Genomic DNA, 142,078 nt, shown 5'->3' with positions numbered 1-142,078 from the left:
CCATAAACAGGATACCAGGCCATTTTTTCCAAGGGCCATTATTGGCTCTATAAAATCAATATTAGTTCCTTAAAGCTGTTTGATCATATCTGAATTGATGCATTTTATTCTCAAATATGACATTGCAGTGAAAGTCTCAGTAATATAACCAATGTTTCCAATTATACCTGTTACAAGGAGAACAGATTCTTACTGAGCTTAAGGAAATAAATATACTGTCATAAAGAATATTTGCTAAGTTTCCCAATTCTGGAGGGATCAGGCAGGGAGAAAAAGTCAGTGTTTCATCTTTGTTTACAGAGACATACTTTACCAAATTGCTGTAAGTCATAGTTAACATAAGAAAAAAGAGAAAAAACTCTCCTTAAATCTGGAAAAAAACAGAACATTAAAGAACCAGTAATATTTCAAAGAAAAAGTCATAAAAAATTATAATCATCCTCTCAGTTCCTTCAGTCTCATTCTAATTTTTGTTTTGCTTGAATTCAGTTTTTCCTTTAGTTCTAGAAATTCGTAGCCAGTTCAGTCTTATGATCTTAAAGTTATCAGAAACCTATCTTTGTCAAAGTCCTTTCCATGAATTTCCTTGAGGAGGAAGCACTTTTGCAAGAGCACTTTTGCAAAAGCATCAGAGTAAAACAGTAATTCTGTGTAAATGGCAAAGGTGTATAAATGACCATGGTTAAAGATCTGAGGAGAGGAGTACCTGGGTGGCTCAGTCAGTTAAGTATCTGCCCCAGGGTCCTGGGATCAAGCCCCACATTGGGCTCCCAGCACAGTGGGGAGGCTGCTTGTCTTTCTCCCTCTGTCCCTCTCCCTGATCATGCTCATGCTCCCTTGACAAAATGCCTCATTACATCCCTCTTACCAAACCTGTCTTACTTTCTTTGCATACAGGGTTGTTTCCCTTACTATTTCTCCTATTTTTTTTTTGAGATTTTTTGATTTTTAGATAATCTCTACACCCAATGCAGGGCTTGAACTCATGACCCCAAGATCAAGAGTCTCACGAACCACCAACTGCACCAGTCAGACACCCCTATTTCTCATAGTTTTAATGTCAATTATCGGAATCGTTAACCCTTAGAAATTGTTACCCCTTAGTAAAAACTAAGACGCAAATTGTTATACTAGCGTTCTTTAGACTGGCAAATTTATAAATACATTTCATAATTTCTGGAAGCATACACTTTTTTTATAGTACAATTTTCCAATGTAGTACAAACACATCCAAACATCTTTTAGCTTCTCTATAATAAGAAGCAAAATGTAGATAAACCCATGTTCAGTAATCAATATTTCAAGATTTTATCTTACTTGGAAACGATCTAGATATTCAATGAATTTCTATCACTTAACTTAGTAAAACTCTAATGGTGGAAGTTATCAAATGATTTTGGAAGGTCTGGGTTTTTTGCTTTGTTCTTTTTTTAAATATTTATTTATTTATTTGGGAGAGAGAGGTAACTCAAGCAGGAGGGCAGAGGGGGAGGGAAAGAATCTCAGGCAGGACTCTATACTGAGCCCAGTTCATGGCTCAACCTCACGACCTGAGCTGAAACCAATTGTTGGACACTCAGCCAACTATGCCAGGTGCCCCTGATTTGGGAAGGTATTTTTAAGGATACACAGCATAAAACATAATGATGGCTGAAAAGTTCACCTAAAAGTTCTTATTCCAATTACATCTATCTAAGTCACTGGTTCCCAACAATTATGCTTAGACTACCCACAAGAACTTTCTGAGATGTTAGATGGAGTTAGCCATCATCCCAAGCTGTTTTTCTTGCTGACAAATTTTGTAACAGAGATAACATGAAATTTTTTTTTAAGATTTTATTTATTTATTTGACAGAGAGAAAGAGCACAAGAGCAGGAACACAAGCAGGGGGAATGGGAGAGGGAAAGCACGCTTCCCGTTGAGCAGGGAGCCTGATGTGGGGCTCTATCCCAGGACCCTGCGATCATGACCTGAGCCAAAGGCAGACACTTAACGACTAAGCCACCCAGGTGCCTCAAATTTTTTTGACTAGTAAACCCAGGTAGAATAAAAGTTGTATGTCTGGATTATATTTAATACTGAGATTGTGAAGACATGTCTATTTTTTTTTAAAGCTTTATTTATTTATGGGGTGCCTGGGTGGCTCAGTCATTAAGCATCTGCCTTCGGCCCTGGTCCGGATCCCAGAGTCCTGGGATGGAGCCCCGTATCAGACTCTCTGCTCAGCCGGAAGCCTGCTTCTCCCTCTCCCACTCCCCCTGGTTGTGTTCCTCTTTCGCTGTATCTCTCTCTGTCAAATAAAGAAAATCTTTAAAAAAAAAAAAAAAAGATTTATTTATTTATTTGAGAAAGAGAGAGCACATGATCAAGGAGAGGGGCAGAAGGAGAAGGAGAGAGACATGCTCAAGCAGACTCCCTGCGTAGCCTGGAGCGGGATCCCGGACCCTGAGATATGACCTGGGCTAGAATGAATAGTTGGCCACTCGAACTGACTGAGCCACCCAGGCACCCCTGAGGACACGTCTGTTTTAATTAAACCAATCAACTTGTTGTTGTTGTTTTTAAGATTTTATGTATTTATGTTCAGTCCCTGAACAGTATTTTTAGGCTCGCCTAGGAGAAATTCTGGTCATCTGTTTATTCCGTGAGGGGGTTTTCCTCGGGGAGCCATCTGGCTTGTCTGTTAACTACAGTATTATCACAGGTAGAAAAAACACCCCTTAGCTGCTAAGCAAGGTCCGTGTGAGTGGGGTTGCAAATGGCCAATGATCTTTCTAACTCTTCTCTAAATTTGGTAGGATATTCTGGAAGCGGAGGTAAAAGGATGCTATCCTTTAAAGTTCTGCTATGTGTCTCTGTAATAATTCTTTGTGGTGGGGCACCTGGGTGGCTCAGTGGGTTAAAGCCTCTGCCTTCAGCTCAGGTCAAGATCTCAGGGTCCTGGGATCGAGCCCCGAATCAGGCTCTCTGCCCAGCAGGGAGTCTGCTTCCACCTCCCTCTCTCTGCCTGCCTCTCTGCCTACCTCTCTGCCTACTTGTGATCTCTGTCAAAAAAATAAAATAAAATATTTTTTAAAAGAAGAATTCTTTATGGTCAGGATCCAGGATATTCCCACAAAAGACACTGCATAGGAAGACCTGAGGCAGGCACAGCCTGATTACAAAGCCCTGGAGAGTAGGAGGACTTGTAAGAAACATCGAAGTGAGCCCTGCCCCACCCCCAACGGTTCTTCTGCAAAATTCACTTCTTGGTCCTTAGCATTTACATAAGTAACCAGTTCCCTGGGCCTGGAGATCAAGTCAGGACACTCTCCGCAAATCTCAAAGGAAAAGGGGAAGCTGGAATGGGAAGGCGGGGCAGGATTTTGAGAAGGGGAATTTACCTTGAATGTGGGCTTTAATTTTTGTTCTAAGTCTAATTTCTGTACTTTCATCTTGCTACGGGAGTCCCTGAGGCTAGAAGTTATATTCCTTTGTGTCCCTTTTTTAATTGTTTTTTTCCATAGGTATCAATAAGACAATTGTTAGATGAGAGCGCTTCTAAATTTCCTCTTTTAAATACAGCCTGTTCAGAGGATGTGTTATTTGGCCATTGACAAGTAAGGATTTTATATTAATCTCAATAGTGACTCACACCAATTAAATCTTTTTACGGTTTAGCCATGGATGCAAGAAGTATTCCAAAACAGGGTGCTGAGTATACAGTCCTCAGAAGATCCGGAAAGTTTGCTCCCATAATTAGCCTAAGAAAGCCAAGACCTTCAATGTCACAAGCAGTAAGAATAGTGGCTCTGGTCTCCTGTGAGAACGTGAGACACCTCCAGTCACAGACCTGCCATCTGGGACTCTTCATCACCATCACCAACAAGAGTCCCTTACGGACCAGAACCCCTTAAGACAAACTCCCCTGAGAGTTGGCTCAGTCAGACAAAGACAGGGCTGTTTTTTGGACCTGGAACCTACTAGGCTATATGCCAATGCGTGCCAGTACATGCCTCTTCCAGTGAGAATATTCTCCCTGGTCATAAAGCCAAGCTCTCAAGACATGGGATGGGTCGAAAGGAAAAAGCTCATATGGGCTATGATTCTCCTTCTCATGACAAAGGACACAAAGGACAGAGACCAAAGGAAAACAATGACTATCTCCGTAAACCAGAGAGTACTCATAACAAATCTTTACCAGAGTCACCATACTCAAGGAACTACTTCACACAAACATTTTCTCCGCTAATCTGAATTTAGAAAAAGGAAAGAGGACTCTCTCCACGCTTGCTTCCACTGGATTCTACAGGTGGAGCTCCAGGAGACTGTGATCTGGTAAGAATTCTTACCTTCTGCGGCTCTCTCAGCGGCAGCCTCCCTGGAGGAAGCTGTGTCCAGCCGGCAAATGTCCCTTTGCAGGTCACCAAACTGTCAGGGGGTGCTGGAGGGAGGTTTTTTCCTTCTTTCTTTCTAGGTTCTTTGGCTGCTCTAATACTTCAGTTGACATAAAAACAGATTAATAAGAGAAAAAGAAAAATTGTTATTTTATTTAAAAAAATAAATTTATTTATTTATGTACGGGGGGGGGGCCCATAAAAATATGAGACCCAGAGGCAGTCAGGCAATGGAGGCTCACATGCCATCCTGAGCTGAGGAAAGAGATGGGGCTGGGGCTTCAAAGGGGAGGAGGGCAATTTGCAGGAAGATGAGAAGAGCAGATGTTTCCTAGGCAGATGTTGGCCCTACCATGTGGGTCTTTCAGATTAAAAAAAAAAAAAAAAGTTATCTCTGGTAATAACTCTCTTTCTGGGCCAGGCTCCCCATCTAAATTCTTTGACAATTAAGGGAGAGGTAAAAGTTTTTCTTGAGTCTGCTGAGACTTGATTGCCATCAGCTCAAAATAATCTTCATGCCAAACTGGCACATTTTGGGGTGGCATATTCTGTTCCCCTTCACCTAAAAAAGGTACAGAAATTGCTATCTTCAACTCATTTCCTCTTATAGTCAGACCTGGTTGTAATTCCAAGTTTTATAAAGTAGCCATGTAGCCATTTGGAAGATTCTGGAACAAAGGGCAGTGTGCTAATCAGTGGGGAGTTCTGTATCTGCCAGCCTATTTTTTTTTTCATCATAACAACTGGACTTTTACACCAGGAACTTTTCTAAGGCCTTTCAATGTATAAACTCATTTAATTCACCAACCCTATGAGAGTTATTACTGTTATTCCCATTCATGAGAGGAAAATGAGCACAAAGAAAGTGATTTGTCCAGACACACAGCCAATGAGGGGAGAGCCCAGGCAGTTGAAATGCCATACAAAGTACAGTAGTTCTGACACTGAGGCTGGACTTCAAGGCACTGGCTCCCATCACAGATATACACACCTTCCGCTCAAGAGTCTTGTGACTTATAGCCACACAAGGAGTATCGTTCAGCCATGAAAAGGAATGGGGATATGGGTACATGCTACAACCTTAGAGAACTTAAAAAAATTATGCTAAATGAAAGAAGCCAGACACAAGAGCACACATTTTGGATTCTGTTTATATGAAATGTCCATAATAGGTAAATCTGTAGAAACAGAAAGCAGATTAGTGGTGGGGCTGGCAGAAGGGGCAGATGATGAGTGAGTGCTAATGAGTCTAGGGTCTCTTTTGGGGTGATGAAGTGCTCTGAAATTTGTGTGGATGATCGCTCAACTTTGTGAATATATTTTTTTTTTTTTAAAGATTTTATTTATTTATTTGACAGACAGAGATGACAAGCAGTCAGAGAGGCAGGCAGAGAGAGAGGTGGGAAGCAGGCTCCCCGCCGAGCAGAGAGCCCGATGTGGGGCTCGATCCCAGGACCCTGGGACCATGACCTGAGCTGAAAGCAGAGGCTTTAACCCACTGAGCCACCCAGGCGCCCCTCAACTTTGTGAATATATTTTAAAACTACTGAATTACATCACTTTAAATTTTTTTTTTATTAAGTAAACTCTACAACCAATGTGGGGCTCAAACTCATGACCCTAAGATCAAGAGTTGCATGCTCTACTGACTGAGCATGCTGTACTGACTGAGTTATATATTTTAAAGGGGTAAATTTTACGGTATGTTATATGTAAAAAACAAAACAAAATGCCGGTCTAATGAGAAGAATATTTAACAATTTAGTAAAGCAAAGCTGGAGAAGAGTAGTAGAATACACCACCCCAAATATGCCACATTGGCATAAGGATTATTTTGAGTGGAAGGCAATTAAGAAGAAACAGATACCAAAAAAACTCTCTGCCCTCCTCTTATTTGCCTAAAAGCAAGACATAAGTTTACAGAGGTGTCCCCACTCCCCTCTCTACCAGGAAGGACAGAAGTTAGTCACCAGAGAAAACTCCAGACCCTTATCAGCCTGGAGATGGCACCAGAGGAGCCTAAGTAACAAAACTTGTCTACCGTTCCTTCCCTAGTATACATTCCTTCTCACAATTTGCCTCCCTAGAAACTCAAAAGTCCTTTTCCTTTGTCTTGTCACTTCTCTAAAAATGTATTGTTCTTTTGTTAATATGCTATAATAAGCCCAAGTTCTAACCACTCCTTTGAGTTACTCATCACTGGGTGCTTCCTTGTGTATGTGTGATGCACTTTTTAATAAACTTGTTTGGGGCGCCTGGGTGGCTCAGTCGTTAAGTGTCTGCCTTCAGCTCAGGATCATGATCCTGGGGCCCTGGGATTGAGCCCTGCCTTGGCTCCCTGCTCAGCAGGAAGCCTGGTTCTCCCTCTCCCCCTCTGCCTGCTTGTGTTCCCTTTCTTGCTGTCTCTCTCTATCAAATAAATAAATAAAATATTTAATAAACTTGTTTATGTTTCTCTGGGTAATCTGTCTTTGTAGTCTAATTACAGGGCTCCTGTCAGAGAAATTATTGTGGACAGAGAAAAAACAGTTTTTCTTCTCCTATACTCCTACAGAAATCCCCATAGTCTGGCTTTTTTCTGTGTCTCAGCTCCTATCTCTCCCATCCCTTAGCTCCCATGACCAGCCTTTGTGGACGTATTCAGTTGTTGGGGTTTAATATGTCTCTTCCCTGTTCAGAGACTAAGAGAAGGCTAGGCCCAGCCAAGGCATCACTGCATCCCAGAAGCCCTCCTGTCTTATGCCTAAGGCAGGGCCATTGCCACCTTGTGTAGCACACACCTACACTCACCACCGTGGTCATTTGCTCAGTGTCAGGCATCCTCAGTAGACTTTAGGCTCCATGAAAGCAGGGATGGGTTGTTTTGTTCGCCATTCTACCTCCTGCCACCAGGACTGAAACAGAGGAGGCACCTACAAATCCACTGAGCGCAGAACACACGGTCCAGACACAGAGAACACTGTGGCTTTCCAAAAGCCCTGCTGCTCTGAAAGGGCAGGACTCCTTCCCCTGCAAGGTCCCAACTGATCTCAAGTCCCATCTTTCTAGCCCTTTCAAAGATATACCTTACATGGGTCCATTTCACATAAGCCCTTTTATTATTTACTCAGATAATACATGTGTCTGATGCATCAACCAAGCACCTAACTTGTTTCTGTAGTGAATTTTAAAACTTCTTGATCAGGGGGTACCTGGGTACCTCAGTGGGTTAAGCCTCTCCCTTTGGCTTGGGTCATGATCCCAGGGTCCTGGGATCAAGCGCATTGGGCTCCCTGCTGAGCAGGGAGCCTGCTTCCCCCTCTCTCTCTGCCTGCCTCTCTGCCTATTTGTGATCTTCTCTGTCAAATAAATAAATAAAATCTTAAGAAAAAAAGAACTTCTTGATAAAAAAAGTTTTGAGCAGTCTTTCTTTTTTTTTTAATTCCATTTATTCATTTGACAGAGAGAGAGATCACAAGTAGGCAGAGAGGCAGGCAGAGAGAGAGGGGGAAGCAGGCTCCCCACTGAGCAGACAGCCGGATGGGGGGCTTGATCCCAGGACCCTGAGACCAGGACCTGAGCTAAAGGCAGAGGCTTAACTCACTGAGCCACCAGGCGCCCCTGAGCAGTCTTTTTTTTTTTTTTTTTTTTTTTTTTATCATAATAAAAGTGCTCTTTACTACGCCGCCACCCACCTCCTTTCTGATAAGCATCAGGTTGTTTTCTATAATCAAGAATCTCTCTTTCCTATAATCTATAATCTATTTCTTGGTTTGTCTCTCTTTCTCTCTCTTTTTTTTTTGCTTGTCTGTTTTATTTCTGAAATTCCACATGAGTGAAATCGTATGGTGTTTGTCCCTCTCTAATGGACTTATTTTGCTTAGCAATATACTCTCTAGCTCCATCCATTTCATTGCAATTGGCAAGATTGCGTTCTTTTTTATGGCTAAATAATATCCCATTGTATATATATACCACATCTTCTTTATCCATTTATCTATTGATGGACACCTAGGCTGCTACCATAGTTTGGCTACTGAATTAATGCTGCAATAAACATAGGGGTGCACATATTCATTTGATTAGTGTTTTTGTATTTTGGGAGTAAATACTCACTGTGTGACCACTGGATCATAGGGTAGTTCCATTTTTAATTTTTTCAGGACCCTCCATGCTGTTCTCCACAATGGCTGGACCAATTTGCATTCCCACCAATAGCACAAGAGGGTTCCTTTATCTCCACATTCTTACCAACACTTGCTTCTGAGCAGTCATGGATGTTTAGGGCAGTACTGAGTACAAGGCTGTGATCAGCAGGGAACTATATTAATATTTTCTCAAAGACAACCAGCTAGTTAATTCTGACACTTCCTTGACACAGAACAGTAACCAAACACAGTTGCTATCACTTATTTATTGAGCACCTACTATGGTCTGGGCACTTTACAAATATCATCTCCAATCATCCCCCCAAACTCTGCCAGGACATATTCTTATCCACATTGTATATATGAAAACGCAGAATCAGGAGATAAGTAACTTGGCAAAGTCACAAACTAGTATTAAGTATTTTCTTTTACAAGATGTAAGGAAAGGCATTTATCTAGAAAGTTTTCAGTCACTGGAACTTTTTTATTTTCTATGAACATTTCAAAATGCTTATTAGGAATCTGTGATTCAATAAAGAGAGAGACCAAGAAGACAGGGTATTTCTGTGTGTGAGACCTAAAATCATATTCTGGTTCCATTTCCTTCTTTTTCCACTTCTAAAATTAAAAGAGCATAGGGTTTCCTCATTCTAGTGAAGTAATAGTGAATAAAAGTAAATGACTTACACCACACAGTTTAAAAAGAAACCAAATTCACATTGCAATAGAAGAAACTAATTAAAGGTTAGTGTGCTTTAGACCAGTAAACTAAAGATGGGATAAGACGAATTTTGACAAACAGGTGAATCCTTTAAGGATTAATGGGAACGATCTGGCTGCCTAGCCCTCACCTGCTCAGTACAGACAATCTTTCACCAAGCAAGAGAAGTACCTACCATTTAACAGCTGGGTGTTGGGATCTCTGTATCGTTAAAATTTTCAAGACATAAAAAGACTTAACAGATCCCATGGAAGCTGAGGACTTGGGGACTGAGGCTGCAAGGCAGATGCCTCAATTTGGATGAGGCATCTCTGCTTTGCTATTAATTGGGGGACTTGTCCCCAACTTCTGGCCCTAAATCTCAGCAGCTTCATCTGTAATGAGTTACACTGGTTCTGCCTTGTCTTCAACTGACCTAACTCTATTCAGTGAAAATATCTTCCTCAAAGGCCCAAATACGCTTGGGATATTAAGGCAATTATGACCTGAAAAATGGCTACAGTAGGAACAAAAGGGAGGAATAAGGGGGCTCTTCCTCCCGACTCCCAGAAATGACCACGAGTCATGCGAATTCTCCAAGATCACTAGAGGACAACATTCTAGAGTTGGGGGTGCTCTTCATGCATCACCAGTGCCGTCTCCTGGACCTCAGAGGACCGATGTGCCCCACAGACAACCAGGACATTCCCGGGCTCCCTCTGAGCCTCTGAACCTTTTCTATTTGCCAGACCACAGCTCTGTTATTCAAGATGCCATAGGCTGAATGTAACTTAAACCAAACTTATTTTTAAAATTTTATTTATTTGAGAGCGAGCAAGCATGGGATGGTAGGTGGGAAGCGGAGAGGGAGAAGCAGACTCCCCGCTTACCAGGGAGCCCCAAGGGGGCTTGATCCCAGGACAGCAGGATCAGGACCTGAGCAGAAGGCAGCCGCTTAACCAACTGAGCCACCCAGCTGCCCCTGAACCAAACTTAAGGCAGAGAAAAAAAACTGGCAGGAACCAGGCCAGTTTAATATTAAATAGTGGTTGCTTTAGAAGGTCGGTTTACTACTTTTCCTATTTTCCTTTAAGTACTTTTGTGTACTTAACCTCTCTGTGCTTATTTCTCCATCTGTACCTGGTTAGGAAAATTAGAGCACTTAAAACAGGGTCTGGCATTTAACTACTCAGTGAATGCCCAGCGATTATGACTCCTTTCGAAACTTTCTACTAAGAACACGCGTTATTTGTTTTATGAAAAATACTTTCTAAAGTTGTATTGATTACTGTTTTTAACACCCCTTAACAGAAAAAAATTTACCTTTTCTGCATCAGTGTTCTCACTCCTTCCCCAAACCCACATTCCCAATTGGAAGTATCAAGTTTGCAAACTATTAAAGTAATTTGCGGAGGTGTCTGTCTTTTCTTTTTTTATATCACATTCCAAAACTTTATGAAGCGCTACTTGGTCAGCTCCCGCGCTCAGGTGCGCGGACCGAGGAAAGAATTTGTGGAAAGAAGGCCTCGGACTTTACCGGCCACCACTCGCTTCCACCGCACCCAGCCCCGCAATCACGGAGCGCGAGGGAAAATGGAGGCGCCCGGCCTCCCCCGCAGAGGCCGCGAGCTCTACGCCTGCGCCGTGTGCGCCCGCTCGGCCCCACCTCGGCTCGCTGGGCTGTTGCGACCGTTGAGGGAGGGCGAGGGGAGGGGAAGGAGCGCAGCACAACGCCCCACCAGGCGTCGGAGCGCGCTGTTCCGGTGAGCCCGGCTCCGGCCCCGACAGTCCGCCCCAGGCCGCTCCGGACCAGTAGCCGCTCCGAGGATGTCGGCCGCGCTCCGTGCTTTCCCTCCAGCCCTTTGTGTCCCGGCGCGCGTCGGAGGGAACGCGGGAACGCGCGCCGTGCCGTGCGCCTGCGCAAGGAGGCGGGACGGCGCGCCCTGTCGGGTGTCGGGAGTGGGCGCTGCTCCTGGTCGCCCAGTCCCGCCCCGCCCCTAACCGCCATTTCATGCTCGGGCGCGCAGGGTCTCCGCATGATGGACGCCCGGAAGCCGGGACAACAAAGGCCCCAGCGCAGGGGCTGCTCGGCCTGCTGATCTTTCCGCTGCTCGCGAGGCGAAGATGGCGCCCAGACGCTGAAACTGTGCCCGAGTGTGGGGAGAAATGGGCTCTTCTATCTCATCCGAGCATTCGAGTGGGCGCGCGAGCTGGCCCCCGGCGAGGGGGGCGGGGCGGCATGCATGGCCTCGTATGTGCACAACCCTGGGGTGTGCATCTTGCCACGTGTGCGCAATCTCGGGCTAGTGCGCACGTCCCAGGATGCCCAAATTTGTGTGTGCACCATCTGACGTGCACGAACCGGTGGATTTCCACGTGTCTTCTGTGTGCTGCATCTCGAGGATGCTTCCACCGAGTATGCACACAATTGTTTTTGCTCCGACTGGCTGCCTTCACAGGTCCGTGTATGTACGGACTCGGGTTTACACGAACCCAAGATGTGCACAGGTGCGTGGATTCATGAACCTGGTGTATGCAGCAAACTGTTTGCCCTGGGCTGTGTGCAGACCCACGAGTGCAAGCTCAGTCTCCTGCATTCTGGAGCAGCCGTGGAAATGATCACGTTTCTGGCCTGTTTTGGATTCTTTTAACTTTGCTGAGTTTTTACATGCAAAGCGTAACCACCTGCCTACTACTACTCTGCTATTCTTTTTTTTTTTTTTAAGATTTTATTTATTTATTTGACAGAGATCACTAATAGGCAGAGAGAAGAAGGGAAGCAGGCTCCCTGCTGAACAGAGAGCCCGATGTGGGGCTCGATCGGAGGACCCTGGGATCATGACCTGAGCTGAAGGCAGAGGCTTTAACCCACTGAGCCACCCAGGCGCCACTGAAATTAATTTTTTTTTATTCTGCCACCCAAAAGATACTTACTGAGCATATGCTGTGTTAGGCTTATGTTAAAGCTAGGGGAGCAAAATATACTACCCCAAAATATGCCTCTTTAGCATACTGTTTATTTTAGGCAGGTTATTTTTCGGAAACAGCAGACAAAGGTCAAGTTATGAAAGCTGAGTAGAAGTTACCCTTTTGTAAGAGACATTTACATTTATAAGGGAAATATCCATTTGTAAGGGTGTCTCCCTCACTGTTCCAGGAAGAAGAGGATGGCTTTAATCTCTGGAGACTCTTATCAATGGAGAAGACAACAGTTTAAATCTACACAATAAGTTTACACCTGTTTACTGTGCTTTGCTGGTAAACTCCCATAATTGGCTCCCTACCCCCACCATCTTTTGTCTTTAACGGAAAGTGGTTTTTAAGGTGATGGCTTTGGCCATTTGGGATACTTAGTTACTTTTGTTTATTTTTGTCCGTTTTTCTCTTGTTAATCTGCCTTGTATCAGTTTAATTATTAGACCAGCCAAAGAACCTAGAAGGGAAGAAGGGAAAACTTCACCACCCCTGCAGCAGCCAGATAGTTTCTGCACCTTGGAGCTTATAGACCCAAATTGCTGGATACCAGGGTCCAAGAGCAAATATCTTCTTCACACTTGAAATGATGCTGAAAGTCTATGCAGTGTGGATTACAGTCTGATGGGTTGTCCCTGTACATCCTGAATTAAAAATCTAGGGAGGGGATGCCTGGATGGCTCTGTTGGTAGAGTGGGAGAGTCTTGATCTCTGGGTTGTGGGTTTGAACCCCATGTTGGGTGTATAGATTACTTAAAAATAAGGGAGCTGTGGAAGTGAGAACTGGACACAACCACCCGCCCACAGCCAGTGACCTTGTCAAACGCAGCCTTGCTCTCCCACATTCGTTCTACAGTTGTCCTGGTTCTGGACACGGTCCACAGCCCTTACTACTGTGGGTGGAGAGAGCTGAGCCCATGATGGGGGAACCAGGCACTTCATTAGGAAAGAACCAGTAGGGACCTTCCTCACAAGGGGGGCTGTGGGCAGGGAGAAGTTCCCACTTGCCCTTACGGATGGGGGCGATCCTGTGGAGCCCTCTTGGCTGCCACTTCCAGGGAGCCCTGCCTGCCTGGGAGGCGGGGCCTTGGGGATAAATGGCCGTTGTACCAGTGTCACTAAGGCAAGGTTGACAAACCACTGCTTTAATCCACCTGCAGGGCCGCAGGCTGGAACCTCCTAGGAAACCAAGCCTGAGATCTGATCTCTGTCAAATCTGTGTAACGTAGAAGTAGGTGAGGTGGTCCCACCCCCTCTCCAGCTGAACAGGCAGGTTGTTCTGGATTACTGTTCTGCATGTCACACTTTTCCCAAAGCCAAGGATCTGGGTGATACCATTCTCCCTCAATAACCCTTTCTTGGAGAATGCTCCAGACTCCAGCTCCCCAGCCTCCAAGCCTTTGAGCAGAGGGCCAGCTGCCCCCTCTGAATGCCTGCTGGGCGTGGAGTCTGTCCCCAGGAAACACCTGGTGGGGAATTTCTTTAGCTCCCAAGAGTAAACCACAGAGACCTAGAAGGCACCACCCTTGGGCGTCTTCTTAATTCAAGGGTGACATTAAAGAGAGGAGGGGGTCCCTGGGGAAATGAGACCGTTTGCAGAAGAATAAATGCTGCCTTGTACCGGCCAGCTTCCTGCAGAGGTCTGTGGGCTTGTTGGGGACTGGGCCTCTGTAAGTAATTTAATGGAAAACTCCAGAAGGGACGCAGTCCTTGTGAGCCTGACGTCGCCTGCCAGCAGGCCGGCTATAAAATGTTTCTTCTCTAAGGAGTGACTGGGAGTCAGGATGCCACGGTCACCATGCAGAGGCATAAGACATTGCTCTGGACTCCGGGAGAGGGACAGTTGGCCTGAGTGTGCCAACTTCGAAAGGGCAGGAGGGACCATCCCTCCAAGCCGCCCCGCGCGGCGCAGGTCACAGACTCCAGGGTCTGAGATGCAAAGCCAGGGTCCCCGTGGCCCCAGACGTGTCCGGCTAGTCCCCCGTGCTTCTCCGCCTCCACCGCCGCCTCCCGCCGCTAGGCAGCCGGGTCCCTGTCGTTGGCCGGGCGCTGGGGCGGGAGAAGGCTTCCGGCCGGTTCCACCCAGCCAGGCAGGGCGACCCCTCAGGCCGCCCCCCGCACTCCCCGCCCCGACTGTCCCCCCCGACTGCCCCCCCCCGCTCCTCTCCCCTGCCCGAGGGCGGCTCCTCCCGGCAGCGCCCGCCCCTGCCTGCCCCGTCCAGGCGACGGGCGGGGAGGCAGGGAGGGAGACGGGAGCGAGCGCCCAGGAGCAAACATTTCCTTATGTGGTGGCTCCGCGGGGCCGGGGCGGCGCCCGGGGGGCTGCTGGGGACTGCGGACACGCTCCGGGCCTCGTGGCCACCCTGGCACGGCGCAGCGGCCGGGACCTGGGTCTCATCTGCCGGACGAGACCAAGAGGGAAGGCCCCCTGCCCTGTTTGTCCCCCGGAGCGTGTTCCTCCTTCCCCGAGAAGGAAGTGATCCCACTGCCTGTGGGTCAGACCCTCTGTCTCCCCGACTTCCCTGTGTTTGTGGGAAAGCGGCCCTGAGATATGACCTTCAGGCCGAGACCAGTCAGGTCTGAAGGGGCCACGGGTGGGCTGCCTGGTTCCCTGGTCCGGGCCACCCCGCCCCCCAGGCCCCTCCCTGGCCCATCCGCACAATGCAGCACCCTCATTTGCCTTGGGAGCTATATTTGGCCATGGAGGGATAACAGGGTGACTCATGGGAGGGATAGCCCCGGGGTTGGAAGTGGATGAGCTCCAGAAATGTCGCTGCTTTCCTTTCCATTCTGAGGGGGTTTCAGGCTCCAGCCCTCCAAGAGAGAGCTTGGCATCCAAACTGGGGGGCCACAGGTTGCCTTCCTGCTGTAAGGGCAGGTCTCCAGAGCCTGATTAGTGCGCCCTGGGCTCTGACACACCCCCACTCCGGCTTGGAAAGTGTCTGCTCCGACCCCCCCCCCCCCCCCAACTGTCCTGCATTCTCAGGCCAGCATCCCTGCCCCTTACAGCCTTGGAGCAAACTTTAATACTGGATAGGGAGGGTTTCCTATGGGATATTTTTTTAAGTGGGGCTTTTAGCAAGAAGTTTGCCACTCTAGTGACTCTCTAATTGGACTAATTTCAGAGAGTGTAATTTGAGGCTGCATCTGAGAGAGAATCCTGGTCTGGGAGGCCTGGTCTGGGAAGTTACCAGCTTCCCCGTGACTCCCATCCCTCTGCCTGCAGTCCCTAGATTCCTGGCTCCCTGGGGTCTGTCCCTGAGTCATGGGGCACTCATGCCCAAGCTGCCTTCCCAAAGCCCTGCTCTTACTACCCAACACCAGAAAATGATTTCCAGCCTTGAAGTCCCCCACAGCTCCAGCCCACATGTCCATCCTTGTTATGAAGGATTCAAGACCCTGGTCAGAAAACCACTTTCCTATACGATATAAGGTTCCAGAACCTGAAGTAAAGAATCCTGTCAGGGCTGCCTGGCTGGCTTGGTTGGTAGAGTGTGAAACTCTTGATCTCAGAGTTGTAAGTTTGAGTCCCACGTTGGGTGTAGAGATTACCAAAAAATAAAATCTTAAGGAAAAAAATAAATAATAATGATATATATAAATAATAATAATAAAAAAATATAATGAATCCTGTAAGAGGACAATGGTCGTCCTTGCCCCGTGTGCTGAAACAGTACCTCAGTGGATAGACTGTTCAGTTTTGAGACTCTCTTTTCACACTGGGGAGAGGCCCCAAAGCATCTGGAGAAGGGAGGTGGGGACACGGACACTCAAAAGCAGGAGACGCTCTATAATCCATACACTGATAAAATGGCCAAATCATCCAGTAAGAGGGAATCTTAGTGTTTGTCTCTGTCACTGCAATGACCTAAAATTACCTATTTATTTGTCAGAGAGAGCACAAGCAGGGGGAGCGGCAGGCAGAGGGGGAAGCAGGCTCCCCGCTGAGTAGGGAGCCCCGATGATGCAGGACTCTATCCCAGGACCTGAGATCATGACCTGGATCCAGGGCAGACACTTAACTGACTGAGCCACCCAGGTGTTCCAGTGTGTTCTGTCTTATATGGAGTTGAAATCTGCCTTCTTTCATGTCCGTCTCCATGGTCCTTGTCTATCTGTCCATGTGTTCTGTGAGGGCAGGGTCCCAGGCTCCCAGGACTGTAGCGGGTGTTCAGTGAGTGTGTCCTCGGAATGAATGATGAAATAACACTGAATGCTCAGCAAAGTGTTATCCACTCTGGGATAAGCCACACCAGTTTCTCCCATCATTGCATATATGACATTGTTTCTTCATCCTTCCCAGCCAGCTGCACACCCAGGTTGCAATGTTTCTTCTCCTTCTTCTTCTTCTTTTTAATCAGTTGACTACTTTTTTTTTTTAAGATTTTATTTATTTATTTGATAGATCACAAGTAGGCAGAAAGGCAGGCAGAGAGACGGGGAGGAAGCAGGCTCCCTGCTGAGCAGAGAGCCCAATATGGGGCTCCATCCCAGGACCCTGGGATCATGACCTGAGCCGAAGGCAGAGGCTTTAACCCACTGAGCCACCCAGGTACACCTGCAGTGTTTCTTCTAAGCAGTGGTGTGCTCTGTACTACCTGACCCTGGGAGGCCTTATTGTCCGTGCCTCCTGCAGCTGCCTTGCTCTCAAAGGCTGGTACTTTGTGCAGCACAGATGGAACTTTATTTTTTTTCTCAGATTTATTTTATTTTAGAAAGCGAGAGAGCTTGTGCTTGTGAGCGTGAGCGTGAGGGGCAGAGGAGAAGGAAAGAAAATCTCAAGCAGACTCCATGCTGAGTGCAGAGCCCAATGCAGGGCTTGATCCCACGACCCTAAGATCACAACCCGAGCTGAAACCAAGAGTCTGGTGCTTAACCGACTGTGCCACCCAGGCGCCCAGACGGGTGGCACTTTAACTATCACCATTTTAGCAAAGGGGAGGGCTCCTTGCTGCATATGACAACAGTGTCATGCCCTGAGATGGGCCCTTGGTGCCAACTGGCATCTCAGGAGACTGGGCTGGGCAATGACCAGCCTGAGTCCTCCTTGGTGATACCTCCTTATGGGGCCAAGACCCTGACTGTGGGCAAAGAAGATGCCAGAATATGCCCTTTGCTCATCAAGCAAAATCTGACTTTGGGGCTCTCGCCAAGAACCCCAAGCTGAGACCAGTTATTGGCAGGTCCCTGACCATGGCTGTCAGAGCCCCAGAAGGCCCCAGAGCTCCCAGATTCTGTGGCTCAGCTTTGCTGTCCCACAAAGCTGCCTGGATGCAGGGTAGCTATGAACACATGGCTGTGGGTTAATCTGTGTTTGCTGGCTGACCCCTGTATGGCCTGGAGGCAGGGAGCCATCGTAGGCAGTGTCCATACTTTGGACACCGGTGCCTCCCCATCCCCAGTGTGGGCCCGGGGCAGACTCCCATCTTTTGCCATCAATTTGTAGATCTGATGAGGGGTGGTGGGAGGAGGCTCTGGCCCTGAGGCTGCCTCTGGGGGACTGGGAGTTGACCTGGGATCAGGCCTGGCCTCAGTTGCTGACCCAAGGCGGGTAGAAGGTGAAGCCCACCAAGTTCCCCCAGGAAGGACCAGGGGCCTCTGCCCAGGGAAATCTTCCTCCCCTGGAGAGACTCTATGCAACACAGAGTGACCAGCAGGCATCACTCCAGGGGGTCATGTGCCAGGCTGGTGGGGGGAGGGGCAAGAGTTGGGGAGGATCCTTGTTCCCTCTCTATCCCACCGCAGGATTCTTATGACAGAGAGGAAACCCCAGAAACCAACAGGGTCAGGATGGGGCCCCTGAAAGGAAGACAGAATTCCCCGGAGTCTGAGAAGGAAAGAAAGTAGGGGTGCCTGGGTGGCTCAGTGGGTTAAGCTTCTGTCTTCGGATCAGGTCATGATCTCGGGGGTCCTGGGATCGAGCCCCATATCTGGCTCTCTGCTCAGCAGGGAGCCTGCTTTCCCCCTCTCTCTGCCTGCCTCTCTGCCTACTTGTGATCTCTGTCTGTCAAATAAATAAACAAAGTCTTAAAAAAAAAAAAAAAAAGAAAGTACGGGAGAGCCCTGTGGGGTGATGACTCTCCTGGACCTTGAGTGCGACAGGCTCTCCACTCTGTCCTGGTGAGGGGCAGTAGGGCACTGGCTAGGCCTAGCTCTGGGGGGACACCAGCTTGGCCTCCCCTAATTTGCAGGGCACTGGGGTGGCCAGGTGTGCCAAGGAAAGCAGGACCCACACCCAGACCCCACCCTCACAGTCCCTGCCTTCCACCAGCTCCAGCACACACTTTCCCCACCGTGTAGGCTCCGAGTGGGAGCAAGTGCTTCCCTCGCTGCTCCCTGCCCCAGGCCTGAGACAGTCTGAGACAGCCTCCTGAATCCCCCACGGTCTGTCTAAGGGTCTGTGGCAGGTTGCAAGGGTAGGAAAAGAGCCCTGGGTGGGTTCTCAGGGGCAGGGGTAAGGTCCTGCTCTGACCCCAACTGGCTGCTTGACCTCCGGCCAGTTACTCTGCTCATTGGCCCTTGGTCCTCAGACCCCAGATGTGCAGAGAGTAAACCCTATGAGCAGGTGGGAAGGTGGGAAGAAGCAGGGAGGAGAAGGTCAAGGCCAGAGTCTGGTGTGAAATGCAAATAAGAACTCAATATGTAAATCAGTTAACATTTGTTCCTTCTTCAGGCAAGGTCCAGTGAGACTCCCGGATGCTCCCCAGCGTGCCTGTGGCCGAACCTCTGGGTGTTGTCACAGAGGGGAGTAGGCTGGGCACATGTGGGGGCACAGTAAGTGGCATTCACGTGCTGGGAGCCAGCCTTCCTTGGGCTGAGCCCAGGGCCCCTGGTCCCAGGTCCAATGAAAGGCGCAGGATTCTGCTCCTCTGTGGTCACTTGTCCCACAGACTATTGGTGCCATGGACCCTCCTCCAGGCCCACGGGGGAATGTCTTTCAGTCTGGGGCTGAGTTGGTCCTGTGGGTCTGGTGGCAGATACGGCAAAGACCTCTGAGGAGCTGACTGGCCACCTACCGTGATTGGGACAGCTGTGGCTTTGGCCAGGCATCTCTGGAGGTCGGGGGCCCTGAGGCTCTTTCTTGCATGAAATACCTTGCAATCAGAGGGTGCTGAGCTTGGGATCCTGCCTCAAAGGATGGGAGGTACTCAAATGATGCTGAGCAGGGAGACACCAGTGCTGGGGGGAGGGGTGGCTGTTTTCCCCCGGGGGGTTGCTGGCCAGCCGGCAGCTGGGCCACTGGGGCCCTGGGGAGACCCAGATGTTGTCTCTTTTCAGCTAGCTGCTTCCCAAAGTAGGAGGGGGGCATGGGGGAGGCCACAAGGAGGAGCCGAGGGGCCCCCAGGGTTTACTAAGGAGCAGTCAGGGAGGGGGGGCCATCTGTTCCCCAGGTTGCAGGGTTCCACCAGGAGGGGCTTCCCAGCACCAGCTGACAGGGCCGCCCTCCAGGGCTCACTCCCCAGAAGCAGGCTCCAGGCTCTAGGTCCTGGTGGGGGAGCTGAGTAGGTAGAGGGAGAGATGGGACTTTGGTGGGGAGGGGGACAAGAGGCCAGGAAAAGAGGGTCAGTCCCCAAGGGAAGATGGGAGGGTCTAACCCCTCTCCCCAGGTCCCTCTCCCCGCCTCCTGCCAGAGGGCACCAAAAAGGCCTCAGACCTAGACCACCTGGAAATGTCAAAGCCCTTTCAGGCCCTGGACAAGGACAGAGGGTCCCTATTTTACTGCAGCTCTTGTTTTTCACCAAAATCAATGAGTCTCCATTTTTGAGGGTCCTTGGAGTCCCCCTGAAGAGCTGGATGAGAGCCTCAGGAAGGAGGCATAGGAGAGGGTTTCTGGACCTGGGAGACTGTCTCTGAGCACTGTCCCCCTAGGGCTCTCACCACCCCAGCCCTGAGCTAGCTGGAAAGCCCCACTCCCTCCCCCAACCCTTGGCTCTCTCTTCCTACTATCCCAGTCCCAAAGCAAGGACAGCCCCTCCTGCAGGGCATCCCACTTCCTTCCTCTGTCACCTGCAAACAGCTCACATTCCCCTCCCCAGAGAGGAAGCAGAGGTGACTGGGAGCTGATCTGCTGCCTCCTGCCCTCCCCCAGCCCTGGTTCTGGGCACCTCACTCCACATTCATTCTGTTCGCAGCAGCATTGGCGCCTTCATCAACACGGAAGCTCCCAAGTCCCTCCAAGTTACTCCAAAGGCCCTGAGCCCGCCGCCTCCTCGGCTCCCTTTCCTCCCAGCCACCCTCTTGTAAGAAATGTCCACATCCGGCTGCACTTCCGCCTCCCTTCCTCATTCCTCAGCCCATAGCCACCCTGAAACCACAAGGGGTGTCTCCGCAGTGCCATGTCTGGTTCTCCGTCTTCTTTCCTTTGCTCCCACCCTCACCTCTCTCCCCTTCCAGTCCTGCTGGCAGGTGCCTCCTCTAGCCTGGGTCTCAGTGCTGGAATTCTCCTTCCAGAAGAGACAGAGGGAGGGGAGGACAGGCTGCGGAGGAGGGCACTGGCACCAGACGCCCTGGGTTCAAAGAGGCCTTACTGCTCAAGGCCAAGGTCAAAGTCTCTCACCCTCTGTGCCTCAGCTTCCTCAGCTGGCAAGTGGGGAGGACAACGTGGAAGTGACCTCCCAGGTCCTGTGAGGATCTGGAAGCACATGCCCTCCCTTAGTGCGGGCTGTCCAGGGTGGGAAAACCAGGGAGAAGGTTCACAGAGGGCTTCTAAGGGCTTCAGGCAGTTTGGCTGATTTGAGAGACAGACAGGCGCGCGCGCACACACACAGAGGCATTTCTCTTCCTCAGCATAGGGTGGGAAAATTTTGAGGGGCTCAGTCATTCACCCAGAATTCCCTGTTTTGGCTACTGCTGCCTCCGCTCCCAGCACACCCAGCTCTGGGCATCTCTACTTAGAACCCAGAAGCCCCTGGGGCAGAAGGGCTGGAGCCTGGCAGTAGATGGGTTAACTCCTGGCCTAGCTCCTGGAAGAGATGCTTCTCAGGGCATGGGACACCCCCCCTCCACTCTCCCAGGCTGTCCCTGTCCCCGCCAGCAGCCGGCATCCCTCCCCTTTTCACACATCCCCCTCCACTCCCTCTTTTCCCAGAGTGACAGAGGGCTCCCCCAGGTGGCCACACGTGCCAAGGCTAGAAGCTGGGGCGACTGCAAGGACTCGCTTCAGACATTGTGCCCATTTAGCCCCACAAATACAACCGCATGGTCAGACCAGGTGTTCCAATTTGAGGGTGGGAAAACGAGGTCACCCGCCTGTGTGTTCCTGTCCACACGGAACAAGCAGTGTGTGGGTCTAGGTATTCCTAGCCAGCCTGTGGCAGTGGCTTGCTGTCATTCTGAACATTCTTGGAGGACTGTCTGCAGGGCCCAGCCCAGCCCTCTGCCTTGGGCCGCCAGTCTCAGGACGGGGAGACATGGAGAGCACAGCAGAGCACAGAGGCCTTGCTGGAACCCCAGAACATAGCAGCACCAGGAATCACCCCCATTTATCACCTGCCTTCTGCGTGCCTGTCCCCATGCCCCGGCTTGCCATTCTTTTCATTGACTTCTCACAACAACCTAGGAAATAAATAGGCACTATTATTACCAATGAGCAGATGAGGAGTCTGGGGCCCAGTGAAGGTAAATCCCTTGTCTAAAATGACCCAGCCAGGTCCTACCTGACTCTGAACTCAGACATGTCTGACTCCAATTCCTTGCTCTTATGCAAGCCTGCCTATGCACAGGAATACAATCTGGCAAAATAACTAGGAGAGACACAGGCATACCGTGAGATGCTCATGAGTGCGGATGTGCATGTCGGGAGCACACACAGCCCGAGCTCTCGACAGAAGCAAGTGGAACTGTGACAGTCCGGTCTCACAAGTACGGTGACTGCAGATGTGTGAGACAGAGGGAGAAGCAAACCCACTCCCCTCCAAGGTGCACACACAGGCCCAGAGTGGCCCAGTACCTGGGGATGTGTGCAAGAAGACTCAGACTCTGGGGACTGATCTTTCGAGAACAGGAGACCTGGACACCACGGAGGTCACTAAGATCCAGAAAGTTCCATTGACAGGCTACAGTCTGCCTCAGCTCCCTGGCAGGCTGAGGCTCTGTGTCCTCAGCCCAGACAGGGTCCGGAGCTAGCCACACACAAAAGCAAGGGACATATATTTGACCGTGGGCTTGGCCACTTCCCCCCCACCCCCCCACATACACACACATCTTCTGGAAACAGACTGCTGCTGCCCTGTAGAGACACAGTTGAACTCTTGGCCTCTGGGGTACATAGTCCAGCTCACACTGACAAATACACAGAATTCTCAGAGGGAAGAGGAAGAAAGGTCGAGCTGGCCAGGGAGCTGAAAACCCCTGGGGCCTGAGCCCTGGGATTAACGTGGGTTAGAGTCTCTCCTCAGGCGGCCTCTCCCCACCTTCCCAGGCCTTGAAACCGTCTTCCACCCTCCCATTTGAAAGGTTGGGCCGAGGCATGCAATGTCCAGGGCGGCCACAAGGGGGCGCGGGAGCACTGAATAATCCCTTCAATCCAGCCTTCTCCGGAGCCCTTCTTCCCTGATTCCTAAATATGTAATAAGCACCCATCCTCTGCCAGGTAAGAGGACCCGGGCGAGGGGAGAGGGGAGAGGAAAGGTGGTTAGGGCAAGGGAAGAGGCACTCACCTATGCTTCTGTGGGACTGGAGGTTCGAGGGCAAAGATTTGGCTGAAGGGGCGGGGTCAGAAATAACTGCTAGAATGTACTGAGCACCAGCTGTGCTCCAAGCTCGTCTAGATTTGTGCCTTAGCTCCTGTAATCCATAACTATGCAAACTTGGTTTTCCCATCGTTCTACTTTCATTGTGGGTATTGTGGGTGCAGTATGGCAGGCATGCTAGTCATTTCATAGAGTTGCTGTAAGGGAAACACATCCCCATTTTACAGATGGGGAAACCAAGGCACAGTTAACAAGGAATGGCCTCGGGGGTGCCTGGGTAGCTCAGTCAGTTAAGCGTGGACTCTAGATCTCACCTCAGGTCTGGATCTTAGGGTGGTGAGTTCAAGTCCCAGCATTGGACTCTATGCTGGGTGTGGAGCCTACTTAATTCAAAACAGAACAAAACAAGGAATGGCCTCAGGGTTCAATCATGAGCAGGCTGGTTCCAGAGTGTGGGCTTACCCACTTATTAGACCCCTTGTAGTTCCAATCAGGGAGTCCTAGGGGCAGTGGGGAGCCACAAGAGAATTTTAGTAGTGAAGGAATAAGACTTAGTTCGTTTTTTGTGCTGGCCGTGGGGAGGGGGGCAGCCTGGGGTCAGGGTGACACTGGTCAGGTGGAGGCTATCACCGCGGTCCCAGCTGCGACTAGGATGGCAGTGGAGGGGTGGAAAGAAGACAGAGAAGACAGATTTGAGAGACATTAAGGAAGCAGCCTGGAGGGTCTTAGTGACCAATTTCATGCCAGAGCTGGGGGGTGGGGTGGGTAGAAAGCAGATGGGGATGGGGAAGCAGAGTTGGGAGAGGGTAGGAGTATGTGGGGCACCTGAAGGGAGAAATATGTAGGCCCCTGGCCTGACCTCTGGTCTTGATCTGGGAGAGGGCTCCATGCCCTCAGACCTGAACATTAAAAAGAGCCACCCCCAGATTCCTCTGCCCCATCTTTCCTGGAGAGCCTGGGGATGTGTGAGGCCAGGAATCCTAAACTCTGGCCCCCTTCTGTCCAGGGTCTAGGGGACTCTGGGCTCCACGGGGATGGCACTGTGCTGTTCTCTGCCATCCAACTTGGCACATTGGCCCTTGCCCACAGGGCAGGACCAGGGAGTCTCACCCACCCTCTCTGGCTGCCTGTTGGCCAGCACGGGACCAGATGCAAACATCCCCTCCTCTCCCACACACACTTTGAGGCTTCAGGCTCACAAAGCTCTGTCTTCTGCAGGATCTCATTTAATCCTCACAACAGCCTGGGAGTAGATCCTTATTACCATGGCTGTGCAGCTGCGGGAGCCACCTTGGAGGTAAGGGGCTCGCTCTGGGTCACATAGCTTGTGCCTGGACCAGCCCTCTGCCAGGACTTTGGCCGCAAACTGTCTCGTCTCCCGCCCACTCCACTCCCAGCACCACTGGCTCTTGGTGGCCATCTTGGGGACACGGAGGTCCCTACACCCCGCAGCTTAGGCTTCCATGCACAGCCCAGAATGGGGCAGAGATGGGGGCATGGTTTGGAGTCCGGGAAGACCAGGGTCTGGCATCAGTCCCAGCTAAGGAAACCATGAAAGGAGGGGAACTAGGTGGGTGGGGGAGAGCTTCCCAAAGGGTGGGGGTGGAGTGGGACGTGTCTAGGCAGGCAAGTGGGGACAAAGAGGCTGCCAGGTGTGCCGCCAGCCCCAGCCGCCAGCCTAGATTCAAAGCGGGACTGAGGCTATGATTGGTGGCCCGGGTCCCTCGCCCCGCCCCTTCTCTCTCACCTCCCAGGCAGCTAAGAAAGAGGAATGGGGTTGAGAAGGCCCCTTATCCTGTAAGTCCTTAAGCACGAAGCGTGGCCTGGCTGGCAGTGAACTCAATTAACTACCTCTCCTACCCCAAACCCTGCCAGGACGCTGTCTGGCATTCTGGCGCCGCCATCAGCCCCAGTGACTCCCTGCGCTGCCAGGTTTTGAGTAGCCCGGGCCTCAGGTCATCCAACCACCCCTCTCCTGGGGCGTCCTCCAGCCCGCGCCCTCCTCCACTCCTTTTACCCCTCGCCAGTCCTCTCTGAGCAGTGTCCTGTTCTCTGACCCCTCTCCCAGTCCAGCCACGAAGCCCGGCCCGGCTCCTGCAAGAGGTGGCTTCCTGGGCCCTACCCCATTTCCACGTGGGCAACCGGGCCCTCCAGTACCCGGGAACCTTGCCCTCCGGGCCTCCCCAGCGGGGCTCAGGCTAGGGCCCCCACCCTGCCGGGGCCCTCGGGAGCCCGCGCGCATCTGGGCGGGGGCGGGGCTGGGGGCAGCGAGGTGCACAGGTTGTCTGGCTCCGCCGAGTTCCAGTCGAGGGAGGCTGGGCGGGAATCCGACTCCGGCCTGCGTCCCGCCCCCCGCGCAGATGGCGGGGGCGCGGGCGGGTCCGCGGCGGCGGAACCGGGCTCCGGTTTCGGTCGCGAGGGGCGGGGCGGGCGCGAGGGGCCCGCTGCGGTCGCGGCCAATCAGCGCCCGACCGGGCCTCTCCCCCGCGCCCCCAGCCACCAATCGCGGCCCGGCCTGGTCGCCCCCGCCCCGCCGCGTCCTTTGTTCCCGCTCTCCCTGGTGGTACTCCCTGGCGGTACCCCCCGGCGCGGCCCCCGCCGCCGGGCTCCAGGCCTCCAACCCTGCGACTTCCGGCCTGCGCGGACCCGGCCGTGTGCCGGTGTCCGTGTACTCGGTGTGTGCGCGCGCGCGTGTGCAGGGCCCGCCACTGGCGGGCACAGGCCTGCGGGTGGTCTTGAACGCTCGTGTGTCCGCAGCTGCCCCAGGGGCCCCAGAGGGCCTAACCAAAGTCCCAGTAAAGCTCTTTGGAGAGGCTGAACTTTGGCCGCGGTTGGGAGCTAAGAGTGAGCATGGGGATCCCGGCAGTGGTCCCGCCCGGACTGCACCTTTCCTTACAGGCCCTGGTTTTCCTCACACTCTCGCGATTCCCTGCTTGCTGCCTCAGATACATCCACCTGATGAACTCGAATTATCTTGGGGGTTGCTTTCTCTTTGGCGCCTGGGGGAGTCGCAGGTGCCTCTGGTGTCTCCCACTCACCCAGCATGTGGTCCCCTCTGGTCTGGGTTTGTGGCATCCGCAGCAGTGAGGCTCAGAGGGACCCAGACTCAGTAACCCCGACGCCTGGCAGAGCTCAGTGCTCCGTGCATGTCCACTCGAGGGACAGCAACAAGCTGTCGTCCCAAATACTTCCAGTCACACACCACCTTCAGGCCTCATCTTGGTTCCACTTGAGATTGAGGCTTGTCAGTTCAGGCTTGTTACAAGGACTAAAACAGCTAAAATCTTTGAAGAACAGAGTGCCTGGTAAGGAGCCACCACACCCACTCAGGTCACCCGCAGCCCCTGCCAGACCATGGACTTGCCCTCTCAGAGCCCTTGCCACTTACAACTTCCCAGATCAGGTGGGTACTTCACCTCCCCACCGCAGTGCCCTCCCTGGATCTCCGAGTCTTCTGTTCAGGACTCCATCCTCAATTCCCTTCTCCCCTATTCCATTTCTGTGAGCTCCTCCACCCCTGCACCTCCACCTGCCCTAGGACAGTCTCCTGGCTCCCCAGAAACCTCCACCTGGGTATCCTTCTAGCATCTCAAACCCAATTTGTCTCAAACTCAAACTCCTCCTGCCACACCTGCTCCTGTATCTGTATCACCATTGCCCATCCCTCTTGCCCACCATCTTACTGTGACCAAGCCTGGGCTTCCAGGTCTAGCTGCCTTGCTGCCCTAGGGCCGGCGCCTTGGCCCACACCCTTCTACTTTTTACCTGTTCTCCTAATCAGCCTCCTTGTTCTCTGCCTCCACAGTCTCCAGGCCTTGCTGCTTGCCAAGATACTTCTCCCATTGTCCTTAGCATCTAGTCCCAATTCCTAGTGATAACTGAAAGAGCCCTGCCATCTGGCTCTGTCTGCCTTCCTATCTCAGCCTCAGGCACACAGAATTAGCTCAGCTGAAGCCCTTGACACAGGTTAGAAGGTTGGGAATGGGCCTGTATTCCCAGGGTGCCAGGCAGTAGGATGATCAGAGAAACAGCTAAGGCTGAGAGGTGAACTGGCTCAGCAAACAGGCTCTGCAAACAGACTCTACAAACAGGCTCTGCAGACAGGCACACCTGGGTCTGGGTCTTGGCTCTGCACTTGCCCACTGTGTGACTTTGCTCTGCTTCTTATCCTCATTGGCTCTCATGTCATGTCTCAAATGGGTTTAATATTGCATCTTGGAAGGGATAGAGGAGAACTTAGGACCCAGGGCCAAGACTGGCCAGGGGCTGCCTCCTCTCTCAGGTACTCCCCAGACCCTCGGCATCTAGATCACCTGGAAGGAAAGGCAGGGCCTGAGATGGAAAAGCCATTTGAGAGGCATTAGGGAGGAGGGAAGGGGCAGGGGGGAGGGGTGGCTGACAAAAGAGACCAGCTGCTGTTTGCACACAAACCCCAAGTTGATAATGAGTGGAGGGGAGGGGGGTGGGGCGGGGAAATGTCTTGGCAGGAGCCTCTGCCAGCTGAAGAGTCTGCCCAGAATCATGGTGCCCCTCCCTCCACCACCCCCCACTCTGGGCCTTCACCACTCACACCCAGCTGTACATCTGCTCCTAGGACCACAGCAGGGGAAGGCAAGAAGGACCCGGACTTGGTGATCTGGCCCCTTCATCCCAAGTCTCAAATCCTCCCCCTCAGGCCACACATATCCTGAGAGCAGTCCCAGGGAAGCCCACAGGAAGGGCCAGAGCCTAATGGAGCCCAAGGGCATCCGAGGACTTGGAGCAGGCCCAGACTTCCAGTCTCTGAGTGCGCGGTCATAGGGAAGGCCCTTGGAGAAGCCCTGAGCACCTGGAACTCAGGAGAAGAGAGGAGCCTCCCAGATGTGGTGCCCGGAGGAGTCCTTTACTCCTGGGGCCTACCCCTCACGTGGAGGGGTGGGGGTGGAGGGGAGAGGCTCAGGGGCTCCCATCAGCCCTTGGCCCCCAGGAAAGCCAGGAAGGGCCCCTGGGTGACCCATCAGACAGGATGCCGATAAACAAGGAAGACTAGCCAGGACCCTGGGTGTCAGGAGTGGGAACTGCCACTTCCCTTTGGTCACCCATGCCTACACGGTTGTGGAAGAGCTTCCTCTCTTGTGGCCCCAGGGCCCTGTTGTAGTTATGCCCATCCCCTGCCCCGCTCCCAGGGTCAGGCTGGCCTGTTGGCATCTTCTCTGGGCAAAGAGTCGCCCATGCCCGTGGCCGCTTCTGCCATGTGGGCTGTGGGTGCAGCGACAGGAGCCAGGAGCGTGTGCTCCTGATGCTGCTGTGTGCTAGCCTAGCAACGGCTCCCAGGGGCAGACAGAGGCAGCGCCGGGAGGGGATGGCAGCTCTCAAGCACCCCCCCCCCCCCAAGGACTGCTGCCTCCTCTTTTCCCTCGATGCTCCAGCTCCCCGCCAACACCTGCTCCCGGAGAAGGTCAGCTTCCACAACCTCACGTCTCCAGCCTGGAGCTTCTGTGGGCCAGAGCCTAGGTAGCCTGGGGCTGAGCTTTGCAGGGAGCAGTGCAGAGGACACCTTCACAAGCCCCGGGCCAGAGAATGCTGGTGGCACGGAGGACTTCACTCTCTTCTCAGCAGCTCACCTCTCTCTCTCTCTCTCTCTTTCTCTTGGCCAGAAAGGGATTGTGTGCAGTGAGAGGGAAGAGATAGCAGGCCAAGGAGGCAGGAGAGCTGGGCAAAGGCTTGGAGAACAGAACAATAGGGCCACAGGAGGTTTACAATGAGGAGGAATCGTGGGGCGGGGTGACAGAGGGGCCTTGAACGCCAAGATGACAGGAGATTATCTGGAATCTGTCAGAGCCACAGAAGATGCTGAACAAGGAACCAGGTGGACAGGACAGGGGAGAGCCCACAGCCACACACCAGTGAGCGGTGGCCGGGTGTGTTTGGATGCCCGTAGCATGGATAACATCAGGAGGTTGGGGTCAGACAGGTCAGGGTTCCAGTCCCACCTGCAGTCTCTCTGGGCCTCAGCTCCCTCAGCTGTAATTTGGGGGCAACATGAGACCTCCTTGTGGGTTGGTTGGGAGGGTTGGACGATGGGATGCACACAGGAACTCTCTGGAAAGGGCACTAGAGTCACCAGTGGGGAAAAACAGTGGTTGGATTGGGGGCTCTGGTTCCACGTGGTCAGAGGAGCTCCCTGGCGCTCACTTCCCTTCCTGGGGTGTGTGGGGGGGAGAAGCAGTGTAGACAGTGAGAATGCTGGTGGGCTCCAGCGGACCCTGCACAGTGATGGCATTGGGGCCAGAGTCCAGACACCCTGGATATGTCCCTGAGCCCGAGCTCAGCCTGAGCAGGCATGTGGGTTGGCAAGAATGAGGGCTGTTGGAGGGCGGTGGCCTGCAGGGACCCCAGCTGGAGGGTCTTCTGGGATCCTGTATAAGGTCTGGATACCCCAGAGGAAAAGGCACAGTGGGGCCAAGAAGCCAGCACCCCACAAGGTTCTTGACATTGAAGGGAGGCTTGCCATCAAAAGGCCACTGGAGTTTAGAAAAAGTAAAGTGGCGCTTCTCCCGTAGGCAGGCATGGTGTCAAGCCCAAACGAGTGTGTGTTCAGGGAAATGTTCCCTGCTTGATCTCACCAGAAGCAGACCAACCTCAGCAGGGGCCTTCTACCGCCCCGGGCCCTCAGGGTGGAGAATGCCCACTTAAGACCCTGAGACTGGGCCCAGGAGGCCGGCCTGGTGCCACCCTGAGAAGGGACGGGGCTGGCTGGGGCCCAAGGCCTTACCCAGCCTACCCTCCCGGGCCCAGGCCACAGAGGAGGCATTGATGGCAAAAAGAGGCGCCCAGAGGCCACTGCAGCTGGCGCGGTGTGGGCATCACTGGGCCTTGCAGGGGGAGCAGCGTGACCTCTGCGGCGCCCAGGCCTCCACGGGGTGCAGCGTCTGAGCGGCTGTGGTCTGTGTGGGTGTCCTGCACATCCTAGTCCGGAGAACTTTCTCTGCAGCCACTGCTCTGACCCAGTGCCTGCGCAACCCCCAGAAGGAAAACCCCAGGCCTTCCTTCCCAGGCAGGGGCTGGAGGCAGAGGGCTCCCCCTCCACCCTCAAGCCCCACAGTATCTCTGGCCTGGCCAGACTTCTTCAGGGACACCTGACCCCCGACCCCTGACCCACACAGCCAGCAGAATCGGTGTACCTGGGCCTGGCCTCCTCTCTGGCCTGGCTTTTCTCCACTGGACCCCCAGTGAACCTTTTCTCTGTCTACTGTACCCTTACTTCCCTCTCTGATTCTCTGCTCTCTGTGCCGCAAAAACCTCTGCTCTGGCTTGCCTCCTTCAGAGAGCATTCCGGGATTGCTCCAGGCTGAGTTAGACCCTCACTGGCCTAAACCTCTGCCATGGTTGTCATCTTATTTATCAGGCTAGGGTACAACTGTTCACATGCAAAACTCCTTAGGGATGGAGCTTGGCTCAAGATCGTCCTCTCTTTCTCCCCCATAGGCACAGAATAAACATCAGAGTGGCCAGTGGCCAGCTCTGCCCCTCCCCGCCTCCTACTGATGCCTGCATGAGCTGTTGGTCCCAGGGACCACCTGACCGGGGTGTTTTCAGCCCAACGGACTGAAACACTGAAACGGCTGCCAGCCAAAGCCCAGCTCCATTCACACCCCACACACCCGGGGCCCAGGTGGACATGTGCGTTTACAGACACATGTGCACACAGACACACACACTCAGACACACAAGTCTGATGTGCACACATACCAACAGACACTGGGATAGGCGCTCTCACAGATGCAGATATGCACACGCATGCGTCCCAGGCACCCAAAGCCACACTCACAGCCACGTACAGACACTCGCACCCGCAGGTGGCACACTCAGCCAGGCCCAGGGTTCAGGAGAAGGAGCTGCAAATCCCTGCGGTGGCAGCCATCTGCTTCCTCCTGGAGCCACCAGGCCAGCAGAGGGCGCTCGAGCCCCCCTTCCCTCCGGGCCCAGCCGCCTTGGGAAGGGGGAGCATGTGGTCACCACGCTTCCTCCCAGGCCAGGTCCCCTTTGTTCCCCAGCCCCGGAGGAGGCCACTGCGCCTGGGGAATGCTTTGCCGCAGAGTCCTCGGGGCCCTGCTTGGTCTCGCTCCTCATGGCCCTGGAGATGAGCTGGGGGGCTGTGGAGCACAGTGCAGGGATGATAGCCACCATAAGAGGGGAGAGCTAGTTTATGATCCAGGCTGGTAGGCAGGACCATGTGGCCCCTGGGGGCCTCATAGGCCCGCAGCCCTTCCCCTCTCCTCACTATCTGTCCAAGAGTCTTCCTAACACGTTGTCTCCTGGGAGGGGGACCCTGACCACTGAAATGGAGGCTAGGACCCCAAAAGTGAGCCCTTCAATCCTCCCCTTTCACCAGTGCTCAGCTCTTCTGGCCCCAACAAGCACACTGGTGAGGACTTTGACTCTGGAAGGACAGAAGCTTTCGGTCTTACCAACCCCCAACCCTGAAACCAAGAGTTCTGGAGCTGTGCAAAGTGGGGGTTATACCTGGGAGTCACTGAAGACCTCCCTCTGTTGCCCACAAGTTACAGGTCTTGGGCCTGTGATCTATGCCTCAGTTTTCGCATCTGTAAAATGGGCATCCTCAGCAGTCCCTGCCTTGCCCATTTTACAGATGCGAAAACTGAGGGCAGACAAGGTAGCACATGTGGACCCCTGGTTTGAGGCTGGGTACCTGGTATGTGGAAGCTGGGTGTCACCCCTGCTGTGATTACTGTGTGCTTAGCCCTTCCTGGCAGAGCCCTTGAGACAGTGTTTGGACCCCAGCCGAAAGCCATGCCCTAGGTGCTCACGAAACCTGGAGGGACAAACACCATAGGGGTCAGCCTGAGAATGCCACGCCTACATCATCAGCAAACAGCCTGCGTCAGGGAGAGCCTGGCAAGATGCCAGGCCTTGTTTTCCAAGTGGTTTGTTTCTCGGGGCCTTGAATGTCTATTCCTGGTGGGGCCGAGCTTGCAACCTGGCCTTGTGCCTTGGCTGAACGAGGTTCCTCTTCCTCCTTTTCCCAGGACAGAAGGATGAGGCTGGCCCTCCCTGTCCCTCCCTCCAACCCGATTCTCAGCTGTCACCATCATTAGGCTCTTTGGAGCTCAGGAGGGGGAGTCTGTGCCTCGTCTTCGGACCCCCAGACACAGGCTGGTCCAGGATGCGGGGCTTGCCATCGTTAGGGGTGTTGCTGTCCCTCCTGAAGGCAGGTGGGGAACCCTGGTCAAGCCTGCATCAGGGGTGGGTTCTCCTGTCCCCTGCAGCCCAGCCTCTGGCTTAGTGGTCAGCCGTGCATGGGGCTCAGCAGGGCCCAGGCGGGCTGCTCTTAACCTTAGCGGCCCGGCCTCACTCCAAGTGAATTAGCTAGTCCTCCGGGAGCGAGTGCTGAGGCCTGTAGGCTCCTGGCCCTGGCCATGATTCATTCACCACAGCCTCACCCCCACCAGAGGCCAGCGGTGTCCCTGCCCCCAGATCACTGGCCTGGCTGGCGGCCGGGCAATGGGAGACTGGTGCCCAGAGCATCCCTGGCCGCCCAGCCATCTGCCCCTATCATCCTTTTAATCAGGCTGCTCCCTGTTCCCTCGGGTTGCGCTGGCCTCCATCCGGCCACCCCTCCCTCATGCAGGCCTGGTGGCCCTGGACCCATGCCCAGCCCTGCTTCCGCCAACCTGGCCGCTGTGCCAGACCTGTGCCAGGCTCTGTCTCCCGTTCCCTTCATCCCCTGGGCCCCTTGAGTGACCCAAGGGAGGCTCCCTCATCCTCTTTCCCTCTTGCTCTCTGCCTTCCTGCCCCCCTCAACTGAAGCCCTGGGATTCACTTAACCAGTCTTGATGAAAAACAGAGGCTCTGCCCATGCGTAAGAAGTTGCCAGCGATGGCCTGGGTCTGTGCCCTGCCAGCCTCAGGCAGGGTCTTGGCTTTAGGACTAACCTGAATGACAAAGAAGCCCCGAGGAGCCCCCACCCCCACCCCCACCCCCCTGATGCCTCACCACCTCACATTCTCATTTACTCAATGGGAGACAGGTGTTCAGAAACAGGTGTGGATGAATGAATGAATGAATGCCCTTCCCCACAGCAAATAACCCCTTCTCTTCATCAGTGCGTGTGACTCACATCTTCTCAGATCTCTGGCTTGAACACTGTCCTCTTGCCCCTACAGAGTGGAAAGCACCTCCGTTTCGCCACCAGAAGACCTGAATTCCAGTGCTGGCCTATTGTCTCTGAGCTGTGTGATGGAATTTTTGACCAACAGGTCCTCATGATCACATGTGGCTGACCCTCCCCAGCCCCCCACCCCCAGGCTGGCTTTGAGCCTTAGAGGTGTTTTACCTTGTGCAAGGAAAATGGAGCATGGAGATACCACCCAAATGGCAGCCTCGAGAGGACTCTGCTCAAAGTGCTCTTCCTGGGGGGCCTCTCGGGCACATATGTGTGCCATTTGCCCTGTATTGTTCTATAATCCTTGATGGTTGCTCTGTAATTGCTCTCACATGGTTTCTTCATAATAAATAGCATCTGCAGAGAAGTTCACGGTTTACAAACTGTAACTTGTTCCTCATTCCCTTCCTACCTTTACAAAAAGAAACTTAGAGGCTCAGAGAAGTTCATCGATTTCTCTAAGACCTCACAGGAAGGGGGAGGCAGAGCTCAGCTCTCCCAGCCTAGGGACCCTGCTGGTCCCTCACCCACTGCATCCCCGGTTCCAAGCAGTTGGGGGAGGCCCAGGTTAAGAGCTCTGCAGGAGGCAGGGAGGTTACCTGGGGTCTGATGGCTGATGGGGCAGGTGGGCACTTCCGAGGCAAGCTGGGCGCATGGGTGTGGGCTCAGGCTTGTGTGCTCGTCTGTGTAAGCCAGTGTTCACGTCGAGACAAGGTGATCCCCGAAGGGGGCTCTTGGAGCCATCATGGCTCACAGGGTGGGATTTAGGACCAGGTTATTCCCATAATCGCTTTATCTTTTCATTTTATTGATTTATTGATTTATTATTATTATTATTTATTTTTAAGTAGGCTCCATGCCCAACAGGGGCCTTGAACTCATGACCCCAAGATCAAGGGAGGCATGTTCTACTGAGCCAGCCAGGTGCCCCCTCCCCTTCTGTTTTTTAGGCTTAGGTGACACAGAAACTTCTAGAAGAAGAGTTCAGATGCAATGCCTCCATTGGAACTGAAGTTCTGTTATCACCCAGATCAGCTGCATTATTAGCTGTTTGTTTGATTTGCTTATTTGGTTTAGTGAGACGTGAGGGAGGACATGGTCCTGTCCCAGGGGTGCAGTGAGGTGAGGATGAGAGATGGAGACTGTGCAGCAAGGAGCTGCAGAGGGTCCGCTCCACCGCTCTGCCCTGGGAAAGTACATGAGGCTCTGGGGGTCATCAGCAGGGAAGTTCTGGGTTCATCTGGAGCAGCGCTGCTCAGCATCTTTGTCTTTTTTTTTTTTTTTAAGATTTTTATTTATTTATTTGTGGGGGAGAGAGAGAGAGAGAGAGAGAGCGCACTTGAGGACCTGAGTAGGGGACCGAGGCAGAGGGAAAAGCAGGCTCTTCTCTGAGCAGGGAGCCTGGTGGGGCTCAATCCCAGGACCCTGAGATCATGACCTGAGCCAAAGGCAGACATTTAACCAACCGAGCCACCCAGGCGTTCCTGCTCATCATCTTTGAAGCCCCAGCTCAGAGGATGCTTCCTCTGGGAAGCCCTCTGTAACTGCTCAGGCAGAGCTCATCCACTCTCTCCTCTGGTTCCCCCTGCTCTGGCCCTGGGACCTTCCTAACTGTGCCTGCCTCCCCTACTGGGTGGTGAGCAGGGCCGGGAGCCTGGGGGTGTGTGTGTGTGTGCGTGCGCGCATGTGTCTGTGTTGGGAAGGTTAGAAAGGTTAGAAAAATATAGAAAATTACAAAGGAGAATGAAGCAAACACCCATGCACCTGCAGGGACTGGCTTGGTGCCCCAGCCCCTCGAGGGGAAGGAGGCTTCCATGACCGATGCCATGCCAGGCACACGCCCAGGTCTGCACATGCATGAATACACACGTGTGGCCCGTGCTCATGAGACATGTCGCCTGACATAGATCTGGGGTATGTGTTCATACAACGCATGTGCATACCCATGATCTGGAAAGGGGCTTGTCCCAGAGAAGAGCGAGGCTGGGCCAAGGCTGGGTGTGGCTGCTGCATGCCTGCCATGTGCCGGGCGGCTGAGGATGTCCAGGCCAGCTGCCACTCCCTCTCCATGCTCTGTCTCAATAGGCGAGGCGAGCTCCCTCATCTACCCAGAGCCCACACAGGAGCCGGCAGGGTTGGGGCTTCCTGACCCCGTTTCCGGGGTTTCAGCCTGCAACACTTGGCTCTTTCCCAGCCTTTCCTGCTGAGTCCTCTGCCAGACGGGTCCCCTGACCTCCAGCTACAAGGAGGTAGCAGGTGGTCCTGTCTCCTGGATGACTTACACATGGGTGTGGCCGCCGTGAGCAGATCGAGATTGAGGTGCCCCCCAGGGAGGGGACCAGAGGGCAGGGATCAGTGCCTTCAGGGCAAAGCTGGGTGACCTGAGAGCTGATCCCGCTAACCACACCGCCACAGTTTCTCAAAAGACATCAGCCAGTGGGGCGCTTGGGTGACTCAGTGGGTTAAAGCCTCTGCCTTCGGCTCAGGTCATGATCCCAGGGTCCTGGGATCGAGCCCTGCATCGGGCTTTCTGCTCAGCAGCTTCTCTGCCTACTTGTGATCTGTCAAATAAATAAATAAAATCTTAAAAAAAAAAAAAAGACATCAGCCAGGAGAAGAGAAATTGCCGTCAAGTAATAACAATAAAAGTTATCAATATGGTCTAAGTCACGGGTTGCTCTGTCATTGAGATGGGAGCAAAAGGACTGGTGCCCAGTGTCCTGGAAAAGCTCAGATGCCCCTGTATTCTGCAGAGAGGTTCAGCTCTCTCCACCTTGACCCCAGCTCAGCCCCCAGCCCATGTCGGCCCATCGGAGCTTTAGGTGCTCGGCTGGACTCAGAGGCTCCAAGCCTCTGAGGGCAGCTGGGGTTGAAAAGAGGGTCCTTTCCGCATTTTACTGGGGATCTATGAACCCCTCCTGGGGGTCTTGGGCTTTCCCCAGGGAGTCCATTCAGGGAGTGCATTTTACTGGGGATCTATGGACCCCTCCTGGGGCTTTCCCCAGGGAGTCCATTCAGGGAGTGAGGGGGTGCTGGGCTGGGCAGCACTCTTCCCAGCCCACCTTTGGGTTCTCTGAGGGACCAACCCAGGCCCAACCGTGGAATGCTGATGGTCCCAGGAAATGGACAGGGAGGCTGCATTCTGAGCTCCTGTGGCTCGGTTCTGGGAGTATTTGGGGCCACACCTCCTTCAGGCTGAGAAGCATAGTAGCACTTGGAGAGCCAAATCTGAATTATTTGTGTAAATGCCATGAGGAGGGTCATGGAGAGGCTGGTTTTTCAATCTATCTATCTTTCTTTCTTTCTTCCTTTTAAGATTTTATTTATTTATTTGAGAGAGAGGCAGTGAGAGAGAGTATGAGAGGGGAGAGGGTCAGAGGGAGAAACAGACTCCCCTTGGAGCTTGGAGCCCGATGTGGGACTCGATCCCAGGACTCTGGGACCATGACCTGAGCCGAAAGCAGTTGCTTAACCAACTGAGCCACCCAGGTGCCCTTCACTCATCCTTAATAACATGCTGAACTTGACCATCTCTTGGAAAGTCCCCCTAGAGGACAAGAGATGGTAACAGGAAACGGAAGGAGGGGTGGAAGTGAAGAGTCAGGGAGGGGCAGAATCACCAAGCCACATTGGCGTAGGGATGCTGGGAAGGGCTGGGAAGGAGCCAGCACAGGGGCAAAGGGAGGCCAGTGCTAGGCAGCTGGGGCAGATCTGGACAACGTTTCTCTACCCCATCAGCACCCTCTGGGGGCCTCCATTTCTTCTTCTATAAAACGGGCACCTACCAGGATGGGGGCAAGGCCTACATGGCATAACCTGTGAGAAAGTGCTTCGGGTATAAAGGGCTCCAGCTGTTTAATTAATTATCACTTTAATTCAGGCCTCAGTTCTAAAGTTTATTGAACTACCTAAAGACCAACAGAAAAGGAATCATGGAAGAAGTTAGGCTATGGGAAAGAGAGTAGCAAAGATGAAGAAGCCAGGGGTATGGTTACTTCCATCAACCTTAGGGAATGTTGTGGAACTCAGAAGTGCCGTCGAGTTGGGTGCTGACCTTTCCGCAGTACAGACAGAGAGGGAAATGTGATTCGGTATAAGACAAGGAGGGTCTGTAACGATAGAATGAAACACACTATTCAGGAGAAGTTTAGGAGGTTGTTACTGATTACCATTTTACAGCTAAGAAAACCGAGAATTGTTGACCCACACTGAGCCACAGAGGTAGGTGGGGAACCCTGATCCAATGAGCTCTTACCTCCACAGGGGGACAGAAAGGGGAGACCTGGAGTTTACACTCCTAACCATCAGGCCACACTGTCCTGCTATGTCCTGCTGGTGCTGAGGCCAGAGAGAAGTCTGTCCTGTGGGTCGCTATAAAAAACATTGTACACAGTGTTGTAGTTCCAGAGCCCAGTGTCAGGCCATGGTGAGCAGTAGCCTGGAGAAATGTTCAAGACAGATGTTACCCATTTTCTGCTGATGCCATGAAGAAACTCAGTGGAACAGCCTAGAAACACTTAGTTTTTAGCAGGCTGATTTTCTGGTGAGCCCTTGGCAGCAAACACTTGCAACCCCACCCCCACCAGATCTCCAGGTCACCCCAGAAAAAGTCTTGCCCCACAACCAGAAATCACTGATCTGGGGAGGACTTCTCTGCAATTCCTACAACCTGAGAGGCACCAGCTGGGAGATGAGAGCCTCAGTTGGTGAAAATAAATCCCTTACCGATCAAGAGAGGAAACCCCAAGATCCTGTCCCTGACATTTGAGGAGGAGGGCTGGGCAGAGGCTGATGGTGGGAGGGGTGCTGAGGACCAGCAACTTTTCCCTCGGAGCCATGGGGCTGCACATGCCCCTAGTGCTCTGGAGCCTGGCCTGGTTCCAAATCCCAGCTCTGCCACTTCCTTTGGGCCGCCCCTGCCTGCTCCATTCCTCGGTTTCCCCTTTCACAAGGTGGGTTAACCACAAGCCTCACACTACTGAATAAGTTATCATGTCTAGAACTCAGAACACTGTCTGGCCCAGAGTTTGTTCAGGGAAGCAGGAGCTGTCGTTCTCATGGGACCTCTCTCCTCTCGCACCTCCGATGTGCTGGGGCTGTGACTATGGTCCCTTGCTGTGCCCCCAAAGGGGCAGGGCTTTGAGGCTCCAGCCGTGTAACGAAGTGAAAGGGCACACTTGGAATGCCTCTGTTCGGTGGGGGCAAGCCAGGTTTCCAAAGAGCCCCCCTGGCCGGTGCCCCTCCTGCTGTGCTTTCTCCTTCACACTCTCGCCTGGCTGGATTACACGCTGGAGCTGCCAAGTGTCTCACTCCTGCTCTCGGCCTCACATCTTACCCTGACTTCAGGCTCCTGCCAAGCCCCACTTGCCCCAGGATATACCCCCTAACCATGGTGGTGTGCCCTGGTCTCCTGAGTTTTCAGAGCTGGTGTCAGCCGGCTCCAGTCATTTAGTGAGAAGGAGGGTGAGTGGGTGGCACGGAGCCCTGGCAGCCAGGGCCAAGGGGGCTCTGTTCCTGGCCAGGGGCCACTCTGCTGGCAAATCAGCCTCCCGTTCTGGGTCCCAGTGCCTCCATCTGTAGAATGAGGCTCTTTTCCATCCTCTCCATCTGGGGGGTGGGGTGGGGTGCTTGCCATCACTGCTTGAAGTGTGTTCAATTTTTCTCTTCTCCTCTGGCATGGAGCAGGTGTCAGCATCCTGGGATGGGGGCTCAGTGGAATGTTGGGCCCAATTCCATTTCATTCAGAGCAACTGAACGGTCATTTCTTGAGGAAGTAGAACTGGATATACAAGGCCCAGGTCCACGCTGAGTTGGGGCCCGACATGATTGCCCTGCCACCGCCAGCTCATGGCATGGGACAGGAGCTGGGTGCTTAGGTGACTGGCTAGGTTCAGAGGTCCCCTCTCATTTTAGCTCAGGTCATGGGCTAGTGTCAGTCAAGCCTAGGAGCCCATCCCTGTGATTCTTGCGCTCCTAACTCCTACTGGTGGCTCCAGAGGAAGAGGCTGGGACTGCAGAAAAGCAGGCATGGAGAAGCCCCACGGCTGCTGAACGGCTGTTGACCACAGCCGTCCGTGTGGCTGAGAGCTCTGAGAAACCAGAAACCAGGGTTCTTGGTTAAGGATGTTTCTTAATGCTTGTCCCTCCCCGCTTTGAGAGCTGCTTCATTTCATGTAGTTTCACTTTTTCACATTAATCATTAATTTCTAATTTCCCTCTTATTTATTTCTGCAGGTATTCAGAACACATTTTACTTTCTATCAGGAATGTCCCTGAATCCAAATTCAGCCTTTATAGTAGTGGTGACTTCTGAAGAACATTCTGGAATACGGGTACTCATCCTGAAAATCTTGATTGAGGTAGGCCTCCAACGGATCACATATAGGCCCAAGACTGATTACCACCAAGGTGAGAAATACTTTGGGGGTCTCAAAACCACGTCTTGGCCAAGGACTTTGCAATTCAGAGTGCTGTGGCCCTGTGAACAGCCCGGGAGCAGGGACAAGCGGCCATGCTGTTTTCTTCCTGGGAGCTGGGCCATGTTCTCTCAGTCTAGCAACGGGGAAGACTGAGACCTTGCCAGGAGCCAAGTGTACCGGTAGGTGTCTGGCTGATGCTTTTGAGGTAAACAGTCTTAAAGTGCCTCAGTGGCAAGAGATGGCAGAACCTGGGGAAAGCTGCCGCTCAGAGCCAGTGAACCGTCATAGTGCAAGCAAGGCCCAGCCCCAACATGGCAGTCAAGAACATGCTGTAGCTGGGGAAAGTGTTGAGGTGGCTCTCGGTTTGCGTGTGTGAACTCTTTCCTCTCCGACTTTCTTTCTTTTTTTCTTTCTTTCTTCGAGAGGGAGTGTGAGAGTGCAAGAGTGGGGGTGGGGCAGAGGGAGAGGGAGAGAGGGAATCTGAAGCAGGCTCCATGCTCATTGTGGAGCATGATGCAGGGCTGGATCTCAAGACACTGAGATCATGAACTGAGCCAAAATCAAGAGCCGGTTGCTTAACCATCTGAGCCACCTGGGGGCCCCTCCTCTCAGGCTTTAAATGTGTGAGGAGCTCGCAGTTGCCTGGAAAAGGGACTGCCACCATCCCTTCTCTGGGGAAGTTTGGGTTTTGGGGTAAAGCTTCATCCTGCTTTGAGATTTTCCTACAGAATTGTCCAAGGGAGATCCTCATTTTTCCTCCCCTGTGAGACTCGCAGAAATCTTCTTGGGGGAGACAGTACTTTTGAAAGGAGCCTAAGAAATATCCCCCTGTTTTAGAGAGCCTGGCTCCCACCTGGATCTAGAAACAGATTCCCCTGCTCACAACTGTCACTGTGTAGCAGCCCTCCCGGCACGTGGCAGCTGAGAGCCCTCCTGGGAGGGTGTGGGAGGTCCTGATCCCCGCACTGCCAGCTTCCTCTGTGATCTTTGCTAAGCCCCTCAATCCTTCTGCTCTGCCATGTGCAAGCCAAATGCTCCCAGAGTCACCCTGGGTTGCCTGTGGCAAAGACAAGCAGACTCTAAGAGGGGAGGCTGTTTTTGGATCAAAGGCCACAGGACCCTTCTTGGCGGTGTTTTATAGATTTCTTCAGAAATGGAATTCTTCCCAGCTTGTGAAGAAGGATTGGACCGGGGTGACCAACGTGTCCCAGGGCACCTGGGGGTTTCCTGGTTGTAGCACCGAGAGTTCTATGTCCTGTAGCAACTGGGACAACTAGTCACCCTGTCTGTATTCCCCTTTGGTGTGAGGGAGTGAGCAAATTCTGGCTGGGGGTGTGTCCTCTGTATTTTACACCTTCTCCCCTCGCAATAGGACTGAAGGTGGCTTCTCTGCTGGGGTGAAGGAAAGACCGATTTGAGGTTGACAGAGAAGAGGAAAGCAGACACTTCAGGAAATTAAAGAGCCTGCCTCTCCCCACTTCAACCTTACCTGGCCTGGGGCTCTGGCCTCGCAGGGGGCACCCAGACCCTCATCCAGGGTCCACTGGAGGTTCCCGTCTTGCTAGGTTCCCGTGTGGGGCCAGGTGGCAAGAAGGGACAGGTGTGGAGCTGCCCAGTTCAGGGTCTCCTCATGGCACATAGAGGTATTTAAACTTTCCTTGGCTGCTCCGCCCCCACAGGACTTCATGGGCAGGGCGACCGATGTGTGCCTACGCACGTGCTCCACCCCCCACCCCACCAGCACCTTCCTCTGCCAGTGGGATGCTGGGCCCACATGCTTACACACGGTAACCAGAGCTTAAGCAAAACACCCATGGAGCCCACGGAGCTTGAGGTCTGCAGACAGGCGCACACACACATGGATGGATGTGGGGAAGCGGGGCCGGGAAACGGCAGGAGGGGGCAGAAGGTTCTAGAAACACCACAGGGTGCACATGCACAGGGGGTCCAGCATTGGCACCATGGCACGAGCATGCTCAGGGGGCAGCGGTGGGCATGGACACGGCACACACTCCTCCCCTATCCGGGGTCCAGCATTGGCACCATGGCACGAGCATGCTCAGGGGGCAGCGGTGGGCATGGACACGGCACACACTCCTCCCCTATCCGGTCTCCAACCGGAGCTCTGGTTTGGCATAAGTTTGGGGCCAGGCCCCAAACGTCAGGAGATGTCCCCCAACCCTTTCCCTGCCTGGCAGGAGCATCTTGGGGCTGCCAGACCTGTGCTGGTAGCAGGGCCTTCTGGCACAGCTCCCTGGGAGAACGGGCAGGCCCAGACGTGCTGCACAAGGGAGAAGGCGTGGGGGTGGGGAGGGGGCTCTTACACAATCCCATCCGGGCTGGGCAAGGCGGGAGGGTTGAAAGGCCCCTGGCAGCTCCCCAGCCCCTTATGCCCGGGCAAGGAAACCACAGCCTGAAATGCCTGGGTTTCTGAAGGGCGGGAAGGCGAGATTTTTTGAGGCCTGCTCCACTCAGGCTGCTTCCCAGACTCTGTCATTCCTCTGAGGCCACAAGGGCTGCCAAGCATGTCGGGCACCGAATCATAGGCTTCCAGAAACTCAGCGAGGCTGGTGCCCTTATTTCCCACTGAATATGGGAAGAGTTTGCTGAAGACATTGTTCCTTTGCCCAGAGACCCGCATACACTGAAACTAACCCACGGAGGTACAGAGAGCAGTTGGAAAATGGGGTCCCGAGAACACCAATGGTGTTCCTGGATGTGCCACACACGGTTTCAAGCACTTTCTGAATATTAACCAGTTCAGTGCCCACGCTAATCCCGGAAGGTGGGCCCTGTCATTGTCATCTCCATTCTTTAGAGGTGAGGGAGTAACTTGCCCAGGTCGACACGGCTAGTGTGTGGCATGACTGGTCTATGAATCCAAGCAGCTTTAACAGCAATTATATCCTTTTTGGTCTTTTGGGAATCAAGCAGAATTGTGAGACAACCAATTAGGGATATGTTGGAAATGGCTTAGGAGCACGTGTTGCAAACTTCAGTGCCTACAGGGCCTGGTAGGTGACATAAATGTGTGACTCAGGCCTGGTGGGGAGAGGCCTGTGGTCCCAGCTGGAGAATGGGTCAGCAAGCCAGAGGTGTCCTCATACAAATTCCCTAAATTGAAACTTGCCTGGAGGCCATTTGCCACCACAACCCTCAACCCCACCCCTCCCTTCTTAGAGCAGCTCTAACATAAGCCTACTGCACCGCACCTCCACCTGCACCAGGAAATGTGGCCTAATGGAGCATACCAGCTTGTCTTGGGGGGTTTGAAAGGACACAGAAGCAGGAAAGGACAGAGATGCATTGGGTGAGTGGAAGTGACAGAGGACAGGAAGAACAGCCCATTTAGAAACAGCAAAGATGATAGGAGTTGCCTGTTCCTTGAGGGAGGAGACTCTTGATAGCCTGAAGAACTCTATCCCCTATGAGCCCAAGGAGATCCAAGGAGGCCCCTTCTGCTCCAAGACTCATTTAACAAAACAGAGTCCTCCATTTTAGGATTTTAGCCCCAGCCTGGTAACTGATTCACTTGGTTACTTCAAGTTCCCTGCAATAATCCCTTGGTCGGCTTCTTGGACTTGTTACAAGTAAAGGGTTATCATATTAGAGGTTGAACGTACTAATTTGCTGATTTTCAATTGGTTTTGACCTACAAAAACATCAGTTTCATATGATTCAACCCTATAATTGTCCTGTCTACCTTGCAAGGTGCAGGGGATAAATGAAAATGTTTGAAGGATGAGCCAAAGATTCACTGCCGTACACACAGCAGACATCCAGTAATCGCTTGGTGAATGTAAATACTGGTTCCTGAATCAGGTGGGGATGAGCAGTCCTTACCACGTCTAGCAAAGCTAACTGCTTGGGGACAGGGTCAGGCAAAGCAGTTCTTCGAGGGAAATTCACGTTCACCCAGCTCCTCCCGGATGCTGGCTCCTGTGCTAGCCCTCTCCCCACACACCCCCACCCACGCCTGAGCCAGAATCCGGGTCATGTTCAGTTTTCAGTTTGGACACAGAGACGACCGCCCAAAGCCACCATCCAGGGAGGGAAGAAGCCCCAATCGCTTAGATGTTGCAAAGACCAAGCTCTCGGGAGCATCCGGGTTTTGCGGACTGAACAATCCCTTCTAGGGTAACGAGAGATTAATGGATGCATGGCAGGTAGAAGGCGCTGTCCTGCCTCATTTACCACGCCGCCCAATCCCTCCACTTCTCGGAAAGCTATGGCACAAAGGAGGGGTCACGGCGGCAGCGGCCAACGAGCCCTCTCCCGCTTTGGGTCGAAAGGAGGCCCCAAGTTTGTGCCGCAATAAAGGCAACTGGCCCGGGGAGGGAGGGGACCGAACAAAGAGTTGGGACGCGTGGTCCGGGGACACCACTGTGGGTGCCTCAGATTGGCGCGCGCCCATCCTGGGGAAAATCCCACTTCCAGCCATGGGGGTACCTGGGGGCACGACTGAGACCGGCGGCCGCCCCCTCCGCCACCGCCGCAGCGTAACCGGGACGGGATCGCGATCGCCAAGCAACAGGAGGTGGCGCGGCTCTCCCGCCCTGTTCCACACCTGTCCTACGTTTCTTCCGGCCACAGGACATGGAGCCCGGGCTTTTCTCTTCCCAGAGGACAAGCCGCTCGGGAAAGCCCCAACGGCCAGAGAGAAACATGTGAACCAGGATGCGGGCCTGACGCGTGCGGGCCAGGGGAAATAGGGAGGGGGCCCAGACCCAGGTGGCGTCCCGGCACTCCGCGCCTCCCCCAGGCCGGGCACTGGAGTCCGGGGCCAGAGGAGGCAGCCGGGCGAGCGCGTGGTAAGCTCAGAAAAGGGAGTCTCGCGGTGCGCGGTGAGAACGGGGTCAGCGAGCCCCTGACCTAAGAGAACCAAGAAGGGCGCCGCAATCCCTCCTCCTGTTCCTCGCTTGAACCTCTACGGGACTTGGTATACGACCCTCCTCCACGATTTCATACTCCGGGTTTTCTCCACTCCCAGATCCGCGGCCCCAAGAGACAGACAGTGGAACCTGCCAATGGCAGGACGCAAAGCGTCAACTTTGTGTTCGCCCGCCACTCTCAGCCAGTGCGCGCCCGTTTCTCCGGAGTCCCGCCTTCCGTGTCGGGCGCCCCCTTCTGGCCACACAGGGATGAACGCTATCTGTCGCCATGTTGAGTGCGGCACATTTATTTTCTTTCTGGAACATTTTCCCACCTATTCTAATCCTTCTTCCCACACAGCTACTTTCTAAGTTCGACAGACAAGTGCGGTAGCGATAAGGAGCCTTTAACCTGTGGTCTTCAGGTCGTTTGCGTGATCGGATCGCCACGTCACGCCACGCTTGCTGAGCCCAACGCCATCTTGAGTGTGGCGACTTGATGGTTCCCTTCTCAGGGCTCCGCATGGTCCCCTAAATGGCGTCCCAAACTTCAAGGAGTCCCCAAGGACTAAACCAACTGGTCTAAGGGGGCGATTATTTACCCCAGTAAACTCTCAGTGTATAAGTTCATGTGCCCCTCGCAGTCCATTAAGTGGGGTGAGAGAAAAGATAGACTAGATGGCTGGGCCGTGGAAGGCCCTAAAGCTGTCGCGACAGCAGCGGCCAGTCGGGGTAGGCGCCGTCCAAACCCCTGGAGTGCAGAGACTGCTGTGTGGTGCGACGCCCAAGGGGCTGTCCCTTTCGAAGGCAGGAGCTAACACCGGCCCACGAGTCCCCTCGAAGCATGAATCTCAGAGTGTGTGTGCGCTTGACACCGAGCCCGGTTGTCGGCTGGCTCATGCGGCCAACGCTGGGGCTCGTGGTGGACAACGGGGTCACCTCTTCAAAGACCCGGCGCACTTGGGGCCGGGCAGAGGGTGTGGACGAGGTACAGACGGGGCGGACCAGGAGCGCGGGTCTCGGCCTCGCGCCCTCATTGCTCGTCGCAGGGCTTCCACCCACTTGCACTGGGACAATTCTCGGTCGAAGGTGCCCCGGCGCGGTGGGCGGGCACCTCCTCGGGCACTGCACAGGGCACCGCCCCGGGCAAGCGCAGCCCAGCACCCGGCCTCCCCTCCCCCTCGCTGGCAGCCGTCGTGCGCGCCCGGCCACCGCCTCCTCATCCCTCCCCCTCCTTCCGAGCAGCAGCGGGGAGGGGAGGACTGGGGGCTGGGCGGGCGGCTTTGCCGCGCTTTGGCTTTCTGCGTCAGCAGCCCCAGCAAAACAGCGGCGGGAGCGCGCGCCTAGAGCGCGCTCGTGCGCCCCTCCCCCGCGGCGCCGGCGCCGCCGAGACCCGGCAAACTAGAGCCCTGAATGACAGTGCGGTCGGCGACTGCGCAGCGCGGGACGCACCAAGGCGCTGCCGCTTTAAGCACGCTTGCCCATTGTTCGGAATCGAGCCAATGAGCGAGCGCCCGCTCCCTGCGCTCAGCCAATAGCACTCGGGCAGAGGAGGCCGAGCGCCGCCCACTAATCTATATTAAAGGTTCTGGCGCCGCGTGAGTTCCCCACTGGCTGCTCTGAAAAGCCATCTTTGCATTGTTCCTGTGTCCGCCTCTCCGTTCGCCGCAACCACCTCCGCCGCGCGCCTCCTCCGCCACCGCGGACTCCGGTAGCTTTCTCGCCAGAGTCCTCGAACTCTTGCTTTCTTTTTAATCCGCTGCATCGGATCACCGGCGTGCCCCATCATGTCAGACGCGGCCGTGGACACCAGCTCCGAGATCACCACCAAGGTGAGGTTGGACGCCGCCCGCCCCTTCGGGGTCCGCGCGCTGCTGCCGCTGGAGCGGTGTTTGGCGCGCGCACGGCGGCAGGGCTGCTCCGAGCCCGCTGTCTCTTCCTCGGGCGGAGAGATCTCTCGCCCCCGGCCTAGGCCCCCAGGCAGCCCCCTCTTTTGTGTGCGGGGGAGGGGGCGGGAAGCGCGGCGGCAGGCGTGATGCCCGTCGGGGAGTGGGCCGGGCGCCCTCGGGGCCCCCGAGGGGCGGGGGCTGAGGGGCTGAGGGGCTCGGGGGGCGGGTGTTTCACGGCTCCTGAAACTTGTTTGTGAGTCGTCTGAAAGGTGGCGGGAGGAGAGGGGCCGGCTGAGGGTCGTCAGCCTGCAGGGCGCACAGAAATAACTTTGAAACTCGAGCGCGTTTGGAATCGGAAGTGCGGGGGGGGGCGCGTGTGCGGGCGCTGGGCGGCTGCGGGAAGCGGCGGCTTCGCAACGAGCGCCCGCCGGCGGCGCTGCTCTTTGTTCGGAGCCGGGCCGCCTCGTTTCGCGCCTTGCGGTGGGTCCGAGGTGGTTTATCTGGACTAAGCGCTGATAAGATGGAGTCGGGCAGCGGGTCGGCGGACCGCGACGTCGATTGTCTCCGCGGAGGTGTGAAGGTCTTCTCCGCCCTAGGAGCTCTCAGGGAGGGCGGGGGTAGGCGTCCTCCGGGGAGAGAGCGCCGGGAGCAGCCGCCCAGCTTCAATAATTCACCAGCGGTGCCGGGTTTGGCTGTGGAGGAGGCGAGCCCACGCGCCGTTGGTGAGGAAACGGAAAGTGAAGGAACGGCGCGCCGGGGCGACGATGGGCGCCCCCCGCGGCTGCCCGGGAGCACCGTGTGCGCCGCTGCTCCGGAGGCAACGCGGACGAACAAAAGCTGTGGCCGCGGCTGGCCGGTTGTGGGGTCCAGCCGGGCGCTGGGGTTTGTCGGGGCCTGGTGTTGCGGGGTCGCTGCCCTCGGTTTTGAGGTCCTGCGCGTCTGGCGCAGCTCCGGTTCGGCGCGCCGGGTCGTTATCGCGGCCAGCGCGGGGAGCGTCTTCTCTGCGCTCTCGCCCGGAGCGAGCGCGGCACTTTAAGGCAGATCGGTTCTTTTACCTAAGGTCTGGTCTGCGCCCCTCGTGCCCCTTTGGGGACGGGCAGGAGTCACCTTGGCGTCTCCTTAACCTCTGTGCCCCTGGCGTCATCTCTGGCTTTATCCCAAGGGTGACTTCCCCGGCGGAGTGGAGCTGGCGACTGGAATCTCCGCAAGGACTCCAGCGGGCCCCCTCCGGACTAAGCCCGGGAACTAGTTGGGTGGGGGGAGGGTCGGCCCTTCCCATTGCGGACGTCCGCGTTCGCTTCCCTCCAAGGTGATTCCCCGCCGGCAGCAATAAATAGCCCCGTGGAGCGCGTCCCCGACGGCCTCGGGATGCGGGGCTGAGAAAGCCCCATGGACTTCGGGGCAGTCTCCCGCGGGACTTTGCCCGCCAAATGCAGAGAGGCAGGCCCGCGCATGGAGGCCTGCTGTGGGGGCGTCAGGAAGCCCCAGGAAAGACTGGCAAGCACCTCGCGCGGCGGCGGGGCCAGCGCAGCCTGCAGGCTCAGGGTCTCCAGGGTCAGGGGCGCACTCGGCGGCCCTGGGCCACGTGCTCCGCGCGCGCGGTGCGTGCCGAGGCCCGCGCGCAAAGCCCGCCCGCCGGGCGGGGGTTGCGCGCCTGCGCGCCGCGTTCTCCCCGCCCCCACCCGCTCCCCAGGGCTTCGGCCGCCAGGGGGCGGGAGCGGGCGGCACCGGGGTTCGCGGCTTGGCGGCGGGTGGTAATGGGGCCGACAGGTGCCCCGGGCCGCTCACTGGACGGAGTCCGAGCTGTGTCTGGCTCGACGCCTGTTTGTGTTGGCGGTAGGGTCGGCAGGGCCAGGCGGAAAAAGTTACGGGGCTTCGGGGCACTCTCGGTGGCGCTGCCCTTTGGAAAGCGGACTGGGTCCGCTGCTCGAGGTGCAGTCTGACGGCCCCTGAGATGGGGCGCGCAGGGCGGCTCCCTTCTGAAGGAGGGTCAGTCCCTTAAGCCCGGGCACGTTTCCCGGCCAAGACCTGCGACCTCCTGGGATAGCTGTCACAGCTAGTGGACTGGTGGGTTTGGGTTTTTTAGAGAGCTGGGCTGCCGTGGACTTGCTTGGTGCTTAGCTGGGGAGTCGGGGAGGACTTGAGACGGCCTCCCGGGTTCTGCCAGTTCCCTCCCTCCCATTCCCTTCCTGGGCTGGCCCGCCCACGGGAGTTCTCCCGCAGTGCCCGGGCCCTCCCTCCATTACCTTATTTATTTATGGCACATACCTGTTGTCTTCCAAGAAGGATTTGTGAAAGGCGGAGCTCTCGCTGGTTGGAAACCAGTCCGTGATGGGTGTGTGAGTGGTGTTCTCTGGCTCGTCTGCCCGGCCAGACGGGTTTAAGGCCGTGGTGCCACATGGCTCTTGTCCTGAGAAGTATGAGTAAGGGGCAGTGGGAACAACTGCAGGGGACTCTTGTTGATGTGTTTCTTAAGGGTTGAGAAATTGGAGGAAACCCTGACCACAGACATGCTGGCTGTCCTGGGGCCCCTCCTTCCCCTGTTTCCAAGTGTAACATGGGGCTGTTAGGACATCCGGATCAGCTCTGTATTCATGCCTTTGAGTTCTGGGCCTCTTTGCCAGCCGTGGGTTTTTTAAAAGACTTAATAGTTCCCTCTTACTTTTTGAAGGACTTAAAGGAGAAGAAGGAAGTTGTGGAGGAGGCAGAGAATGGAAGAGACGCACCTGCTAATGGGAACGCTGTGAGTGTCCGCATGATGTGTAGCCGCTTCCTGGCCAGGAAGTTCTCTCACTCCAGCTTGGGCTTAGACTGGGGTGAGCGAGAAGGCTGAGCCCTTGGGTAGTTCTTGCATCACGGTCTCCTGGTGGAGCTTTAGGAAGAGGAGTTGAGGTTTCTTGCTTTGTCTCGGGCTGCACATGCTTTGGGTAGGGTGTGGGGGAAGAGATGGGATGGGGCAGGAGTGGTGATCTGTTCTCATTAACAACTTGGTATGTTTTCTGTCGAGAATGAGGAAAATGGGGAGCAGGAGGCCGACAACGAGGTAGATGAAGAAGAGGAAGAAGGTGGGGAGGAGGAGGAGGAAGAGGAGGAAGGTGATGGTGAGTAGCCCTGTTTGTCTCCCCTGTTAGGAGGTACCTTTCCCTGGCCTTGTCCTGCAAAGGAGTTGCTGGACAGGAGTTGGGTCCTGGGTTTGGGGACCAGTGGCCCACCTACAGCTGGGTTGGTACAGTGGGGCTAGAACTTTGCTGGTTTTAGGCTGTGCCCCCACATACGCACACTCTCAGTGGTGCCTTCTGCCCACTGGTCTGTTGCTCTTTTCTCCTCTGGAGATAAGTGCCTGCGTGGAGGTGGCAAGGTGCCCTTGGCTGCCTGGTTTGTCAGGCAGCAGGGATCAGGGATATTCCTCTTCCCTGGAGAATCTTTCACTGGGAAGTTTCCCTGAGGAGCTGCGGTGTTTGTCTGTCCCCACCCAAGTTCAGGTTGTTGCTGGGTGGGTTTTAGGGTATCAGGATTCTTCCTGGTGGTTGAGGGAAGGTAGTGTGGTTTACCTTGGGGTTTGATTCTGCAGGTGAAGAAGAGGATGGAGATGAAGATGAGGAGGCTGAGGCAGCTACGGGCAAACGGGCAGCTGAAGATGATGAGGTGGGTTCTGGCTTTGGTGGGGGGTTGGGACCTGAGACACGATAGCCAGAGGGGATCGTTCCTGCTGTGCAGTCCTGAAAGGCTCCCTTGAGCAGGAACAGAAAGGAAGCTCGGCCTGCCTTCTCAGAGCTCTGGAAGCCTCTGGAGCAGCCAGTGCCTGGTCCTTGCCTCTTTCTGTAGAAGTCGGGGTGGGCCCAGTGTGTGCTTGCAGGAGCCTTGACCATCTTTCTCTCTGCAGGATGATGATGTCGACACCAAGAAGCAGAAGACCGATGAGGATGACTAGACAGCAAAAAAGGAAAAGTTAAACTTAACAAAAAAAAAAAAGGCCACCGTGACCTATTCACCCTCCACTTCCCGTCTCAGAATCTAAACGTGGTCACCTTCGAGTAGAGAGTCCCGCCCGCCTGCCCAACGCGGGCAGTGCCACCCGCAGATGACACACGCTCTCCGCCACCCAACCAAAACCACAACGTGAATTTGCAACAGGGGAGGAAAAAAGAACCAAAACTTCCAAGGCCCTGCTTTTTTTCTTAAAAGTACTTTAAAAAGGAAAATTTGTTTGTATTTTTTATTTACATTTTATATTTTTGTACATATTGTTAGGGGTCAGCCATTTTTAATGATCTCGGATGACCAAATCAGCCTTTGGAGCGTTCTCTGTCCTACTTCTGACTTTACTTGTGGTGTGACCATGTTCATTATAATCTCAAAGGAGAAAAAAAACCTTGTAAAAAAAGCAAAAACAACAACAAAAAAACAATCTTATTCCGAGCATTCCAGTAACTTTTTTTGTGTATGTACTTAGCTGTACTATAAGTAGTTGGTTTGTATGAGATGGTTAAAAAGGCCAAAGATAAAAGGTTTCTTTTTTTCCTTTTTTGTCTATGAAGTTGCTGTTTATTTTTTTTGGCCTGTTTGATGTATGTGTGAAACAATGTTGTCCAACAATAAACCGGAATTTTATTTTGCTGAGTTGTTCTAACAAAGCTGTCTCAAGCCTGGTTTTTCTGCATTTCAGTTTCTCTAGATCATCTGTGGTGGGGGCAAGGACAGGAGGAGGGGGCATTGGAAGGATCTTGAATTCAGGCCCAGCTATAGTTACTGGGGATAGTGGGCTGAAGACCCCCAGTTGTCCAGAATGGGTGGGAACAGCATGGTGGGTGGCCACGGAGATCAAGAGCTGAGCTGTGGCTGGCCACTAAGACCTTCGGGTGGGTACTGGAATTAAGGGTCGTGAAGGGGAGGCCACTTACTGGGGTTGGTCTAATCGTACCAAGAGCCATTTCCCAGCACCGCAGTATTGGATGTCAGGTGGATGAGGGTGCCCTGGAAGATACTGTCCCCATCCCCAGGCATTCCCCGAGGAATGGGCTACATGAGGCACTGTTGTTACACAGACACCCCCCACCCAGGGTTGGGGTGGGTGGGTGGTGGCACAGGCCAAATGTGAACATGGCCGAGACCCCAGATAAACCACCTGCCCATGGGGCTACCCATAATCTTGGCCTTTCCTCCTGGGACCTCACCCAATTAGTTGGTGGCTGTGGCTCCCCCTGGCGGTGGCATGTGGCACCTTGTCCCTCTGGACTTATTTTCAGGGCCCGAACGCAGGCTTTCCCCAATTCCCAATTCAATTTCCCCAATTCAAGCTCTTTGAAGGAGAAAGAAGTGGACCTTGGTTAGGGAGGTCGGCCAGCCTTCCCCTTGAACACAGTTGAAGATGGTAAGTGAGCACTTAGGATTTTCAGACGGCTGTCGGGAAAGCTAGGGGAAGTGAGGGTGAACAGGAGTTCAAGTCCTTGGGGGCAGGAGCTACTAGAGTGCACTAAGCCTCCTGGGGCTTGCAGGTAAGCTTCACAAGTGGAACCCTCCCCCGCCCCTCGCAAGCTTCCATAGTGTGCCCCTGAATCATGCCCATTCTCTAGGGGGTCAGTGAGGGTTGACATCCTAGCTGTTAGGGGTGCTGAGAATGGGGCAATCTGTTCATTAAGGATGTAAAAGTAGGGGTTCTGTTCCCACTTCTGTAACCAGCTGGGTGATCCTGGGCCTCCTTTATTCTTCCTGAATGAAGCTGGTTTTGGGGGGTTTTTTTGGAGGGGGGCTGAAGATTTCTTTTGGGGAGGGTGAGAGAATCTCCAGGAGACTGCTAAGTGCAGACCTCAACGTGGAGCTCAAATTTACAATCCTGAGATCATGACCTGAGCAGACACCAAGAGTCAGACACTCAAGCAACTGCACCAAGGCACCCCCTGAATGCTGTCTAAAGATGCAAGTCCAAGTGAGACACTCACAGCTGCAAGGGAAGGGGGGGACAGAATTGGGAGGGGGACAGAATCCTCAGGAGGGACACCTCTGGAGTGCCCAAGTCTACCCTGTAGTCGGGAATGGGTGGGGACAGAAGCCAGGCACGCTCCGTACCCACTCCTGTACCCCAACATCGTGGCCATGTGGGAGTTCTTGGATCACATTTGGGCTGACTTACACACTGCTTTATCCAAAGGAAGAAGCCTGGGACCCCAGTTTCTGCTGATAACCACCCCCTATCGCCCTCCTATCTTCCTCTGCCCTCCTTCCCTCTCAGGCCCCCACTTTCTTTGTTAGGGAGCCTTCAAGACACTTAACCAGTAGCAAGGGATGGGAAGATGGGGCTGTTAACTGAAGTATCCATCCACAACTCCTTAAGGACCATCTATAAATAATGGGACCCTGAGCACAAAGACAGGGGGACCTGACAGCAGGGAGGGCTTCCCTGGGGAGGTGGTATTGAAGCTGAGACTGGAAGAGCCAGGAGGATGAGAGAGGAGATGGGGGACAGGTTAGGGGGCAGGAGTGGTGCATGGGGAGGCCCTGTGCAGGAGAGAGTGCTAAGGGTGCACGGGGCAAAGGGGGTGGGCAGGCTGTGGACCAGGTACAGAGCTAGGATTTGAGGAAGCCACAGGATGATTTGAGGAAGAAAACCTCCTGGAAAGCATTGATGTGACTTAATCTGCAGAGGCAGGGGACCCGGATTAAGGGGGAAGGGCCAGGTGGAAGAGAAACAGGTGCATTTAAGATATCACATGGGGTAGCGGTGCCTGGTTGGCTCAGTCCGTCTCCCTTTAACTCAGGTCATGATCTCGGACTCCCGGGATAGAGTCCTGGGATCGAGTCCTGCATTGGGCTCCCTGCTCAGCCCTGCTCAGCGGGTAGTTGGCTTTTCCCTTTGCCCCTCACCCTGCTCATGCTCTCTCTCTCATGCGCTCTCTCTCTCGAATAAATAAAATCCTTTAAAAAAAAATACACATGGGTTAAAGTGTCAAGATTCCGGGACAGGATGGGTATTGGAGGCAAGGATCCCCCAGGTTCTGGCCTGAGCCCTCCAGCACAGGGAGGTGCCATTTACCACGTGCCAGGGGCTGGAGATGAAGGTCTAAAGCTGCGTGGAGACCTCCTGTGTTTGAGGTGAACTGTCAGAGGCTGGTGGGTACACAGGTCTGGAAGGCCGGCAAGAGGCCTGGCTTGGGCCAGAGTAACGGAGGCCGAGGTATAAACCAGACAGGCCAGAACAAGGGCCTAGCAAGAAGACGTAAGGCTCGGGGTGCCTGGGTGGCTCAGTTGGTTAAGCGGCTGCCTTCGGCTCAGGTCATGATCCCAGCGTCCTGGGATCGAGTCCCACATTGGGCTCCTTGCTCAGCAGGGAGCCTGCTTCTCCCTCTGCCTCTGCCTGCAACTCTGTCTGCCTGTGCTCGCTCTCTCGCTCCTCTCTCTCTCTCTCTCTCTCTCTCTCTCTCTCTCTGACAAATAAATAAATACAATCTTAAAAAAAAAAAGAAGACCTAAGACTTAGGTCACACGAGCGAGCACAGGGAGCTGAGTGCTGTCTGTCCCAGGAAGTGAAGGCTCTAAGCCCAAGGCCCCCTCTCCCTTCATCCTCTGCCCTGCCCACCTGGCTCACCAGCCACATCAGCCTCCCTGTGTCCAAGGCAAGCTTGGGCCTGGCGCAGGGCATTTGCACTGGTTATTCCTGCTCCAGGAATGTCTGATTCCCAGACTTCTCATAACTTGACCCATGTTAGGTCTCAGCACCCACGTTATCTCCCCAGAGAGGCCTTCCTTGTCTCTGACGTCAAGAAAGCTGTCCCCAGTTCTGTCCCTCAGCCACATAGCACTTCTCACAAAGTGAGCTTGTTTATTTACTAGTTTGTGTTTTTTGACTGTGCCCTACTGAGGCCAGGGGCCATGCCTTATTCACCACGTTTCCCTGCACATAATATTCTGTTCGTTCCTTCGTTCATTCTTTCATTTGCATGTGTACTGAATGTTGTCACTGTGCCTGACTCCATTCTGGGCTCCAGAGATACAGAAAAGAGCACGAGAGAGGAGGTCCCTCCTCAGGACACCACAGGACACCTCTTGGTGGTGGAACGGCGTTCTACATCCCCACCCACATTTGTGGTTTCTGCCACGTGTCCCATTTTTTGGGGGGGGGTGGGAGGCTTGCCTTTCACAAGGGTTGGAGCCTGTGGAGTAAGGACAGTGTAGAGTGTCCTCCCTGGGCTGCTCAAGCCCCAGGCTGCCTGTCCCTCACTGAGCTGTACCCAGACGGCTGCTAGGGTCAGATCAAGGCCTTGGTTGGAGGGAACTTGCGTCCGCAGTTGCTGCCCTCCCATGCTGTGCACAGGCTCTTGAGGCAAGACTGACCAGCTGCTCTCTGTTCTGCTTCTCAGGGCAGCTCAGTCCTGCAGATGTCCACAAGGCCTAGAGCCCGGGCCGGGTGTCCAGCCCAGGGGCCAAGAAGACCACAGAGCAGGCAACACATGGAGCTGGCATCAGGCTCCCAGGCCCACTCAGGCTCCGGCCCTGCTCAGAAGGAATTACTCCCCTCAAAACCTCTAGAAAGGAGGTGAGAGACTGAGCCCCATCCAGGCACAGACATGACAGGCATGTTAATACAGAGCAAGTAATTGAAACTTGCTGGGCCTCAGTCTCCTCCTGTGCACAATGGCAAGAAGAGTGTGAGCCAGGAGGTAGGGTCAGGACTGCCTTTCTTAATGTCCCATGTCTGCACCAAGCTCCCTGCTTCTTCTGTACCAGCGGCCTAGCCTCACCGCATAGCTTCATCCCACCAAAAGTTTGGACTGAACGGTCCTTGCTGCCTTCGGCAGAGCCTACTTTCCTCTAGTCCCGAGACTAGCACACTATTTATCACCGCCTGATGACCTGTTCTCGGAGTCCAGAGTCCCACCCATCCTCACTCCCAAAATCTTTCTAAAGGCCAAGGATCGGGCGGCCCATACAGCCCAAATTGGGAGATTTGCGAGCGACGGGCTCCCTCTGGTGGACGGAGGGGAACCGCACGGGACTCTGCCGGGTTCTGTACCGTCCAGGAAAGAGCAGCCTCAGCCACCACGACCCCCGCTGAAAGCCCTTCCTCCCTCTCTGTTTCTGGAGCCCCGGTCAGACATGAGAGTCAGTGGTCATTTCCCAAGCCTTCCCTCTGGTCAGCTGATCTGGTCCTTCTTTTCCTCAAAGGGAGACCCCAGGCCTCTCCAGAGCCTGAGCTGAGGCCAGGGTTGCTTCCTCCTTGGGTTCTGGCCCCCTGGGTTCCTTCTTGCTTAATCCGTTCCAATGCTTGGTGTGCGACACCTTCCCTGGGCAGGTGCAGCTCTCGGTCCTCTCTGCTCACTACTCATAGTGACTGCTGACCTAAGTCCCAGTCCCAGAGTCCTCAGCTGCAGGGAATGGGGGCCGGAGTTTGAAGGCTCCCAGCTGCCCTCCTGGCCACTCTGAGCTGTCCATCAGGCTGCCCTAGGGTCTGTGCCGCCTCTCCCTGGCTGTCGTTGCTGTCCCAGGGGTCCAAAGACTTAGATCTCCAATGCCCGGCCTTCTTCTGCTATGCCTCCTATGTGGCCTCCTGTGTCCAGGGTACAGGCCAACCCTGCCTGCCTCAGGACCTGGACACTCTGTGATCCCTGCCTGCTGAAAACTGCTTCATGGGGACAGAAACCCTGCTCCCAGCTTTACATGGAGTAGTCCAATTTTGCAGTGCGGCTGTCAACCCCCAGCTCCAAGTGCTTGGAGGGAAGGGTAGGGCCAGCCAGGATGGAGGGCAGGGCTCTCCCCAGGACTTCCTCTCCAGAGAGCTTGGCCTCCACTCACAGGGTTTGCTCTGAGTTCAGAGAGGTGACAAAAGCTCAAATTAGGAAACACAGCTGAAACATTGGAAGGCGGCCTGCAACATTGACCTTGTATGCTAGGGGGATGATAGATGTATTATTGAAGGAGAAGGCCTAGCAGCCTGTGGCTATGAAGTCCTGAGCATAGTCAAGGGACCCAGCTTGGACGGAGTATGTCCTCATGAGCTCTCCGTCAAAGCCGCTGCCCATAGCAACGAGAAGTGCCAGGTGGTCACTTGAGACAACCTCATTTCACATTCAGCCAAGCCGGGGCCCAGCTGTGAGGCTCTCGGCAGGGAGCAGATCTCTCCCAGGAAGGAGCTGCTGGTGAAGATTCCATAAGGTACCAGGGGACATATGTTGTTTTTGTCACCAACAGCCATCCCATCACCCTTCTCTTGGCAATAATCTCCTGAAATGGTGTCCAGTTTGCCTCTTGAAGGACTTCCCCTCCCCCACTCTCAACCGGATTCCACTGGCAGACTATGCCATTTGGTCTTGGCCAATCAGTGCCCAGGAACCCTTTGCTATACTGATTGGCTCAGGGGTGGCACATGACCCTAGCTGATCCAATCAGAGTGAGCACTGGGATTTTTTTTTTTTTTTTTAAAGGTTAGCTCTAGCCCAATATGGTGCTGGAACTCTGGACTCTGAAATCAAGAGTCGTGCGCTCCACTGACTGAGAGTGCCAGGTACCCTCTCCTGGGATTTTTTGATTGAGTCGCTGCAAAGGGAAGGAGGTTGGGCCCGGGCAGTGAGCCTTGAACTTAAGGCGTTGTGAGGGGTGTCGACTGCAGCCCACACAGACAGAAGAGTTGAGTCAAGGGGCAGAGGGACCCCAACTTCTATGACATTACTCGAGTCTCTGGGTTGGCCTGGACATAATGCCGTACCAATCCCTGGACTTTTCAATTATGCAAGTCAGGACATTTTCTCTTAGTTCAGGCTGGTTCAGGTTGGCTTTTTTGTCATTTGTAACTGAGTCACATTAGTAGATCGAAGGATACTGGGCTCCAGGCTCTAAACTCCAAAGCCAATCAGACTTCCATGAACTAGAGACAACTTGAAGAAGAGCACAGGGGTATGGGTATTGACTTCTGGTGTGGTTTCCAGGTTGAAGGAGAACAGAGGCAGGTGAATCAGCCTCAGAAGAGGCTGTGATGCTCATGGTTCATCTCTCAATAAGATCACAGAGTCCCTGCTGGACTCATTTCCAGCTGAGTGTGTGGCGCGGGCCATGGCCCAGTCATCTGAGCTGCCCACCTTGCATCCACTTCCTGGAGTCTCCCTTTCCCTCTCTCCAGTCTGCAGTGGTCTCTAGTCCTCTGACCTTCCAGGAACTCACAGAACTTACAGGGTTCCCATCTATGCCTCACAGCCAAACGCAGTATCATAGGACTCATGGGTGAGACCCCCATCTTCATGCAGCCTGGCACCACCCAACTATTTCTCTGCTCCAAGGTGTGCTTGAGAGGTTAATCCATCTTGTTTGGCAAAGTGCTGGGTAAGCAATGGGAAGGGTTTTCTTTTTGCATAACAGAAAAAGAAAAAAAATAGACTCCCTGGGTCTCTAACATATGAAGGAGTCTCTAAGAGGATAGTTTAAGATGCAGCTCATTCCAAATTTACCTGAAATTTTAAAATTTAAATTCAATTAATTAACATATAGTGTATTATTAATTTCAGAGGTAGTTTAGTGATTCATCAGTTGCATATAACACCCAGAACTCATTACATCATGTGCCCTCCTTAATACCCAACACCCAGTTACTCTATTCCCCCCCACCTCCTCTCCAACAACCCTATTTGTTCCCTGTAGTTTAGTCTCTTATGATTTATCTCTTTCTCTAATTTCTTCTTATTTTATTTTTTTCTCCCTTCCCCTATGACCCTGTTTTGTTTCTTAAATTCCATGAGTGAAATCATAATTGTGTTTCTCTGACTTATTTCACTTAGCATAACACCCTCTAGTTCCATTCATGTTGTTGCAAATGGCAAGATTTCATTTTTTGATGGCTGAGTAATATTCCACGGATTTTTGAAAAATTTAAAAAAGTTTTATTTATCCATTTGACAGAGAGAGGGATCACAAGTAGGCAGAGAGGCAGGCAGAGAGAGAGGAGGAAGCAGGCTCCCTGTTGAGCAGAGAGCCTGATGCAGGGCTCGATCCCAGGACCCTGAGATCATGACCTGAGTGGATGGCAGAGGCTTAACCCACTGAGCCACCTAGGCACCCCTTGGATTTTTTTTTTTTTCCCCCATAAACCTATTAACATACTGAAGGATGTTAGTGCCCAGAAAAAGTTGATCTTGTACAAGGACCCCCACCAGGGCTCAGAGACTGTTTGCTGAACTAAACAGATGATAGGAAAGGATTCCTTTGGGAACTGGTTCCATAGTTTGGCCATAGAATCCTGCACAGGCGTCATGCAGGCTCCCTCAGTGGCAGGTGGTCTGGGATCCTGTGACCCTTGTCAACACAGCCCAGGATGTGGTTGGTGTCAGTAGGTTTGGACGTAGCTAAGGTGTGGAAATGGGTACAAACCTTTCTGGAAAGCATTTGACCCTATATGTCAAGTTCCAAAAAAAAATATGCACATGTTCTTTTGTCTTAGAAATTCATCTCATCTCCATTCTGTATCCCAGGAAAACTTCTACCCCTTCCCAGAGGTATTCTCTGGGTCCTTCTCACCAATCTCCCCACAATGTTCCAAGTGTGACTCCTGTGGTTTCCACTAGAGCCTGGGGCTGCGACCTGCTTGACAGTGATGCTGGCCAGACATCTACTCTTAGAAGATACTGAGGTTGGATGGGGTGGGGGAGTGACAGTGGATTCTCCAATTCTGACCCCTTTGTCAACATTGTCCTTAGTCAGCTCCTAGTAAGCACCTCTTACTAGGAGATGCTCATTTCTTTCCTTGGAGACAGTGTGGTCTGAATCCATTTTAAAGACCCTGGCGTCAAATGAGTCCCATTATTAGGTAGGTGGGCTTTCTATTATTTTCCCGCTCTGCTCAGGGGCGACTTAACTTTTAATTGGTTAGTCTCTTGTTATGTGATGACATTTCTTAGATGTGACACTTCCAGTGGCCACTTGCCTCTCCAGGGAGACCAAGGAGGTGCCTTTGGGCAGAGGCAAGGTTTCTTTCAGGAAATGATTGCGTCAAAACACAACCAAATCCATACTGAGGTCTCAGAATTCTGTGCCCGAACGATATCATTTGAGCCTGGAAATGCTGGAGGATCGTGATGGTCATAAAACCTCTTGAATATCAAGTGTCTACTTTTAAGTAAACATGAACACTCCAAGAAAAACCTTAGCCTAATTGTACCGAACGTATTGTAGACTGTTGCTGAATACAAGCCAATTAAAAGAGAGAAACAATTAGACATTCTTTCAGAAGAGAGGATTTGGATTCCAATCCTGACCAAGGGCTGGGCCCTGAGTAAACAGTGTGTATGGCCAACGACATACCAGGAAAGGAAAGAAAGGATCATTATCAATCCCTATAACATAAAAAAGTGAAAGGAAATTTCAAGTTCTGTAAAGACGTACACCAATCATGTATAACTTAATTACACGGGGGGGGGGGCTCTGTGCTCCATATTCAAATTTTCATATTGTATGGCTCTAATACACATACTTTAGCCCCAAATGAAAGTAATAATTATATATAAAACATCCAAGTGATAATAATCTTGCTTATCCTCTTATAATTGAGAAGAGCTATTGGGGGGATGATTTGAATAAATCAAGTCATTTAAAAAGCCACTCTAAGAAATTTGAATAAATGCCCTCTTTTCCTTTGAAAACATTTTCTTTAATAAGTACAAGAATCCAAAAGCATTCCATGGAACCAAGAGCTGTCTCGGGGTTCCTACGGGGGTGGTAAATACCCACTTGTTGCTGTAGCTGTCAGTGATGGTAATGCACGTGCCTGGGTTTCTAACCCTCTGAAAGACGTATTTTATTTGAAGTAATCTCTTCCCCCAACATGGGGCTCAAACTCACGACCCCAAGACTGAGAGCTGCGTGCTCTACCGACTTAGCCAGGCAGGTGCTCCTGAGAGGCATTGTTTATTTTTTAAAAAAGATTTTATTTATTTATTTGACAGACAGAGATCACAAGTAGGCAGAGAGGCAGGCAGAGAGAGAGAGGGAAGCAGGCTCCTCGCTGAGCAGAGAGTTCGATGTGGGGCTTGATCCCAGGACCCTGAGATCATGACCTGAGCTGAAGGCAGAGGCTTAACCCACTGAGACACCCAGGTGCCCCAGGCATTATTTTTAAACTGAGGGTTTAGTAGCATGTGACTCTTGATCTCAGTGTTATGAGTTTGAGCCCCCTGTTGGGGGTAGAGATTACTTTAAAAAATAGTATGAAACCCCCCCAAAATGGCTTATTAGGGGTCCCTAAACTTTCTCTGTTCACAGCACACTTACTGTGTCAGTCATTTTCCCACAGTGTAACAAAACCAAAAGGTTTTTAAAGTTATTACTATGTAGTTAGGTTCAAACAACTTGTTAAGTATTTATATCCTAACCTAGTAGCTGTCATATTATTCTGGAAAAAGAAAAGGCACATAAATTGAGAGGAAAAATATTTTTATTTTATTTGTAATCACAATGACTTATTGATGTGATGTGGGCACATCTTCTCAAACCTTGGAATCAGATTGGATACAACCACCCTCATTTCCTGTTCGTACTTTTTTTTTTTTTAATTACTCATTTATTTTAGAGAGAGCATGTGAGTGAGTGCAGCTGGGCGGGGGGCAGAGGGAGAGAATCCCAAGCAGACTCCGCCCTCAGTGTGGAGCCCTATGTGGGGCTCGAACCCACGAACTGAGATCATGACCTGAGTTGAAACCAAAAGTTGGATGCTTAACCACTAGGCACCCCTGTTCACATGGATTTTTCAGGGGTACTTGTTTATCAATAAAATGTACAAAAATTCAGCTTCGCAAAGATAACTCACCAAAAAGAATGTAGTGTGGTGCAGTATAATGTTGAAACTGAACTATCTTGAGCTAATAGTGAGCACAGTACAACAGACATCCCCAATGGCTGCATTTCCTTTGAAAATTAAAATGTCCTTTGGAACCCTTGTGAATTTGCTGCAGTGCCCTGGGGTGCCTTGGTGCACAGTTTGGGAACCAACTGTATTCACCAAATCTCTGCTTCTCACTCCATTCAACTTCACCCCCGAGTTTATTCAAAACTACGGACAAAGCTGCTTAGCTTCGAACCAAATAAAAATGCACCAAAAAACTGCTAAGCCAGGTTTGGTCTTCACTTTGAGGACTATTTTAACAGTATTTTGAGAGCCACAAAACAATTACCTGGTCACTAGCAACAAGTTCTGAAAATAAACTGTTCAATACAGAGGGACTGGTGACCAGGCGCACATTCCGGCGGTCTTTTTGGATGAGACATGGAGGATAAATCAGAAGGGAAGACGATGCCGTTGGCCCGACAGGCCCCAGGGAGTTCTAGGAACTGCGGCAGGAGCAGTTGGGGTGAAGATGTTTGTAAGGCTAGTCAACAGGCCTTGGTCTGGATTGTGGGGCAGCCCTGCTAACCTCCAGGAAGCGGTTATCAACCCTGAAATTCTCTTCCTTCCCCTGAACCCGGTTTCTATCTGCCAGTTCCACCCCAGCCTGGGAGGGAGGGGGTTGGGGAAGGAAAACAGGGACATCTGCAGCTGACCTCTGTGGCCTTCTTCTTCCTCATTTCCCCTCTCCATCCTACACCAGGCGGGAAGGGGCAGGTTCACTCTTCCCACAAGGAGGAGCTCTTTGTAGTAAATGAGACAATCCTGTGTGCCCCCTCCTCACCACCACCCCGTTCTTGTTTTGTTGGTAGTTTAAGGGACTTAAAAATCTTTTTGAGTAAAGCCTGGCTTTCCATGGTTAACTTGTCCCTCCTGGGTTGGTAGTCAAAAGCTGAACGCTGACTTCTTTCCATTGCTTCTCACATCAGACTGATGCTGTCACTGGGCAGTCTTGTTTCATCCGAGCATTTATTGCTACCTGAAATTATTTGCTTCCTGTCTCCTCTCATTGGAATGGGATGGTAGGGACTTCACTGGTTGAACAAGTATGTCCATCATTTAATACAGTGTCTGGTACATAAACAGTGCTCAGTAAATATGTGTGGACTGAATGCATAATGCTTAAAAATGTTGCACATAGAATGTTCTCGATATACAACAGCTAGGAAAAGAAAGAAAGAAAACAGAAAAAAATCCAGAAATCCACTAACAAAGATTTTAGGGACAAGATGGTTGGAAGCAAATGAACAGCCTGCAAGGAGCAGAACTCCCAGGGAAGGGGCTCCCAGAATCCACAAGAATTTCCAGTACGTGTTAGAAGGATCCAATGCAGCAGACAAAGCAGGAAGGACCAGCAGGGGGCAGTGGGTCAGTGGAGTTCACGGACATACTGGCGGAAAGGAGGCCCCGGGTCAGAGCCAGCCAGCCAGCCAGCGGCTGTTGAGGAGTAAATGAGAGGTAGGGAGGTGGAAAGAGTGAGTGGAGACAGTCCCAAGGAATTTGGATCTGCAGAGAAAGAGGATGGAGCAGGAGCTGTAGGCGCCGCAGGACTGAAGGAAAGCCTTATTTTAAAAAATTTTTTAAAAAGTTATTTGAGAGTGAGAGAGAGTAAGTACGAGCCAGGGGAGGGGCAGCGGCGGGGAGAGAGAGGGCGAGAAGCAGATTCCCCCCTGAGTGCAGAGCTCAACATCGGGGCTCCATCCTGGGACCCTGAGATCATGACCTGAGCTGAAGTCCAACACTTAACTGGCTGGTCCACACAGGCGCCCCACAAGCCTTAGTTTTTTAAAATTTATATTTTTAGGGTCACTTGAACATGTTTTGTAGGCTAAGAGTTGAAGGATTCAGAGAAGAGAGGGCTTTCCAGATTTTGCTGAAGTATGTGTAATCTCTTCTCATTTATTTCATTTTCATTTTTTTTTAATCTCTTCTTCCTTTCATTCACCTTGCGCTTCCCTTATCGCAGGCGTTACCATCACCTGTCACCACCCTCTACTAGAGACAAATCCCCGAAAGGCAGGCCTGTGCCTCACACGTATGCATATGGGAAGAGTGTGAGTGTGGCCTTCAGTGGACTGGACTCCCTCCAACCCCTTCCCGCCCAACTGAGGCCAGACTCGGTGCTTCACCACACCCCCATCACAGAAGTCCACAAGCCTGCATGCGACTTTAGCTTACCTTACAGCTGCCCGTGTACATCTATCCGTCTCTGACACTTACTGCCTCTACCAGCATTTCTCAAAGTCTGGTCCACAGACCGCTTGCGTCAGAATCACCTGGGCTGCTGTAGCAGGTAGATTTCTGGGCCCTGCACCTACTGAACCCCAATCTCTGGAGTGTGGGGCAGGTACCCGTACACATGCCGGGCCTGGGCTGCATGCCTCTCCTCTGTAACATTCTGTGGCCTTTGATGCATCTGCAAAACCCCCAGCTCTGCAGGCACTTAGACCTGCACCCATTCTACCGGAGCTGACTCTGACCTACAGGGCCCGAGTCCCCACAGCTCTTGTGTCCTCTCCTTTCGCTTGTGCTCACCCCTGCCCGCACCCCTTCCCTCTTCCTCCTCCCATCATAGCTGCAGCCATCCTCCCGGCCAGCCCCAGTCCCTCCTGCACAGCTCAGAACCTGTCAATCGCACTGTCCCCGGAGCACACTTTTTGGGCCTTGTTTCATGATAAAATGATCAGCGCTGCCTGAACACACACACTGTTGCCTGGAGAGATGGTGCATGTCTAAGAACGACTAGGCTGTAGTTCTTTTTTTTCTCAGAGCAGCTGACAAAGAAGTGTGTCCCTGACAGTTCTGGCTGGGTGAGTGAGTGGAGAGGGGCAGTGAAGGAGGCTCTGAGCAGGGGAAGAAGCTTCCCTGGGACGACTTCTCTCCACTGGGAGGTGTCCAGGTCCCTAAGTGCCTTCCCCGCTGGAATTCTGGGGAGCAGACGTAGTTCAGGAAAGGAGACGAGTTCACTCTGAGGGAAGAGATGGCATTTCCAGAAAGCAAAAGGAAATCTGGATTCACTTTAACTTTGTTTTCTCATCCAATCTTGGTATTTAAAAATTAGGTTTTGAAGACAAGAGCCCTCATGTGAGGAATGGAATTATCACTGAAAGATGGTGACAGTCCACTAAAAATGTCCTTCTCCTCCCCACCCACAGAGGCAAACAGACCCTTTGGTAAGAAAAAGAGGAGGAATATGTGAGCAGGGGCTACACCAGAGGGCCCGTCTCTGGCTATATTCTCCTTCCCTCTGGTCTCAGCCTTACTACTGTGCGAACTGAAAACCCGTTAATTGCTGGTATTGTATAAAGAACAGTGAAGGCTGCTGGTAGCTCAGAGGTAAGCTTTTAAAAAAGAACCCTTCTCTGTCACATCAGACTTGCAGGCACCCAGCTACCATCACTCTCTCCCATGCTGGCTTCCTCTGCCTGGGTTTTAAGGCCTCCCAGCACCCCACCCCATCCCAGATGTGTTCCCACCATTCTCCACATGACTTCTTTTCTCCATTCTGGAACTTCTGTCCTCTCACATAAGAATACAAGAGTTTCTACTCTGTCAGCTTGGACTTCTACCCTTTCCCAAAACCTCTTGAGCAAAGGTACATCATAGAGGTATGAGAAAAGTTAAAAGCAACACCAGACAAACAAAGTTTGTTGTGGAAAAGAACCACTGCATATCGTGTCTCAAAGACAAATGTTAAGGTCATGGGTCTTGTTTGGGTACATTGTACATTCTCAGAAAGCAGCAACTGAAGCATCGGGAATGCAAAATCTATTAGTCGATTTCTGGAGTAAAATACAGCTGTGGTCCTACGGTCTGATAAATGTCTTTCTTCACATCATGGGGCTGGGTTCATGTTCCAGAAAAAGCAGAGATGAAAGCAGTGCCATGCTAAAGACTGTAGGAATATTTTAATTCATATGTTTTAATTCATTACGTAATAATAATATCACAGTCTATTTTACAAGTTAAATGTATGAGAATGTATGAAATAGAAATGGTAGGAAAAAAACTAAACATAGGTCAGGAATATGAATTTTTCCAAAACCAGGGGCCAAAGGAAGATGCGTTGCCTGCAGGGCCCAAGGAGGAAGCAGAGGGGGTGGGAACAGCATCGGCTCTCATGGTAAGCATCTGTCCCTGTGTCACCCTGGGAAGGAGTCAAGGCTTACCCTCTGCCCTGGTCTGGGGTTGGGAGTTGAGTCTGGTCAGTGGAAGATGGCGGCTTGGAAGGAAACAGCCATCTGGTTACCTACACAGAACTGGTCCCCTGGTGGCCGCAGGTGGGTTGCCGTACAGGGAATTAGGGGTGGAAATGTCAAAAATCAAACGCGTGGAGGAAAAAAGTCGAGTTTCCTCCTTTCCCCCCCAAAACCCAAATTCTTGAAATGCACACACATTCTTCTCTCAAACGTAGAAAAGTCTCACTCTGGATGTGCTTACAAGAAGATCGTCGTCAAAAAACTTTGTCTCTATGATAACATTCCCACTATAAGTAAGAAGAGAGGGCAAAAGAGTGAGTGTGTTAGGCAACAGATTTCATTTCCACAAAGTGGCTTCAGTTTGGGTCTGCTGGGCCTGGGGACACGCACCTACCTAGAACTTTGGCTTGGCGACACTGAAATCTATGTCCAAATGGGGTTAGAAGTCTAATGTGACATTTAACTTTGTGATTAGATTTTTTTCTCCTCAAGTTCAGAAAACAGAAGAAAGAGCATGTTTTAATCCCTGATATATGTAAACCCCTTAGCAGAGTGCTCTGCAAACAGGGGTGCTTATACATACGACTTTTTTTTTTTTTAATATGAGTGACTTTTTGATACACATGGAAACCTGCAGGTCTCTGGTAGGCAGTTGTGGGTTGGTCTTTCCTGCATCTATTTCCATCACTTTGGGTAACATCACTCTGCTCTTCTGGGGACCCACCCCATCTCCAGTCCATGGGTCAGTCCAGTAGCCTCTCCTTCACCTGGCAGAGGGCTACGCACAGGACATAATTTGGGCTAATCAGACTCTTCCCCCGCTCCCCGATGGAGCAGGATCCTTCCTATGGCTGCTCCTGAAGGAGATCATCGATGGATTCCTGCCACCTGCATCTTTGAAGCTGCCCGGGTCTCAGCGCCACCCGCCACCCCCCACCCGCCTTCAGGTCTGTCCTATCAGCTGGAGTCATTTCTATGGCTTGCAAGCCAAAGAACCCCAAATGACACACCTGTATTGTACAGGGGAGAATTTCATTTTTCTTGGTGGGTATCCTAGTGTTTCCAAACCAAACCACTCTTGAACCAAGTTAAGGACAATAGAGGTACTGTCTTTGGGTTCCAGAAAGTAAAATATGAGTTAAAGAACCTAAATAAGTCATCACAGACTTATTGGACCTGGCCAAGAAGGAGTCAATGAAGGTTAATAAAATATTAAAAATGCCCTTCTATATACTACCCTATACTTTCCCAGGGTAATTAATAGCCAGCAGATACATTTTTTTTGGCAATTAATTATAAAATGGGTACGTAAGAAACTCAAGATTTAATTGGCTATTAGAATATAAAAATATCTACCATTGTAATTAAAAATCTATTAAAGCAAACATCTTTAAAGCAAACAACCTCTATTTACATTCAGTGTGGCTTTCACCAAGGATCAGTTTAAAGGGACAATCCAATATTACACAAATATCTGTGGGAATAACTCATTACTAGACACTATTACTAAGACCTCTGAAAGTCTACTACTTTTTCCGAAGAGAAAATATAAGTTGGGCCCTTACTGACAGTGTTTTTGGATAAAGGACAAACAAATTATTCTTTGAGCAGGAAGCATAAATATGAAAATGGTAAGCTAGTCTCTGAAAAACCATAACCAAACATTATCCTCTAAAACAAACTTAGAACTTTGCCAGATTCCATTAAAGGCCATTCAAGAAAAGTACAGAGTATCAGAAGTTTGGTTTTCAGGAAAGTGAGCAAATTAGCCTAGATTTAATATAGAGTACAGGCCAGTTTCTTCTCATATCATCTTCTTTCATCCTCACTACACCTCTGTGAGATAGAATTATTAATTCTATGTGTAGAGAGGAGAAAAATAAGGCCAGAGAGGTAAACATTGTCCAAGATTGCACAGCAAGCCAGGGTTAATCAGGAATTTAGTCTAATCTAAAGGTCTACTCTAAAGTTTTTTTTTTATTTTTTTCCATTTGATCACACTGTCTTTCTTATGACAGAGTCAGTAACCTGTAAACTCAAATACCCCTGAATACTCTCTCCCCTTATTTTCACCCGGGTCTGCCCGCTGAGCAGCACCGTCAGCTCCCCTGCCTGGAACCCACTCCCCAGTGCCTGCGGTCTGCTCACTCACGTTAGCACGCTGGCGGGCATCATCTGGGATTCGGGCGCGGCCTCTATCAGGGACTGCCAGGTGTTTGTGGAGTTTGGGATCACAAAGCCAAACTCGAAGAACCATTCTGAAGGAAGAACAAAAAGCTGGTGAGTGGGCACCCCAGAGAGTTTTGGGGCTCTGCACACGTCCCCCCTTTAGAGTGAGCCTCTTCTTTCCCCAAGAACCACAAATGCAGCCATCAGAAACCTCCGGGGCCAGAGGCATGTGAAAGAGGCTGTCCTCAGGCTGTCCCCAGACCACACCAGAGGCTTACTCCCTCTGCTCTAGGGTCTAAAGGGTGAGGATCAGTGGGTAGATACAGTATAAACAACGCTTTCTTAGCAATAGGCTATGTGTATATGATAAACAGAAGAATAGACTAGGCCTTTCACTTGCAATTCCAGCTGCAAGACACGGACGTGCACTCTTACAGTTCATGGTGGAAACTTGGTGCAGAGTGGCCTTGGTGGCCAGATCTGCGGGAGACTGAGAGCTCTGTACCAGGCCCTTGTTGGCAGCTTCCTCGTGACCACATTATAATTCACCAGTGATAAAGCGGGCACCAACCCAGGCCCACCAGTGTCAGAAACCCTTTTGTTGGGCTCAACGCCCCTTGTCATTGCCAGCTTTGTTTTTGCTGGGGCCCCCAGCCTCGCAAGGTGTAGGAATCCCATCACAAACTGAGTTGCAAAATGAACGTTACCAAAGCAGTGTTTTAAGTTCACTGGGTCCTGCCTTTTTACTCTGTCATCCTAAGTGAGGCTTCCAGGCACTAGGCCACAGAATACCTTCTAGGCATTGCCCTTTGAAGTAAACTTTTTGTTCCAGGCGGAATTTTTCCATTTGCTCTGCTGAAGAGAAGTTCAACTCTCGAGACACTGCCTTGCACTTGAGGATTTTCTTGGGAACACGGGCTGGTAAATAAAAAGAAATACTGAAGCCATTCTCAATGAAAATTACATACTATGATTCCTTAAGTTTCTGGGACCTCCTTAGAGCTGATTTAGAACACATTATCTATGTTACATTTCAGAGAAAAGCCTTGGTGACACAATTAAAGGCAGAGGTCCCCAACTGGTCAAGTGCATCTGACTGAAATATCTTTATTATTATTTTTTAAAGATTTTATTTATTTATTTGAGAGAGACAGAAAGAGAGAGGGAGAGCACAGAGGGAGAGGGTGAAACAGATTCCCCACTGAGCAGAGAGCCTGATGCAGGGATGCAGGGCAAGATCCCACCACCCCAAGATCACGACCCGAGCAGAAGGCATTTGCTTAACCGACTGAGCCACCCAGGCGCCCCCCTGAAAGATCTTTAAGAAACACCAGATATAGTGCATCTAAGGGCCTTCCCTAGCTGTTTTCATTAGGAAAAGGACTGAGTGGACACTTTCTTTACTCTGTTCTGTTGGTTTTAACTCCTTAGTTTTTCTTTTATTTCAGGGAGATAAAAATGGAAATTTTCTTTAAAAAAAAAAAAGTTGAGAGCTTAGTTTATATCTTTAGGCATGTTTTAATGTTAAAATTTCAGCATAAAATGAGTTTTGGGAAGTGAGAGGGAAAAAAGGTAGGAAAGGAACTGGGAATCTCAGTAACACATGCTGAGCCCGCAGGGGTTTGCCCATCAGGATCTGCATTAATTTAGCTCCCTGATGCTTAGGCCCTGCTCCTGAAACATCAGAGCCCTGTGCAGGGCAAGGGTTGGGGAGTACCTTCATGCTCCACTCCAGGGACTGACAGGTCTTCTGTTCCTTGCCACAGTATCTTCCCAGTCTCAGCATCCCGGAGGTTCATCCAATTTCTGATCAAATGTATTAAGGAAAACAATGCACTGAAAGCGACTCTAACTTTGCACTCAAGGTGTGTTCTAGCTCTCAGATTTGCTACCAGCTCCTGTTTACCTTTTAGCAAGTCGGCCTATCTGCCAAGTGCCATGAAAGCAAATGAGGTGTAGGAGGGTCCAAAGGACATCTAAAGGAAGGTCGTAGCACAGACCCAAGAGAGATTTTTTTTTTTTTTTTTAAGATTTTATTTCTTTATTTGACAGAGAGCACCAGCAGGGGAAGTGGCAGGCAGAGGGAGAAGGAGAAGGGCTCCCCTGCTGGGCGGGGAGTCCAATGTGGGGCCAGATCCCAGGAGGCTGGGATCGATCAGAATGGGACAGAGGGCAGATGCTTAATGACTGAGCCACCTAGGCGCGCCCCCCAGTGGAGATATTTTTATCTATAACACGAGAACCAAAGACTACACATCTAGAAACTGCAAGGAGAGAGAAAATGAATAGTACAAAATTTAAAATTTCCCAACAGAATCAGACCAGCCAAGATAAAAGACTTAAAGAAACAGATAAGAGAGGTATCCCAAGAAGTGACTCATGCAGACCACCCCCACAGCCCATAAACTTTGCTCACAAGTCCACAGATCTCAAGTACCCATTTAACTGCCTGTTCTTAGATGTAAGAAACTAACCAAGGATCACCAGAAACCGAAATGAAAGACAAACCAAAACAAAGAGAAAAAAGCAACTTAAGAGGAAAAAAGAGACTACAGAAGAAGATACAAAAAATTTTTCAAAAGATTTTGTTTATTTATTTGAGAATGAGGTGAGAGAGCACAAGCAGGGGGAGCAGCCTGATCCCAGGAAGCAGAGATCATGACCTGAGTGGGAGGTAGATGCTTAACCAACTGAGTCACCCAGGCATCCCAGAAGATACAAACTTTTAAAAAGAAGTATTAAGAACTAACAAAATTGGGTTACCTGGGTGGCTCAGTTGTTAAGCATCTGTCTTTGGCTTGGGCCCTGATTCCAGGGTCCTGGGATTAAGCCCCACAGGGAGCCTGCTTCTCCCTCTCCCACTCCCCTGCTGTGTATCCCTCTCTTGCTGTCTCTCTCTCTGTCAAATAAATAAATAAAATCTAAGAACAAACAAACAAAACAAAACAGCCAGAGATAATATAAGCCTTATACACTAAAAATCATATACAATTAAATTTTGTTTATTTTAGGTGATCTTCTCTGGCTCAAGTTTACAAATTTGAGGCTAGTCAATTGATAATCTCATTTAATCATAAAATGCCTTCTAACTTAAGTAGTTATATTTTCTAGTTTCTGTATTGTTCATCATACAATAAATGAATCACTAATAGCAATGAAAAAAGGAACATTCAGAGAACAAAAAAGAATGCTAGGAAAATACACATTTTGATAGCAGAACCAAACAACTCAATGCAAGGGTTGGAAGACAAACCTGAGGAACTCTTTCAGAAAGAAAAATAAAAAGGGACAACGATAGAAAACAGGAGAGTAAAGATAAAAGAACCGGGTATCAATCTAAGAGATCCAAAATCTAACAGGAGTTCAAGAAAGACAACCGAAAAACCATGGAGGGGAAGTGATCAATGAATTAATTCAAGAAAATGTCCCAGACTGAAGATCTAGCAAGTGACCAAGTCACATCATTGTGAACTTGCAAAACATCAAGGTTAAAGCAAAGCTTCCAGAGGATAAACAAGTCACATAAAGGTCAGAATCAGAATGGGAAAAAAAAAATCAGAATGAATCACACTTTTCAACAGGGACTCTGGTGGGTAGAAAAAAATGAAGCAGTGCCTTTACGAATCTCCGGGAAATTCCTAAAACTAAAAAAAGATTTACTTTCTCAAGAAACTAATGATAATATGCTATTTCAAAATGACAGGGAAGACTAAGGAAAAAGACGATATTGAATCCATGAGCAAGGGACTAAAACAAGATAGAGGTGAAAAAGTCCTCTTTAGAGGACTGAAGGGTGACAGGCCGAGGTCCAGACAAGAGCAGGTCAGAAGGTTTAGAAAGAGATTGTAAGAAGATGAAATTCATAGACTATCTGATGGGTTTAAATGGGAAAGATTTATATAGTAAGGGGATATTTGGGGGTTCATTAGTGAGAAGCACAGAAAGCCTAAGTAAATGAATAAAAAACCAAGACAATAATTAACATCAGGGAAAAATCAAAGGTGGTATTGGAAGAAAAAAGCAGTTACACTATACTACATGGCATCATTGCAAACAGGGCTGACATAGTCATAATAATAAAACCACAGACTATGGATCCAGTACCATTATCCTGGGAGGATGGGGGAAGGAGAAGAGCATGTATGTGTGGTCAGGCAGAAAGTTTTGGGAAAGAACAAAACTCATTTTCCACAGTGAGAAGTTGATAAACAATGCCTAAAATAGAGACATTAAGGCATAGCCACAGTGTGCAATTCAGAAATATGAAGATAAATAGTAAATAAATCAGCTAGAAACTGAAAATGGTTTTCTCCAGGGAGTAGAAAATAGGAATGGAAGGATATAGAACGCAGCTCATCATTCAAAACCAGGTAGAACTATAACTCTGAACAATGTACACACACAACTTTGATAAATATAAACACTAAATTTAAAAAGACAGTCCTGAGTTTTTTTTAAACAATGGACAAATAATTTTAAAAACATTAGTATTTCCATACATAGAGGCTAAGTTTGAGAAAGATAGCTAATATTTAAAGTTTACAGGTCTTTTTTTTTTTTTTTTTTTCGTTTTTGCTGTCTAGCAACCAAACCCTCTTCCCAACAGCACCATGTTGCCCCTGTGGGAGGCAACGACTGCAAGGCATTACTGTAACTAGAAGATCCAAATCCTTCCCTCCAGAGCCTGGTGCAGCTGGGGGCAAGCACATGACCTAGGCTTGGAAGCCTGGGTACCAGGAGTTGAGGAACTTCAGCAGTTCTGCAGGATGGGGCAGGAGCTGTGCTAACCCAAACTTCCCTGCTTTGTGACCACTGCCCGGTCAGTTCTGAAACCCCAGGGAGCCTTCAGCCTTTCTGACTGGGTAGCTTGCACTGTTGAACCCAGAGCAACATGGCTGATTAGCATCACTATGCATGAAACAGTACAGTTAACCCTCTGGAGACATTCTTTCTAGGTTTTGCTGTTACTGAAGTCGCAAAAGATAACCAAGGGTTACCCTGGTTTCTTGTGCTCTCAACCTGCTGTTGCACTGCACCCCCACCCCACTCCCCTATGAACCTACCACTGCTTTGAAGGTGGGTTGGTTGTGCTTCTCTCCTCTCCTTGTGTGTAATCCTAACAGTCTCCTCATATGCTCATTATATCCCCAGATACTACTGCTCTTACATACCTTTGCAGTTTTCTTCTTCTCTGCTTCATATTTTGAAATTCCACTTTTTAAAAAACTAATTTCAAAAGCAAGTCAAAAGTATACATACTTGCTTAGATCACATTTTTTTAAGTGTGTGAGTGTGTGTGTGTGTTTTGTTTGTTTGTTTTAAAGTAAGCTCTACGCCCAGTGTGGGTCTTGAACTCACGAGCTCAAAATCAAGAGCTGCATGTTCTACCAACAGAGCCAGCCACGCACCCCCAGATCACATATTAAAATTCCAATGACTATAAATATGCTTAGCTATTCTGGGGTCTCCATATATGAAGACAAAGCTTCCCCAGCTGGAGAAATGAAACAGTAGCTACTACTGCTCCAGCAAGTCCACTCTGAACTCAGATCTAACAGAATTGCCTTAGACATTTAAGCCCAAGGTTTTCAGAAGACACAGCACTCATTTAACCCGCTCTGTACAAGCTTTTCGTTCTTTCTCTATGGATACTCTCTTAGGTACCAATATAGCCACACTGGACACCAGATTTTCTTAAATAACAAAACTAAAATTACTCTTAAAATTTCAGGCTCACACACAAGTGGGGCATTCCAGCAAAACTACTGCGAGAAAAGCCTGGGAAAGGGGGCTCCCTTTGTAAAGCAACAGCTAGATCAGAGCTAGCAGTTTCCAAAAAAAGCATTACTGCTGCTGGCCTGGGTCAGCAAAGAAAAGCCTGGCACCAGAATTTACTCTTCAATCTATTAGAGGATAGAAAGAAAGAAGTCTTAAATGAGAGTCTGCTCTCTGATGATTAGTGGATGGTGAATTGAAGATTCCTCCATTTTACAGCAAGGGAGAGAAGGTGCTAAAAATACATGGCTTATCTTCCTAACATAAGCGCCTCCTGTCTTTATAAATTATCAGTTTAAGGACTTAATTATCTCTTTAGGACATTTATTATATTGTTTTTGGAAATATACTTAAAAAAATATTTTGGCCAGTTCAACTATTAGGCATTTCTTGTATGTACCTTAATCCAGAAACCTATCAGTCTGTATCATGGACTTCATTGTATAACCCTAACAAAACCTGTAAGATTTCACCCTCAATAAATACCACAAAATTAGAGAAATACATCCAATGATGTTGGGATGTAGGCTACTGAGAGCCCCTCCAAGTTCTCTAAGGTAGGGGTGAAAAGGAACACTCTTAATTCACGGCAAAGATGCTGCCATTTGGGAACAGCTTTATAAGTCATAAATCATAAAAATACAAATCCATGACAGCTCAATAGCAAAAAGAAATAAAAATTATTAAGGTAGGTATTTTCTGGTTAAGGTTTTATTTTTTACTTGATAGAGAGAGTAAGAGTGCGAGCACATGCATAAGAAAGGGGAGGACGAGAGGGAGAAGCAGTCTTCCCCTTGAGCAGGGAGCCTGATGCGGGGTTTGACCGGAGGACCCTGGGATCATGACCCGAGCCGAAGGCAGGTGCTTAACTGACTTGAGCCACTCAGGTGCCCCTGAGGTAGGTATCTTAAAATAACTACAAGAAAAGATGGTCCTCAAAAGAGGAAGTATATTTCACTAAAAATGTTGGAAATGAAGGTGCCTGGGTGGCTTAGTTGGTTAAGCAACTGCCTTCGGCTCAGGTCCTCGAATCGAGACCCACATCAGGCTCCTTGCTCAGCGGGGAGTCTGCTTCTCCCCCTCCCTTTCCCTGCTACTCCACCTGCTTGTGCTCTCTCTCTCTCTCTCCGTGTCAAGTAAATAAAACTTATTAAAAAAATGTTGGAAATGAAAGGCAAGCTTTAATGGCTTCATCATCATCTGGTTGGAAATATTTTTTTGTTTTAGCAGCTTTTTGTTAACTAGATTTTTCAGAGAAAAGGAGCCTGAGGTTTAAGACTCAAAGGTCAAGTCACTTCCAATCTTGAGAGAGGAGAGGATTAGGTACAAGCTTTAAGGGGGTGGGTGGGGGTTAGAGGACTATTTATAAATACCACCTTCTGGGTCAGCCAGGTCTTTTCTCATTTAAAAGCTCCCAGGTGATTTATACCCAGGGTGAACACAAAGGAACACTTCTTTACTATGGGAAACCTCTGCTGGAAGAGCTGTTCCTGGTACCTTCTTATTTGGAACCAGGCAGACAAAAGCAGCACACTCTCGTATGTAAAAGTAAGAGCATGTTAAAAATAAGCTTCAGCCTGGAAACAATAAATTCCAGAAAAAAAAAATCAATAGTCTGTAGAATGTCAAGCCTTAGGAAAGGTAAAAAAGGAAGTAAACTAAGATACGCATGGAAGAATGAGAGTCACTTGGCGCCACACAGAAGGTTACATAAGTCTTCTTATGTTTTAAATAGCTGTGACCTGGTATGATTTTGGTCCAGTGTGGGGGCTGGGGACAGACCTAAGGTAGAGAAGGCCGGCAGGGAGGTGGTGGTGGAGTGGGAAGTAAAGGCTTGGGGAGAAAAAAAAGAAAGCAGTCAGATGAATGGCGTATGAGGTAAATTTCCTTAAGATGTGAATGCAGGCACTGGGATAAAAGAATTTAAAATATTTAGTGACAATCATGTTGGCACGAGTACAACTGTACCCGTGTACGAGTACAACTGTACCTTCATTTTTATATATTAATTTATATTTATATTTATATTTATATATTAAATAGAACAGATCCACTGTACATGGCAGGACCTCACTGGCCAATTGAGAAGAGACCAGAAGGAGATTAGGGGAGAGGAAGAAACTGGAGTAGAGAGGAGGAATGGGGAAGGTAAAGAGAGGGAAGAGGAAAGAAACATAGAACACACAAACAGAGGGAGAGAGAGACTCATACAAGGGATGGAGTGAAAGAAAAAAAAGATACTGAGAAAGAGACAAATAAAAATGCCCACATGTAACTGAGAACCAGGCCCAAACAGAAGGGAACAAAAAGGAAGGGGCTCAGGAAGTTCGGAGATGAGATTCCAGTTTTTCCTGCTTGAATCTTGTATTAGAGTTGTCATGGTTAGCTGCTTTCATAGAATGGTTTGAAATTGATGGGTAGGAAGACTGTCCCCCTGAAAATGTTAATTGGCTGATTCATAGTTTCCTGTAATTTATCATCCAAACTAGTACTTTTGAGAATGAAAGAGGGTGCTAACAGGACAGCACACTTAAATGAATTGGCTCATGTAAGGTGCTTAGAATCTTAGAAGCAGAGTGTTGTTACGAATCCATTATCATCTCCTGTCTAGGCTCCTGATGGCTTTCCTTGTTGAAATCAAGAGTCAGACTCTTAACCAACTGAGCTACCTAAAGTGCCCCTCCTCGCTTCCATTCTTGCTCCCTCTTTCAATCCATTCTCTTCACAGAAGAAGGTAATTTTATAAAAACTGTGAATTAGATGTTAATCCCTGGTTTTCCTTTGCACTTAAAAACAAAACTCAAGTCCTTTGCATAGTTTACAAGGTGCCCAGTCACTATGTTCCACCCTTAATGGCTTCCTTTCTCTCTCTTCAGCACACTAGTATCTCTTCTGCTTGTGATGGTGCCTGAGTGTTCTCGCCCTTACTCTTCACACCCCCAGATTCTGGCTTCAGGGGTACCTCCTCAGGGAGGCTCTTGGGACCACACAGTCTTCAATGTGGTATCCCAAGTCCAGATCTGCCTGACTCCGAAGTTTGGGCTCCTTCTGTGTACCAGTGCCAACCCTGGCTATGTCCTGGCCTCCCCTAAGCAGACAGTTTGTGCCATCTCCATCGCTGCTGAGGAGACGCTAAATACCACTTCACTTTTGCTGTTACTTTCCTGGTCAAAGACCTTCAAAGGGTCCTCCCAGACTGATTCAGGTTTCTTCATATACCTGATCTCAAATTATCATTCAGTAAGTGCTTACTGACAAACTACTATGTGCCAGGTATGGACATCAAAGCGGCATGTAAAAAATCTGGGCAATATTGTTTCATAGAAAGATCAGACAAGTGGAAAGGGATATTTCTAAATTTTATATTATTTTATAAATTTATGGTCTTAACTAAGTTGGTAAAATATACATTTGTCTATTCTGTCCAAACCCCCTCTCCTTTTTTAAAAAATATTTTTATTTATTTGACAGAGAGAGAGAAAGTGACTGAGAGAGTACAAGCAGGGGGCACAGGAGGGAGAGGGAGAAACAGGATTCTGGTGAGCAGGGAGCCTGATACAGGGCTCGATCCCTGGCATCACGACCCGAGCCGAAGGCAGACATCCAACCGACTGAGCCACCCAGGCGCCCCACACCCAAATCCCTTTTTAAAAATATTTTTTTTTCATTGGAATGTTAAGAGATTGCCTTATATTCAGGGTCATCTTATATTATTTATTATTCTGATGATTCTGTGGATTTCCTCTATATAAAACCAAATAACTTATTTATTCATGTCCCTTAAAACAGTTCTGAAGCTGGATAATTCTCAGTGATACTGAGATAATTCTCTAATGATATTAACTCAGATCCTGATTACTAATCTAGGGATGGAAGAGCTATATTATTTCAATTCCTAACAATTTACCAGGAAGGGAATTGGTTTATTAATTGTTACTCTGTTCTAGCCCTTTCTGAAAAGTAAGCTTTTTTAAATTTACAAAAAACTTATTATAGAGTCTATATATTCTGTAGAAAATAGATTATAGACATCTTATATTTGTCACAACTAATGAACTAATGCTAACACATTATCAGTAAAGTCTACAGTTTGTTCAAATTTTCTTAGTTTTAATTTAATGTCTTTTTCTGTTCCAGGATCCCACATAATAACATTTAGTTATCATGTCTCCTAAAGCTCCTCTGGGCTGTGAGAGTTTCTTAGATTTTCCTTGGTTTTTTGTTTTTTTTTTTTTTTGAGGACCTTGATCTTTTTTTTTTTAAATGCCAGTGTTGAGTAGTACAAGTTAAGTATTTTCTGGGTGTCTGTCAATTGGGGTCTGTCTGATGTTTTTCTCATGATTTGGCTGGGGTTGTGAGTTTTAAGACGGAAGACCATTGAGGTAAAGTGCCATTTTCATCCCACCATGTCAAGGCTATGTACTATCAGCATGAATTATCATTACTGATGCTGCTCTTGATCACCTGGCTGAGGGGATGCCTGTCAGGTTTCTTCACTGTAAATATGTTCTTTTCCCCTTCTTTCTGCTTTCTGTATTATACTCTTGGAAGGAAGTCACTGTATACAGCCCAAACTAATAGGTGGGGAGTTATGTTCCATCTCCTTGAGGGAAGAATGTGAATTATTTGGAATTTTGCAGTGGAGATTTGTTTCTTCTCCCAGTGACTTTTATTCAGTTATTTATACCAGGCCAGTTGTTTTTTATCATCAAATGACTATGCTCTGATACCCAAATTTTTATCTCCAACATGAAAATATTTCAACACTAAACAATCTGCTTAAAAATATCTAGTTAAGATGTTCACCTTTAAGTTTCAGGGTGACTGAGCCAGCCAGGCGCCTTAGGAATGCTCATTTTATTTTATTTAATTTTATTTTTTAATTTTTTAATTTTTTTTTTAAGATTTTATTTATTTAGGGCGCCTGGGTGGCTCAGAGGGTTAAGCCTCTGCTTTCGGCTCAGGTCATGATCCCAGGGTCCTGGGATCGAGCCCCCATCGGGCTCTCTGCTCAGCAGAGAGCCTGCTTCCCCCACCTCTCTCTGCCTGCCTCTCTGCCTACTTGTGATCTCTCTCTCTGTGTCAAATAAAGAAATAAAATCTTTTTTTTTAAAAAGATTTTATTTCTTTATTTGACAGACAGAAATCACAAGTAGGCAGAGAAGCAGATAGAGAGAGGAGGAAGGAGGCAGAGAGACAGGAGGAAGCAGGCTCCTTGCTGAGCAGAGAGTCAGATGTGGGGCTCGATCCCAGGACCCTGGGATCATGACCTGAGCCGAAGGCAGAGGCTTAACCCATTGAGCCACCCAGGTGCCCCGAGGAATGCTCATTTTAAAAAGCAATTCTTTTGCGCAATAAAGTTGAGGTCCCACTCATTTAGCCTTTATAAGCTAATCCACAGTGACTAGAGCAACACTCTTAAAACACAAGCTGGATCATATCATTACTTCCCCTTCAAAAACTTCAAAAAAAGAAAAAATCTTTTCTTCTTTTTTAAGATTTACTTATTTAGAGAGAGAGAGAGAAAGCGCACACATGAGTGGGAGGGGCAGAGGGAGAGGGACAGAGAATCTCAAGGAGACTCAGCGGTGAGCACAGAGCCGGACATAGGGGGCTATCTCACAGCCCTGAGATTCACGAGCCAAAAGCCAGAGTCGGATGGTTAACCAACTGTGCCATCCAGGTGCCCCATCAAAAGATTTTCACTGAGAAAAGTCCTAACTTCTTAGCTTAGCATTTTAAGTTCTTTACCGTGTGGCCCCAGCATGTCTCTGGCCACCCCTTCTGCTATGCACTCCTCCCTATTCTCTATTCTCATCTAGACTCAGGTGAGATACTACACTCTCATACACCCCTGTGCTCTCTGCTCAGCTTGGGCATTGGACACTCATCTGAAGTTTCCCATAAGAGCATCCAGCAAAATCAAAAGAGCTGAATTGCTTTCTGGGGATCCAATCAAGTGTTATGATCACCAAAGGCCACACCAGACAAGCTGATAAAAGGAGGTGGGAAGAAACCTTTCTTCAGCTTAGAGGACCCTGATGGAGGCAACCATGACAGAAGGAAATGGGAGTAACAAAGACAAAGAAATTATCACTGGCAGAGGCTGGTTACAACTACCCCAGATGCACTAACTGCACAGCAAAGCCATCCAAGCAAATTTCTCTAAAATACATCAAGTCTGACTAGTCTTCACTAGTCATAATAATATCATAATTATTCAGGATTAGACAAAGCAAAAAAAAAAACCACCTTATAGAAGTAACTTATGAGCTACTTCACATTCTCAAATAAAAACATGTATTATCTTAAACTCTCTTATTCTTTTCAGTAAGGGAAAAGTCATCAAAAACTTAGTTTTCTTAGATAATGTTTCACTTTGGTTTTACTCATTCAAGTTTTTTTTTTTTTTTTTTTAGATTTTATTTATATGATAGAGAGTGAGAGAGAGAAGAAGAGCACAGAGGGAGAATGAGAGGGAGAAGCAGGCTCCTCACGGAGAAAAGAGCCCAACATGGGGGCTGATCCCAGGGTCTTCAGGTCATGACCTGAGCCAAAAGCAAGAGTTGGAAGCCTAACTGACTGAGCCAGCAGGTGCCCTGATTATGGGCTTCTTGAGGGCAGAGGTGTTTCCTCTGGCTGAGCTGACAGCAAAAGCAGAGTAATCTTTGGCTATGAGTTCCTAGAATTTAGCCACATCAATCAGGAAGCTTCTAGTGTATGAAAGTACTTTAAAAAAGATTTTTAAAAAATTTTATTTATTTATTTGACACAGAGAGAGAGAGAGAGATCACAAGTAGGCAGAGAGTGGGGGGGTGGGGTGGAGAGCAGGCTCTCTGCTGAGCAGAGAGCCTGATGTGGGGCTCGATCCCAGGACCCTGAGATCATGACCTGAGCCGAAGGCAGAGGCTTAACCCACTGAACCACCCAGGTGCCCCCCAAAAAAGATTTTATTTTTCTTTTGGGTAATATCACTAGGAAGGACAAATGATAGGAAACTGTTTATAGATTATTAGGTTTGGGACACTCAGTATAAGGATAGTCAATGCTGGGATGTCTGGGTGGCTGAGTCGGTTGGGTGTCTGCCTTCAGCTCAGGTTGTGATCCCAGGGTCCTGGGACAGAGCCCCAAGTCGGGCTCCCTGCTCAGTGGGGGGCGTCTGCTTCTCCCTCTGCCCCTTCCCCCTGCTCATGTGCTCTCTCTCAAATAAATAAAATCTTATAAATAAATAAATAAATAATCAGATTCTAGAAATAATCTTTTCTTTTTTTTCTTTTAAGATTTTATTTATTTATTTGACAGACAGAGATCATAAGTAGGCAGAGAGGCCGGCAGAGACAGGAAGGGAAGAAGGCTCCCCACTCTGAGCAGAGAGCCCGACGTGGGGCTCGATCCCAGGACCCTGGGATCATGACCTGAGCTGAAGGCAGAGGCTTCAACCCACTAAGCCACCCAGGCGCCCCTAGAAATAATCTTTTCTTGACAGTTTAGGACTATAAACTTCGGGAAATTAAATCTCTTAAAGATGCTACCAAAGTTGGGCGCCTGGGTGGCTCAGTCAGTTGGGCCTCTGCCTTCGGCTCAGGTCATGATCTCGGGGTCCTGGGATCAGGTCCCGCATCAGGCTTTCTGCTCGGCAGGGAGCCTGCTTCCTCCTCTCTCTCTCTCTGCCTGCCTCTCTGCCTCCTTGTGATCTCTCTGTGTCAAATAAATAAATAAATAAAATATTAAAAAAAAAAAAGATGCCACCAAAGTCAAAACAGGGGTACATTTCTAAAGCTATGACAGAAAAACAAAGATCATTATTAGTGCTATTAGTATGAAACTTGACAAGCATAAATAATTTTGTCTTAGTTTTTTTTAATGAATACATCTCATTTGGAATGATTTTTCCCATTAAGTGCAGAAATCACAAGTACATAATCCTTATCTTATAAAAGTCTTCAATTCACTTAAAATGTTTTTTTTACTTATTTATCTGAGAGAGAGAGAGAAAAGGGAGGAGGCGCAGAGACAGAAGCAGACTTCCTGTTGAGAAGAGAGCCCAACACAGGGTTCAATCCCAGGACCTGGAGATCATGACCTGAGCAGAAGGCAGACACTTAACTGACTCGGCCACCCAGGTGCCCCTTCAATTCACTTTCGAATATTAGGTACGTCCATTTGGAAATCCTTGAATTTTGCTGACATATATATTCTATGGGATTTTAAGCTTAAAACTTTTTTTGTATTTTTACTTATTTAAAATTTTTTATTATTGAGGGGCACTGGAGTGGCTCAGTAGGTTGAGCATCTGATTCTAGGTTTTGGCTCTGGTTGTGATCTCAGGGTTGTGAGACTGAGCCCCATGGCTCCACGTGGAGTCTACTTGAGATTCTCTTTCTCTCTCCCTCTGCCCCTCTGCCTGCTGGTGTGTATGTACACTTTCTCTCTAAATAAATAAATAAATAAATAAATAAATAAAGTCTTGAAAAAATTTATTACTGAAGTATAGCTGGTATATGACGGACTCTTTTATAAATGGGTATTATCCTAAATAAATAACAAGGTCTCTATATTTTCATACGATTTTTGGAGATTTGTTAGCTTTTCAAAATAAACGAGTATATCTGCTTGCTGGTCATGTGAGTGTACACATTTAACTAGAGAAATATACCACATCTAAGAGTCTGTGAAATGTCGGGGTGCCTGCGTGGCTCAGATGGTTAACTGTCTGCCTTTGGCTCAGGTCATGATTGCAGGATCATGTATGGAGCACCACATCAGGCTCTCTGCTCAGTGGGGAGTCTGCTTCTCCCTTTGCCTGTTGCCCCCCTTGCTTGTACTGTCAAATAAATAAATAAAATCTTAAAAAAAAAGTCTGTGAAATGCCTTAATACAAGAACACAAAAAGAATGCTGTTTAAAAAAATTTTTTTAAAGATTTTATTTATTTATTTTATAGACAGAGATCACAAGTAGGCAGAGAGGCAGGCAGAGAGAGAGGGAGAAGCACGCTCCCCGCTGAGTGGAGAGCCTGATGCGGGGCTTGATCCCAGGACCCTGGGATCAAGACCTGAGCCGAAGGCAGAGGCTTAACCCACTGAGCCACCCAGGCACCCCAAAGAATGATTTTTTATACATGTGAATTTTAGCGATTTAAAACAGTTGGGGAAAAGAGAAATAAAAAAAGAAAACAGTGAAAATGAAGGTTTTTTGTTTTCGTACTTTTTTTTTCAAGATTGTATTTATTATTTGACAGAGAGAGATCACAAGTAGGCGGAGAGGCAGGCAGAGGAGTTGGGAAGCAGGCTCCCTGCTGAGCAGAGAGCCCAACTTGAGGCTCAATCCCAGGACCCTGAGATCATGACCTGAGCCGAAAGCAGAGGCTTAACCCACTGAGCCACCCAGGGGCCCCACATGACCTGAACTTAAAGCAAGAATCAGTTCAAGCCTGAGCCATGCAGGTACCCTGCCCCAATTTAAGACTTGTATTTAAGTGAATTTGTTTATGGTGACTTCTTAAGGCAGGGTATATCCTGAGAAGTCTTTGCTGTGATGAGGAAGAATTCCAGTCATTATCAGATGGCAACAACTTCTAAAGATTATACTCCACTTGGATGTAATCACACTTCAGATCCTGAGTCCCCTAAAAAGCCAGACCTTAGTTGGTCACACCACCATAATACACCTTTCTCTGCCACAAACGACTGCTCAAAATAAATAAATAGACAAAAATAAATTTAAAAAAAACCCTTGATGTCATCAACTTATATTTGTTCCTTTTTTTCCTTTGCCAAAGAACCTGAAAACAGCACTGTCCTATATATCAATGACACTCTATGATAAGCATACACTTCTAGTGGTGTCTCAAGCAAGGTTTATGACCAAACTATGGGAAACAACCACTAGGGCAGCACCAACTCTGTTTGACCAAGAGAACCTGACATTCTGTGCTATATTAGTGCTGGCAGATGTGGCCACTGTCAATTTGTTCCCTGTCACATTATTTTCCTTTGTCTCAGTCCAAAGCCACAGGGGAGGGCCACGGGGTTTGCTTTTGACTTGTAACAATAGCAGAGGCTATGGAGTCCCTCCCCTGCCTAACTTGACTCCTGGCTCCTCCCCTGGAAACGGTAAAACTGGAGACAACATACCAAACAGGAGAATAATCTGCTGTTCCATGAAACTTCTGGTTGGCTACTTGGGGAACATGGAAATGTCTATCAGAGGAAGAACAAAAGGCCATTTTGCAGAACTGGCTTTGACAAGAAAGTCCACTGCCCTTTGTTTCTTTGCTCAACTTCTCATTTCTTTTAATATGTATCACTGAGCCCGCAAATAAATAAGATAGCTGAAAAGCTGCTGGTTCCATGACTATTCCATGCATGGTTCCATGTATGGCCAAGTGAACTCTCAACGTAATTCTAGAATGTATGTTATCCATACAACATACTTTTATTTATTTATTTGAGATACAAAGAATGAGAGAGAGACAGAGAGAGAGAGGGAGAGCATGAGAGGCAGGAGGGTCAGAGGGAGAAGCAGACTCCCTGCCGGGGAGGGAACCTGATGTGGGACTCCAGGATCATGACCTGTACAGAAGGCAGTCGCTGAACCAACTGAGCCACCCAGGTGCCCTGATTTTTACTTTAGAGAGGAGGGGGAAAAGGGTGGTAAAGGAGGATGCTATTAGGAAGGCCTTTCAAGAACCTCAAAGATGAAAAAAAAAAAAAAAGGTAATGAAGAACATGCAGGTGAAGTACACTATATTCTAAGCTACAATTAGTCTGGTACTAGCATAAAAATAGGTAGATTGATATACCAAAAAATTTAGCTATGACCTCAGCATATACTGACTTTTATATATGCTAAATTCCAAACCAGTGAAGAAAAATGGTTAATTACCTCACACTGCTTACTATAATATACAGGCTTCCCCCACTATCCAAAAGTATGGTGTTCCTAAGAAAACTTATAAGCTGAGGGATGCCTGGGGTGGCTCATTAGGTGTCTGCCTTCAGCTCAGGTCATGATCCTAGGGCCCTGGCATGGAGTCCTGCACCAGGCTCCTTGCTCAGTGGGGAGTCTGCTTCTCCCTTTGCCTGCTGCTTTTCCCTTTGCCTGCCGCTTCCCCCTGCTTGTGCTTTCTCTCACTCTCTCTGACAAATAAATAAAATCTTTTTCTTTTTTTAAAGATTTTATTTATTTGACAGAGAGACACAGAGAGAGGGAGAACACAAGCAGGCTTCCTGCTGGGCAGGGAGCCCGATGTGGGCCTCCATCCCAGGACCCTGAGATCATGACCTGAGCTGAAGGCAGATGCTTAACTACTGAGCCACCCAGGCACCCAAATAAATAAAATCTTGAAAAAAAGAAAGGAATAAGAAAACTTGGTAAGCCAAAATGGTGCAAAGCCAAGAAGTAATTATCATTATCGTGGAAAAAGTTTTGAGTGTTTCTACATGTATAAAATCATCTCTCTTAGGTTTTTCTGATAACTTAGCACACATCTTGCTAACAGATGCACAAAATAAATCAAGGTAAAGGACAAATGCTTCAATAATAAAAGCATTAGTATAAAAGCATTTGTATTTAGTAATAAAATAATATGCTTTAATAATAAAAAATTACAATTAACAAATGCTTTAGTAATAAAAGCATTTGTATTGTATTGATTTTTAATAAATCAAGGTAAAGCACAAATGCTCATAGACACAACTAAAAGCTATGGTGACTTGAAGCTGAGATGCTGGGGGTAGTTTCCAGGGTGGAAGCTGGGCAGCCCCATGCTCCCTGCTGGGGGCGGGGGGGCAGTGCGTGCTGCCTCTGTAACTCACTGCAAGACAAATGTTCAACCCTATTGTTGACTTTCTCCCTTTTCTGTAGAAATGAAAATCCTCTTTGGATTTCTTTCAGTTAGTGAGAACAAGTACTAATGTAGGTCTTTTGTAAATGTGAAGTGGCCTAACATGAACTTTCGGAAAGCAGGGGATACCTGTACCCAACTGGCCTCAAGAATTAGACAAAGAAAATATAGGTGAATATTTATATGACCTAAGGATGAGGAAGGCCTCTCTCAGCAGAAAAGCAAAAGAAGAATTACAAAAAATACAAATACAGAAAAACTAAGTATATATAATTCCACAGAAATGGTTTAGAATCTGAGTGATTTCAGGAGGAAGGAAAGAGGATGAGGATTGGGTAGAGATAAAAATGGACTGGTTTATTCAAATTATTTTAAGTTTTTACAAGGAAAATGTACTTGTGTATTCCCTGAGTTAATTAATTCTGAAAGTGTTTCTGAAAGAAAACCAGAACAACTTCCAAACCTTAAAACCATCATAAGTAAAGTCAAATGAAAAGCTAGAAAAATATTTATAATATGACAAGCAAAGGGACAGGGTCTTAACATACAAGGAGCATTTTTTTTTTAAGATTTTATTTATTTGACAGACAGAGATCACAAGCAGCCAGAGGCAGGCAGAGAGAGGAGGAAGCAGGCTCCCCGCTGAGCAGAGAGCCCGATGCGGGGCTCGATCCCAGGACCCCGAGATCACGACCTGAGCCGAAGGCAGAGGCCTCAACCTGCTGAGCCACCCAGGCGCCCCACAAGGAGCATTTTTATAAGAAAAAGATAAAATGTTTCAAAAGAATACTAGGCAAAACATGGGGGAAATGAATATTTTCGCCTGTCAAACTGGCCCACTGAGCCTGGCCTTTTGAGTGGGTGGGGAAGAGCTGTCCCCCCAAGTGCTCCTAAGGAAGTTGCCTCCTCCGTGGGGAAGGGCCGGGTTTCAGGAGGCAGGCAAATGGGAGGGAGGACTCCATGAAAAGCTCTAAGAGGAGGGGATTTTGCTTAGAAAGGAAAAGGGCTTTCTTTCTTTTTTTTTTTTTTTTAAAGATTTTATTTATTTGACAGATGGAGATCACAGAGAAGCAGGCAGAGAGAGAGGAAGAAAAGGGCTTTCTGACAGGGTGGCCGCTGGGGAGAAATGGGGAATATAAGCAAAGGGATGAGACAACCAGAAGGGCCTAAGGCCTGGAAGAGCCTATATATTGGGGAAGTACAGGAAGTTTGCAGGAATGAGAGTCAAGGAATCATTTTTTTTTTTTTAAGATTTTTATTTATTTAATTTGACAGAGATCACAAGTAGGCAGAGAGACAGGCAGAGGGAGGAGGAAGCAGGCTCCCTGCTGAGCAGAGAGCCCGATGCGGGGCTCGATCCCAGGACCCTGGGATCATGACCTGAGCCGAAGGCAGAGGCTTTAACCCGCTGAGCCACCCAGGCGCCCCTCAAGGAATCATTTATAGCCTATTCTCAAGCTTTCCAAATTTGACAAAGCTATTTTGGTGTCAAAAGTGCCTGAGGGCTCTCTTTGGGCATTGAACCTCATGATACTTGGCCCGCCCCCAACTTTTCCTTTCTAGTCAGTCACCAAGCCCTGCTCTTTCTTCCCCTGAAATGCATTTGCATGTTTTTTCAACCCAATCTACACACTACTGCCAGATTATTGTTTCTAAAATATCAGTTGGATCCTGTTCCCTCCCTGCTCCAAAACCTTTCAGTGCTTTCTACCTTCACTGGATCAAGTGCAGACACACCCTCATCCAACACCCTTAACTCTGAGATGTGTCCAGTTCACCTAAAAAACATGCTCCAGCCAGCTGGTTGGACTCTGAACTATTCCTATATGGGACACCATCCTCTGAAACCTTCCCTGCTTTCCTAAACCTGATAATCCACTTGAACACCCCCCCTCCCCCGCTTTTCTTTCCCTTTTACTTCTCTAGGACAATCCCTCTCTTCCTATCAGTGTACATGGGATTAAAGCACAGGTGTGGAGTCTCACAGCCTGGGTCAAAACCAAGGCTCTGCCATTCCTAAGGCTTAATTTGCCTCAACTCCAAAATGTAGTAAGTACTGACATGACTTTTTGTGAAGATTCAGTCAGAATTAATATAGGACAGTGCCCGGAAAACAGTAAGTACTCACTAGATTAGTACTAATATTATTGTCAAAATACAGTCTTTTCTCTGAGTGTAAAGTCTGTTTCACTAGCTCATAATAGTTTGTGTGCACTCTTATTTTATCTCCTACGTTTAAACTTTTTCTATTTAGGTCTCGTTTCCCTATGTTTTATAGACTTCATCTCATTAACAGTTGGTGTGCCAAGCCCTGCATTATGGGCTTTACAGATACAAAACCCTACAGCTTAGGGACGCCTGGGTGGCTCAGTCTATTAAGGGGTTGCCTTCAGCTCAGATCATGATCCCAGGGTCTTGGGATCGAGTCCTACATCTGGCTTCCTGCTATGCGGGGAGTCTGCTTCTCCCTCTGCCTGTGCTTGTTCTCTGTCTCTCTCTCCCCTTCTCTTTGACAAATGAATAAATAAAATCTTAAAAACAAAATACAAAACCCTACAGTTTAGGCATCATTACCTTCACTACTTCACTTTTTTTTTTTTTTTTTCAGATTTTATATATTTGACAAAGAGAGACACAGAGAGAGAGGGAACCCAAGCACGGGGGGTGGGAGAGGTGCCCTACTTCACTTTCTGGATGGGAAAGTGAACTTTTGGAGATATTAAAAATCCTTACCTACTATTAAATGGCTAGCAAATAGTGGGATAAAGATGCAAGTGATTTTTTTTGTTTGTTTTACTGACTTATTTTTAAGACTGAAATTTGCCTAGAATTTCTACAAATGATCACTGGGCCTAATGAGCCAGTTCTGTCGTTCTTTCCTTACCTAGAGATTTCCCCAGGGAGAACGGAGTGCTGTCACTAGATCTGGCTTCAACATCACTCCCCAAACAGCCGGAGCCTGTGCTTTCCTCCAGGGACTGCTGTTACCCTTTGACTTTCAGAAAGAGCACATACTAGAAGCTCCACGTTTTGTTATAAGAAGAGAGGAAGATCATTTCCAGAGTCAGAAATCATGTCATCTGGGATCACGAACAAGAACCAGGTTTCCATCAGTCAAAGGCATCCTTTATCCTCCTTTAGTTTTCTAAGGATAAAAAAGAGAGGCTCTTAACAGAAAGAGCCAAGCCTCCTGAGTACAGAAGAGGCCAACTTTTCCCAAAGGTAACATTTAAAAGACTGTGAGCCTTAAGAATCAGAAGACAAAATCATCAAGGGCACGGGAAGGACAGACCCCACCAGTATATATTCTTTACTTTGATCTATTACATGTGGGTACAACTATATCCAAGTAGACTTTATGGGGGGAAGAACTGAAGGAACATAAAAATGAACCATTTAATTAACCAATATTGTAATTACATTTACAAACTGATTTCCAGTGGAATCATCACACATGTCTCTTTAGGAGCCTATAGTTTCCAGACTCTGAAGAAGTGTGGCCTCTAAGCTAAACCTGCAAATTTTATCTTGCTAACTCTCAAACTGTTTTGCCTGATAAAGGTTAAAGAACTCCTCCAAAACAGACAAGCAAAAGAAACTAACAGCCATTAAACAAAATGGCAACAACAAAAAGCAATCTTCTCATGCCCAGGGAAGTTAGAGGCTTAAAGGATACAAAAACAACAGGTTCATCTACTTAGGAAACAAACATGCCTCCCCTGCTGTCCCTGACCACCTGGGATATTTTAGAGGTCAGAAGGAACAAAATCCATGTCCCCATCAGTAGGGGACAGGCCCCCTGTCAGCCTCTGGAAACCCTGGTTATGGATTCTTCGAGGTTCAGTGTATGTAACTCCCTGAGTAGGGAGACTGGGATTGATGGTTCTGAGGTCTCCTTCCCCTCCATTGTGGGATTCTCCCCAGAGGCTTTTTACTTGTAGAGGGAGGGCAAGAACTTTTGTTGCAACGCTTTTTGTTATTCTTTCCTACAGATCAAAATAGAATTCCATGGATGGCACAAATTAATACTGTTAAGATGGCAATACTGGGGAGCCTGGGTGGCTTAGTCAGTGAAACTTCTGATTCTTGATCTCAGCTCAGGTCTTGATCTCAGGGCCAGGAGTTCAAGCCCTGTGTTGGGCTCCACACTGGGTATGGAGCCTATTGGGGGAAAAAAAAAAGATGGCAATAGTCCCAAATTGATCTACAGATTCAGCTTAATCCTTTTTGGAATCCCAGCTGGATTTTTTTGTGTGTGTGTGGAAATTGACAAACCGATCCTCAAATTCATACAGAAATCAAGGGTGTCAGAGTAGCCAAACAATCCTGAGAAACAGAACAAAGTTGGGCAAGCCATACTTCCTGGGTCACAGATCCAGATGTAAGAGCTAAAATACGAAACCATTAGGAAAAAACACAGCAGTAACTCTTTGTGACTTGGAGTTAAGCACAGCCTTCTTAGGTATGATAATAAAAACACAAGTGACAACAATAAGAAAAAATTGGACTTACTCAAAATTAAAAATGCTTATGCTTTGGAGGATACTATCAAGAAAACAGAGGGGTGCCAAGGTGGCTCAATTGGTTAAGCAACTGCCTTTGACCCAGGTCATGATCCCAGGGGTTTTGTGATCCAGCCCCACATCAGGCTCCCTGCTCAGCAGGGGTCCTACTTCTCTCTCTTCCTCTGCTGCTCCCCCTGCCTATGCTCTCCTGCTCTTTCTATGCCAAATAAATAAATAAAACCTTAAAAAAAAAAAGGAAAATAGACAACCTACAGAATGGGAGAAAATACTTGCAAATCGTACATCTGATAAGGGAAATATATCCAGAATGTATAAAGAATTCCTACAACTCAATCTTAAGATAAATAATCCAATTAAAACACGGCAAGGGGTGCCTGGATGGCTTAGTGGGGTAAGTGTCTGACTCTTGGTTTCGGTCCAGGTTATGATCTCAGGTTCATGGGATCGAGCCATCAGGCTCTATGTTCAGCAGAGTCTGCTGGAGTTATCTCCCTCTCCCTCTGCTCCCTCCCAGCTCTCTCTCTTTCTCTCTCTCAAATAAATAAATAAGTAAATAAAATCTTAAAAAAAAAAAAGGGCCAAGAATCTGGACATTTTTTCCAAAGATGGACAATAAGCACATAAAAAGATGCTCAACGTCATTAATTATCAGGAAAATGTAAATCAGAACCACAATGAGATAGCACTTAATGCTCTCTAGGAAGTCTTCTAAAGAAATATAGTAGCAAGTGTTCATGAGAATGTAGTGAAATTGGAACCCTTATACGCTATTGCTGGAAATGTAAAACGGTACACCCACTTTGGAAAAGAATCTGGCAGTTCCTCAAAAAATTAAACACAGAATTACCATATGGCCCAGCTATTCCACTCCTAGGTATTTGCCCAAGGGAGATAAAAACGCATGTTCACACAAAAACTTGTATGAGAATGTTCACAGTAGCATTATACATAATAGCCAAAAAAGTGGAAACAACCCAAATGTTCATCAGCAATATAATATACACAATTCTTTTTTAAAGGATTATAGAGATAACAAGAAAAGACTTTGAAAATTAATAAAAGGGTCATAAAATGTTTCAAAAGCAAAAATCCAATGAAGATTCAGAGAGACGTGGGGAGCCTGGGTAGCTCAGTCAGGCAGTCTGCCTTCAGCTCAGGTCATGATCTCAGAATCCTGGGATCAAGCCCCAGGTCTGGCTCCCTGCTCAGAGGGGAGCCTGCTTCTCCCTCTCCCTCTGCCACTACTCCCTGCTTGTGCTCTCTCTCTCTCAATAAACAAATGAAATCTTTTTTTTTTAAGATTTTATTTATTTATTTGACAGAGAGAGAGAGAGATCCCAAGTAGGCAGAGCAGCAGGCAGAGAGAGAGGGGGAAGCAGGCTCTCTGCTGAGCAGAGAGCCCAATGTGGGGCTTGATCCCAGGACCCTGAGATCATGACCTGAGCTGAAGGCAGAGGCTTAACCCACTGAGCCACCCAGGTGCCCCTAAACAACAACAACAAAAAGATTCAGAGAGACACTTGATAAGCATGTGAAAAAGGGATCTGTAGGAATGGAAAGGATCTAACACAAAGAAGAAATACATTCTTGGTCTGGATCTATTCTGGAAAAAAAAAAAAAAAGGGCAAAAGGAAAACAGTATTTATGTCAATTATATTATGATAAAACTGGAAAATATTAAAAGAAAAAGTACGGTAAGTCCAACATAGCCTGCCCCACCTTTCTTTGCAGTATTATTGCAAAAATAACAAAAAAAAAGTCTGGTCTGCACATAGACTCTGTAGATATATATAAAGCTTAACAGTAGTTATTTTTTATGCCCAAGTAAACCTTCCACCTTAATATTTTCCAGACCATTGCTTTAATAGGCTTACTATGACTTATTATGCAATAATAAAAAGGTACAGAATTGGGCTATCAAACCGAAGGCCATCAGTGAAATCCATCACTCATTTGCATAGCACCTTGAAAGTTTATAAATCACTTTTACACATATTAACTCAACTGACCCTCTCGAAGCAGGTATCATTCCCGTTTTAGAGATTAAAAAATAACCTCAGAGACATTAACAGACTTAAAGCCTCACAGCTAATGAGAGGTGGAAATACATTAGAACTCAGGTCTTATCTCTACTAATACCTCTACTAAAGTCACCTTCTAAGCTTGTAAAGAAATTTCTCTTTTGCACAGAACATTCCTTCATTTTATTACAGTTTTTTTCTTGGTGAATTTTCTCTTACGCTATTTAGAACTCATTTTATTTATCTATTTATCTAATTCTATTTTTTTTAAAGATTTTATTTATTTATTTGACAGAGAGAGAGAGAAAGACCACAAGTAGGCAGAGAGGCAGGCAGAGAGAGAGTGGGGGAAGCAGGCTCCCTGCCAAACAGAGAGCCTGATGTGGGGCTCGATCCCAGGACCCTGAGATCATGACCTGAGCCGAAGGCAGAGGCTTAACCCACTGAGCCACCCAGGCGCCCCAGAGAACTCATTTTAAATAGTAATTTGGTACATACTGAGATACAGTTTAACAAAAGTATTATACATATTCTATGCTAATCTCAATCATAGATGTCATTTCTTAAAAAAAAACAACCCAAAAAACTATTAGGATGAACAAATTCCAAGGTGACTACTGCAGATACTAATGCTTAAGGAGTCAAAATAATAGTTTCAGGCATAACTTTGCTATACATCCAAAAATCAAACATGTGTCTCATCCATTCAAATTACTTAATATATTAACATCAGTGACCAGGGAAATATTTTTTTTTAAATATTTTATTTATTTATTTGACAGAGAGAGATCACAAGTAGGCAGAGAGGCAGGCAGAGAGAGAGGGGGAAGCAGGCTCCCTGCTGAGCAGACAGCCCGATGTGGGACTCGATCCCAGGACCCTGGGATCATGACCTGAGCCGAAGGCAGAGGCTTAGCCCACTGAGCCACCCAGGTGCCCCCAGAGAAATATTTTTAAATTTGTGTTTTCGTGTCTTATTTAAGAGTTAAAGCACCATGGGGCACCTAGGTAGCTCAGTCAGTTAAGTGTCCAACTCTTATTTTGGCTAAGGTCAGGACTTCAGGGTTCTGAGACTGAGCCCCACGTCAGGTTCTGTGCTGAGCTAGGTTGTGTGCTGAGTATGGAGCCTTTCTGAAGTTCTCCCTCTCCCGCTGCCCCTCTCCCACCCTTCCTCTCTTAAAAAAAAAAGTTAAAAGCACCATGATGATACTGAAAGATATACCTGTCCTGTGTAACATGTTCATTCTGAACACAAATGTGGTCTAAAATTCGAATCTCCCAATTTTTTAAAAGATTTTACTAAAACAAATTTTTGAATATTTTATTTATTTATTTATTTGAGAGACAGACAGACAGAGAGAGCCAGTATGAACAAGGGAGAATGGCAAATGGGGAGACGGAGGAGCAGACTTCCTGATGAGCAGGGAGTCGAATGTGGGGCTCGATCACAGGACCCTGAAATCATGACCTGAGCCAAAGGTAGACACTGAACCAACTGAGCCACCCAGGTGCCCCGAGGTTTTTATTTTTAAGCAATCTCTACACCCAATGTAGGGCTTAAACCCACAACCCCAAGACAAAAATTGCATGCTCTACTAATTGAGCCAGCCAAGCAGCCCCCAAATCCCCAACATTGATAAAATTTTAGATAAAAGTGTTCATAATTATTTTCCCTCCAGAATGTCCGGAATAGTCATCTACTTTATAGCTGTTAATCATTTACTGGCATTAAGTAATGATCAAGTTATAAATGGTAAAAAAGAAAAAAAGTTAACCCAGATTTGAATACAACCAAAGAATTTTGGATTATAACAAGGCTGAATTAGACATTTCATTTACTGAAGGTTTATGAGTATTAGGCTCCGGGTTAGGATATACTATGATTAATAAAACATAATCCCCGTATATGTTCCCTGGAGCTCTCCTCCAGGTAGGGAAAACCACTAGGTAAAAGAATAATTGCAATGCAATGTGAGAAGGACTATCTCTAATGGAGGCTTGTACAAAGTACCTTCCTCAGCTTACTTGTGATCAGGTCTTGTGAGATAAGATAAATATCAGTGTCTTAAAACATGCTTCCAAAGTCGAGTACCCACTCACTAACTTGTATCACCTTTCAATACTATGCTCTACCCAGGTGTCTTGTCTCTTCCTGATTTGCATATTCAGAGAAGATAGCCAGGTTGATAGTGTGCCATCATCTCAGGTTAAGGGGAAAACTCAGACCAAACACTAAGTACTTTAAAGAACACACATCGTGTCATGACCTTAGGCAACAAGTGCAGCTCCTGAAGTCTTTACATTGTGAAGTGCTTACAAACCTTCTCTTCAGAAGAAATGCTAAGTTCAAAAGCTGTTAGCCAGAACTTCAATTCTGTGAATAAATTAAGCCTGTTTCTCTGAAACTAAAAACTGCACATTTCTGAACCTTTTATATACAGATTCTGGTAGAGAAAATGGCAAGAAGAGCTCTCTCCTGCAGAGCAAGCTACTGTGCATCTTTGAAAGTTTCCCTAACTACAGACTGTGTCTCCTTTCTGGCGAAAAGACCATTAGCAAGATTATTCTCTTCTCATATAATGCAACTTGACTGGGTTAAAGACAGTTTCAGTGGCAGACTATGGTTCTGAAGTCGTAAAACTGATTTTTATTCCCAAGGTTTGGGCAACAGGATGTATTTGACTTTCCCTGATTTTAACATAGCTTGGACAACTCCATACCACTGAGCTTTCAAGATCTTGCTCTAGGAATTTTCCAGCTTTCCATATCACAGTGCATATATTAATGAAGAGGAAACTCAAATTGTAGGAGATATTGTCTTGAAGCACAATTCCAACTAAACTAAAAAGGATCTGAAGAGGAAGTTTAGAAATATAATTCCCTCCAACAGGACAAATAAGTTACAATCCAAACATCATTAAGAATTCCCTGGCTGGGGGTGCCTGGGTGGCTCAGTTGGTTAAATGTCCTTGATCTTGACTCAGGTTATGATCTCAGGGTCATGAGATCGAGCCTCGCATCGGGCTCCATCCCGGGCATGGTGCCTGCTTAAGATTCTCTCTCTCCCTCTACTCTTCCCCATTCATGAGCTCTCTCTTTCTCTAAAAAATAAAAATAATTCCCTAGGGTACAGCATATTCTGGCACAGTAAAGTCAGGTTCTATGTATTAGGTTTAGGAACTCAAGAAAATGCTGTCCTCAACTGACAATACTTGCAAAAGCTCCTGGGAAGGTCTGACCTGACTTAACTGCAGTTTTGACACTTCCCTTTAAACACCTCTCCTTCTGGGGTGCCTGGCTGGCTCAGCGTTAGGCGTCTGCCTTCGGCTCGGGTCATGATCTCAGGGTCCTGGGATCGAGCCCCGCATCTGGCTCCCCGCTCAGCAGGAAGCCTGCTTCTCCCTCTCCCATTCCCCCTGCTTGTGTTCCCTCTCCCACTGTGTCTCTCTCCATCAAATAAACAAATAAAATCTTTAAAAAACAAACAAACAGGGGGGCCTGGGTGGCTCAGTGGGTTAAGCCTCTGCCTTTGGCTCAGGTCATGATCCCAGGGTCCTGGGATCAAGCCCCACATCCAGCTCTCTGCTCAGGAGGAGCCTGCTTCCCCCACCCTCTCTGCCTGCCTCCTGCCCACTTGTGATCTCTGTCTGTCAAATAAATAAATAAAATCTTAAAAACAAACAAACAAACAAACAAAAAGAACGCCTTCCCTTCTGTGGATAAGGAAAGCTTCCGAACACTGAGGGTTTTTAAGAGTTAAACAGTTAAGTCTCTCAAAACAACAGTCAGTATGTAAACATACATTTTTTTAAAGATTTTATTTATGTGAGAGAGACAGAGTGAGAGAGAAAGCGCAAGCCAGTGGGTGGGCGGCAGAGGGAGAGGGAGAAGCAGACTGCCCACTGAGAAGGGCACCTGCTGCAGGGCTCGATCCTAGGACCCTAAGATCATGACCTGAGCCAAAGGTGATGCTTAACTGACTGAGCCATCCAGGTGCCCCCATAAACATATCTTTTAAGGCAAATATCCATTCACCTTGGGTCAGGATTCACTTTAAATAATATAAAAGCCTGGGGCTCCTGGGTGTCTCAGTGGATTAAAGCCTCTGCCTTTGGCTCAGGTCATGATCTCAGGGTCCTGGGATCGAGCCCCTCGTCAGGCTCTCTGCTCAGCGGGGAGCCTGCTTCCTCCTTTCTCTGCCTGCCTCTCTGCCTACTTGTGATCTCTGTCTGTCAAATAAATAAATAAAATCTTAAAAAACAAAAAACCCCACAAAAAAACCCCATAGTTTTTAGTCACTAGTCTTGCACTGATTTACATATACATGCTATTCTAAAAAACTAGGAAAAAACTGTAAGATTCATGAACAACAGTAGTTCACAACCTGGGATGCATATTAGAATCGACCTGGGGAACATTTAAAACTCCCAATGCTGGGCCCACCCCCCCCAAAGCAATTAAATCAGAATTTCTGGAGATGAGGAGTCGAGGTATTGGCATTTTTCAGAGTTCTTCAGGTAATTCCACTGAACAGCCAGGGTCGAGAATTACGACATGACAGAGTTTTTCCCACTTTGAACAAATCATGATTGATAGTAGTACTTTCTTAAACTTTCATTGCATATATATTCCCTTGTTAAAATACACATTCCAGTTCAGTAGGTCTGGGGTAGGACCTGAGATTCTGCATTTCTAATCAGCTCCCCAGGTGATGCCAAGACTACTGGTCCAGGGACCAAACTTCAAGCTTTAGGGTTCAGGGAAAGAAAAAGCTTTTAAAGAATGGAAAGAACAACTTGTAGCCACTGAAGTCCATATTCTATACCACAAGACAGAGAGTGGTGATCTACAGTGGATGAACAAAGTGGATGAACACTGGTTGTTAAAAGATGTTTCTAGGAAATAAGATTTTAGAAAACTGAAAGAAAGTTAGGAATAACACATTTTTCAGAGGAAAAACAATCATCGAAGCTCTATTTTGTGTGCACAAAGGAGTGCAAGCAAACAGGAGGAAGAAGAGAGGTGAGCAATGAGAAAAAAGATCAAATGTCTATAAAATTCTTCTGGAAAAAATCAAACCCTTGGTTGGCAGTGCTGGAAAGGGATAGAGAAACACTATAAGGAGAACTACAGAGTTTATTTCTCTGCCAAAAACATGTTTGGGAACCATTATAGCTAATAAATTGAGGTTGGTGTAGATTAATAACCATCTTCCATCAACTCCCTCCTGGGGACCTAAGAAGAGACCCCAAGAGTATTAGGTCTCCCTTGGCAGTGCTTTGGGAACCAACAACAAACAGTGGACTATGTGCCCAAATGTTTCTCTTTGTCTGTAGAAAGAACATTAAGAAGCTCTAACCTGGGGTCTCTTTGCAGCTTCTTGGGAATACCCTTCTTCAAATCTCTAAACTTCACTAGAGCTATTGAAAAAAAAAAAAAGAAAAGAAAAGAAAAGAAAGGGAAAAATTTTTTCCCCTGAGGATTTTCCCATGGAAATAGGAAATGTTTAGTATGTTTTTTAGAATACAAAGTAAATAATATAAAAATATTCATATGTTGCCACCATACTGTTATTCTTCCAAAAAAATTTCTAAAAACAAGAGAATATGAAAACTTTCATATAACATTATCTAGAGCAATTATATGAATCAGCTGGTATACTTTATGAGGCATTCCTTATCAAATGGGCCATTTTTTTGGTCAAAGATTGTATTTGTTTATTTAACAGAAAGAGAGAGTGAGCGGGTGCTCAAGCAGGGGGAGTGGCAGGCAGAGAGGGAGAAGCAGGCTCCCAATTGAGCAGGGAGCCTGATGGGGGGCACTCAATCCTAGGACCCTGGGATCACGACCTGAGCCGAAGTCAGACACTGAACTGATTGAGCCACCCAGGAGTCCCTCAAATGGGCTATTTCTAAGTAAATTCCTTCTTCTTCTTCTTCTTCTTCTTTTTTTTTTTTTTTTTTTTTTTTTTTTTTTTTAAAGATTTTATTTATTTATTTGACAGGCAGAGATCACAAGTAGGCAGAGAGGCAGGCCAAGAGAGAGGGAGAAGCAGGCTCCCCACCGAGCAGAGAGCCCAATGCGGGGCTCGATCCTGGGACTCCAGGATCATGACCTGAGCTGAAGGCAGAGGCTTCAACCCACTGAGCCACCCAGGTGCCCCTTCTTCTTCTTTTTTAAAGATATTATTTCTTTATTTGACAGAGGGGGAACACAAGCAGGGAGAGTGGGTGAGGGAGAAGCAGGCTTCCTGCCGAGCAGGGACCCTGATTCGGGGCTCAATCCCAAGACTCTGGGATCATGACCTGAGCCAGGCAGACACATAATGACTGAGTCACCCAGGTGCCCCCTCTAAGTAAATTTCTGTTTCAATGAACAAAAGAAACCAGAGGGGAAGATTTTACCAAGAAATGGAAAGGATTCTGTTGTCTGATAATTCATGTTACACATCTCTTGAGTGTAAGGATCTTCGGTGGAAACATAGGCAATCACAACATCTTTACATTCAGCACTCACTGTATAATGAGGATGGCTAACACATACTGAATGCCAGATACTGGGCTAAGTGCTTGATCCATATCTAAATTAATCCTCACAATGCTATGAAATAGGTGCTGTTATTAGAGTTCTTTCATCAATGAGGAATCTAGTTTAGGGATGGCAAGTACCTTGCTCAAAGGTCTCGGAGTCAGTAAGCAGTAAAGTTGTTTTTTGACTGCCTGATTTAATGTCCATGCTCTCAACATTTATATGACACAGTCAGCTATCCTGAATGCCTACTTTGTACCGGGGAGAGACTATACTTAAGACAGGGGGACAGAAGATGAAGAAGTCATGATCCTTAAGCTCATGATACAGGACAAGCAGTCCTTCCAGGACAAGAGGCTAGAAAGGCACTTCCAAACAGCAGAATATAGATGTCTTTAATGCCTTAGAATGCAAGCTCAGATTATGCTGTTAGCATGCTCCACAGGTCATAGTTCATTCACTTTTGGGATCCTTGATTCTTGATATTTTATATATATCCTTGATGGGTAAAAGATACATTTACAAAAAGGACACATTGTATGACTAGAGACACTATCTTCTAGTTTACACAAACTTCCCAGAAATTATTGAACCACACCAAACTATATAAAATTGATGGAGCCACAATGTCCAGGTAACAAATCTAGTACCAACTAAGGGTCGGTCTCTTCCACATTCAAATGCTGAGGTGAGTGGCCAGACAATCCACTCTAGTCAAGACTGGGAAAACAGATCAGTCTAACTAAGACTGAGGTTCTGGTCTCTCTTCTGAGTTTCTACAGTCTCCAAAGGCTAAGGGAAATCTCACTGCGTTAGTCTAACGGCTAAAAAGATCGATTTTTTTTTAAAGTTTTATTAATTTAAGTAATCTCTACACCCAACACAAGGCTCAAACTCACTACCCTCAGATCAAGAGTCACATGCTCTTCTGACTGAGCCAGCCAGGTGCCTCAAGGTCAATAATTCTTAATCAGTGGCTCATTACTAAAGCAGACAAAGCCCTAATCTTTTGCATTTCTCAGAATTAGCTTCTTTTTTTTTTTTTTAAAGATTTATTTATTTATTTGACAGACAGAGATTACAAGTAGGCAGAGAGGCAGGCAGAGAGAGAGGAGGAAGCAGGCTCCCTGCTGAGCAGAGAGCCCGATGCGGGGCTCGATCCTAGGACCCTGGGATCATGACCTGAGCCGAAGGCAGAGGCTTTAACCCACTGAGCCACCCAGGCGCCCCTCAGAATTAGCTTCTTAACAGTCTTGTTTAACTTAGTAATTGCTGATAGTATAAGGCCAGGGAAAAGGTAAACAGTATTTCTGGCCTTATCTGGCAGCTGGCTACATTCACTGCTTAAAGCTAGTCCTCAAAGAAAGAGGAGGCAGGTTAAAATAGCTGCTATTTCCAGGGCACCTGGGTGGCTCAGAGGGTTAAAGCCTCTGCTTTCGGCTCGGGTCATGGTCCCAGGGTCCTGGGATTGAGCCCCGCATCGGGCTCTCCGCTCAGCGGGGAGCCTGCTTCCCCCTCTCTCTCTGTCTGCCTCTCTGCCTACTTGTGATCTCTCTCTGTCAAATAAATGAATAAAACCTTTAAAAAAAATAGCTGCTATTTCCAATAACCTACATTCAATATATATACCAAGTTATATACCAAATTAGAATGAGTTCATTTTTTTCAATTTTATCTCCTTTAATACTGACACCCACATGAAAAAGTGGTACTCTCTGAAGTTAAATACCTTTCTCAGCAACCCACAGTTAGTAAACAACATAGCCAGTGTTCAGAGAGATATCTGTCTACATTACATACTCCTAGAGAGTGGGTTCAGGCAGTTGCAAGGTCTGGGGTATCCTTGTGAGGACAGGTCTCCAGAGCTAGAAAAGCTGAGGGAACTGATAAGAGGGTGAAAAAGAAAGGGTGCCAGATCCTCAAATATGCCATGGAAGTGGTCTTTTTGGCCTTCTAATGATGTTCTCCTGGGGAATGGTTAGCAGAGAACGAGGATGATTCACTGAGTTATTGGTGCTATACTGATCCACTAGGAAAGCGAAGTTTTATTTATGAAAATAAAACTTCTCTATTATAAGTTACATTAAAAATATTTAAATATTTAAATATTTAAAAATAATGATATCCTTTGACTGTAGCTATATATCTGAATATTTTAAAAAGTGACCTGCTTTTCTATCTTCTGAATGATATCATGAATCCCTCTTGAAGGGGATTCAAGACCTTACAATCTGCTTTGAAGAACTGAAAAACTGCAGTGTTGTAAGCAATCTAAAATTATGTTAATTGACACAGAAGGCTGATTGGTTTGTTACAAAGTTTTTGATAAAAAGACTTCTTACCCTGGGGTACCTGGGTGGCTCAGTGGGTTAAGTCTCTGCCTTCAGCTCAGGTCATGATCTCAGGGTCCTGGGATCAAGCCCCGCATCTGGCTCTCTGCTAAGCAGGGAGCCTGCTTCCCCCCTCTCTCTGCCTGCTGCTCTTCCTACTTGGGATCTCTCTCTCTCTCTGTCAAATAAATAAATAAAATCTTAAAAAAAAAAAAAAAAGACTTCTTACCCTATTCAGAAGACACCAAAGGAAACAAAATCTCAGGCAGGGGAAGCATTTGGCAGTGTGGCCTACATTATGACATGGAGAAATGCTTTGATTTGAAGAGCGGGGTAGTTAGGATTTGAAATTAACCCTAGGTAAATTGTACATTTGCTCATGAAAGCTAGTTCAGAGACATGGGTTGACATTTTTCTGCAGAGTAAGTTTTGCATAATCAGCAAAAACAAAACTATAATTTCTCAGTAATCTACACAAATGATTTATTAAAATCTATCTGGCTCACTACAGAGCCAAAGGAGTGATGTTCAGAGAGAGTGATGATGAGAAGTCTGTTTTATTGGTGGGGGGGTCATATTATTGTAGCACTCTTTCTCCCTTTATCATTTACTCCAAGCCCCCAAAGAGAGCTGCTACTGTTATTTTTTCCCTTTCTCTGGTATAATCACGCTAACCATCTCATTCACTGAAGTTCTACTGTGTATCAGGCACAAGTTGTATTGAGGATTCTATAACTGTGCTGCCAAAAATGTGATCCACAGACCAGTGAGGCTGGTTTGTGAATCGTCTGTTACCAGTTTGTGACAAGATAAGTGTTTAAAAACTATAATAGCAATTAAGCAGAATAATTTATGGATTCTAATAAAACCTTCTGGCTTTATTTTATATGTCATTTTTAAATTAACTTGTATTTATTATTTTTATTAACTCATTTTATTTTACGAAAATGTTGGTCTGTGAAGGATTAAAAATAAAAACCTGGATCATTACCAGTGACAGTTCAAGAAGCACTATTCTAGATTGAAAGATAAGATCTCTGGTCTTGATATGGTCTCAATATAATCCTATGCGAATGTCCAATAAAAAAAGTCCTTCCGTTTTCAGACACACACATTTCTGAGGGACATATAAAGTTCAAGCTTTGTAAGCAGTTTTGGGGAATGCTGATTTAAAAAAAAGGGGGGTTATAATAGGTTAAAAGGTTGATAATAGGTTAAAAGAGTTGATAATAGGTTAAAAGAAGAACAGAGACGGGTGAGATAGGAAGGTAATGTCAAGCAAGTAGAAAGGACAATTTGATAAAGAACAGCAACTCAGAAGGAAACCAGAAGGGCAGCAGGTATAATAAAGTGCTATAAGCCTGGGGTAAGGAAGTCAACAGGGTAAATTCAGGTTTGTTGGAGGAAGAAAGACACAGAGTCTCTGCCATCCATTCCATTCTTCAGAATTACCTTCTACTCCAGCCCTTACATGCACCTACCCTCCAGCTAGCCTTAGTTCCTGCATCTCAGTACATTCTTGTGTTTCAGTGTTTAGCATACGCTGCTCTACTATGCCTAGAACATGCGTCCCACTCTAGGATGCTCCTTAAAGTCACAGTGCTGTGTCAACTTCCTCTCTGATTGTGCTCCCTGATACACCCTGAGGCAAGGCTACCTGATCCCTCCTCAGTGTACCTATAGATGTGTTTACACCAGCACGGAAGTACTCATCAGAATGTCAGTCAAATTTGCAAGTCAAGTTCCACGGGCACAATACTATTTATCCCTTCTCAGTGCTCCACACCGAACTGACACTCAGATGTGTGGTGAACCACAATGAGTAACAGAGAGCAAGTCACAGAGTCACAAGTAACAGAGAGCAAGTTGCTAGAACTCTCCCTCTCAGTCTGAGCAACCAGAAGGCAGAGCTCACTGAAGAGTGTCCAGGAGCCAAGGAGAACTGCTCATTCAGAATTCAGAAAGCTGTGCCAAGGGCAACTTAGACCTGGAGCTCAGCAAAAACAAGCAGCAAAGCAAGCATCAAAAAAATCCCATTCTCCCTAAGGAGAACAGCTAGTCAGTCAGCCAAACTGCAGGTAAAAACGCATCAGAATTTAAAAGCCCATCCTACATTAAGTTGAATTCACGACTTGGCAGAGTATCTGTAAATTATATATGGGCATGCGGTTCATTACCTATAGTTTGAGGAATTTCAAGGTAAGTAGAATTTCCAGGCAAAGTGGCTGACTCAGCACATACTGATATATGCTAATGTCTACCATGGCAGACCACAGTAATACAGGCAAAAGCTTCAGGACCAAGGGCACAGGCATGAAGAAAAACCTCTGTCTTCTCATTCCTCTGGGCTGAAAGCAGCTGTACAGACTAGCAATAAACAAAGGGAGTCTCTATTTGGTGGTATCCTACGCATTTTCATCATAGGAATGCCTTTCTTTCTTTCCTTTTTTTTTTTTTTAAAGGAATTCCTTTCTTTGCTCTGCTTCCCTAGTTTTGGGTTGTGGCCTTTTTTCTTCTTCTTGCTCCCTAAACACTCTGCCTTCATGATCTCTCCCCTTTCAAACTTGCCCCTCCTTGCTCACTTTCTGAACTCATTTCTGTTTCTTACTCCCACCTTCATTCTTCTTTTTTTTAATTTGTATTAATTTATTTTTAAAGTAACCTCCAACCTAACATGGGACTTGAACTCACAACCCTGAGATCCAGAGTCGTGTGCTCTACCGACTGCGCCAGCCAGGCGTCCCAAAGTTTCATTAATTCTTAAATATCACTTCTTTCAAAGCCCTCCTTCTAGGCTTTTTCTGCACTAGCATTGGTTAGACAGAGCATCCTGTATGTATCCTCACATTCGTGAGAACCAATCCTAATTGGTGATTTTCCCCATGGTAGTTTTCCTATTTATGGGGGATGAGGTGAGAAAAATATAAATGGATCCCTGAGAAACCAGGTTTCAGTATCCTTGAAACATAATATGCAGCACTGTAATCAGTGGTGATATCCCTGTGAAATAATACTCTGCCCCTGACAAAGGCACTGTGCTTGGAAAGCATACAATCAAAATTCAAACTGGCCTAGGAAACAGTGGAGGCAAGTAATTTAGCAATGAGAAGATCACTATTTGAAACATAACACACTCTTCTCACAAGCAAAGTCAAATGAAACTAACCTTTTTTTCCCTCATAGGTCCATTTCTCTACTAATGTGTGCAGTTATGTGCCTGAGACTGGTCAGAAACAAGCTAGAATAGACACAGCCATGGAGATAATACAAGGCCCTTCCCCAAGGGTGTGTTCCCAAAAGGTTCAGCCACTATTTCCTATATGTTATTTGGAGGCATAAGGATATTGCTTGGAATCCTATCAAAAGCCACATTCAGAGATCTGTGAATTTTACCTAGTTTTAAAAACATGCTACAGTATTGAGAGGGAAATCAACTTCTTCAAGTTAGAAGCCTCTTAAAAAAAGAAAAGGCAAAGATAATTTTGCTTTTCAAGTGGGACATATGTGTCATGTAGAGGGCTTCCTCTGCTATCAGTTCAACAGTCACTACTTCCAGAATTGTGAAAAAAGGCTTCAGATGTCTAAGCTGGGGTAAAAAAGAATCACTAAGACTCTGGCTTTATCAATACCCTGAAACATGAAACCTACAAACTGGCAAAAGAGACAGCAACCCTGAACTTTAAAACAAAGATAAATAATTGAAACCATGCTACAGTAAGCACAATGCATTTGTAGAGCTATGGTGTTTGCTGTTGGTTTTTAAAGATTTTATTTATTTATTTGAGAGACAAAGAGTGAGTGAGCGAGCACAGAAGGGGGAGGGGAGAGGGAGAGGTAGAAGCAGATTCCCTGCTGAGCGTGTACCCCAATGTGGGGCTTGATCCTAGAGCCCTGGGATCATGACCAGAGCTGAGGGCAGACGCCCAACTGAATGAGCCACGCCAGTGCCCCTGTAGAGCTATGGTTTTTAAAGAGAGTTGGCATATACTATTTCACTCAAATTTCAGAACATCTCTGTTAAGCAGACAAAGCAAGTATTCTCCTTGTTTTAGAGATGTTAAGCAATTTGCACAAAGTTAGATAGCTTAAATAAGTGATTTCCATTCTTTTTTTTTTAATTAAGGATTCTCTACAGCCAACATGGGGCTCAAACTCATGACCCCAAGATTAAGCATCGCGCACTCCACTGACTGAGCCAGCCAGACACCCCAGTGATTTTCATTCTTTAATAAGACCTACCTCCTCAAGCTACTTCTTTGATCTCTGCATTCCTAGGTCACCAGATTTCTAGAAAAAGTAAAGTATTCTTTAAATTCTTAAAAAGTAAAGTGACTTAATTTCCTCATCTATCATCCATTTTCTAATCCCGGCAGATTATACCTAATTTGTTTCCTCAAGTATCAGCTACTCTCAAAAAGATCACCAACGACCTATAAGATATCATGAGACTCTTAGTAGTCTCAAATATTCAGTGAACGAATTCAATTTCCAGCAATTCCAAGGACTTGTTTTTGACTCTCATTCCTCCTCATCCTTGATCCCAAATCCCCTGCAAAGCACTCTCTTCCTGCATGTTTCATGTCACTTTCCTTCCTCTGTTACTCTTCAGGATCTTGAAAATTAAGCTGCTCAACACCTACTCATCTCTCTTTTAAGATCCTATTCCAAGAACAATTCTAAACCCTTCAACAACACCTCCAGGAGTAGTCAACCTTCTTCTGAGATACTACAGCACTTTATGCTACTTAGGCACTTATTTTGTGACACTTGAAATATAGCCACAAGAAGAAAGGGGGTGGCCTAATCGTATCTGACATTCCTGTACTCAGAACCTTCAGGTTCTGCCTTAATCTCAGGGATAACCTCATCAATCCTTAATTTCCCATTTATAAAGTGAGCAGAGCAATATATAGAGTTATTGCAATAATGCAATAGTATATCAAAGTAGTTTGAAAAACTGAAAAAGACTATAGGAATGTCAAATATTATTAGGTCACCCCCTTTCTTCTTATGGCTATATTTAAAGTGTTATTTACATTAGAGTTATTTGTTTAGTTCTCTAGATTTTATCTAAATTCAGAGATAGTAATTGCTCTCCAGGACTCTGAATCAATGGGTCCACAATACGCTAAATAGAATACTTCATCAATACTGAGCATCTAAGAAAAGAGTTGTCTGAAAAACAAAATGGAAATGATGTCTTGTTTTAATTACGTCAAATTACAAAAAATGTTTTGCCTATTTTAGGTCTAGCTCATATCTAAATAGAAATACTTGCTGAAAAGAATCCTCGTTAATTAAGAATGATTGTCACCAAATCAAAGAATTGTGGTATTGGAAAATGATTTGAGTCCTTCTGGAGATCATATCTCTAACACCTTATCTTGATGCACACAAAATTTCCCTTTGCAATTCTCCTGATGGACAGGAACATCCATTTGCTGCTTAAAATACTTTCTGGAAAATGCTTTTTTTCCCCCCTTTCAGGTAATTGGGCTAAATAAACTTCGTCCCCTATAACATCTACCCTTCTCTGAGAGCCAAATAGAACACATTTAATTCTTTCTCTCTAGAACAGCTTTTTAAACTTTAGAACACTCATTCTTCATTCTTAATTCTTCATCTTCAGGTCAAGCCTTCCCATTCTCCACATGATTCCAGTGCCTCTCCTCTGGACCAGATGGACTTAGCCATGACCTCTCATTGTAGACCAAACAAGTTCCTCACATGTGGGACTTCTTTGCCAATCACGAGACTTTTGTGGATGGACTGTAAGAAAATATACTTGTTTTTCCTCTCAGCTTCAAAATTATCATCAGGTCAAAAGCAAAAAAGGAACAGTACTCTTAACATCTTGACAATCTGAGTTTTAAGTATTCAAGCACTGGTTGGAAACTTTAGGTTACTAGTCATAATAGACTTTTTTTTTTTTTTAAAGATTTTATTTATTTATTTGACAGAGAGAGAGATCACAGGTAGGCAGCAGCAGGCAGAGAGAGAAGGGGAAGCAGGCTCCCTGCTGAGCAGAGAGCCCAATGTGGGGCTCGATCCCAGGACCTTGAGATCATGACCTGAGCTAAAGGCAGAGGCTTAACCCACTGAGCCACCCAGGCGCCCTGTCACAATGGCCTTTAAACTACCTTCCTATGATGCTAAAGCTCAGGAATAGGGTTTGGTCCCTACGTTTGGTCAAGTTTTCCTCTACCATGCAGATCTGAGGGTGCAGACTGCTTACAAGGGAGGCCTGTGAGCCAAAAGTGAGGTCAAGCTTAATAGGAACCCATAGCGGTCAAACCTCAGCACCACTGCTAGCCCTTTATCAAATACAGTGCCAATATAGCCAGAATTTTTCATGGGAGTCTCACCATGTTCTGTTGCATTTCTCCAGAAGTTACTATAATGTTTCACTATAAACCACATACAGAATCCTCAAAGAAATTTAGAAGATCTGAAGACTATAATTATATTTCAAAATTCCTCCCCAAAATGTGAAAGCAGGAATGCCCATTTAAAAATCCTAAATAACATGATCAATAGGGCATAACTTCATTTAATTCATTCAGGGTAACAATAACAACTTCTCATCCTGGAAAACATACTACCAATCATAATCTACATGAAGTTTATGACTGGACAATCTGTGATCAACAGTATTCATTGGCTTTATGAGTACTGTGTTCTGGTTGCCTCCCCAGAGCTTGAGTTGATAAACAAAAACCGTATTTTAGAAAATCATAAACTCAAAAATCAAACTCATTTTTAACACTTGGCCAAGGCATATATTAGGGAATACTGACTTTCAAGAGAAGTTCAACAGTCTACTATTTTTAATAAGGAAATCTAAACAAACAGAAGATTTAAAGCCAAATATTTTTGACTAGAAGCAAAGTCGAAGATCAAGATGCTATGAGAGGGGCACCTGGGTGACTCAGTGGGTTAAAGCCTCTGCCTTCGGCTCAGGTCACGGTCCCGGTCCCTGGGTCCTGGGATCAAGTCCCGCCTCCTCGGGCTCTCTGCTCAGCAGGGAGCCTGCTTCCCTTCCTCTCTCTCTGCCTGCCTCTCTGCCTACTTGTGATCTCTGTCACATAAATAAATAAAATCTAAAAAAAAAAAAAAAAGGATGCTATGAGAAAGATGATGTGGGGGATCCAGGACCAAACTATGGAGAGGGAATGAGAGAAAACACGTGAAAGGTACTTTCAGAAACCTTCTGAGCCAAACTAATTCCTTTTCTGCTAAGCTGTCATAAATTGAAATGTAACTACTTCCCAGAAAACAAGGTAAACAAGGTAAAAAAAGACATATTCTATTTTCTTAGTAACAGCATAACAGCATAAAGGCACTGGTTTATCTCAGAAAAAAACTGGCTTTGCAGCAATATTAATACCACTGTTATTGTTATAATGTTAATAATTATTAATAAAACAAATAATAACATAGTTAACATTTATTACTTACTATGTGCCAGGCCCTATACTAATTATTTTATATGCAGTCTCATGTAATTCTAACAACACTCTGAGGAAATTATACGGATACTGAGGTTTAGAGTTTGAATGCTCTGTCTAGGGTAACAATGCTGAAGGCAGTAAGTCTGAACCTAGATACCACACTCTTAACCACCGAACTCTTTAACTACTGTTCTGCTCTGCTGCAGTTACTCATAAGTTTCTCCATAAAAGCTACACCTACACACACACACACACACACACACACAGAGCAAGTGAAGTGTCCCTTTCCCCCCAAACAGTTGTCAATACTGAATATTATTGATTTTGATTGATTTATTTATAGTAGGCTCCGTGCCCCTTGTGGGGCTGGAACCCAAAACCCAAAGATCAAGAATTGCATGCTCAGGCGCCTGGGTAGCTCAGTCATTAAGTGTCTGCCTTCAGCTCAGATCCTGATCCCAGGATACTGGCATCAAGGTCGGTATCCAGCTACCTGTTCAGTGGGGAGTCTGCTCCTCCTTCTCCCTTTGCCCCTCCCCCAGATTGTGCACTCTCTCAAATAAATGAATAAAATCTTAAAAAAAGAAAAAAAAAAAGGAGGGGTGCCTGGGTGGCTCAGTGGGTTAAAGCCTCTGCCTTCGGCTCAGGTCATGGTCTTGGGGTCCTAGGATCGAGCCCCGCATCGGGCTCTCTCTGCTCAGCGGGGAGCCAGCTTCTCCCTTCTCTCTGCCTGCTGCTTTGTCTACTTGTGATCTCTTCCTCTCTGTCAAAAAAAAAAAAAAAAAAAAAAATCTTAAAAAATAAATAAATAAAAGAGACGTATGCTCTACTGACTGAGCCAGCCAGGAGCCCCTATTGTCAACTTTTTACATTTTTGTTAATTAATTGGGAAAAAAGAGACAGTCTGTTGATTTATTAAGGCTGAACATCTCTTAATATATTCATTGGCTACCTGTAGTTTTCTTCTGTGAACTCTTTGTTTATATTATTTGTCCATTTTGAGTTAAACATTTATTTTTTAAAAAGATTTATTTGAGATAGAGTGAGAGCGAGAGAGAGCACAAACAGGGGGATGGGGCAGAGGGAGAAGCAAGCTCTTCAGTGAGCAGGGAGCCAGGTGTGGGGCTCAATCGCAGGACCCCAAAATCATGACCTGAGCTGAAGGCAGATGCTTAACTGACTGAGCCACCCAGCTCACCCACTTATTTTACTGATTTGTAGGCAGTTGTTTATTTTTTTAATTTTTAAAAGATTTTATTTATTTGCTTATTTTTGAGAGGGGGAGAGAGAGAGAAAGTGAGAGGGAGAGGGAGAATCTTGAGCAGGCTCCATGCCCAGTGCAGAGCCTGATGTGGGGCTTCATCACATGACCCTGAGATCAAGACCTGAGCCAAAATCAAGAGTCAGATGCTTAACCGACTAAGCCACTTAGATTATTATTAATTAAAGATTTTATTTTTAAGTGACCTCTACACTCAACGTGGGTCTCAAACTCACGACCTCAAGATCAAGAGCCACATGTTCCACCAACGGAACCAGTCAGGTGCCCCTGGAGGCAATCATTTATATTCTAGATATTATATTAACTTCTGGAGTACAAGTAAATGGGGCAATTAGCTAATCTTCAAAGGAAAAGTTAAATCACTACTTCATATCTTAGACCAAAGCAAATTCCAAATGGTATAAGAATAATAAAATTATATGGGCGCCTGGGTGGCTCAGTGGGTTAAGCCTCTGCCTTCAGCTCAGGTCATTATCTCAGGGTCCTGGGATTGAGCCCCACATGGGGCTCTCTGCTCAGCAGAGCCTGCTTCCCGCTCTCTCTTTGCCTGCCTCTCTGCCTACTTGTGATCTGCCAAATAAAATCTTTAAAAAAAAGAATAATAAAATTATAAAAGCACAATCTTTCTTATGGTAGGCTGTTAGTTTCTTGATATTAATTTAATAAAGTTGTATACAGGTCAGGGCACAAACTATCTTCATAGTTGAAAATTTGTGTCTAATTTTTGACTCCTCCAAAACTTATCTACTAATAGCCTATTGTTGATTATAAGCCTTACTGATAACATAAAGTCAATTAACATGTATTTTGTATGTTATATGTATTATGTACCATATTCTTTTTTTTTTTTTTTTTTTTTTTTTTTTTTTTTTTTTTTTTTTTTTTTTTTTAAAGATTTTATTTATTTATTTGTCAGAGAGAGAGAGAGAGAGAGAGAGAGAGCGAGCGAGCACAGGCAGACAGAGTGGCAGAGTGAGAAGCAGGCTCCCTGCGGAGCAAGGAGCCCGATGTGGGACTCGATCCCAGGACGCTGGGATCATGACCTGAGCCGAAGGCAGCCGCTTAACCAACTGAGCCACCCAGGCGTCCCTCATATTCTTTTTTTAAAAATAGATTTTATTTATTTATTTGACAGAGAGAGACACAGTGAGAGAGAGAACACAAGCAGGGGGAGTGGGAGAGGAAGAAACAGGCTTCCCGAGGAGCAGGGAGCCCGATGTGGGGCTCGATGTGGGGTTTGATCCCAGGACCCTGAGATCATGACTTGAGTCGAAGGCAGATGCCTAATGACTGAGACACCCAGGTGCCCCAAAATAAGTTAGAGGAAAAAATGTTCTTATTGGAAGGGGAGGTGAACCATGAGACTATGGACTCTGAAAAACAACCTGAGGGTTTTGAAGGGGCGGGGGGTGGGAGGTTGGGGGAACCAGGTGGTGGGTATTAGGGAGGGCACAGATTGCATGGAACACTGGGTGTGGTGAAAAAACAATGAATACTGTTACACTGAAAATAAAAAAAAAAAAAATGTTCTTAAGAAATCATAAGGCAGAGAAAATACATTTACAATACTGTATACCATAGTTATTGAAAAAATTCTTATTTAAGTGGACCTGCACAGTTTAAATCAGTGTTGTTCAAGGGCCAACTGTATTTATGTTGAGGAAAAGCAGTTTGAAGAGGCAGAACAGTGCATTATATAGGCTACACTGGAAAACTTGCGTAAAAGGACTATGACAAATTTATGTCATGGAAAGCAATTAAAGGGACGTGAGCCTTCAGCTCAGGTCATGATCCCTGGGTCCTAGAATCAAGCTCCGAATTGAGCTCCCTGCTTAGCGGGGTGCCTACTTCTCCCCCCACCCTGCTACTCCCCCTGGCTTATACTCTCTCTCTCTCTGTCAAATAAGTGAATAAAATCTTAAGGAAAAAAAGAAAAGAAAGCAATTAAAAGTAAACATCTTTGGAAGTTATGAACATGGTAAATTAATTATTAAGAGAAAAATTATTAAGAGAAAAAATAAGTTATAAAATAATGCTTATGATTCAATTCTTATAAAATTCAATTTTTTTTAAGATTTTATTTATTTATTTGACAGACAGAGATCACAAATAGGCAGAGAGGCAGGCAGAGAGAGAGGGGGGAAAGCAGGCTCCCCGCTGAGCAGAGAGCCCAATGCGGGGCTCGATCCCAGGACCCTGAGTTCATGACCTGAGCCAAAGGCAGAGGCTTTAAACCACTGAGCCACCCAGGCCCCCCTAAAATTCAATTCTTTTTTTTTTTTCCAAGCTATTTTTTTTTTCATTTTATTTATTTGACAGAGAGAAATCACAACTAGGCAGAGAGGCAGGCAGAGAGAGAGGAGGAAGCAGGCTCCCTGCGGAGCAGTTAGCCCGATTCAGGGCTCGATCCCAGGACCCTGAGATCATGACCTGAGCCGAAGGCAGAGGCTTTAACCTACTAAGCCACCCAGGCCCCCCTAAAATTCAATTCTTATAAAAGCAAATATACTACATTAGCCACATTGGAAGGTTATATTAAAATATCAATAAAGGTCATTTCTGGGGGCTGAGGTTGGTAATGGAAAAATTAAGTACCACTTTAAAATAGCACAAGAAGGGGCGCCTGGGTGGCTCAGTGGGTTAAAGCCTCTGCCTTCGGCTCAGGTCATGATCTCAGGGTCCTGGGATCGAGCCCTGCATCGGGCTCTCTGCTCAGCGGGGAGCCTGCTTCCCTTCCTCTCTCTGCTTACCTCTCTGTCTACTTGTGATCTCTGTCTGTCAAGTGAATAAATAAAATCTTAAAAAAAAAAACTGCTTTCAAATTTAAAAAAAAAAAAAAAAAAAAAAATAAAATAGCACAAGAAGTTAGATTTCTACCACATATAATTTGTGTAAAAACATTCCAGGTGGATTAAAGAACTAACCATTAAAAAGAGATGAGAACATAGAATATTTAATCTTGAGGTAAGAAAAGTTTTGTTTTGTTTCTTTAGTCATAACAATTAATTTAATCTGTATTGCAAACTTATGAAGTAGATCCTATGATTTTTATCTGTCTGAATATTAAAGAAACGGATGGAAAGAGACAGTGGAGTGACTTGCCCATGGTCAGGAAGGTCTTCTTATGACACAAAATGCAAGGGTGCCTGAGTGGCTCTGTAGGTTAAGCATCGAACTCTTGATTTCAGTTCAGGTCATGATCTCAGAATGGAGAGATCAAGCCCTGAGTTGGGCTCTACATCAGGGGGAGTCTGCTTGAGATTCTCTCCCTCTTCCTCCCCCACTTTTCTTGATTGTGCCTGTGCGAGGGGGTGTGATGCATGGCCCACATGCACTCTCTCTCTCTCTCACTCAAGTAAATAAATCTTTAAGACACAAAATGCAGGGGTGCCTGGATGGCTCAATTGGTTAAGCATCTGCCTTTGGCTCAGGTCCTGATCCCAGGGTGCTGGGATTGAGTGTCGCATCAGGCTCCCAACTCAGTGAGGAGCCTGCTTCTCCCTCTCCTCCCAGCTTGGGCTCTCTGTCACTATCTCTGTCTCTCTCTCTCTCTCAAATAAATAAATTAAAAAAAAAAAAAAAGGACACAAAAGGCAGACGTCACATGTAAAATATTGATGCATTTTAAATGATAATTTAAAACTTGTTCAACAGGAACACACGGGTGGCTCAGTCAGACAACCATCTGCCTTCAGGGTCCTGGGATCAAGCCCCCAGTTGGACTGCCTGCTCAGTGGGGAGTCCACTTCTCCCTCTCCCTCTGGCCTCCCCCAACACCATGTTCTCTCTCAAATAAACTCTTTGAAAATAAATAAATAAATAACATTTGTTCAATAAAAAAGGAGATGAGCAATACGTTGATGAAAAATATTTGCAACATACAGAACAGGCAAATGGTATTAAAATAAAGAACACCTACAAACCAGTAAGTAAAAAATTCAATAGTAAAATGGGCAAAAACAAAATCAACAGGCAATTCATGGAAAAGAAACTGCCAAACAGAAGATTTTGCAACTACTCTAATAATAAGAAGAACTACTATAGGAATGCCTGAGTGGGCTCAGTCAGTTAAGCGTCTGTCCTTGGCTCAGGTCATGATCCCAGGGTCCTGGGATTGAGTGCCCATCAGTCACATCAGGCTCCTTGCTCAGCAAGGAGCCTGCTTCTCCCTCTGCCTGCCTCTTCCCCTGCTCAAGCACTCTCCCTCTTTCTGACAAATAAGTAAAATCTTAAAAAAAAAAAAAAAAAGAGCTACTACATAATGTTTACTAGGCATCAGGTGCTTTTCTAAATGCTTCAGCTATCAACTCATTCGATCTTCACAACAGATGAGGAAATTGAGGTAGAGGTTAAAGAAGTTGCTCAGGGACACACAACCAAGAGTACAAGGCTGGGATTCTAACACAGACAGTACAGCTCTACGGTCCAGAATTGCTTTTAACCACTATGCTCCATTACCTATTCAAGGAGCTAGGTATCCAGGGAAATACAAATTAAAACAAGTATTACTTGTCTAAATTGTCAAAAATATAAAAGATAGACATAGTCAATGTGGAAATGAGTACTGTCATTGTTTGTAGGAGAATATAACGGAGCTTTTTTTTTTTAGTAGAAAAAACTCTTAACAGAAACAGATACAGTGGAAGTTCAGAAAAACAATTTACCCAATAATAAAGGGGGACAATAGGTAGTTTGTTTTACTAAAACATTGTTTTTGTCCTGAAGGTAGTGGGCAAATTCTAGAACTCCTTTCCCTTTCTCTCTCAATCCTCAGATGTCAATAAAGGCTACCAGAGGATGAGTATCTTCTTGCTACCATGCTAACTTTTTTATGTGGCTTCTTCTGTTGAGATTTAATCAGCTCAGGTCAAACCTTCTCTGAAAGCCTGTTTCTTAACACACTAAGGTCATCATTGAACTGGTTAATTCACCTGCCCTTTAGGGGGCTGATGCAGGTTCTGCTTTCTACTTTTTTTCACATTTGTCCCTTGGCCTCTTTTTCAACAGCTTCACCAGACTGAGCCCAGACTGAGGTAAGAAGTTAAACTTTCCCCTTCTGCTTTGTCTGAAAGCCATGAAAAAGATTCTTGCTTTCAGCAATGTGTTTACTCCAATCGCACAAAAGTGGTGCTTCTGAAATCTCTCAATTCTCCAGTCTCCGGTTTTACTGTCTATAGCACACACGTTAAGTAACAATATAAATTACTTAAGTGAAAAATAAAATTTGTGTCATAGCTTTTCTAACACTTCAGCCATCCCTATTTACTTATAGCTGCCATTATGAAGAGAAACACCACAAGATAGATGAAGCTATAAAAGAGGTTGTTACTAAACTTCACTACCTTAAAGTACTGAAAAAGTTTATCAGGAATAGCATTACGCCTAGGTGATAATGCCAATCGGTTTTTTCAAAAGAAGCAGAGCAGGTCAGCTTCCATTCGAAACTTTTCATTTGCAAATCCAAAGCATCCTGTAACTTTTTTGCATTTTGTGTTCTAAAATTTACTACCGACTTGGTCTCTGACGGTGACAAAGCAATTAAAATTTGCAGGGGTGAAATGGGCATTGTGAAAACACAGGCAGCTCAGAGAAAAGTGCCTCACTCAATCTCCTTTTAGGGGAGCAGATCTAAAGTGATGACTACAATTTCACTGAGAGAAGAATTTGAGAATGTTCCATATTGTACGCACACCATGTAAAAAGAAAAAAAGGTCAGCAGGAAAATCTGAAATTGGAATGTCCAGGATCCTATGGTTACAGATCGACCCTCCATTAAAACACGAGGTTTCCTCACTACTTTAAGGAGCGAAGGTTGCACAAGCGGCACAACAGGCCCGAGGCAATGATTTCTCTATCCTGCTAAATCCTACCGTCTCCCCAACGTAATCAAGTAATTGCTGGACAGCTCCACCTTGTCGACGCGTTAACCACACAAACACGAGCGAGCAGATACCTTTGCCAGGAGTCCCAGTGCAACACCAAAACACTTCAAGGCACCTCACGCACGAGTTTAGGGTCCTCACTTCGCTGGACAGAAAAGCGAAAAGCTGAGAAAGAAGCAGCCACCATCCAATGCCTCAAAAGGCCAAGACAGAGTTAAGATGAGGTCGATCCCGGGCTTCTCTTTGCCCACCTTCCTCGGCTCCAGCCCTGGAAGGAGCCACAAGTGAGGCAGAGAAGTTGTGGAAACAAGGCGGGGGTCGGGTGGGATAGGGGAACCCGGGAGAGTTTAGCGCAAGTATTTGCATTTGTCCCACACAAGGTCACTCGCTCCGAGTCACTTTTTCCTGCTCCCCCGGGGGCTTCCCGCCAAAAGGGCTGCGGGTTTCCGAGGCCAGCTCACCGCGCCCCCTCAGTCCTTCCCTGCGGGCCGCAGCCCCTTCCCGGCCTCTGGGTTCGGGCCGAGGCTCGGACCCAAGCCGGCCTCCCCGAAGCCCGTTTCCGACGCCGGGCGCTTCTCCCAGCCCAATTGCGTCCGGGGTCCTCCGCCTCCAGTGCCCGGGGCTCCAGACAACGTCCCCTTCCTCCCTCAGGACTCCCCCCGCCCCGTCTCCAGTGCCCGGTCCCGCCGGGGGCCCCGGACGCCGTTCCCTCTGTCCCCTCCCGCCGCGCTCCCGTCCGGTGCCCACCTGGCGCGGCCCCCGCCCCCGGCCGGTCTCCTCAGCGAGAGGCCACCTCCCAAGTCCTCCCGGCCCCGCCCCGCTCCCGGGCGGATACAGTTTGAAGCCCCTCAGGATCTCCCTGGCCCGCTCGTCCTTGGCTGACATGTTGCGGCGGCCGCCGCCCGCGGCTCTCTCACGCTGGCCCGGCGAAGCCTCGCAGACGGTGCCCAGGAACGGAGGACTGAGCTGCACCCCGGCCTGGAGACCTCGGGCGAGCAGAGGCAGCGGCCAGACCCGGACCGGCCTCTCCCTCCCCTCAGCTCCCGCTCCTGATCCCTTCTCCTTCCCCCTAGCCTCGGAGCGCCCGCCCCAAAGCCAATGGAAAGCTCACCTCGCCGATTGGCACCCTAAGCAGCCAATAGAAACACTCAGCGGCTTCGCCGAGGGACGACGAGCGTCAGTGGGAAGGGCCCTCCCCGGGAAGTCCCGTAGGACAAATTTTTCTTTAGGTCTTGTTGCCTAGAGTTTGCCCCAGCGGAGGGTTGACTTCAAATCTGCAGAGGCTCGAGGGGCCCGCTCCCTCCGCAGGGCACACTAAGGCTCTGAGGTGACTGCGCGTTGCACTGTGCGATGTGAGAGGGACTACGTTTCCCAGCATTCCAGGGGGAGGGCCCGGTCGGGGCGGGGGGGGGGACCACAGATCCCAGCACGCAACAAAGAGGCCCAGGGACTACAAATCCCAGCACTCCCTGCACCCTGTTCCTCTGTAACTTAGACTCCAGTGTGCCGCGCAGTGTGCGCAAATTCGTAAACCTCCCTCAGCTTTGGGGGTTTCTGAATTCGGAGACTTGAAACTGGGCGGGAAGACCCCCTTAACTCCCAGAAGAGGATGACAGCCCACAGAGAGGTAACATCTGTTTATATGGAACTCAGAAATCTCCTGCAAATCATGGTAAGGCTGCAAACAACAAACAAAAACACTGATTAAACCGTGGAAGATAATATGACAAAATGACTCCTTCAGATCGTGCTTGTTTGTTGGTCTGGGGCGCCTTCGACTTGTTTTGCAGGGGTTTCTGGTGTGCTCCTGTGTTGGACTGGGAGAGAGATCGATTGTATACCGGAAGGGTTATTACGAGAATTTGCCAATCCAACTCCTCTTGTTTTACATACGAGGAAACTGAGGCCCAGAGAGGTGAAGAGATTGTCCACCGGTTACAGCAAGTTGGGGCAGAGTTAGAATTCGGCTCTAAGTCTCCTGACCCGCAGTCTGCGCTGTTTACACCACATGAAGGTGGCGATATTTTTAGCAACATGGCTATGTGATTATTCTCCTTGGTGAAGTTTCCCCATCCACGTTGAAACACCCAGAGGTTAGGCAAGCATTCATTTGGTGGATTTCCTGCAAGGGAAGGAGTGTGATGTTTGTTTATTTTCAGTCTAGGAAGAACTTAGTGGTTTGATTTGTTCTTTGTTTGTTGCTCAAGGTGACATTTAATGTGATTTTAGGAACTAGGTAAAATTGTGAAGGCGAAGGTTTCCTTGGACATTTCCTATCTCTTTTACTAGGCTTTCCTTCCTTTCCCATCCCCCTTTCACCCATCTAGGCAACCACCCAATTTTTCCTTCCATTGTAATTCAACAAAGAACCTTTTCAGGTTTCCGGTAAAGGGTGAAAGGCATTGTCACTGTCATCAGGAAGATAACCATCTAGTTAGGGAAAAAAGGAAAGTCTGCTGAGATTCAAGAGGAGCTGCAATAAATGTCATAAGGGAAAGGTCAGCAGAATGCCACAAGAGGTTCTGATGGAAAGATTAATTCCAGTTGGCAAAACTGATGGAGGAGGGGGCGTTTGAATTTGAAGGATGGGTGGATTTTTTTTTTTCTGTTAAAAAATTTTATCTTAAATTTTTTTTTTTTTTAATTTATTTATTTGTTAGAGAGAGAGAGAGAGCGAGCACAGGCAGACAGAGTGGTAGGCAGAGGCAGAGGGAGAAGCAGGCTCCCTGCGGAGCAAGGAGCCCGATGTGGGACTCGATCCCAGGACGCTGGGATCATGACCTGAGCCGAAGGCAGCCGCTTAACCAACTGAGCCACCCAGGCGTCCCTTATCTTAAATTTTTAAGATAAAATTTTATCTTAAATTTTTTTGTTAATGATGTATGACATATGCAGGAAGGGCACTGTTTTTCTATACGTATACACCTGTGTTCACCACCCCCTAAATTAAGATATAGAACATTCCCAGCACCCCTGTTCCCCTTCCCAATCGGCACCACATCCTCTCATCCTGATAACCACTCTTCTGACTGCTATTACCATAAATCAGTTTTGTCGTGAATTTCATTTAAATGTAATCATACAGTAAGTACACTGGGAGTCTGGCTTTTTTTGTTCATCAGTTGTTTTTGTGAGATTCGTCCATGTTGTATGGAACAGTAACTTTTTTTTTTAATTGCTCACTAGTATTACGTCGTAGGTATCTAGCAATATTTGTCTAGTTTGTTGATGGGTATTTAGGTTATCAGTTACCAGTTTTGGGCTTTTGTTAACAAAGCTGCAGTGCGTGTTCTTACAGGTTTCTTTTTTCAGACTCTGCACTCATTTCTAGGAGAGGAGTAGCTGGCTTGTACAGTTTGCATATGATCAGCAATAGTAGTAGGTATTGCCAATGTTAGCCTTCACCAGCAATATAAGAAAATTCTAGATGAGTCTTAGTCTTGTCAAAACAGGGTCTTACAAGTCTTTATAACTGAGGTATTTTGGCTAAATGTGGTATCTTTTTTTTTTTTTAAGATTTTATTTATTTATTTGACAGGGAGAGAGAGATCACAAGTAGGCAGAGCAGCAGGCAGAGAGGGGGGGAAGCAGGCACCTCGCTGAGCAGAGAGCCCAATGTGGGGCTCAAATACCAGCACCCTGAGATCATGACCTGACCCCAAGGCAGAGGCTTAACCCAGAGCCACCCAGGTGCCCCTAAATGTGGTATCTTATTAATAGTTTTTTCTTACATTGTCTCTGGTGTTGAGCACCTTTCCATATCCTTTTTGACTCTTTCAGTGTCCTCTTTTGTGAAGTGCTTGTTCAAGTCTTTTGCCCACTTTTCAAGTTGGGTTTTTTGTCATCTTATTCTTACTGATTTGTAGTTCTTTATAAAGTTTGGATATGGAATTCTTTGATACAGCCTTCACAAATATCTTTTCCAAGTCTGTGGCTTGCCTTTTTAGTCTCGCACTGATGTCTTTCAATAAACAGAAATTCTTAATTTTAATGTAGTACGATAGTTCAGTGTTTTCTTTTATGATTAGTGCTTTTTTGCATTAAATTTAAGAAATCTTTGCCTACAGGCTTGGTAAGATTTTAACAGGCAAATAGGAGGGAAGAGCATTGCAAAAGAAAGAAGAGAGAGCAAGGTTGAACATAGGCCCCTGTGTCAGAGAGGGAAGGTGCAATTTGTGTTGGTCATGGGAAGGCCTGCAGTTTGGACTGTAAGAGGGTGGGGCAAGACAAAGCTGGAAAGATAGGAGGGAAGCATACTGAGAAGGGTTTTCACAGTCTGGACATTTTTCTGAAGGAAGTGGAGGCACTACCAGAATATTTATGAACTCAAACAGAACTTAGTTGTCTTCCCTCCACCACCAGATTTGCTTTTTCTCCTCTGCAGTCCCATTCACTTAACACCACCTCCAAAACAGCTCTGGCCTACGTAGCCATAATCCTGGATGATATCCTCCTTCCCTGTTCCTGCCTTCAACTTGTCACCAAGTTGGGATAGATCTATAGTCTAAATGCTACTCCAACAATGTCCCTTCTTTTTTATGTGCAACTGCCACTGCCTTCCTTCAGGATCTCACACCCCTTATCTACACTGTATCAATCACGGAGAGTTTCCCTGCCTCCAGCTCTTTCAATATCCAGTCCAATAGCAGCTAGTGTGATCATTCTAAAGTGCCAATTTTTTTTTTTAAGATTTTATTTATTTATTTGACACAGAGAGAGAGATCACAAGTAGGCAGAGAGGCAGGCAGAGAAAGAGGGGGAAGCAGGCTCCCTGCTGAGCAGAGAGCCCGATGCGGGGCTCGATCCCAGGACCCTGGGATCATGACCCGAGCCGAAGGCAGAGGCCCAACCCACTGAGCCACCCAGGTGCCCCAAGAATTTTTTTTTTAAATTTGACAGAGACAGATCACAAGCTGGCAGAGAGGCAGGCTCCCCACTGAGCAGAGAGCCCGATGCGGGGCTCGATCCCAGAACCCTGAGATCATGCCTGAGCCGAAGGCAGAGGCTTAACCCACTGAGCCATCCAGGCGCCCCTAAAGTGCCAATTATTCATGCTTCTCTACAGGTTGAAAGCCCCGAGTAGCTCCCCGATGCCCTTAAGATAAAAACTCCTTTACATGCTTACACTTTTTGTGATTTGCTTGCTCATCTTCCACGCTCAACTCAAGCTTCATCTCCTCCAGAACTGTGCCTTAAATCACCTCTCCCCAGAGCACAGGCAGGGGAGCCATTATCTGTAGCACTGGGGTACTGTGCTATCATACTGTGTATGTTGTACTACCAACTGTCTGTCATAGGCAAACAGGTCTGTCTCTCTCAGGGGCCGTGTGCTCTCCCAGGTAGAAACTTCACTGTACTAAGGTTTTTACCGGGTGTAGTGCCTTGCATGTGGTTTACAAGACTCTTGATGACCTGACTCCAGGTCTTCAGCCCTCACTTCTCATCCCTGAACCTTGGGTTCCAGACACTCTGGGTTTCTTTTCTGCATTAGTATATGCTACATGGAGTAAGCCTTTGTGCTATGGTCTGCTGTCCTCTCTTCCCCCTTTTGCCTAGAAGATGCCAGTTTTCTCTTCCCCAACATACATACTCTCTTCTGTGCTTCCAAAGTGTTTTCATATCTCCCTCATAGCACTTAATACATGAAAGCTTGTTTTTTCCCCCTTTTTTAAAAGTATGCTCCATACCCAATATGGGGCTTGAGCTCACGACTGGAGATTGAAAGTCTTATGCTCTACCAACTGAGCCAGCCAGGCGCCCCCACACTGAAGCTTTTTGAGGGCAAGAACCCTCTCTTCTCTTTGTATAATTTTCTACAACACAGAAATTAGAACAAGACATTTTTTTAATAAACCAGTGGGTTGGTGCTAGGCTCCTTTGCATTTGTCTGATATCTGCACTCGGATTCACTAAAAGCAAATAGAACCCTTTTCCTTGTTTTTAAGACCCAGAAGTCTCTGGTGTGTACTTTAAAGGAACCAGCTTAAGTGTTAAGCTGTGTAGCATTCCTTAGCCTTCTTCCAGGAGAGCCACGGATGTCATTTTGCTCACAGAACCATTGTTGGCTCAACCCATCTCTTTCTTATAAGACGTTTTCTGAACAGAGGTCACGAATATGGTCTTTGGCTTCCCAGAGCCCGGGGTCCAAAGCCGACCTTGCCACTTAACCAGCTTTTGGATTTTTAAGCTTAGAGTTATGGTAATTCAACAAGACAATGTACACACCTGGCACATGGGAAAACGCTCAATAAGCGGGAGTTGTTATTACACTTAATATATCTTTGTATCCGGGGGTAGCCTCAGCTGCCGTAGGCAGCTCCTGAGAGGTAAAGCTCGACCAAAGCAGTGTATTTCGGGCCCAGGATGGTGATGGTGATGGCGATGGTTTGGGCGCCCGCACTGCCTAGACTCCATTCCTCTCTTTAGGATCCTCTCTACCTGGTTCCTGGGCTACGACACACCTCGGACCGACCCACCTCGGACTGTCTCTCCCAAGCCCAGGCAGCCCTGGAGGTCTGAGGCTGCCAACGCCGCGGGGGGAACTTAGTGTGGGCGGAACTCGAGTGCAGCGGCGGGAGGCTTCCGGGGGAGCCGCAAGGCCAACGGGTCGGCGGAGACAGAAAAGCGTCGGACGCCGGGCCGATCATGGACGCTTGACAACCTGCGGACGGGCGCCGGGAGGCCGAGCCAGCGACCGAGAGGACGGAGAGGCGGCGAGGGCAGGTAGGGGTCGGCGAAAGGGCGGGGCCCGGCGCGCCAGGCTTGTCTCAGCAGTCTGGCTTAGCGCCAGTCTCCAGGAATGCCCGCGGCCACACCGCGCCGGCCCCGCCCCGGGGAGCGCGCCCCGCGGCTCCTCACTCCACACCCGCGGCCCTGCCTGGAGAATGCCGCTGGCCTTAAAGTCCGCCTCAGCCTGCAACCCTCAGTTCCTCAACCGAGGTTTTCCTCGCTTTCTCACCCCCAGAAGCTGCCTCTTTGCCCCTCTGCTGTGAATCAAAATAGCGCCCCGGCAAGACGCGAATTCAGCTCCCCTATGTCCCTAGCCGCCGCCTGTGGCCCTCCCACTTCAGAAAAAAAGGGACTCTCAACGCTTCCTTACTCTTTGCCCCTACAGGCTTTGCGCCTTAGGCCGAGATTTTTCTTTCTTTCTTTTTTTTTTTTTTTCTTTAAAGGGACCAAAGTTTCTGTCCATTTCTCCCTCTTCACCCCAGGCCCTTTCATTCATCTCCACACGTGTCAGCTTGGAGGGGAGGTTTTCGTTCCATCCCCTCTCTCCCGCCTTATCCGGTCTCTCTCCTCTTACCCCTTCCTTCCTCAGCAACTTTTCTTCCCTAGCGCTTCGCTTTTTCTGTTTGGGACAAGACATTCTTATGTAACCCTAAGTGAGGCAACATGCTTGTTTCTTTCATACTGTGGAAGGACTGCTGCTCTGTATGCCTGCCTCCACAGGAATACTTGGTTTCTCTTGCACCAAACTATCGTTCGAATTATTCTCTTCTTCACTTTACTCTGCCTCTTCTTCTTTTTGTCACAGTGCCCCCAAATTCGTTGTTGGTGGAGTAGTCTTTTCTTACACAGGACTCCTGCAGGGTAGGTCTGCAGTGTGTATTCCCATACATTCAGCATGTAAGTGGATTATAGAATTGAGGGACCCTCGGCCCCTCATGTCTTCAGGATGGCAATACAATATCTTCATTGTTTTCTCAAATCATTTTATTATTTTCTTGAGATTTTGTACAAATTCTGAAGTCATGTTTGGTAAAATCACATAGCTATAGGAGGTCAAATAAGGGGAGTTTCCTCAAGGATTTAGACAGCATGTATTTTCTTAGTTTGAATATGTTGCTTATCTTTCATTATGATTTTCTCCCTTTTTCCAGGCTTAAATGACTTCTTTGATTAAACAAAAGATCTTTAATTGTCTTTTTGTGGTTTTCCTTATTTGTATCGGCTGTAGGTGGGATTCTAATAACATAGTGTAAGCTGTAACTGATTGCAGTTGCTTATATCTGCTTCCTCTGTGTATGGGCAAAATTCTCTGTTTCTTAACTACAATCTATAAGTGAGGTAAATATAGAAGAGCTACAAGAAACTCCTATGTGTTTCTTTGGGTCTAGTGAGGTTTAAGGGCTTAAAAGGTGCTGCTATTGAAAGACTGCCACATGGGGATGCAGTGGCTTTTCTTAAGTTTGTTTCAACCTCCGAGCAAGGACACAATTCCTTTAACTCTAGGTGGAATCCTGCCCATCTCACAAAGTGGTTATAGCATCTGGACTGTTTTTCTTTTTTGGATATTATAAAATTGAAGTATTCTGATGTCTGATCTGGCATTAAATAAGCATAGACTTTGCAAAGGATAAGGAAGAATGGCTGAAACAGTTTTCTTTTGGACAGATCTCAAGGCCAGAGAATGGCAGGTGAACAGAAACCCTCAAGTAATCTCCTGGAACAGTTTATTTTACTAGCCAAAGGTACCACTGGCTCAGCCCTCACTGCTCTCATAAGCCAAGTGTTGGAGGCTCCTGGAGTATATGTCTTTGGAGAACTGCTGGAGCTGGCCAATGTTCAGGAGGTAAGAGCAGTTTCCGAACAGTTTCCCTGTCTTTGTTCTAAACCTTCCTGTGATTCTCCAGGATTCCAGGGAATTTCGGTGCTGAAGCATTGTGGACCTGTGAGGGGCGCTGTTCAGGGAGGGATGGGAATTGGCCGGGAAGAGGCAAAGAGAGCAAGGATGATGTTTTGGGTTCCTGGTCAATATTTTCACTTCAACTTGTGGTAAAATTAGATTGGCTTACTAATAATTTGAAAGATAGGGGAAAAATCCCCTTGAACCTGATAAATAAGAAAAGTGGAGCATAAGGATAGCTGATATTTAACAGAGGTAGTTTCAGGCATTTGTGTACTATGTGTAAAATATGACATGAAAAGCTGGAAAGTAGTCCTTTTTGCTTTGTTTGCTTCTATTTTTGACTGTTGTTATTGAAACTGGGGATGTCTAGTGGTGGTGGTTGTGCCTTAAAAATGAGAAGGTTGTGGCGATTCACAGACCTGTACCCCTGGGGCTAATAATACATTATATGTTTATAAAAAAATAAAAAAATTATTTAAAAAAAATGAGAAGGTTGGTGAAGAACAATTAGGTCAAACGAAGAGATGTAAAGCATCCTGTACTTTTCAACATCTGCTTCTCACTTTGGATGCTTTTACATTTATTGATTCATACTTTTATATTGATTGAAAAGTCTGGCAGCGTCTCTACTGCTTTGGGGATTGTGCTCCGAAGCTGTTGGAGGGTGGGTCAGCTTCCGCTCTCCTGTCACAGCTTCTCTCTGTGCCTGGGGTGGTGCTAGCTCCGGGGGCGGCTGCCACATGCAGATGAGTGCGGTGCTCGTTCTCGCGGATTGTGTGCACCATGCTGCTGAGGGTGGCCTGGGCGTTCGTGTCGATGGTGGCCCACATCAAGGAAGTGGCTGACTTTTGCTGGCTGGTTCTTCACTTTGTGACCTTTAGGACACCTTTGCCATCAGTTGTTGGCTCCATGTCCACAACCTTGTGAATTAGCACCTGGTGGCAGAGGTGTGGACCTTCGGGTTTTGGGACTCACTGCTGTACATCTTCTTCCTCTTTTTTATTTTTTTATTTTTTTTTATTTTTAAAGATTTTATTTATTTATTTGATAGAGAGAGATCACAAGTAGGCAGAGAGGCAGGCAGAGAGAGAGGAGGAACCGGGCTCCCTGCCAAGCAGAGAGCCCGATGCGGGGCTCGATCCCAGGACCCTGGGATCACGACTTGAGCTGAAGGCCGAGGCTTAACCTACTGAGCCACCCAGGAGCCCCATCTTCTTCCTCTTGATTAGGAAACTGGAGCAGTTCCCCATGACCCTCCATTGCTGACCTGGTGTCATTTTGGCTTCCTGTAAAAAACAGAGACAGAAAGAGCCACTTTTATGTTTTAATTGTGATTTTTTTTTTTAAGAGGGGGCTGTGGAGAGAGAGAATGTTAAGCGTGCTCCACACCCGGGCTCAATCTCACAACCCTGAGCTCATGGCTTGAGCCAAAATCAAGACCTGGATGCTTAACCAACTGAGCCACCCAGACACCCCGTGAATTTTTATTTAATGTCAGCCTTGCTTACTAGACTGTAAGCTCTGTAAGGGTAAGGTCTGTTGTTTTCTTAGTGCTTAATATGTAGTCTGACACACAGTAGGCTTTTAGTAAAAATTTAATTTACCAGAGATGTAAAAGAAATCCTGAGGAAATTTTTTTAAAACTAGCTTTATTTTTTTTAAACAGACTTTCTTTTTAGAGCAGTTTTATTTTTTTATTTTTCATTTTTTAATTTTAATTTTAATTTTTATTATTATTATTTTTTAAAGATTTTATTTATTTATTTGACAGACAGAGATCACAAGTAGGCAGAGAGGAGGAAGCAGGCTTCCCACTGAGCAGAGAGCCCGATGCAGGGCATGACCTGAGCCGAAGGCAGAGGCTTTAACCCACTGAGCCACCCAGGTGCTCCTATTTTTCGTTTTTTTAAAGGTTATTATTTATTTGACAGAGAGAGAGAGATCACAAGTAGGCAGAGAGGCAGGCGGGGGGTGGGGTGGGAAACCGGCTCCCTGCTGAGCAGAAAGCCCTATACGGGGCTCGATCCCAGGACCCTGAGATCAGGACCAGAGCTAAAGACAGAGGCTTAACCCACTGAGCCATCCAGGAACCCCTTTAGAGCAGTTTTAGATTCACAGCAAATTGAGAGGGAAGTACAGAGATTTCCAGTATATCCCTGCCCTCATACATGGATAGCCTCCCCCGTTACCCATATCCCCCCTCCAGTGTGGGACCTACACTGGAGGGGGGATACACCCAAAGACCATAGTTTACATTATGGGTCACTCTTGGTGTGACACCCAAAGACCATAGTTTACATTAGGGGTCACTCTTGGTGTTGTACATTCTGTGGGTGTGGCTAAATGTACAATGACATGTGTCCACCATTAAAGTATCATACAGAGTAGCTTTACTGCCCTATGAATCCTTTGTGTTCCACCTATTCATCCCTCCTTCCCCTCTTAATCCCTGGCAACCATTGATCTGACTACCCTCTTCCTAGTTTTGACTTTTCCAGAATGTCATATAGTTGGAATTGTACAGTATATAGCCATTTCAGATTGGCTTCTTTTACTTAGTAATATGCATTTAAATTTTCTCCGTGTCTTTTTATGGCTTGATGGCTCATTATTTTTTCAACAGAAGAGATGACAAAGGGGTAATATGTTCCTTCAGGTTCATAAAAAAACTGAATGAATATGCCAAGTAGTTGTTCCATAACCGTGAAAGATGGGCTGAGAGGAGATGGATGAAAATTAAAATGAGAAAGACATTGATTTAGGCCAGTGGGAGAAGTTGTAGAATATCTGCTGCAAAGAAAATAGTCTTTTAGGATTAGTTTTGTAATCATCTGTCTAAAAAGTAGGGGCTAGATTTGGTGGTCTCTTCCTCATCTGTTTCAGGACCTCAAGAGGTTCTTATAACCTGAGAAGGTAGACTGGGTTAGTAGGAAGCCAGAGTTCTCATGGGGGTGCTGAGCAAATCACCACTCTCTCACCATATCTGTTTTTTTCCGTGTGTGAGCTGGGAACCCTTGCTTTTCAGTGGTCTAAAATGATTGTAGTTCTCGGGAACTTTTTTTTTTTTAAGATTTATTTATTTAGGGGCACCTGGGTGGTTCAGTGGTTAAGCCTCTGCCTTTGGCTCAGGTCATGATCTCAGGGTCCTGGGATTGAGCCCCACATCGGGCTCTCTGCTCAGTGGGGAGCCTGCTTCCCCCTCTCTCTCTGCGTGCCTCTCTACCTACTTGTGATTGATCTCTCTCTCTCTCTCTCTCTCTCTGTTAAATAAATAAATAAAATCTTTTAAAATTTTATTTATTTATTTATTTTAGAGAGCTGGGGTGGGGTGCGGTGGAGGGAGAGGGAAAGAATCTTAAGCAGGCTCCTTGCCCAGCATGGAGCCTGATGTGGGGCTTGATCTCATGACCCTGAGATCATGACCTTAGCTGAACTCAAGATTCAGATGCTTAACTGACTGAGCCACCCAGGTGCCCCTTGGAAACTCTTTTTTTAAAAGATGGTTTAAATTAAGTAGTAGTATTACTGGTGTCCACAGAATACTGTCTTGGTAGTACTGCTTTATGGAGTTTGATGAATTAAAAGAGCAATGGGTACATATTTGTGAGTAAAAGAAACACCCAGTTAAGTACTGCCAACAGAGCAGAGCGGCTCCAGGCAGAAGAGTATCTCTATCTGTTTTACTTCTGCAGATGGCTCTTTGCCATTCACATTAGGGAGGAATAAGTAATTTTTTTTAAGGGATAAGTAGTTTTAATGAACATTTTTATTTGGGACTGCTTGATATTGTGGTTTCCAGTCCCACATGGACTGTTCTGTCACACTTTATGCTGTGCTAATCTCTCCCAGCACTCATACTATTCACGTAGTTCTGAAATGATTTGGAACCTACCCTACACTTCATTCAGTGTGGACTGATAGTGACTTATGTTGTACCTGTCAACCCGGTTGTGTAGACAGGGCTGCTCCAGTCTTCCTTTTTTTGTTTTGTTTTAGGATTGATTTATTTATTTTAGGGGGGAGCTGAGGGGCAGAGGGAGAGAGAATCTTCAAGCAGACCGCTCCCTGAGCGTGGAGTCCGATGTGGGGCTTGATCCCAAGACCCCGAGATCATGACCATTTATCTTAATGGCATGGAAATTCTAAGAAAACCTGAACTGCTCCCAGTACTCACTGCTGTGTGTGTCTGTGTGTGTGTGTCAAAAGCAGGTGCTTAGACATGCTATGTGGAGTGCAAAACATATGTTCCTGAGAGAGAAAAATTAAATTTAAAATTAAATAAATCTTACTTACTTTTTCCCAAAGAACAGAGTTGGACGGGACCTCAGGGACCATCTAGTAAAACAGTCAGCCGAGGCACTTGACTGTCACCCTTTGCTTGAACACTGCAGTGACTGGTAGACAGCTTGGTCTAAGAACTGTTGTTGGTTTTTTCCCTCCTCAGCTTGCGGAAGGAGCTAATGCTGCATATTTGCAGTTGCTGAACCTCTTTGCCTATGGAACATACCCAGATTACATAGGTGAGTTGGTTAAGATCTTCCAAAGACTTTTCTTAATTATGTCACTCTGTTTGGACTTACTGCCTCCATGAGGATCACTAGAGTCTGGGATATAAAGCATGGGGTGGGAACTTTCTTACCTGGCTGTTTCCCACTTCACTCTGCATTGTAGGTGACCTTGCGTGAGGTCTTTATCTTCTCACCCTTTATTTTTCTCTGTGGGTAAAAGAGGGACTATGTTTATGTTTATGTGTAAATATAGTCCTTATTTTCCAGATGAGATTCTTAAGGACTGGTGTTTGTAGAACACTTGAAATGTTGTGAAGTGTCAGCATACCCACCTGTAACGTACTCAAGTATTTTAAATATCATCAGAATAATGTCACTATATTGAAGAAGATTTGGAAAATAGGATACGAAGTCACTTGTAGTTGATCACCATTAAACTACTGTTAGCATTATGGTGCTGGACTTTGCCCCTTGTGCTTTCTGTTATGTAGGTGTCACTTAGTTTGTATATGATATTGTGTCTTTTTTCATTTACTTCATAGGCATTTATTCATATTTCACATCTTTCTCATCATTTTTAACATTTTATAATCTAAAACTCCATATTTGGCCCATTCTCTTTTGTAGGTCATTTGAATCTTTTTTTCCTTTTCTTTCTTTCTTCTTTTTTTTTTAAGAGATTTTATTTTTAAGTAATCTCCACACCCAAAATGGGGCTCAAACTCACGACCCCAAGATCAAATGTCACACTTTCCACTGACTGAGCCAGCCAGGGCCTTGGTCATTTGAGTCATTTTGTATTAGGATCTTAAGTATCAGGAATAAGGTGAATGCACTTCTGAACAGTAACTTACCTTCCACCCAAGCCGTTTTTGTTTGGCTTCCCTAGTTTTTGTTGATATGACGAAGGCCTCTTAGTTTACTTTAATGGTATGACTCAGGGCCTTCCCTACTATATCCCAGACTTCTTTTTCCCTTTCTTTCCTCCTGGTCACTTGTACCTACCCTGTGCTATGTCATCTGGACATTTTGCCACGTGTTAGTTTATCCTGACCTTTGCTTTGTTCCAATGAGTGTGTCTTCTGTTTCCATCCTCACTAAAGGGACAACATTGCACAGACTCTGGAACCAGACTGCCTGAATTATACTGTAGCTCCACTTCCTCTACTTATGGGTCCTTTGGCAAATTAAATGATCTCTAACCCAGTTTCCTTATCTGTCAGATGGGAGTAATAATAGAGGTCCACAATCATTTACCTGCCCTCCTTGGGCTAGATGCTTCAGAATTTAGAATTTTGGGGATTCTAAAGAGGTAATATGATGTATATGCTTTTTTTTTTAAGATTTTATTTATTAAAATTCTGGGTTTTTTTTTAAAGATTTTATTTATTTATTTGAGAGAGCAAGAGAGAGAAAGAGCATGAGGAGGGGAGTGAGAGAGACAGGGAGTAGCAGACGCCCCGCTGAGCAGGTAGCCTGATACAAGACTCGATCCCAGTACCCTGGGATCATGACTTGAGCTGCAGGCAGATGGAGCCACCCAGGCGCCCCTGCATATGCCTTTTTATGTAACTCTTCCAAGATGTGGGCAGCACCTGTATCCAATATTTAGTTGCATCCACAGCTTGAAACTAAACAAATGAAGTTGTACAACAAGTGGGTTTAAAAGCCTGCTTCAGCTGAGGTCAGGAATTACCACCAAATGAATTTCAGCAGCATGCCCAAGAAAAAGACAGCTTGGATTCACCTTTTTGGAATCCAGGATTATGGATAAGGAATTGAAGGCATTTGGGATCTTTCTTGAGAGGTTGTTGTGAGGACTGACTGGGTATGTGTGTACATGTGCCCTGCAGCTGCTGCCATTGCTCTCGCTATCACTACTGTTTTTTTTTTTTTCTTTAAAGATTTTATTTATTTATTTGACAGAGAGAGACAGTGAGAGAGGGAACACAAGCAGGGGGAGTGGGAGAGGGAGAAACAGGCTTCCCGCTGAGCAGGGAGCCCGATGTGGGGCTTGATCCCAGGATCCTGGGACCATGACCCAAGCCAAAGGTAGACGCTTAACGACTGAAACATCCAGGCGCCCCATCACTACTATTATTACTACAGTTTTGCCCATTCTTTAAGGCTCATCTCAAACTCCATCTTTCTTTTTCTTTCCTGTCCTTCCCAAGATGATCTCGCTCACTTGTACTCTCCCTTTCTTTTTTTTTTTTTTTTTTTCCTTTTCTCTCCTTCTTCCCTCCCCCTTAGCCTCTTGTTCTCTTCTAGTAGTTTGTACCTTTCTTCCAGTGGTTCTGTCTTCCATGTGAAGCTGTTGAAATACCCAGTTGTAAGACTGAGGGCAAGTCCAAGGCCCTTGAGTTTCACAAGTCTGGTGGTCTGACAAGGCCCATCTTATCTATCCTTAACTTCCCTGAATCACTTAAGACCTGGCATAGCATATAACAGATTCCCAGTGAAGACATGCTGACCTTGGTTGAATGTCACACAGGGCACAGATAGTATTCCATTCAGATGAGTGTCTTGTCGTTTGTGCATTCATGCCTGGCTTTTCAGGAGTACATGGTCTTCTGAAGAAGACAGGAGTTGCTCGTGGAACATTTGCTTCATGAATAAGTGCAGAGTCATGACAGTGAATCAATAGTAGATTTGGTGTGGGGAGTTGGTGAGCTTAGTCCATAAAGCAATTCTAATTTTATTTTGTGTCTTGATTTTTGTGGTGGGTGGGACTGAGCAGCCAACAAGGAGAGCCTGCCAGAACTGAGCACAGCTCAGCAGAACAAGCTGAAACACCTTACCATCGTGAGCTTGGCATCGAGAATGAAGGTACAGTGCCGAACCTCTTCCTCTCTCGCTCCTCACCCTCAGGCAGGTGTCACACTGGCATCGTTGCGTGAGCTCCCAACTGTTGCACAGTAGTCATACCATGAAAGCGTAAAATCGGCTTGGCAAAGGGTGACATAGATAAAGATAACAATTAAAATAGTGTAGATAAGCATTCACCATTTCTTTCAGGAAAAGTATGCCCAGGAGACCTTGTGAATCAGCAGGTCTCAGTTCTGGCATGTTGTGGTGACTCACTGGGTGTGAACATTTTGCCATACCAAAGGGAGGCTGCCGTTTCAAGATAGGTAGTTTTCAAATGGGGGCATCTCAAGGCAAGTTAGCCCCTTCATCTGTTGCTTAGTGCACTGTGAACCTGGTGCTGGAGGAAAAACTTGCTCTGTTGGACTTCCTGAGAGCTAGATTTTTAATATGCTGCCTTCTTCTGGGGATTATCAGGCTTAATTATCTTAATTGGGATTTTTGCCGTATATGCTATCTTTATTTTTTTTTTAAGATTTTATTTATTTATGTGACAGAGATCACAAGTAGGCAGAGAGGCAGGCAGAGGGAGAGCAGAGAGCCCAATGCAGGGCTTGATCCCAGGACCCTGGGATCATGACCTGAGCCGAAGGCAGAGGCTTAACCCACTGAGACACCCAGGCGCCCATATGCCATCTCTAGATGCTAACCTTCTGTAAGATAACCACTCCATCGTATCTGAGTTCTCTGCCCAACTTGATTTAGAAGAGGCTTTGCAGTCAGGTTCTCCTACCATTAACAAAGAAGAGCCAGATTTGGTTAATTTACAGTTGATTTTGGTTCTCTGCCCAATCCTGGCATGACTGTCTCAAGTTTTTGAGGGGCTTCGGCACTGGAAGAAGTTTGCCCTTTGTATCCCCCTCTGTGACTGAGCTTGAGAGATGGGGATTTGTTCTTGCATTGCCATTTCAGTTGCTGAGACCATTTCCCTGGTCTGATGCCAGATTTCTGATTGTCAGTCTGGCAGTTCGGGTAGGAGGCCTGTTTTCTTAGGAAAGGAGGACCTAACCTCCTTTTTTTTTTTTTTTTTTTTTTTTTTGGCCTGATCACGGACTTCCCAAGTGTAGCAAAGAGTAAGAGTAACTTTTTTCCTTATTTTTGCAACCTGTCCTTATAAGCCCATCTACATCCCTGGGCTTCAGACTTTTAGTCATAGAAAACCCCTCTAGGTATGTTTACTGTTAATCTCTTGTTTGTATACCTCTTCCTCCTGTCTGTTTTTGAGATTTGATTGCTGTGTTAGCTTCCAAACTAGAATTGGTGTGTCCAGAAAACTGGATATCTAGATATACATTTGTCTTGGATAAATGTAGAATGTTGATATAGCCCAGTAAGGGACTGTTGTTGGGGAATTGACACTGGTTGCAAGAGTCAGAGAAAACAGATATAAACTTCAGGATGACCCCTGAGCTGGCAGTACCCACTGTCCACCAGTAGGCGGATATGTTAGTCTGCAAATCTGTTTGCTTGTGCGCTCTTGAGCAGGCAGGTGGCTCTCCTCTCCAGTGTCTGAAATTGTTCAGAGTTTGATGATCTGGCATTTTATGTCACGTCTGCAAGCTTCCAGAAGGTGGCACAGTGGCACACACTGAGTATTTCCCATTCTTCTCTGGGACACTTTTTTTTTTTTTTTTAAGATTTATTTATTTATTTATTTGTCAGAGAGAGAGAGAGAGCGAGAGTGCGAGAGCGAGCACGCAAAGCAGTGGGAGCAGCAGCAGGTAGGAGGAGAAGTAGGCTCCCCACTGAGCAAAGAGCCCGATGTGGGACTTGATCCCAAGATGCTGGGATCATGACCTGAACTGAAGGCAGATGCTTAACCAATTGAGCCACCCAGGCGTCCCTCTGCGACACTTTCTAAGAGTGCTTCACAATATGAAAGCTAAAGGCTGGGTGAAGTCCAGGACTCACATTTATCTAAGTCTTGTTGCCATAGATATTAATAATTAACCACCAGGCTGCATTTCCCAAATCCCTGAGACAGGTGTACACCTGTGTTTTCCTTAGCCCTTGTCAATGGTTTTTATAAATACCGCATGGCTTTATCTGCAGTGTATCCCCTACTCCGTGCTGCTGAAGGACCTGGAGATGCGGAATCTCCGGGAACTAGAAGACCTCATCATTGAGGCTGTCTACACTGACATCATCCAGGGGAAGCTGGACCAGCGAAACCAGCTGCTAGAAGTGGATTTCTGCATTGGCCGTGACATCCGAAAGAAGGATATCAATAATATTGTCAAGACCTTGCATGAATGGTGAGGCTAAAAAAAGGAGGGGTCACCTCTCATTAGGAAGGGGACGTATGGCGTGCCCTTTGTGCCTCTGCTTTGGGACCTGTTGTCTCCCATTATCAGCTGGGGCTGGAGCCTTAGGACACTAAGCCGGGGAGTGGGGCTGCATTGGGGGCCAGAGCTGTGCGGCCACAGGAATTCCTGCAGGGGGCTATTTAATAGCAGGCTTGGCAGGTGGAGCCTCTGAAGCCTAGCCGTGTGACACAGATCCAGTGCTTTGCACACTCAGCCTCCGAGTCTGACCAAGCTCAGGAAGTTAGTGTTGCTCAGATTCCATTTGATACGAGAACCCACGTTCAGTGTCAGTAACTTTGGGCTAGTATTGGTAAAATGTGAGGGATAGTGAAGACAAGGAGTGGGTTATCTGAAGTGGGAACACAGATGCACACACAGACTATTTGATGATCGTATTCTGGTATATAAAAAGAAGTGGGACATTTGCATGTTCTCTATTTTATTTTTTTGCATGTTGTCTATTTTAATGGAATTTAATGTTTGCAAGAGCTTTGGACATTCTCCAAGGATTTGTTAAGGAGCTGTTAAAATGATTTGGAGTTTATAAAGCCAGATAGGCCTACTTGGAGGAGAGGTTTTAAGTGAATTTTGAAGGAGGGCAGGGTTAGGGCCTAATTGGAGGTGAGGAGAGGCCTAATTTGGAGTTTATAAAGCCAGATAGGCCTACTTGGAGGAGAGGTTTTAAGTGAGTTTTGAAGGAGGGCAGGGTTAGGGCCTAATTGGAGGTGAGGAGAGCCCAGGCAGGCACGTGGTGTTAGAAATCATGAAGCAGAGCAGGCAAGTTGTGTGCAGATAGTTAGGGAACTGGATACAGGTGCTGCCCACATCTTGGAAGTGTTACATAAAGAGGCATATGCAGGGGCGCCTGGGTGGCTCAGTTGTTAAGCATCTGCCTTTGGCTCAGGTCATGATCCTAGGGCCCTGGGATGGAGCCCTGCTTTGGGCTCCCTGCTTAGTGGAAAGCCTGCTTCTCCTCTCCCACTGCCCCTGCTTGTGTTCCCTCTCTTGCTTTCTCTCTCAAATAAATAAATAAAAACTTAAAAAAAAAGTAAAATAAAATAGACTGAAACATTTCAGGTATGAATGGCCCAGCTTTGACTCCCTGACCCCCTGTCCAGACCCATCCAAATTTCCCTCACTTCAGCTACTATTGGACCCCAGGGCCTGTGCTGTCCACCCCTTAACCCAGGTTCTGTCCCAAGTGTGGCCCCATGCACCTTCCCTTAACATCTAACACAGGCAGGAACTTTCAAAAGATTATAAAAGTGTTCAGTCAGAATAAATAGGAAATAAACTTAGAAAACACCCCTTGCAGGGGCGCCTGGGTGGCTCAGTGGGTTAAGCTGCTGCCTTCGGCTCAGGTCATGATCCCGGAGTCCTGGGATCGAGTCCCGCATTGGGCTCTCTGCTCAGCGGGGAGCCTGCTTCTCCCCCTCTCCCTCTCTCTCTGCCTGCCTCTCCACCTACTTGTGATCTCTGTCTGTCAAATAAATAAATAAATAAAATTAAATTAAAAAAAAGAAAAAGAAAACACCCTCTGCGGGAAGTGCCCTAGCATGCAAATCTCGGCCTCCCGTCCTATTGTGGTGGCTGCCTTACTCCATGTTTGAGATGACTGATGCTGTTTTTATGCCCGTAGTTGCCTCGCTTCACTGGGTTTCCACCTGGAGGTGCCGTTCTAACCCCATCCCAGGATGTTTCTAGTACAGATTCCAGTGTTGAGGCACTGGAGTTAGATTTGAAAAAAAATTGTTAGGGAGAGCAGTACTTCAAATACGGCAGAATGTTTGCAGTTAGACTTTGAGGTAGAGGGTAAATGCGTATTCATTGTACTATTCTTTAAACTTTTTTTTTTTTAGCTTTTAACATTTTCAAAATAAAAGTGGGGAAATGAAGTAATGAGGGGAATGACAATTAGGAAGTAACAAACTTTTTTTTTTTTTTTTACAATTTTATTCATTTATTTTAGAGAGGAGCAGAGGGAGGAGCAGAGGTAGAGGGACAAACAGACTCTGCATTGAGTGTGGAGCTCCATGCAGGGCTCAATCCGGTGACCTCAGATCGTGACCTGAGCCTAAATCAAGAACCGGGGGATGCCTGGGTGGCACAGTCTGTTAGGTGTTTGCTTTTGGCTCAGGTCATGATCTCAGGGTCCTGGGATCGAGCCCTGCGTTGGGCTCCCTGCTCAGCAGGGAGTCTGCTTTTCCCTCTCTCTCTGACCCTTCTCCCTGTTTGTGCGCTCTCTCTCTCAAATAAATAAAATCTTAAAAAAAAAAAAAATCAAGAGCCAGATGCTCAACTGACTGAGCCACCCAGGTGTCCCGGAAGTAATAAACTTCTGAGAAAAGGGCCAATATTTAAAATAGGATGCTTTTAGGGGTACCTGTGTGGCTCAGTCAGTTAAGTGTTTGCCTTTGGCTCTGGTTATGATCACCAGGGTCCTGGGATTAAACCCCACACTTCCTGCTTCCTGCTCAGTGGGGAGCCTGCTTCTCCTTCCTCTGCTGCTTCCCCTGCTTGTTCTCTCTCTCGTTTTCTGTCAAATAAATAAAATTTTTAAAATATTTAAAAAAATAAAATAGGTTGCTTTGCTTTTAGAATATCATTTTTTCTGTTGAGAAAAGTGGTGAATCCATGCCACCTGTAAGATCTGTCCTAATTCCCTTAGTGGGGTACATTCTGTAAACCTTTCTCATGGGATACAAAAGTTGACATTCAAGCCGTGTTCTAGGAAACTGTGTCTCCAGGTGCCCTGTATCATCAGAAATACTGGTCTTGGGAAGAATGAAGGGCAAGAGCCTTCCTTGGCAGACAGGATATTAAAGGAAGTCCCTGTCAGGAGTTGGGGATGGAGGTTTTGGAGACTGGAGGAGAGCTCCCAGGCCTTCTGTTGCTCAGGGCTGGTTATCTCTGTTGTAGGTGCGATGGCTGCGAAGCAGTTCTGCTAGGCATCGAGCAGCAAGTTCTGCGAGCCAACCAGTACAAGGAGAACCACAGCCGAACTCAGCAGCAGGTAGAGGCAGAGGTAAGGAAGAGGACATCTGTTACCTGCTCCAGGGATCCCTCTTTGCTCATTTTGTGATTTTTGGTATAGGTGCCCCAGCCACCAACAAACAAGCACTGGGCTAGTGGGGTACAGATGTGGATGACATGGTCCCTGCTTTTCGCGCTGTCTCCTTTCTGATTCCTCTTTGCATAGGGTGAACAGGCTTGGAGAGCGGAGAATGTTGTCACTCCATGGTACACATGTACTTCTCAGCTGTAGAGCAAAAGAAACCAGTTTGGGGGTGGATCTTAAAGATGGGTGAAAGGGTGGAGGAAGGGGTGCAGCGGGGTAAGGGCATGTCGGGCTTTGAGGCCCTGGTTCCACTCTGCTTCTGAAGCTATGTGGTAGATGCACCGTGTGCATTTTACTCTTGAAGCTACACATGGATATTACAACCTGTTAACATGCATGAAATTTCATGTTGAGAAAGGAAGGAAGGGAAAACATTTGGCAGATGAAATGCAAGTGAGGAAAGTGTATGATTATGGTTTTAGTGACACCTGGTTGTTCTGGACACATTTAGCATCTCAGAACACAGGCTCTTGCCTTTGGGTTAATGGGAACTCGTGTGCCTGTGGCCTTGGCACTTGTGGAGCAACCTCAGAATTTAGAGCAATAAACTAAAAATTGTGGCATTGGAAGTCCTTTTCTAGTGTGATGGAGCTTGAAGTGTTCATGGTATTTAATAAGTTTCTAAGTCGTGTGTCCAGGAGTATGGCAGAATGGGACCCAGAGTTACGTTCTTAAGAAACCTAAGAAAAGGGATGCCTGGGTGGCTCAGTCGGTTAAGTGCCTGCCTTCAGCTAAGGTCCTGATCCCAGGACCCTGGGATCGAGTCCCACGTTGACGGGGCGGGGGGTGGGGGTGGGGGTGGGTCCTTGCTCAGCAGGGAGTCTGCTTCTCCCTCTGCCTGCTCTGCCTGTTGCTTCCCCTGCTTGTGCTTTTTCTGTCTTACAAAATAAATAAATAAAATCTTTAATAAAAAAGAAACATAAGAAGTAGGTGTACCTTTCAAAGGGGGATTTGTGGAATTTGAGGATTTCCCTTACCCCGTTATATGTACTCCTTGAGAATAAAACTTTACTTGTCTTTGTAAGGCCAGCTCCTTGTCACATGCCTAACCCGTAGTAGGTGCTCAAGTTGTTTGTTGTACTGTGTATTTTCTGGTACACCCTGTGTGCCTGTGGATTGCTCAACTCCACTTTTCATCAACTAGAACACATTTATTTTGGGTACACACATACGCCTACATACATATATGTACATACCAAGTCTGAATGTTCAGTGCATTGTTTAATTTTTAACCCTACTTCTAGCCAAAGAAGTCTGAACTACATTTACAATTTAGCACAAGCCAACGACAAATACAATTAGTATTTGTAAGCCTGCTGCTTCTCTAATAAGCTGTGTAATCCTTGTCTTGAATATTGTGGTCTCTTCTCTGAGCTGGGATTGATGTCTGAGCAGAGTAGGAAGTGCTAACCACTCTCTCTCATCCATTGATTCTTCCCTATAAGTTAAACCGTGGAAACGAGTGAAGTTTGGGGGTGAGATGTGCCCGCGAACCTGGGGTAGCCTGTATGAAGCAAACCGTCTTAACCTGGTTGGTAGCCCGAGAGGAGCCTGATGGCCGCTGGCAGCCCCGCTGTGCCCAGACTGTTGCTAATTGTGTGGTAGGTGGTGGGCTTGGATTGTGCTCACTAGCAAAAAATGAATGCTGTTAATTTCAGAATTTTGAATGGTTCAGGTTCATTTCCATGACAAATGGCATTTGTTGAAAGAAGGCATTGACTAATGGTGAGGCATGACCAATACTTAGAGAACAGTGTAGGCTCTTAAATTACAGTTATTACAAAGAAAGAGAGAGCCAGTGCACATGCATTTGCTCTCAGAGGCCCACTGTTCCAAAACCGCAGCTGTGGTCACTCAGCCGGCAGAGCCTGATGCTGCCACCAGGTGGCGGTAATAATCTGATTAAATTTGAGAGAAAGTTGAGGAAAAGACCAAGGCCACCTCCACCACCAGTTGAAACAATCTACTGTCTTTTTTTTTTTTTTTAGATTTTATTTATTTGACAGAAATCACAAGTAGGTGGAGAGGCAGGCAGAGAGAGAGAAGAGGAAGCAGGTTCCCTGCTGAGCAGAGAGCCCGATGTGGGACTTGATCTCAGGATCCTGGGATCATGACCTGAGCCAAAGGCGGAGGCTTTAATCCACTGAGCCACCCAGGCGCCCCAACAATCTACTCTCTTGACAGTCTTCTAGAAAACCTGGAATAGCCCAGTATGAGAAGAGGGGGAGCATGGTCAAAACCCAGCGCCTTGTCCATTTTCCATTAAGTAAATGTATAATCTGGGTACTTAATGTAGGATGCTGATCATTCCCCAGCATGAGGTGCATAGAAGGCTGTTTGTAGACTTGAAAACAAATCTACCAAGAACAAAGGGACAGAGGGAGAGGGGGAAGCAGATTCCTTGCTGAGCAGGGAGCCCAACAACTCAGTGCTTGATCCCAGGATCCTGAGATCATGACCTCCGCTGAAGGCAGATGTTCAGCCACCTGAGCCACGCAGGCACCCCAAGATGGTGTGTCTTGGACTGGCAGGACACTGGGTGAAGCCACGCTTGACTTAGGATGCCCTCTGTATTCACTGTCCCAGCCTGCAGTCCTCTGTTGATGCTCCTTTCAGGAAGGTTGTAGTGCTGATGGATGCAGTTTAGGGCATGGCTGTACCTATATCACGAAACGACAACACAAACCTAAATAAAAGTTGGGATTTAATCTAGTCAAGGCTCATTTTGCAGATGGTAGATCTCTTCCAGGAACCTGGTGTTGGCCTCAGTCACAGCACTGCTTCTTCTCTGTGTTAGGCCTGCCTCTCACCCAAGCTCCTGATTTTCTGACTGCTGAGAACTTTTGACCCTGACGACTCCTTTTCTTTTATAGACGACTCCCTTCTTTATAGACTCCCTGCTTCACAGAGAACATGGGGGTCATCAAACTGGGGAAACACCTTTACCTCCACTTATTCTTTCCAATGCTTTTCCTACCTCTTTTCTTCCTCTCTGCTGGCTGAGGGACAAAAGCATGAAAGATTCTTTAGAACTGGTGTTGGGAAATGTGTGTGTAAACAGGCATGAGAGGGCACAGCTGGTAGAAGTACAAGATGATGCAATCTCTTTTCAAAAGGCAAGAGAGCAGTAGTTGTTAAAATGTAAAATGTGCCAACCCTATGATCTGGGAAGCTCACTTCTAGGAATATGTCTTCCAGAGCTGTTCACAAGAGTACGAACAGGTAAACATAGAAGACTTCTTGGCAGCATTGTACGTAAATGAAAAGCAAGCTGGGAACTAATTTAAGGAAATTGTAAAACATTCATAACAGTACACAGATGATACCAAGGATGTGTGGAATGTGGAAAATGTTCAGAAGTTGCTTCAGTAATTTCGAGCCCTCCTTTGTTAAGTAAAGAAACATGTACCGAAGACCAGTGTAATCCTGTTTTGCCAGTCCTGGTACTGAGTTTTCATCATTTATCACTTGGTTGGCTGAAGTCCATCCTCTGGTTGTTTATTCAAGAAGGCTTATGCAGCTGTATTCCCAAAGTGCCTGCAAAAATATTTTTCGTTTCATACATGAACAGTGGTTAACTGACTATAGCGTTGTTAGGGCCCCCTTTCTGTTTCTAAGGCCATTTGAACCAGTGCTTTCTCTCACCTGCTGTGTTGTACCTCTTTGCCCGATGGTCCACTTCCACTCGCTTAGTCCCTCTTTTCAGCCAAGGAAGCATTAGTTCCATTTTTTGCTAAACTCATTTCTATGCGTCTTCTATGAGTAGTCCATGCTTGCTTCTCCTCATCTGGCTTCCTAAAGATAATCACTGATTTTCTTATAGAGGATTCTGGTTTCTTCCCTGGGTGGCCCCCAGTATGGTACGAACAAGTTTCAGTGAGTTTTCGGCACTTAACAGGCTGAGCACACTGATTCCATGTCTCCCTCCAGGTTACCAACATTAAGAAGACACTCAAAGCCACCGCCTCCTCCTCGGCTCAGGAGATGGAGCAACAGTTGGCTGAACGGGAGTGTCCCCCTCACGCTGAGCAGAGGCAGCCCACCAAGAAGATGTCCAAAGTGAAAGGTCTGGTCTCCAGCCGCCACTAGGGCCGGCTGGGGCAGCTGGCACTCACCAGGCCTGGGTCAGGTGGGGAGGGGACACCGAGGGCCTATTTCCTCCCCTCTCTACCTTCAGTGAGTTCCAGACCTGCCCGTCCCCTCACCAGCGCCTCCCACCCTGTTGGTACTGTTCCAGAAGAACCGTTAATCCTTTCCTCACCTACCCCCTCCTCCCCCAGTTGTTCCTTCAGACTCAGGGGCTCCACTGATGCCATCCCAACAGGGTCAGACACTGCCCAGCTTCCCTCCAGGAGGTTCTTGTCTTTGTTTAAGGGCTGTCTCCCTCCCAGTTTTTCTTTTGCTCCATGTCATTTTGTCAGGCTGGTCATAAGCCGGAGGCAGCTTTAGCCAGCCCACGGGGATGACGGCGAAGGATGCTTCTTTCTGGGGAGGAGGGTCTGCCTTCTCCAGCCCCAAGTACCACAGGCCCACACTGGTGCAGGTGACCTCTAGCCGGGTATCAGATGCTTTCTTTTCCCTCTCCTGCCTTATCCCTTGTTGGCAGCTCCGATCAGGCCACGGAGGGATGTGATGCTGGGCTTGTTTACTAAACCTGCGGGTTTTCAGCCTCTTAAGCCCAGCTCCAATCTCTCATTAGTTGGGAGCACTGGGTTGACTAACCTCTGGTATGTGAGCACCAGTGGAGGGTGCTACGGGTCTGTTGGGTGGCAGAAGTTTCTTCCGATTTGGTGTTCTTTGCTGGCCATGCTTCCTGCTGCCGCCTGACTCCTCAGACTGGTTTTCAGTGTGAAGGTCCCAGCTGCCGCCAGGGACTGTCTGCCGACACTTGCTCTCCTGAGATCTTTTATCCCTCCCAGCGACGTCCGAGCTGGGGATGGTAGTGCCGAGGGCCCTCTGTCTGGTGAAGGACCTGCTGCTGCTTCTGTCTCTCTTTCCACCCCTCCTTGGCTGATGACCCAGAGCCCTCTGATGATGGCATTCTCCTGGCAAGAGAAAAGGACTTGACTAGCCTTTCTGAACTTGAACAGTTTCAGGTTATATTTTAATTTTTTTTTTTGTACAGGTTCTGATTCTAATACATTTCAACATGCTTTTTTTCCCCCTTGTGTCAATATTTGTTATAAACTAATCGCCGGGGATTTTTTACCTGGTTGGAGGGTGGCGTGTGTGTTTGTGTGCGTGTGTTGTTTTTTTTTTTTTAAGGGGTGGTGGGGGTCCTGGACTGATATTAAAGTTCAATGACAGAAAAAGCACATTTTAGAGCAAAAAAATAAAAGTGTAGATTTAATGTATGTGACTGTGGAGTGCGGGGTTATGTAGCTGGTGGATCTGGAGGGTCTGGGATTAGGGTGGTTCAGGGAAAATGACACTCTTTCAGTTCCGTGGTTAAACAACAGATTTCCCCTTTTTCCAAACTGTCCAGCAGGTGTTGAGTGTTGATTGAATGTCAACACAGTATTGTTTCCTTTTTCACCTGGTCCGTGTGCCCATACAACCTTCCGCCTTACTGG

At 47.5% G+C, this 142,078-nt stretch overlaps 3 protein-coding genes across 6 annotated transcripts; 2 read left to right on the top strand and 1 right to left on the bottom strand.

Annotated features, from left to right (window-relative positions):
- The first annotated feature begins 45,561 nt into the window (after positions 1 to 45,561).
- PTMA (prothymosin alpha) lies at positions 45,562 to 50,856 on the top strand. Its single transcript, XM_080798051.1, has 5 exons — positions 45,562 to 46,155; positions 48,884 to 48,955; positions 49,220 to 49,313; positions 49,784 to 49,857; positions 50,096 to 50,856. Exons 1-5 carry the CDS (start codon positions 46,111 to 46,113, stop codon positions 50,141 to 50,143), a joined length of 333 nt encoding a protein of 110 aa, XP_080654177.1. The 5' UTR covers positions 45,562 to 46,110; the 3' UTR covers positions 50,144 to 50,856.
- A 14,099-nt stretch (positions 50,857 to 64,955) lies between these two features.
- On the bottom strand, positions 64,956 to 116,161 carry PDE6D (phosphodiesterase 6D). Its single transcript, XM_080798960.1, has 5 exons — positions 115,912 to 116,161; positions 69,152 to 69,240; positions 68,227 to 68,352; positions 67,418 to 67,523; positions 64,956 to 65,552 (listed from the first exon to the last, which is right to left on the bottom strand). The coding sequence occupies exons 1-5, from the start codon at positions 115,959 to 115,961 to the stop codon at positions 65,471 to 65,473; spliced, it is 453 nt and encodes a 150-aa protein (XP_080655086.1). The 5' UTR covers positions 115,962 to 116,161; the 3' UTR covers positions 64,956 to 65,470.
- Positions 116,162 to 116,537: 376 nt separating this feature from the next.
- Positions 116,538 to 141,859, top strand: COPS7B (COP9 signalosome subunit 7B; the record flags this gene model as incomplete). 4 transcript variants are annotated; one of them, XR_013966590.1, is made up of 9 exons in its annotated part: positions 116,618 to 116,748; positions 121,503 to 121,799; positions 123,471 to 123,648; positions 128,150 to 128,225; positions 130,954 to 131,042; positions 133,134 to 133,336; positions 136,307 to 136,412; positions 137,951 to 138,106; positions 140,436 to 140,574. XR_013966590.1 is itself a non-coding variant. In XM_080799556.1 (8 exons), the coding sequence occupies 6 exons, from the start codon at positions 123,487 to 123,489 to the stop codon at positions 140,592 to 140,594; spliced, it is 795 nt and encodes a 264-aa protein (XP_080655682.1). In that variant the 3' UTR covers positions 140,595 to 141,859. The 4 variants fall into 4 exon arrangements, 3 of the variants coding, with proteins under 3 accessions (XP_080655682.1, XP_080655681.1, XP_080655683.1); XM_080799556.1 differs by lacking the exon at positions 137,951 to 138,106 and having other exon boundaries at positions 116,538 to 116,703; positions 140,436 to 141,859; XM_080799555.1 differs by lacking the exon at positions 137,951 to 138,106 and having other exon boundaries at positions 116,557 to 116,748; positions 140,436 to 141,859.
- Between the last annotated feature and the right edge of the window lie 219 nt (positions 141,860 to 142,078).

The sequence above is a fragment of the Martes martes genome (assembly GCF_963455335.1).
Source record: "Martes martes genome assembly, chromosome: 3".
NCBI classification, from domain to species: Eukaryota; Metazoa; Chordata; class Mammalia; order Carnivora; family Mustelidae; genus Martes; species Martes martes.
This window is presented reverse-complemented; position numbering and strand designations above follow the sequence as displayed.

Excerpts from the sequence above, each read along its gene's own strand:
- PTMA (XM_080798051.1), top strand. The coding sequence starts at position 46,111 with ATGTCAGACGCGGCCGTGGACACCAGCTCCGAGATCACCACCAAG. Across the intron at positions 49,314-49,783 it reads GGAAGAGGAGGAAGGTGATG|GTGAAGAAGAGGATGGAGAT; the intron begins GTGAGTAGCCCT and ends TTGATTCTGCAG. Across the intron at positions 49,858-50,095 it reads GGGCAGCTGAAGATGATGAG|GATGATGATGTCGACACCAA; the intron begins GTGGGTTCTGGC and ends TTCTCTCTGCAG.
- PDE6D (XM_080798960.1), bottom strand. The coding sequence starts at position 115,961 with ATGTCAGCCAAGGACGAGCGGGCCAGGGAGATCCTGAGGGGCTTCAAA. Across the intron at positions 69,241-115,911 it reads ATCCTGAGGGGCTTCAAACT|AAATTGGATGAACCTCCGGG; the intron begins GTATCCGCCCGG and ends ACATTTGATCAG. Across the intron at positions 67,524-68,226 it reads CAAAGGGCAATGCCTAGAAG|AATGGTTCTTCGAGTTTGGC; the intron begins GTATTCTGTGGC and ends TTCTTCCTTCAG.